A 126,678-nucleotide genomic window follows, 5' to 3' on the forward strand; every position below is an offset into this window, starting at 1 on the left:
AGAAGCAGCCCTTGAGAGGGCAGGGGGCTGCACCGCCCTGCCTGCCAGCAGCCTGCCTCTGAGCATTGTTCTGAGCATTGTTCTCCACTTTCGATAGATAAAGGAGGCACTGAATCAGCCTCAGGCCATTGTGGTTGCCTGGAGTGGGGGGAGGCTGGTGTGGGAAACCAGACAGGTCAAGGAGTGACAACCCATTCATTCACTAGCCACTGGAGACCTGAGAGCTGCGGCTCAGCCAGCGAGGAGCCCCAGGCCCAGTGTCCAGGAATGGGGAGAACAAAGACGTCTCTGGAGATGGAAAGAAGGGGAGGAAGTGCTCACCAGTTTTCCCACCCTCCACCCTCCCCTGTCCCAGGGGAAGAAAGGCCAAGGGCACAGTGAAATCAGGAGAGATTGCCAGCTTCCCTGGGGTAGAGAGGAACCTCTGAAGCCAGGGGACCTGGGCTTAAGTGGCAGACCTTCTCCACCCTTGACTGAAGAGGGTGGCTTAGTCTGAGTCTCGGATTCCGCCTCCTTAACATGGAGACAAATCCCTGTCTTGCAGGCATCTCGGAAGGATTAAGTGAGATTTCGTGAAGCACCCACCCAACACTTAGCCTGCAGGAGCTCAACAGGCAAGCTTACTTCCCTGTTCTCGGCCGGGATTTGTCTGCCTCGGGTGCCGAGACTAAGGAGGTCCACCGGAGAGCCAGGATGGCTGTCCTCCAGCTCCCTTCCAAGGAGCCGGAACATCGCAGTCCCAGGACTCGAACTAGCTGGGCAGGAGGTGGCTGGCAGCGTATCCGAACGCATCCACCACCCCTGCCTGCACGCTGGCCCTGGGCCCCGTGGGAACCCGTGGCCACATGAGCCCCAGGGCTGCGGACCCTGGAGCGACACACCAAGGGCCGGGGAAGGGCAGGGCACCATCAGAGGCCCCTGAAATTGTCCCCTAATCCACCGAATGGGGCTGCATGAAAGTGACACAGAGGTGGGCGCCAGGCCAAAGCAAGGTGCTGGCTGGTGATCTGTGGCCAATTCCAAATCCCAGCAAACATCTGAGTCACTTTCCCACCCTGCTCAGCTTTTATCAAAAAAACCCATGAGCTCAAGGGGAAAAGTCTATACTGGAATATCAGTGTGAACCAACCCAATTAGGCAGGTAAATCTTCTGGGAAAATAATAATCCTCCGTGCCTTTCAACCACTCCCTACCTGAAAGAGTTCTTACTGTGAACTGCAGAGCTCAGCTAACACAAGGGCAGCTGAATTCTCCCCTCAAAGTCAGCCCCCACCGGGAGAGCCTGGGGCCATGGCCAGGCCTGTGAGGGCTGTGCCTCAAGGCGGAAGAGCTCTAGGGTCTGATAAGGCAGGGGAAGGACAGGACCCATGCCTAGGGCCTGTTGACTGTTCCTTCACCCCAGAGACCACAGGGATAATCAGCTCACAGTGTCTTCCGGCCTCAGGCATTTAGTTCCTACCCTAAGGCCTCTTGGGGAGGCGAGGGAGAGCCAGCACCAGCTTTGCCCCAGAACCAGGCCAGCAGCCAGAGACCAGCAGGGCCCTGCCTCAGGGGGCTGGGTACCCCACGCCCAAGGCTCTCCCCTGAGGCAGAGTCAGCCTCTTCTGTACCGTTGCCTTACATTCAAAATTGTGTCCCCTCGGGGCGCCTGGGTGGCTTAGTCGGTTAAACGTCCGACTTTCGCTTAGGTCATGATCTCATGGTTCGTGGGTTCGAGCCCCGCATCGGGCTCTGTGCTGACTGCCAGCTCAGAGCCTGGAGCCTGTTTCAGTCTGTGACTCCCTCTCTCTCTGACCCTCCCCTGCTCACGCTGTCTCTCTCTCTCTCCTAGAAATAAATAAAACATTAAAAAAAAAAATTTTTTTTTAAAAATTGTGCCCCCTCAAAATTCATGTCGAAGTCCTGACCCCCAGTACCTCAGAATGTGACTGTATTTGGACATAAGGCCTTTAATGAGGTGATTAAATGAGATGGGGCCATTAGAGTGGACCCTAATCCATTCAGTTTATCTTTACAAAAATAGATTTGGATACAAAAGCCCCCGGGACATGGTGCCGCCCACATGCACAGGGGGACCACCACAGGTACAGCTAGGAAGGCAGCTATCTCCACATCAAGGACAGAGACCTCAGAGGGAAGCAACACTGCAGGCACCTGATCTCAGACTTCCAGCTTCCAGAATTGTGAGAAAAGTAGTGCCTACCATTTAAGCCATATAGACTGTGGTATTTTGTTGCAGCCGCCCTAGCAAATTAAGACCCTCCTCTTGAGGAGGGCTCTGGGGGGGGTGAGGGGGGTACTTCTTCACACCCAGCTGGGTTGGTGCTCCAAAAGCCATGATAACCCAAGCAGGACCCCTTCAGCTTGGCCCTTCCCCTCAGATGCTCAGCTTCTATGGCCTCCTCCAGAAACCTCCATCTGCCTACAGGCCAGTGAGTGGGGCGACCAAGGCAGGGCTGTGTGGGTGTCGGGCACCCTGCTGGAGCCGGGGCGGGGAGGGGGTGCTGTGAGATGCCAAGGCAATGCAGAAGGGACTGGGGGGGGGGGGCAGAGAAGCACCAAAGGGCAAAGCCAAAGGGCCTCAGGGCTGAGGGTCAGGATGGCCTCACCACTCCCCAGCCTCCTGCCACAGCATCACTGTAGGCCCATTTCCCTCTCTCTACACTCAGGCACTCCCTCTTAAAGCCCAGAGAGAGAAGCCTTGACGCAAGAGCACCTGCGTGGAACATAAAAAACTGCTATGAATCAAAATAACCTTTTCCTGAGGACTATCAGGGAGTCTCTGTTCCAAATGCCTTGCGTGTTTTATCTTAATCTTCACAGTGAGATAAGTCCTGTATTAGCCCACCTGTCATGTGGAATTGAAACTGAGAAGCCAGGGAGCTTGGCGGAGGCCTCAGAGTTCTAAGTGGTGTGCTGGGGTTTGAACCCAAGCAGCCTAACTCCAGAGCTGGGTTTCTGGGAGGGGAAGTGAGCAGGGCTGGGATCAGAGCCCATCGAGGCCCCAGCATGTGTCAGGGAGGTGACAGCCAGCCAAGGACGGGGCTTTAGGGACAACAATAGATAAACAAACCACCTTGTCATCAATTGACCAAATTATAAACACACAGGACTCCATCTGTGGGAAAGACTGTGACCTCCTACCCTCTGGCGCGTGGGGAAAACAGCCTGGAGAGCATCGGAGAGGCAGAGCTGCCCCAAGGGTTTGTCTGTGGCCCGTCTGCTGAGAAAATGAAAGCACGAAGGGGCAGGAAGAACAGGCTGTGGCCTCCATTCGAGGTACAACATGTGAGCCGCCCGCAGACAGCCCCAGCTGTGCCCTATGGCCAGCGGACATTCAAAGGGTGCTTCCCTCATCAGGTCTATTGGTCCACAGGCCAGCTGACCTTGCTCTGGTGTGATGACCACATGTAAACTGGGAGGGGGGGGCACGGGGTGGCTAACAGCCCAGCTCTGCCAAGAATTCCTGGCGTTATCTGGGGTGAGCCATTTCCCGCTCAGGGCCTCAGATCCCCTTTGTTAGCCGAAGAGGAACCAGTGCTTTTCTCTCTTCCAGTTGAACTCACTGGGGACAAGGGACAAATGAAGAGGGCTTCGTGTGGCTACAATTTTTACCTCAGCTTCTAGGTGAAAGGAGGAAACTGAAGGCTGCCTCACCTATCAGCCCACCGACCCTCCCCGGCCTAAGGTATGAATAGAGACAAAGTGGAGACACTCCAGAAGCAGGGGCTCTCGCAGACTCCCCAGCAGTACCAGGCCTCCCTAGGATTCCCGTGTCCCCCGCGATTGACCCAGGGCTCTGCTGAGGCTGAGGGAGAGCCCCACCTCCTAAGGGCATTAGGGATTCCCTGGGCTCCAACCCAGGGCCTTGCTGGGTTCCTCGGAGCGTTCCCATCCACCCCGCCGGGCTGCTGCAGGGCTTTGATCACTTCTACACGAAGGGTTTCCTGAATGCTTTCCTGAGGACATTGTTCCCCACTACAGAGTCATCAGGGTCAAATTCATCATGGGCTATGCTGGTCCAGGTCCCACCCAGTGGGGAAAGCCAGCCCTCTGCCCAAGCCCCACTTCCCCTGGGAAAATGAAGCCAGCGGTTTCTTTTGGTTTCGCTCATTACCAACCTCAGGGAAGACAAAGCTGTAAGCAACACAGGGCCGCCATCAGCTCGAGGCAGCCGGGCCCCTCAAAGCACACCCCCGGGGGCCCTGCTCCACAATCTTCCATAGAGGCTGGTCACCGCACCCAGCCCCCATGTCTGCTCCGTCCCAGAATCACACTCGGGGGGCCTCTTAGTTCACTCAACATTTATTGAAAATGACTCTGCCAGGCCTTCTGCGAGGTGCAGAGGTGAAGACGACAGGGCGCCTGCCCTCAAGGAACTCACAGTCTAGCAGGGGAGGGTACACACCCCTTACAGCGCCTTGTAATAAATGCCACAGGAGAATGACCACGGGGCTTGATGAGCAGGGAGGGAAGGACAGCTTCCACTTAGGAAAGCGTCTATGGGCCTACATGTACTAAATCTCACAGCGTCATGGAGTTCACCAAGTAGCCAAGGAGGCGGGACACACAGTGGACACAGAGGTGTCAGGGCTGGAGCAGGCGTTACACACTCAGGAAGTGGCAAAGGCTGGCTTCTGTCCCGGAGAGGACGGGAGGGAGGCTGGGGCAAGCTGGTGAAAGAAGAAGCGAGGCACGCCAGGGGCTCTGGTGAGAAGCCACAGGAGTCTTTAAGCAGTGACCTCGTCAGAGATGTCTTTTAGAAAGAAAATGCTGGCAGAAATAGGAAGGATTTCCAGGAAAAAATGACGAGATGCAGAGGAGAGTCACCGCAGGCTGGTGATGGAGCCCACGAGACGGGGAGGAGGGGGAGGGAGTCACAGACGACAAGGGAGAAACGGGGCAGAGGGGGAGGGCTCCACGCCAAACGCCATGCTGGGTGTCTTACAAACATTCCTTCAATCTTCCCGACTCTGTGAGGGAGGCAGAAGCAGCCCCACTTTACAGACGATGCTTGAAGAAGTGAAGTGACTTTCCTAGAACTAGACTACAAGGCTATCTGCAAACCCATCATTCGATTCGGGATGGCAATCCAGACTCTTCTTCATTCTTAAAGCTGATATCCCAAAGACTGCTCTTTGGCAAACGCTCTGGAAGACGGTGTACAGAAAAGGAATAAAAGAGCATTTATTTCGATTTCATTATTCAGACTGGCTGCCATCCCAGTGCGCTAAAAGTGAGGCTTTGCTGGACTATCACCTAGCACTCATGGTTTTCAAAGCTCCCTCAGGGCTGGTTTCTCCTTCCCTTTACACCATCAGCAAGGAACACACTCAGGTCCCCAGTTTGCAGGTGGAGAAGCCAAGGCCAGGAGAAATGAAAGGTCATGTCACCCAGTTTCCTTGTCCCCAAGTCCAAGGCTCTTTCTTCTACCTGTGCTCCTGACACATGACTCCTGGAGATTCTACAACCCCTTGCTCCCTACTTCCTGTCTCTGAGCCTGTCTACCGCACCAACAGAACTGCTACCTAGTGACACAGGTTTGGCTGGCTTGGTTCTTATGCCAGGCAGCCCTTTCTGTAAAGAATTCCTAAGAACCCCTCAACCACCAGGTCTGTCAGGGTCCCTGTTATCACTCTCCCAGCCAGGCCTGGTCCTGCCTCCAGATCCCCACTTCACCAGGATCACAAGAACGCATTTCACAAGGAAATGGAGGCTTTTCCTGCAGTAAGATGAAAGCGGCTAACATTACTGAGCATCTACCTACCAGTGGCCATAGACTCTGCTAAAAACTTACATATGTTACCTTAGCCTTGTTGCCAGCCAGCAAAAGTAGGTATTCTTATCCCCATTTTACAGATGAGGATAGTGAGATTCAGAAAGGCTAAGTGTTTTGCCCTAAGTCGTTCAGCTAGTTATGGAGGCAGCATTCATAACTCAAGCCTGTCGGAGTCTAGAATGCACTTTATTATTCTCTGCCACACTGCCCTGGCTCATCACTCTACAAGCACAGAGACAACCATGGCAAAGTGGGAAAGGAAAAGGGAGGCAAGACAGGAGCTTTTGCATGTTTGCTATACTGCTCCCAGGTGGCTCCAGGCAGGCTAAGCCCATGGTGTTTCCCTCGGCCAACAGTCGCTCCGGCCTGGGACCCTGGAAAGCCGACGAGAGTCAAAGGGCTCCCTGGCAGGCTTATCTTGGCAGCTGCCCAGCTGACTTGTGCTAACACAGCAACAGGCACAGGAAAGGCTCTAGAGGGAGTGGAAAAGCACCAGACACTGGGCCGCTGAGGGGAGAGAAGTGATTCCTGCCAAACTCAGACAGGATAACCCTGCTCTAAAGCCACTGCCATCACTGGGCCAGAAAAACACCGGGGGGGCGGGGTTGCAAGCAAAAAGCACTGAGCACCTCTCCTTACTAATAACGTGTTTCAGTGAATCATGATGATCAGGCCAGTCCAGAAGTCGAGTCACCTGCCTCCCAGGTGAATCAGCAAGCATGGAAGAAACCAGTGCCCTGGCTCATTCCAGCCACCTTGGCCTGCCTCTGCCCACAACCTTGGAAACCCTGCTGCTCGATGTCACCTGAGCAGAGGCAAGAAGGCACGCACTGTGCCAGACCTCAACCGCGGTGGCAGATCCCGGCCGGCCGTGGGAAAGAAAGAGCCAGCTGGGGATATTAATAGACCTGCTGGAGGCAGAGGTTCAGGAGGGTGAGCCCTAGGAAATGAAATTATTTTAAGAGGGGGCATAAAGTGAGGCTCCTGGAAGGGAGTGATGTGGGTTTCCAAAGACAGGGCTTTGGCAGCCAGGCCCTGGACGGCAGTGCATCAGCAGCAACAGGGCTATTCTGAATTATCTGCAAATCTAAAAATGTCTCAGTCTGTGGGAAAACTTTTTTGGTGTGGTTTCTGTAGGTTTTCTATCCTCTAAGGATCTGCTTAGACTGATATTAGATATTAGACTTCTAATGTCTATTAGACTGGTTTCAGGAGAAACTAATCCTGGGCTTTAATAATTGCCACAAGTTGTTATACTGCTTTAAAAAAAAAATGTATACCTCGCACATTTCACTGAAAGGAAAGGGGGAGTTTGAGAAGTCACAAATTGGCAGCCACTGGAAGATATTAAATGCATGGGTATGTTAGCAGGCTTTGAATTCTTTTTAAAAAATCAAATGTCAACATTTAAAATTCAAGTTTCAAAAAAAAAAACGTATAATATTCTAAGTTTCTAGCATCTTTTAGGGAAAAAAAAAAACCCTGAAAAATTTGGCATCACAAATTGGAAGCCGCTGCATAGCCACTGCCCCCTGTAGGCAGGCTGGTCCCTGTAGCTCCTGGCCTGCTCACTTAAGCCCCCAGACTGACCCCTGTGGGCATGCGCCTTTGTGGCTCCTCTGCTGCTCCTGTTAAGCCCACGGAAGGGCAGCCAGGCATGGTCATGCTCAGGACCGCCGCTCAGGACCGCCACAGGGCGGCAGCACTGGTCTGTCACTGAGGTCGGCCCGCTCACCAGCAGCTAACCAAGCTGAACCCGGCACACCCTTTCAGCACCACTAGACATCTTATCCTTACCTCAGTGGCAGCAACTCGTCCCCACACTCCCCATCAGATTTGTTCCGTAAAAGCAAGGGCGGATCATCTCAGCATTCCCACTTGCCTCAGGGACGGAGGAGGGCCACTAACAACATGCTCTCTCCTTGGGCGCCATCCACACCTTCCGAGCTCCGCCCACCCCACCTCCACGCACCTGTAATACCCTCAGGCCTCAGATCCTGAGAAGAGAAGCAGGACACGTACCCCCCCCCCCACCTCCTCTGAAAGACAGTTCATTCTTCATCATATGCTCCTTACTTGCTTTTGCCCTTTTAGGTTAAATGTCAGTCAACTTCATGAGACAATAGGTTCTTAGGCCCCTTCCTGCCCTCTGCTCTCACTGCCCTTCCAACAGTACTAGTGACATCTTAAGTGGCAGCATTTAGTATTAAACCCCTGCAGACGTTTAGGAAAGACCTTTGGTATTATGCATCAAGGCCCTTAAAACTGCACATCCCATTTCACCCAAAATGCCATCTGCAGTTCCTGCCGTTGACTCCAAAATGCAGCAAAAGCCTTATACAAGATATTCATTGCAATATTTACACTAGCAAACCACCAGATACAATCCAAATGTCCAGGAACTGGGAAATTGTTGAAAACTGGGTTTTTCCCTCTTCATGAGCAATTGTGAAGCTATTAAAAACAACCAGGGTTATGAAGACCATGTGATAAGATAGAAAAATGATTATGATATGAGACATTATGTAAAGAAAGAATATAAAATTAAGTGGACAGTCATGATAAGAATCTTAAAAAACTATGCCAAGAATTAGTGCAAGGTAACAAAATGCTACCTTTGTAGTTGCCCTGGGCATGGAGCTGACCCTTTTTAAATCTCAACCAAATGTTCTTTTATATATATTACTTGTAGAGGGAAAAATGTAGCTCTGTGAATAATTGGGAAATTTGATAGCAATTCTTAAGCTCCCTGGTCTACACTGATTTGCACTTTGAAAGGTCCTATAAGCCTCTTCCCATCATGGTAAAAAGGCTCCTGGGACCCTGCAGCTCCAGGACTCACTGCCTGGGCCCTGGAGCCCCGGAGGTAAAGGCCAGTGTTAGCCGTCCCTGAAGTGCCTGCACCTGCCTAACCCCTAAGGAGACCCCAACACCACCTGCAAGATAGGATTCCATCAATATGGTTCTCAGACGCCACTTTAATCAAGTTTTGTACCATACAGTGATGGGGGGCGGGGGGCGGGGACGGGTGAAAAATCGTGACTATTTCCAAGCAAATTCACCTGTCCCACGGCAAACAGTCTGGGCTTCCAAGAACAGAGAAAGGCTTTCCTCCCCAGGGAGTCACTTTCCTGAGCTGATAGGACAGGATTTCAGGAAGAAGGAGCACAGGAAGAGGGCAGACAGTGAAGGGAGCCGGGTGGCACTGTGAATCCTTCCCAGCGCACACTGGAACTAAGCCTGCAGGCATCCCTCCTAAGGCAGCCCCACGCCCAGCCCCTCACTTCTCCCAGCAGCGTGCCCAGGAGCGCAGGAGCCCCACCGCACCATACAGTGGCTGCGGCCTTCAGGCCAGAACCCCCAAGGGCCTTCCTCTTCACTGGCCCCCGGGCTGTCGGTGTCTGCCTAGCAACACAGCAGCAGCGAGTACGTGCATGGCTGGGTGATGCGGCAGGGGCCAGAAGAAGCAACAAAACAAATCACATGTGGGTTCCCGGCCGCATAGACACAGTGGCAGGGCCAGCGATGGCCCGCAGAAAGACCCATGGGGCTGTGTCCTCCATCAGTTCTTCTCCGGGCGGTTTCTGTTCAGGACAGCTTTAGGGGCAAATTCCAGCTTGTCCTTAAGGCTCACCACCTGGGTGTGGTCCTGGCCTAGCAGCTCATCCAGCTTGCGATCCTCCCGGCGCTCGGAGATGCTCTTCTCCTCCTCCGCGGGCTGGGGGTCCTTTCCTCGGATGAACCATTCCAGGTGGTAACCCACGGCCCCGACCACAAAGGCCACAGGAAATGTGACATAGGGAGCATAGTTGCGCACCACGGTCCAAAGCACGGGCCACATGACATCTACAGAAGAGCACAAGGCCTCGTTAGGGAGAAGCTGGCACCCCTCTCCCCTGGACACTGACGACCCAATGGGCCAGGGCCCTCATTTCCCGGGCAGCCTGGCACAATTTACTGGCCATCCATCCCACGCAGAGTAATGCAAGAAGATACCTTGCTTTAGGCACCAGTTCAGACCCTGAAACAATCTAGGCAGTTTTGAAAGACGCGATTGTTAGGGAAGATGGTAAGAACCTCTATTTAACGCACTATGCTCTTTGACAACGACACAACCATGCATGGCAGCGTTCCGCACAGGGAGCCTCTGAGCTTACCTACCAAAGACTCAAGTCTGTTACTGACCCTAGGCCCAGCCTCCACAGTTTGCTGACATTACAGGAATGGAAAAGAACCTTCCTCTGCTCTATGCAGTCTCTCTGTGAATACAGCCGGCCATACATTTCCTAGCATGTGTAGTCCCACTGTGAGTCTCCGGGCTCCAAGATAATGAGCAGTAGTTTCTTTGCCTCACAAAAATAATAAGGAGCATATTTAAGCAGCCAAAACCGTGATCCGTTACTCAACCGTTCTGGATTTTAGATAATGATTTTTTTTCCTATTCTGACCTTGATGTTTCTAACAGTGAGACTTACTTATACTTTACAAAATTGCTGGCCAAATCTCTTTCAAAACAGATTCTCTTCAGGGTGCCTGGGAGGCTCAGTTTGTTAAGCATCCAACTCTTGATTTTGGCTCAGGTCATGATCTCACTGTAATGAAGATGGGGCCCCACGTCAGGCTCCTTGCTGAGTGTGGATCCTGTTTGGGATTCTCTCCTTCTTTCTCTCTCTACCCCTCCATCCCCTCTCAAAAACAGATAGATAAGTAAATAAGTATGTAAATAAATAAATAAATACATACACACATTCTCTTCAACCAAACCTATACATTTTGCATAATAAACTCCTAAAAATATCACCAACACTGAAAAATGAGGGCTTGGATTTTTCTGTAAAAAACAAAACAAAACAAAACACTGTACAAGCCCATGGCAGAAATGAAAAGTGGAATGGCTCTGGAGCATCCTGAAAGGAAGTAAGACAACACCGAAAAATACAGAAACACACAAATTGGTTCACTCGAATGGCCATTTAGTGTGATTATTATTACCATTAACAATTATCCAAGACTGTTCCTATTATAGCAATGATGATAGCTACCACTTATTGAGCATTTACACACCAGTCCTTGGGCTAAGTAGTTTATATACAGTATTCCCTTTAATCCTCATGTCCGCTCTAAGAGGTAGATGGCATTATCAGAGGGTTAACTAACTAACTTGCCCCAAAGTCTCAACTAAAAAAGGTTATTCCATTTGCAACTTTACAGCTGGTTCTCCAACTTGGCTATCTCTGGTCTAAAGTGTACAATGGAAACCTCACCAAGGATAAAATGATTCTCCCTCTCTCTCTCTCTCTCTCTTTGGTTCCAATTCTCTTTGGAGAAAGCCCAGCATTCTGTGGACCCAAGACCATAATGGACCATCATCAAGGAAAAAAACTGCAGCAGCCCTAAGGTTCCCCTCTGGGTCCTTCGTCTTAGCACCAGGCCCTATGCTGGACAAGTCACACACTAGTCATCACCTGATCTTTACAACACCCTCTATGAGGTAGGAATTATTAGCCCAGATTTATGGCTAAGGCCACAGTGGCTCAGGGACATTATGTTAACTTGTCCAGGGTCACTAGAAGTGACAAAGCCACTGCTTTTGAATCCTGGCCTCTCCAAACCTCTACACTTGTGCTCTTTCTAGTGGTAAGAACCCACTGCAGACAGGTACATCGTCTCTGTCCAAGTCCTAGAACTGGGGAGAGCTTCCTGCAATTTCTTCCCATCAACTTGGCATGTCACTATCTGGAAGAGCTTCCCTGTTGGGCAAGCTCTAAGATTACTCAGATTTGTGAAATCGTAAGACTTAAAAGTTGTTGAAAGAAACACCCCTGAAGAACCTCAAAGCTACTACTTCGTTTTCTTTCCTACCTTTTATGCAAATTCTCTATAAGTAAACACTTACCCTAAACAGCAATTCTCCATTCGGATCCCCCATTTGTCAGCAAAAATACCAAGCAGGAGTCCACAGTTCACATCATTTCCCACATGCAGTAAAGGTCTCTCTCTGTTGTCCCTCCCGCATTCTAATTATTCCCCAATTAGTCAACTCATTCATTTAGTCAACATTTAGAACCACTTTCTCTGTGGCAGACTTGTGCTGGCGTCCTATCCCCATCTCTCTACATTTCTCAAAACACTTAAGCTGCAAGAGGGCAAGGACCATGTCTGTGCGGCCCCCACTGAGTCCTATCCTCTCCCACCCGTCCCCCTCTGCCTGGTATAAAGTGCCCCCAAACAGTTTGTTGCGTGAATGAATGACAGCTCAGACAACGCACCAGTGTAAAAAAACAGCAGTCACTCACCCCCTCGCCCTAAAAAGGCGGCAGGAATACAGCAGGCTACTTTGCCGATTGCAAGAAGCTAAATACTCTCCAACAAGTCATCCCCGGGATATCAAAATGAAAGCAGCAAATCCTGGAATATATTGTTTCCGGCCCGGCACAGAGGGAGCCTGAGTGTCCGGTAAAGGTCAAGTGGGTTCCAGGGAAGCCTGTCCTTATGCCGGCGCCCCGGAGGCCCAATGAGACCCGAAGCCGCAGTTCCGAGATTTGAGAGCTGTTAGCAAGGGTAGACGAGACCTGACAAGGTGGATGGACTGACCCTAACCGTCACTGAGACCAGCCCGGGGATGGGAGCGCAACAGGGGTCGGCGTCCAAGGATTTGCCCTTCTGCCTCCTCTGGGCTCCCGGCCCTGCCCGTTATCCCACCACGCTCGTGGCCTCGTCGGCGTCCGTTCTCACCCACATGCCGGAGGCCGAGAAGCCCTGGCCGCAGAGGGTCCGCTGGGAGCCCAGACTCAGCTTCCGAGCCCTGGGAAGAGAGGAGCTGTCAGGCGGGGGCGGGAGCGGACACTCGCGATCACCCTTCCCTGACTCGGAGGTCACTGCTTGAAGCCGTCCCCCCGGCAACGGGCTGTCCCGGCGGCGGCTTTAGGGGAGGGAACCTCCCTCCGGGACCGCGTGCTCACCTGAGCCACAGCTCGCACTGCACCGTCCGGCTCCCGCCCTCCGCCGGCTCACGAGTCTGGAGCAACGACGCCGCCAGTCCCAGGGGCCCGCGGGCCCTCGCCCCGGGGTCCCGCCCCCCGGCGCCTGCTCTCTCGGAGCGCGGCGATTGGCTGAGCTCCAGCCAAAGGACTGGAGGAAGCTAGGCGTCCTCAGCAGGCCCCGCGGCACAGAGATGGGTACTGCGCCCCCTCGTGGCCTGGAGGCTTCCCAGTGACGTTAGCACGTGCTTTTCGCGGGGAGAAAGTGGAAGGTCATCCATTCTTTATTCAACTGATTTTTATTAGGCGTCTTCTAAGACCTAGATCTGGACACACAAAAATAACATATTCCTTGAATTCAAGATCTTCCTATCAGAATATAGTCTGGAACTCTAAGAACTCATCAGATCTGGGCTAGCTTTCTAGCCATGTGACCTTGGGAACATTATTAATCGGCCTGAGTCTCCTTTGCATCTTATGCATAAAGGTAATAACACCTATTTCACAGAAAGTTGTGAGGGTTTGATGAGATAATGCATGTAAAGTGCTGTGACAGGCACAGAGCAACAGGGAAATAAATGGTACTATAGTTAGTATACAAAAAAATTGAAATGTAGTAAAACCTAAGTCTTACCTGACCCCTCAGATACAAATATTCACTCCCCCTGTATCCACTATGCCCTCTACAGATATCTATTTTATCATGTACAGTTGACCTTTGAACCACAGGTGTTTGAAACTGTGTGGGTCCACTTATACACGGATATTTTGCAATAAATACAATACAGTACCATAAATGCATTTTTTTCTTCCTTATGGTTTTCTTAATAACATTTTTCTCCAGCTTATTTTATTATTGGAAGACAGTACATAATATATATAATATACAAGATATGTGTTAATCAACTGTTTATGTTATCGGTAAAGCTTCTGGTCAACAGTAGGCTATTAGTAGTATAGTTTTGGGCGAATCAAAAGTTACACATGGATTTTCGACTGCTCAGGAGATGGGTACCCCTAAAGCCCTCATTGTTCATGGGTCAACTATGTAGAGAAAAACACCAAAGCTCAAGTTCCATAATCCCCCCACTCGCCCTTCCCTCTCGCCTCTGTTCCATGAGTCTCAGCCAAGCATATTTATCTTTAGGACACAGGCTAAACTCATATTCTCTCATGCAGACCAAACAGTTTCTCACTTCTGTGCCTTCTTTTATTATGTTTTTTCATCTACCTGGAGTGCCCCTCCCACCTTTCTTTACCAAAGTAGCTCTAGCTCATTTTTCCAGCTTCAGGGACACCTCTATATAGGAAGCCTCCTAGACTGCTTAGATCATTACATTAGATGTCCTTCCTCCACGATCTCAAAGAGGTCAGTGCTGGGGCACCTGAGTGGTTCAGTCAGTAGAGCATCCGACTCTTGATTTCAGCTCAGGTCATAATCTCATGGCTCATGAGATGGGGCCCCATGTCAGGCTCTGCGCTGACAGCCCAGAGCTTGCTTGGGATTCTCCCTCTCCCTCTCTCTCTCTGCCTCTTCCATCCTCTCTGTCAAAATAAATAAATAAGCTTAAAAAAAAAAAGTCAGTGCTAAGCTCTGGCAGTGAAGATAGAAAGGAAGAGTATAAAGAATATGTAAATATGTAAGAAATCATTATTAGCAGAACTCGTTCCCCAAATGAATGTGTACAAAGGAGAAGGGAACAGAATGGCCCAGAATAATTAGCAATCGGTCGGCCAATCAACATATTCTAGGCAACGGGGATGCCAAAGTGACTGGGACCACCCCCGCCCCCCAGAGCTCTCTGACAGATTGCCCTGCCCAGAAAGCAGAGGGGTCTACAAACTGTCAAGGGAATTACAACAGAAGCATGCACGAGTAGCCCAGAGGAGGAGCCCAGGAAGAATCAGGGAATGCTCACCAGAGGAACCTACCCTTGAGATGAGTCTTAAGTGATGGCTAGTAGTTCCGTTAAGCAGAACGGAGTGGCGCTCTAGAGCACAGACTTTGGACTCAAATGAGGGTTCAAATTTTGGCCCTGGTGCCTGCTAATCTCAGAAAAGCTGTTTACATTCTTTGTTTAAACAAAGGCAATAAGTTCCCATCTCGTAGGGTGGTTCTGAGTATTATATCACCTGATGTGTACAAAATGCTCGGCACAGTGCTCGGCACCTCCTGAGTGCTCTGTAAATGGTCACTGGTATGTTAAGTATTGCCCAAATTGATTCCTCCTTCTGTAATATCCTGTGTCCACCTAATGCTTTACTTATTCACTAAGCCAAAAACCTAACTGACACCTTCAAAATCTCTTCCTCTTTGCATTATTCCCCAAACCCAGCTTATGCCTTTTGAATGTCTCTGAAGTTCTTCATTGTCTTTTACCTGGACCACCTTAGCAACTCCCTCAATGGTCTTCCCGCTTTCTGTTGTTCCCCCCAGTCCATTTCCATGCTTCGCCAAAGGGTCTTTCAAAACCTTAAATAAAACCTTGAAAGCTCCAGCTAAACCTCTCTCTTCCCAAAGGTCCCTTCTGGCCACATCTCCTCCACACCCCTATCTGAGCCTTTCACCTGCCACCAGTTTCTGCTCTTCCCATGATCCCACCCACACATACCCTACCATTCGTTTGCCCAAGCTGGTCCCTTTGCCTGAAATGAATGTTCCTCCCTCTCTTCCTCTGCTGCAAAATTCTCACTCATCCTGCAAGACGCAGTTCAAAAGGTCCCTATTGCAGCAAGCTTTCCTAGAATCAACTGGCTGCTAGAAGCTCTCTCCTCTGGCCTCCTCAGCCCCTCTGGGAAAGGTCTCCCTTTGTACACACCTATCTGTTTATACGCCTGGCTATGGCCAAACTGGGAGCAATTTAAGCAAAGGGACTGGATCTGATCCTTCAGTTGGTCATGGAGCCCAGCACAACTCCCCAGGGCTCAGCATCCAGGAACTCCCTGCCATATCAGCCCCACGGGGGGGGGGGGGGGGGGGTTGTAGACGTCCTGTCTGTAGCAAGATGCCCACTACATTTGTTCAGGGCTGTCCTGCTCCTCTATGCCATATACCATATACCTCATGGTCCTGGGAAACCTGGCCCAGTTTCTGGGAAAAGACATAGACCCATAAAGAGCTGTGTAGTACAGAAGGTAAAACTCAGACGAAGCCACTTCTCAGCTTTGCGATTTGGGGAAGTTGTTTAAATTCTGAAAGCCTCGGCTTTCTCAGCTGTAAATGATGGTAACAATATCCGCTTCATAGGATTGCTCCGAATATCATCTAGTTCAAACCCAATTTTAGAGATGAGAAAACTCAATCTCAGAGAAGTAAAGTGACCCAGCCAAAGGCTCGCTTGGCAAGTCCAGGGGAAATAGACAAATGGGCATTTCTAGTTGAAACTTTTGGACAGTCATCCAACCTAAATGTTCTCAAACCTGGCTGCCCATCAGAATCACCTGGCACACTTGTTAAAGACTCATTTGGGGGCAGAGAGTCTATTCACAGTCTTGGACAGGGCCCAGGAATCTGTTTGGGATCAGCTCCAAGCTGACTCACTTTGGGGAATTTGGATCACATGGGGCTCCTCTCCACCTTCCAGTGAGTGGCCTCATCTAGGTGTATGTGTGTATGACCTCATGCTTTTCAGGGGGGTCTCCCACACCAGCCTGGAAAATAGCTGCTCAGGCCACTCTCCTGTTCAAAATCCTTGTGTGGCTCCCGCGGCTCTCAGGACCGAGGCCCACCCTCCTCAAGTTAACCCAAGAGTCCAGCAGTCAAGTCTCTGCACTCCCAATGCTTTTTCTCTTCCTGGCCTTTGCACAGCTGTTGTCCAATCTTGGAACATTCTTCCCAGCCCTGGCCCTGCTCCAGTGGCTCTTTCCAGCACTCACCCTTATTCTGTAACTGCTTGTTTACTTGTCTGTTTTTCCCCAAAGACCATTAGTGCCCTAACAGTAGCAACTACACTTGTTCAGGGCTATGTCCCAGGTGCTGGCCAGTGCCAGCAGTGGTTCTTGATAAATACCTGCTAAATAAATGCATGAGAACTGGCTAGTCCAATGTGGCCCAGAAAGGCAGTCAGAGACTTGAATGGCTCTTCTTCCTGCCTCAGGGTGATACATCAACCCCAAGGACCAGAAGGGATTGCCAGACAGAGTGGGGGCTGCCATCAAACCCTTTCTGGGCTGGGAAAGCTATAGAGCTAAAAGCTCATGGCTTGGCATTAGTCAGACCTGGGTCCACCACTCTGAGCCCTGCCTGTAACTTTGGACAGGTCACTGAACTTCTTTGGAGCTTCAGCTCTCTGACTTGTCGTAAGGATGAGCTCCATTCATGTAAAGCGCTCTCCCCCTGCCTGACCCAGAGCAAACACCCCATAAACATTAGCCATCACTGCCAGGTCCGGGTTGCTACTTAGCTTCCTAGGAAAGTTCTGTTGTCTCCCTCTGCCCCCCACCAAAGTGCCCACCCAGAGGAGGCATCAGAAAAATGTGACGACACTAAATTGAAGTGTTTCTGCTGCCAATCAGTAGTGAGTGGAGCAGAGGGAACACTGGACCCTTAGGGGAAGGGAAACCAGTAACTGTCCATGTCTAAGAATAACAGCACACCCTGTTGGTTGAGCCCAGGCCCACAGGTGAGCCAGGCGTTGGGCTCTGGGCTGCCCTGTTGGTGGAGTGAACCCTGGGAGCACTGGGAGGCAGAGAAACGGACTGACCTAGGAGTGAGGAGGAAACCCTCCCCTCTTCACCGTCCGGGCCCCTCCAGCAGGGCTCAGATCCTTCGGCGCCACCAGGGGGCTGAATCCCCTCTGCCCCAGTCGGCTCAGGCTACCGGGCTCTCCCTAGATCAAAAGAGCGGCTCCCGGCCTCCCCTCCCTCCACCTCCCTCCCGACCACCCCCGGCTCCCATGCGTGGGGCAGAGGTGGCTCCTTCTGGAGAGAGCAGCCGGCTCGAGTGCAGTTCTGCCGTTTTATTTTTCCTGGGATACTCAAGGGGATGTGGGAACAGCCACAGGTGTGGTGAGGGGAAGCCCCGTCTCCCCTCCCCAGCAGCTGGGAAAGGGGAGAGGCCCAGGCGCCCTGGTCCTGGGTTGGTCCAGCCACTGTGGTCCCTGGGCCCGGTGGGCTGAGGGCTGAGGGGGGAGCCCCTGGGAGGGTGGGGCAGGCTCCTAGGTGGGGTTCGGGATTCTTCATAAAAAGCCACGAAGCTTGATCCCCACGAAGCCCAGCCCCGCGGGGTGGGGGGAGAGAGGGGGGACGCAGAGCCCAGATGGGGGACCCGGCCCGGCCTGGCCCGTGGGGGGAAGTAATGGCAGAGATGGTGCCCGTAGGGAGGAGGTGGGGACGAAGCGTCGGACCAGGAGGAAGAGGGGTCCAGGTGGGGGCGCAGGGCGGAGAGGCACGGCCCCCAGCCCAGCCCGGGCGCCTTCGCGTGGGGTCAGGAAGGTAAAAAACCCACGAGAGTGTGACGGGCAGGAGGGGCCGGGGCGTGCGGTGCCGGCGGGGCGGGCGCACGGGGCGGCCCGCGTTCACAGTGACCTCGACGCTGGGTGTACAGTACGGGTAGAAAACCGCGGGCCGGGCCCGGGCTGGGCGGGCCGGGCCGGTCACAGCCTGGTCTGGGCCTCAGGGATGTAGATCTCGATGCTGTCGGCGCTCTCGGTGGCCGAGCTGTGGCGGAAGGAGGCGGCGCGCTTGGCCGCCAGGAGCCGCTTGCGCGCTTCCTGCCGCTGCCGGTCCACCGAGTCCAGGGAGCGCTCCTTCACCGGCACGCCCCGGCCCCGCGAGGGCTTCTTTGGTATCGGCGGAGGGACCTTCTTCTCCTCCTGCCGGGAGAAGGGGCGGCGGCTCAGTCTGGAGGCCGGGGTCCCCCGATCCCCAGCTCACGTCCCCTGCCGCCCGGGGACTGACACCGCGCGCAGCCCCCCAGCGGTTGAACCGCGCGAAGCCGCCCCCGACGCCGGCCCGGAAGCCCCAGGATGCTTGCGGCAAGGTCAAAAGCCATCCAGGCGTCCCCTGGTGTCGCCGTTGGCGACTACTCGCCTCAGAATGCTCGCTCCTCCCAGGACGGTGGGAAGTGGGCGAAATCCCCCCAGTCGGGAGGAATGCAGCTGCCCTGAGTCGTGCAGGGAAATGGGGGTTCGCTACTAGGTGTCTGGGCCTCAGCACAGATAACGTCTAGTGAGGTGAGGGCTGACGGCCGCCAAGGTCCTCTCTGTGCCTAGGTCCAAGCTACGAGCAGTCTGGAATTCTGCTATTCTGGAAGCTCTAGTTCTGCTCCTTCAAACCACAGCTGGTCGGAGGCGGCTGCAGCCACCTCCGGGCTCTGGCAGCTCAGGCAGTGATGAGCACAGGGCCACGCAGATGGCAGTGACCAAGAGTGGGGTCATATTGAAAGAAAATGGTCCCCATCACCTGTCCAGGACTGCCTTTGCTCCCCATGAATGTCCTCTGCTCACCCGCCTCTCCCCACAACAGGTCTCTCTGGGGAAGGGTGTTTTCCAGAGTCTGTCCTTTTGGCTTGGAGAGACTCTCCCCCTACCTTAGGCTCCAGGAGTTTCCAGCTGTTGGCCTTAAGTTGCTGTAGCTCCAGGAACTTGAGGGTCACATCCTCGATAGAGAGCTGCAGGAGGTCCCAAAAACCCGCCAGGTCCTGGAAGGTGGGCACGGGGAACGCAGTGGGGTCCTGCAGTGGAGAGGCACAGAGGAGAGGCAGCCTGTCAGGAAGAGCTGCGCCCCAGGCAGGACCAGAGAAAGCCCCATCCACCCTCACTGTCAGGAAGCTCAACCTGGGAGAGTGTTGGGGGGGGGAGGGGCGGGAGAGACAGGGAGACAAGAAAGAGCCCAGGCCTCTCTCCCTGTTGGGCACAAACACCTGGTCTCACCTCCAGGCCTACGCACACCTGGCGGGCTCCAGCCCATGGGCACTCACCATGCTTTGCTGACACAGCCGGAAGAACTGCTGAACTTTCTGGGACAGGAGAAGTTGTGTACTGCCCACGGCACTGCGGATCTTCTCCAGGACTGGAGAGCAGAAGGAGATTCAGGGAAGGGCCGGATGTCTCTCCTTTCCCAGCCTCCAAGATGTCTGCCCTGAATGACTCAACCTTCCCTTATCTGGAACTCTCTGTCTCCCCCAGTCCCCTCCCCATCCTATCCTCTAGTTCCTAACAAGCGGCTCCTACCCCACTTCACCAGGACACCTGTGTTCTCAGACACCAGTGTTTCTTCCCTCATACAACCTCCATTTCTTAAGCACCTATCTTCCTGTGTCTCTCTTCCCTCCCATATCCTCCCTTATCATGGAACGGATGGAAACCAACACCAACCTGGCCCTTCAGGCTTTCCCAAGCACTGGCTCAATGACTAGCCACTAGGAGAATCTTGTCCCTCATCAGTATAGGACTCCTTGGCTCATTAAGAATTATGGAAAATTTCCTGTGCATGACTCTTGTCTTCTTAGTCACTATCCCATACATTCTGACGTATGACTGTGTCTCCCCTCAGATGGATTTGCAGGGAAAGGCCATGGCCTCCCTCAGTCCAGGGCTGTGTCTCCTTCACCTAGGCCTCAGACAGTGATCTAACATTATGCACTGCCTTGCCCTCTGCCTCCAAGTATGGTCCCACTCCCTGGATCAGATGTGGACTCCCACATCAGCCCTGATGGGAACAGCGCCCCCTTGATCCCCATGTACTGGGTGACTTGGACTGGCAGCCATCTCCTAAGAGGCCCAGCCCTTTCACCTTGTCACTTTCCCTGTCTGACCTCGACCTCGGCCTCTGAAGCTGCTCCCCACTTCCTTCCCAGCAGGCCATGCTACCTCGGGGAGACCTACGGAGGTCCAGGTCCTCGCTGTGGCACACTCAAGCCCAACCAGAGGGCTCCCGTTCCACTGCTCTCTGCCCACCCCCAGCCATGATCCCTTTGCACGCGCAGGGACCCCACTCACTCTCCTCCGGCAGCTCATAGTCCTCCGCCTCGCGCTCCATCTGCTGGCACCAGTGCTCCAGCTTCTCCACCTCCGCCCTCAGCATCTTGATGAACCACTCACCGTCCCGCGGGCAGGGGGACGTGCGGCCTGAGTCGGGGAGGCTACGTGAGCCGCGCTCCATCCAGGAGTCACGACGGCTGGACCCGGGGCCGGGGGTGGGGGCAGGGGCAGGGCCTGGCGACCCATCGGTGGCCGGCGGCTCATACGGCAGTGGGTAGCCCTCGCGGTAGGCCCACTGGCCCTGCGTGTGGACTGTGCGGAAGACTGAGTAGGTGGGGGCCCGGGGCCCGGGCTGGGGCTCAGAAGCGTGCCTCTGGAAGGAGCGTCCGAACTGCAGGGCCTTGTCTTCTGTGGCCACTGTGGCCAGGCCGGCCAGGCCCTCCAGCTCCAGGTCTGCCTGCACACCCGCCGTCACACTGTTGGAGCGCTTGAACCTTGCCCGCCTGGTGAGAGACGTGGCTGTCATCCCTGCCCCTGCCCAGTCGCATCGCCATCCTCACCCCCACCCCAGGCCCAAAGGAAAAGGAAGCAAGAAAAGAAACCTACAATGTGATGGGTGCTAATCCACGACCTTGAACTATGTCAGTCCTTGCAGGTGGTACAGAATTCCTGTTGCACTGCCCTGGACAGGGGTGGTATTCAGAATATTTAACAATCTGTACTCACTGGGCAGAAAAGATGCGATCAGGATGGACACACCCAAAGGGCTGAGAACATGGCCTTGCAGAAGTTGCACTGTGGGGCGAGAGGGGCCTGGGGGGCAGCTCTTTACCCATAAACACAGAAGTATTTCAGCATTTTGACAAACAGTATGCCTTTGCTAGTTGATACCAACTACACGGGTTTGTCTTCAGTCCTTCAGAAACGAGTACACTAAGGCCCAGAGAGGTCATTGGTCACCCAGCTACAAAGCAGCTGAGCCAGGATTCTGACCCAGAGCTGCTGGCTCCACAGCCCAAGCACTTCCCAGCACACCAGCTGCTAGAACATCAGGAGGCACTGCCTTGGTGTGGCCGGACGGTGGGGGGAGCCTGCAGCTGAAAGGACTTCTCTAGGGAGCCCCACGGCTCAGCCCAGAGCCTGGCCAGACGCAGCCAGCCAGTGCCAGTGGAGTTGAATTAAGTTGTTGGCAGGAATGACATAGGGCCTGGAAATTTCTTGTCTTTGAGTTAATATGCAAATCCTCTGCAGAACAGAAAGTCAGTTGGCCTTGTTCTGTTTCACCCCCCTCAGTTCAGAGTTCGTTCCTATGAAGAAGTCAGCGGCCTCTGAAGTGTATGGAGCTGGGGTCAGACAATGCTTGCAGAAGTGGGTGTCAGGAGATGTGGGGGTGGTAGGGAGAGGTGAACAGAAGTTTGACGTCTGGAAATTTCAAGACCAAAAAAGAAAAATCTATGTGACCTAAGCTACCTCCACCCCATTGTGGTCTGAAGAAGGAGGGACTTGGGGGCCAGGTCTAGAGACCCCCCAAGCTTCCCAGGAGTCTCCTCCAACCCCCACAACTTCAGCCTTCCTCTTGCTGCCCAGGCCTCCTCTCCCTGCCTGCCTTGCCTGCCTGCTTCCCTCCAGCTGGCAGGCTGCCTGCTGGGAGCCTGTTGCCATAGAAACCAGGCCCAGAAGGATGCTGCAGGACCCAGGAAAGAGAGATGCACTCATGTGCAGTCTCCAACAAGCCCTATGTCCCAACCCCCACCCAGAGAGACAGAGAAAGCAAGAACGTATCCGTACTGCCTCCCACATGGTCTTCACCCTGGCATCTACCCTGTCCTGCCCCGGTCAAGGTTCCTGTTACTCTCTGCCTTGATACTGGACCAGCCTCTTTTTAAGACACTTCCATCTCCACTCAGCACAGCACCAAAGGAAAGCACTAGATGAGGAATCAGATCTGAGTTCTAATGCTGGCTATGTTGCTGTGTGCCTTTGGAAAGTTACTCACCCTCCATCTAGTGTGTGGGTAAAACATATCATACAATATATATGATTATACATAAGCATACATGCACACATACATCCTATATAAAATGATAGGAATGGACCAATAATCACCAAGGTACTTGCTCTCTCAAAAATTATACCTTGAGTATATATTCAGATCAGAGGCCCAACATTCCCTCACCAAACCACTCAGGACTGGATCAGTCTTCCTAAAGCTGACCTCTGCCCAGCTCATTCCCATGCCCAAAACTCTTCCATAGCTCCCCATTGCCAACAACATAAAGTTCAAGTTCCCTCTGCTGGCATTTCCCCAGTGCTAGCATCCAGTCTGGAAGCAGTCCTCATCTCCAACCTCACCGCCCCCTGCATTCTCCTTGTTCCCCAAGTAGGTTATGCTGGCCCTAACTCTAAGCCTTTCTGAAATGGTCTCCCTACCCCTCCTCCTCCATCCCGCCCTGTCCACTCCCTACTCAAGTCATCTCTTCCTCTGTGAGCCTCCCGATTGCCCCCAAGACCATCCTCAGCACTGTATCTCCCTCAGCAGCCTTCCTGCATTTGAAGACAGCCCCCAACCCCCACCCCTGGTTCAGTTAAAATTGTTCTCTGTTTCAGGCAAGAGTCTTGTGTGTCTAATTGAACTGTTGGGAAGCACTTTGGCTCCATCTTGAATATTTCTGTGCCTCCAAGCTCCCGTTGGCCTTTGGCTCCTTCAGGAAACCACAAAGGTAAAGGTGGGGCTTTCCCTGTTTGCCTCCTTGGTACCCTCATGAAACCACTGGTGTGCTGCCTTTCACCTCTGAGGGGATCCTGAGAAGATCACATTCTGACTTAATGGAAACAGGCCACAAGGTCTGGAACATAAGTGCCCCAGGCTACCTCAGTGAGGCCTCTTCACCATGTCTACCTCAAGGAAGACCAAAAAAGTTAAAAAGCTTATAGGATTACCACTAGCACAGTATTTCCCAATATTCCCAGCAGGGGGCCAGAAAGTGGCAGTTTCAGCAGGAGTCAGTCATCCTTGTACAAGTGGTATTTAAAATCAGCAGTGTAGAGCGCCTGGCTGGCTCAGTCAATGAAGCGTGTGGCTCTTGATCTGGGGTAGATCCAAGGCCCATGTTGGATGTAGAGATGACTTAAGAATAAAATCTTTTAGGGGCGCCTGGGTGACTTAGTCGGTTAAGCGTCCGACTTTCACTTAGGTCATGATCTCGTGGTTCGTGGGTTCGAGCCCCGCGTCGGGCTCTGTGCTGACTGCCAGCTCAGAGCCTGGAGCCTATTTCGGAGTCTGTGTCTCCCGCTCTCTCTGACCCTCCCCTGCTCACGCTGTCTCTGTCTCTCCTAGAAATAAATAAAAATATGAAAAAAAACAGAATAAAATATTTTAGGGGCACCTGAGGGGCTGTCGGTTAAGCATCCGACTTCGGCTCAGGCCATGATCTTGCGGTTCATGAGTTTGAGCCCTGTGTCAGGCTCTGTGCTGACAGCTCAGAGCCTGGAGCCTGCTTCACACTCTGTGTCTCCCTCTCTCTCTGCTCCATCCCCAACTCACACTCTATGTCTCTCTCAAAAAAATGAATAAACACTTAAGAAAAAGAATAAAATCTTTTTTTAAAATTAAAAATAAAAATAGAGAATCAAACCAGCAGTGTGGAACATGACCATCTAAGAAAAGAGCAATGGAACAGAGATGCAAAGCTCTGGGGAACATGGACATGTCAGGGGTGGATGGAAACAGTGTAGCCCCAGAGGCATCTAAGCCAGAGAGGAGGAGGAAGAAAACCAAGGGAAAGTCACCTAAAGGCAGAGAGGAGACAGAAGGGTCTCAAGAAGGAATTAGCAACTGACATGGAAAATACAGCCAGTTGAGAATTAAAGGTGTCCATTGATTTGGCAACATGGAAGACTCTGGCGATCAGGGCAAGAGTCAGTTTGGTGGAGTATGGGGGCTGGTGCAGATGGCAGGGGGTTGTCAGGTGGAGAAAACTAGGCAAGGCAGTTCTTTCCAAAAGGTTGGCTGAAAAAGGAGGAAATCCTTTAAGAGAGGGATATTTTGGCTATTTGTCCGTTGTATCTCAATAAAGCTGGGGGGAGGGGAACAGAAGGATCTTTTGTTTAGGATGGTTCTCCCATGCCGTATCTGAAGAGAGAACCTATGGGGGAAGCAGAATAATGGCCAAACGGGTCCACGTCCTAGCTCCTGGAACCTCTGAATAGGTCACCTTCCGTGCCAAAAGGGACTTTGCAGATACGGTTATATTAAGAATTCTGAGATGAGGAGAAGAGTCTGGATTATACAGGTGTCCAACTTAATCACAAAGGTCCATGCAAGTGAAAGAGGGAGACAGGAATGTCAGAATCAAAGGAGATGGGATGACATGATCAAGGCGGGAGTGACGTGATGTGGGGACCCAGCCTGCCACTGTGGCTCTGAAGACAGAAGGGGGCTACAAGGCAAGGGATGTGGATAACCACAAACCAGGAAATAGTGACACAAGAGTTTCTTCATCAGTCCTGCCAATGCCTTGATTTTACCCAGTGAAACACAGTTCAGGCTTCTGACCCCTAGAAATGTAACATAATAAAAATGTACTGGGGCACCTGGGTGGCTCAGTTAGTTAAGCGTCAGACTCTTGATCTCAGTTCAGGTCACAATCTCATGATTCATGAGTTTGAGCCCTGCGTTGGGCTCTGCACTGACAGAGAGAAGCCTGCTTGGGATTCTCTGTCACCCTCTCTCTCTGCCCCTTCCTCCTACTTGCATGCTCACTTGCTCTCTCTCTCTCTCTCAAAATAAGTAAATAATTTTAAAATATTTTAATGTATTATTTGATGCTGCTAAATCTGTGACAGTTGATTACAGCAACAATAGGAAACTAACACAACCTAGAAAGAAAAACTGATTGGAGAGGAAAGAGGCAGTAGTCAAAGGACCAAACGTAAGGGGGATAAATAATAACTAAGGTCCTTTGAACACTTAGTAAGTGCCAGACTTAGCATTTTGCATAAAAACATGCTAAATCCTCAGTCTCATGATGAGTGTCAGTATCATCCCTAGTTACAGATGAGAACACTGAGGCTTAAAGAGGACAAGTGGCCTCTTAAGATCAGGCAGTTATCAGGGCACCTGGGTGGCTCAGTCAGTTAAGCATCCAGCTTTGGCTCAGGGCATGATCTTGCAGTTCGTGAGTTCAAGGCCCGCACTGGGCTCTGTGCTGACAGCTCAGAGCCTGGAGCCTGCTTCGGATTCTGTGTCTCCCTCTCTCTCTGCCCCTCCCCGCACTCATGCTCTGTCTCTCTCTAGCTCTCTCTCAAAAATAAGTAAAGATTAAAAAAAATTCTTTTTAAAGATCAGGCAGTTTTCACTTTAGTCCAGTCTGGCTGTGGAGACCAGCTCTTACAACAATACACTCACTGCCTCCCCAGGACTGCGGGAGAGGAGCAGCTTTAATCAGAGCCTGGAGCCTGTTTCAGAGTCTGTGACTCCCTCTCTCTCTGACCCTCCCCTGCTCACGCTGTCTCCCTCTCTGTCTCCTAGAAATGAATAAAAACATTAAAAATAATAATAATAATCAGGAAGCTGAGTGCCCTAACCTCAGGCAGGACTCGGGGCAGAGGAAGGAAGGGATGCGAGTAGGTGGAGGTCAGGTGGAGGTCGTCGGGAAGTGGAGAGAGGTCCCACCAGATGATCCCTATCATTACAATGAAGTGAGTGGGGAGGTTGTCTGCTGGAGATTTGAGGGTAAGGGGTGGGGGAAGAAATGTGAATGAGCAGCTTAAGGGGGAGGCAGCCCAGCAAAGTGGCTAAGCACAAGCAGCCTGAAGCCAGACTGCCTGGATCCAAAAACTCAGCCCTGTGCCTTGTGCCTCAGTTTCCTCGTCTACCAATGAGGACGATCACAGGATTTCTCATGAGATAACATGTAACGAACTTAGAACAGCACCTGGCCTACCCATTGTAAGTGTTAGCTATTGTATGGAGAGGCAGGGAGGTTTGTAGCTCTCACTGAAAAGAAAGGGAGCTGGACAAATACAATAATGTGAATGTAGCACTGAGAACCCAGTGAGGGATTGTAGTTATTAATTATTGTGATTGCTGCTGATCACTTCCATCTGTTCTCACACAGCATTCTGAATAAAACCTCTTTTATACTCCAAAGCACATCGAATTATAGTTAGTTATTTGCATTTCTGTCTCCCTTATAAATAGAGCCATTCCTCACATAAACGTTGGCTGAATGGTTGGCTGGTCGGTCGGTCGGTTGGTTGGTGGATGGATGAGTGGGTGGGTTGGTTGGTGGGAAGGAAGGATGGTAGAGACCACTAATCATCCCCCAATATCCATTATCCCTTTCTTCCTTAGTAATAGAATCCCACAATTTTCGTCTAGACACATGGCCACTTTGAATAACGGTTCTCGTACCAGTCTCCCTTGCAGCAGGGAGAGCCATATAGCTAAGGTTTAGCTCAGGATATATAAGCAGAAGGGGTATGTGCAACTTCCAGGAAATGTTCTTAAAAGGGAAATGTGCCCTTCTTTGTTCCTTCCTCCTCCCTACTGACTGGAATGCAGCTGTGATGGCTGGACTCAAGCAGCCATCTGGGAATATGAGATGGAAGTGCTAAGGATGGAGAAGTAATGAGTCGGAAGAAGCCTGGGACCTGACACTGCACAGCACCTACCAGTTCTCACCCTAATTTCTCTCTACACTTCTTCCAAGCAAGAGAGAAATAAACTTCTGTCATACTGGGGGTTTTCTGGAACTTACTGCCAAACCTAATCCTAAGTCTAACAGATGAATTTTCAGTCCAGGGCTTCTGTCCCTATTTAATTCTGCACTTGGCACTATTTGCTGTGGTCTCACCAACAGCTGTAAACACAGGATAGAAACTGGCTTCAGTTGTGAATCATCACTAATTCTTAACAATGCCTGTCACAATATTTTCTCCCCAAGCTTTTTTAACAAGGTTGAGGAAGCCTCCCGCCTCGAGCTCTTTGGGGTGACAATGATCACATTCCTGATGATTCTAGAAGTTGTTACATGGTTACTTCAGGGAGACATTTCTACTGTGATTCTCTAAGGGATAACACAAAGGGCTCTGGGAAGAAAATGGTTTATCCCCAGAGACACAGTGTCCAAGGAGTGCTCCGCATTCAGGAGTTGTCAAGAGGTTTTGCCAGGAGTATTTGGCAGCAGGCTGGCGGGGATGTGAGGAGGGACCTCGGCAGGGAGGGGGGAAGGACAGTGACATTTCAGCAAGGTACACCCATTGTACTAGCCCCCTCTCTGAGAAAGCAACTAAGGGCTTACACGTATCATCGATCAGGGGCCCTGAGTCCACCACCCCAGGCTGAAGGCTGTGACAGTAACACCCAGGTGGGAGATTAAGAAGAGCAGTTGAAGACTGAGGAATAGAGTCTGTGTGTATCCACATCCAGGGCCTGTGGTCAGTCAGCAGTGCATTGCTTTTACATGACTGTTCTGCAAGTACAAATTCATGAGGATGGAAGCTTCCTTCCCAGGGCTCAAGGGGCTTCTATTCTTTCAGTACATGCCAGTCCCAAGGGCCCAAAGCCAGAAATTACCATGATGCTAAGGAAGTGGGGGTGGGGAGGGGACGGCCTTCCTCCAGAGTTCTCCAGGTGGCCCTGTTTGGGCACAACTGGTTATAAGTAGGGTTGTTAGATAAGATACAGGAGTCCCTGTTGAATTTGAAATTCAGATAAATAACAGGTAATTTTTTAGTACATCTCACGCACTTTGGGGGAACTGCTTATACTAAAACTTAATTGTTTATCTGACAATCAGATTTAAAGGAGCATTCTGGTGTTGTTGGGTTTTTTTTTTGTTTGTTTATTTTGTTTTGTTTTTGCTAAATCTGGAATTTAAGATAAGCTCTTAATAGGAAGGATCTATTGGTAAAAGATATGAGGGGATTCCCATTGTTAGAGTTTGAAGCAAAAATCATATGGTTTCTATGTCCTTAAAGGGCCCCGGGAGGGGCGCCTGGGTGGCTTAGTTGGTTAAGCGTCCGACTTTCACTTAGGTCATGATCTCGCGGTTCGTGGGTTCGAGCCCCGCGTCGGGCCCTGTGCTGACTGCCAGCTCAGAGCCTGGAGCCTATTTCAGAGTCTGTATCTCCCTCTCTCTCTGACCCTCCCCTGCTCATGCTGTCTCTCTCTCTCTCTCNCCCTCTCTCTCTGACCCTCCCCTGCTCATGCTGTCTCTCTCTCTCTCTCCTAGAAATAAATAAAAATATAAAAAAAAAAAAAAAGGGCCCCAGGAACAGTCTTCTAATATTTAGCAAGGTCAAGTGATACATTGTTTTTGTTTTATGTTTATTTTTACTTTTGAGACAGAGCATGAGTAGGGGAGGGGCAGAGAGAGAAAAGGCCAAAGGATTTGAATAGGGCTCTGTGCGCTGACAGCAGCGAGCCCATCATGGGGCTCAAACTCATGAACCATGAGATCATGACCTGAGCTGAAGTTGGACACTTAACCAACTGAGCCACCCAGGTGCCCCGATGCATTCTTTTATCCTGGCCCAGAGTATGCTGGGTCTGGGTAGACAGGTGCTGTAGGATGCCCTAAAACAGCGCTGGTAACTGTTTCTTAAGTATGCTCCCTCACACCACAGGGCCTTAGCACATGCTGTTCCTTCTGCCTAGAACACTCCTACCTCCCACTTTCACCTAGTTAAATTGTGTTAAGCATTCACTGAGATCTCTGCCCAAACGTCACTTCCTCAGGGAAGCCACGCCAAACCCCTGACTAGGTCAAAGGCCTCTACAATACACTCTCACTGTGCACATACTTCTCTATGGCACCACCACAGCTGTACTTCTACATCATTTATGAGCTTGTTAGATTAACACAGCAGGATGCTTCACAGGGCAGGGGCTGTCTGGTTCCACTTACCTTTGTATCCTCAGTGCCCAGCACAGTACGTGACAAATAATAGGGGTCTAATAAATATCTGTGGACAAATGAATCTTGGGTGGGGGTGCAGCGGAGATGGAACTGAAGAAGCACCCACACCCACCCGTCCAGGTATAGTTCTAAGCCAAGTCACCGCTGATGATGGGCAACTGGAAAAAACCACCACCAACAGGTCTAAGGGGCAATAAGTCTGAACTCTTCACCCAACAGGTTGGCAGGGAACACACTGAAAGGCAGAAGAGGAGAGACCTTTCCTTGCTGGCAATTTCTAAAACCAACATGCAGAGAGAGACAACAGATATACTGGGACCAGTGAGACAGAAGTAAGGACGAGAGAGTCCAAGAAAATGGGGCGGCGCGGGGGGAGGGGGTTCCTGGATGTCTGCCCGGAAAGGCGGCTGGTAGTCATGGCTCACTTTTATGTACCATTTGGGGCATGGTGTGTGGTAAGTCAGACTTAAAGTGCCAGGGACATAAGGGACAGAAAGGACAATGCAGGTGGATAACTAAGGATGCCTGCAGCAGACAAGCAAGGGAGCCTGGCCAGAGAGATGCGCCAGATTTCTTCTCTCCCCACCTGTCACCCCCTTGGATTCCCAGCATGATCATCTGCCCCAGGCACTTCGGTCCTTTAGACATCTATCCCACACCGTCTCCCTCTCCCCAGCTCACCCCGCCAAGATCTCACAAATACCCACACAAGAGCAAGAAACACCTCCCCTCAGCTTGTCCCTGCCCTTCCATGACTTCACTCCAAAATGCATCTCAAATTGGTCCGCGTCTCTCTGTATCTGCTGCTGTCAGCCTAGTCCAGGCAACTGATCAATACGGTGGACTGAACTAACTTGAAAAGCTCCCACTCACACGCACCCCGAAATACATAGAAATGCTGGATAAAATAAAGTCAAACGGTGTTTCTGCTATAGTGCCAAGCTTGAAAATAGAAAGTGAGAAATCATCAGGTACTAGAGACAAAAAGGGAATTCAAAACCCAAGAAGTGAGAGGGAATCTAAGCCAAGTGAGCCACAGGAATAGTGGGCCAGACATATGCTAGAGGCTAGATGGTGATGCCCAGGGAGGAAGAGAGGAAAGCCCCCAAACCTGTGCATCCTGGGACCTGGAAGGAGACCCCGTGCACAAAGCCAGAAGCCACGAAGGGTTGGTTTTTTTGTTTGTTTGTTGTTTTGTTGTTTTGTTTTGTTTTTTTGTTTTACTTACAAACATGGACTAGAAAACGCAGGTCATGCTCCAGGAATGTGGCCTGGAAATCTGTTTTGTGTGTGGGTGTGAGCTCCAGTGAGTGCTATCACTGAAATACAAAAACCCCAAGCAGAAACATGGATCTAAAACTGGTCCCAACTCAAGCAGTACTTCAGCACAGAAAACACTGAACCCAGGAGGAAGGAGTGGGCAGTAACAAGTAATAGTGAACACATAAGTTGTTATAAAATATGCTTGTAAATCTAAACTATTAGACCACAAAAGATAGAAGAACAACTGATTTAGCAGAGTTTTTTCAAGGAGGTATAGTCAAAATACTAGACAGAAACAACATGGATGACAGGAAGAGGGGGTTAAGAAGGTAATTAAGGTGTTCCAAGCTTCTTGGTATTTGCCCATGAAGGGTAGAAATACTCACTAATTTTAGACTTTATTTGAAAAATATGAAATTAAGTATACTTGCTAAAAATTTGAGGAAAGTCACTACTAAAATGTAAACTTCCAAATCAGTAGAAGGAAAAAGAGAAATCAAGTAAATGTGATCAGTTCAATAGAAGGCAGAAAAGTAGGGGAGGAGGAAAGCAAAGAAAAAGCATGACAGGGCGTCGGCTGGCTCAGTCAGTAAAGCATGGGACTCTTGATCTCAGGGTCGTGAGTTAAAGCCCCATGTTGGGCATAGAGCTTACTTTAAAAAAGAAAAGGGGATGGGTGGAGAAAAAGCATTTTTAAAGAAATAATAAAAATAAGTCCAAATGAATGACTAATCAAGATATATATATATATATATATATAAATAGACTAAATATGTCTACTAAAGTTTAGCCCCACACTGCTTACAAGCAACAGATCTAAAACACAAGGATATAGGGGCCCCTGGGTGGCTCAGTTGGTTAACTGTCCTACTTGGGCTCAGGTCATGATCTCACAGTTTGTGAGTCTGAGCCTCGCGTTGGGCTCTGTGCTGACAGCTCAGAGCCTGGAGCCTCATTCAGATTCTGTGTCTCCCCCTCTCTCTGCCCTGCCCTGCCCATGCTCATGCTATGTCTCTCTCTGTCTCTCAATAATAAACAAAAACGTTAAAAAAAAAAAAACAAAAAAAACCTCAAGGATATAGGGAGGTTGGAAATCAAAGAATGGAAGAAAAGATTTTGGAAAATTAACCAAAAGAAAACAACCATAATGATAACATCAGGCAAAACAGACTTTGATGCAAAAAACATTAGTAAGGATTAATAAGAATGAAAACAATAGTAAGGATGAAAACCAGCCTATTTAATGTAAAAGGGCCAACCTACCAAGAACACATAACAATCATAAGCCTGAATACTTCTAAACAGCACTCTCAAACTGAAGAAAACATTAATAAATGTACCAGGGAAAATGACACATCCACAATCATGGTGAGACAACTCATGAGTGAGTTTTTAATACAATTCTCTCAAAAAAATAGTTAAGGAGAGGGAGGGAGGCAAACCATAAGAGACTCTTTTAAATACTGAGAACAAACTGAGGGCTGATGGGAGTGGGGGAGAGGGGAAGGGGGGTGATGGGCATGGAGGAAGGCACTTGTTGGGATGAGCACTGGGTGTTATATGGAAACCAACTTGACAATAAACTATAAATAAATAATACAACTCCTTCAGAACTGGTTAAAAAATCCAAACAAAAATCCAAGATAAACATTTGAAAAACGTAATTTAGAAGTCTGACCAACTATATAATAAATGCATATATGACAGAGGAAGCCTCAACAAATTTTAAGGAATAAAAAATATCATACAGAATGCATAGTATTACCACATGCAGCAAATTTAGAAATCATTAGTGAAAAGGTAGCTCCCCACCCCCTCCCCACAAAACAGTTTGGAAACTAAAAGAAAACAAAACAAAAAAACAACTTCTAAATAATTCATGGGTGAAAAAGGAAATTATGATAAAAGTTACAAACTATTTAGAATTGAACAATAAAAATACTGCATCTCAAACCTTATGAGGTGCAGTTATAGCAGTATAGTTAAAAGGAAAATTTATAGCCTTAAAAACCCATGTTAGAAATTAAGAAATAGTGTTCAGGAAGCTATAAAAAAAGACACAGAAGATAGGAGAAAGAAAAATAATAACAAAAAAGTTTAAAAAATCTAAAAAGGAAACATTAAAGATAAAAGAAACAATAGAGATGCTCACCAAACCCAAAAGCTAGTTTTCTTCAAGACTGATAAAATAGAACTTTAAAGGCACCTGGGTGACTCATCTGGTTAAGTGTCTGGCTCTTGGTTTCAGCTCAGGTCATGGTCTCCTGGTTTGTGAGTTTGAGCCCCACATTGTGCTCAGGATTCTCTCTCTCTTCCTCTCTTTCTGCCCCTCACCCCTCTCAGAAATAAATAAGTAAACTTTACAAAATGAATAAGTAACTTCTAAAAATATATATAACTTTAAAAATATATTAAAATGATAAAGTATACAGACCTCAAACAACATTGATCAGGAAATAGAGATCGGACATACATATATGGTATTAACAATGAAAAGAAGGAGCATAAGCTACAGATACAATAAAAACTTACAAAATTATAATGCTATGACAAAGAATATTTGTGCCAAAAAAAATTTTTTTTACAAATAGTTTATTGTCAAGTTGGTTTCCATATAATACCCAGTGCTCATCCCCACAAGTACCCTCCTCCATGCCCATCTCCCTCCTCCCCGCCACATCTATCAGTCCTCAGTTTGTTCTCAGCATTCAAGAGTCTCTCATGGTTTGCCTCTCTCCCTCTCCCCCACTATTTCCCCCCTTCTTCTCCCCCATGGTCCTCCATTAAGTTCCTCCTAATCATCCTATACGTGCAAACATATGATATTTGTCCTTATCTGCCTGACTTATTTCACTCAGCATAACACCCTCAAGGTCCATCCATGTTGCTCCACAAGGCCAGATTTCATTCTTTCTCATTGCCATGTAGTATTCCATCGTATAGATAAACCACATCTTCTTGATCCATTCGTCCATTGATGGACACTTGGGCTCTTTCCATGTTTTGGCTATTGTTGAGAGTGCTGCTATTAACATTGGGGTACATGTGCCCCTATGCATCAGCACTCCTGTATCCCTTGGGTAAATTCCTAGCAGTGTTATTGCTGGGTCATAGGGGAGTTCTACTGTTAATTTTTTGAGGAACCTCTACACTGTTTTCCAGAGGGGCTGCACCAGTTTACATTCCCACCAATAGTGTAGGAGGGTGCCCATTAAAAAAAAATTTTTAAAGTCTCTTTTTTGTACAATGGCCATTTCTTAGAAAAATAAAGTCACCAAAATTGACTTAAGAAAAAAAAGAAATCCTGAATAGGTCAATAGCCATGAAAGAAACTAAAGCTGAAGTTCAAAAAGTTTCTCCTATCCCCAAAAGGTATCAGCCCTAGATAGTTCTATAGGCATCCTTTACCAAAACTTTAAGGAATAGATAATTCCTACATTACACAAATTGTTCCAAAGAACAGAGACACAGATAAGGCTACCAAACTCATTTTAGGACTCCAGCATAACCTAAATGCCTGAACTGAATAACAATAATAAAACAAAATCATCATCTAATATCACTTATTAGTGGTGGCACCTGGGTGGCTGAGTCAGTTGAGCGTCCAACTTGAGCTCAGGTCATGATCTCATGATTCATGAGTTCGAGCTCCACATCATGCTCACTGCTGTCTGTACAGAGTCCACTTCAGATCCTCTGTCCCCCTCTCTGCCCCTCCCCCACTTGCTCTCTCTCTCTCTCTCTCTCTCTGAAAAACAAACAAAAAATCTTAAAGTAATAGCTATTCAAAAATCCAGTAACGTATATTTAAAAAATACAGCAAGACTGTGACAAAAGCCACTAAAGTTCCATATGTCCATTCTTCTCATGTCTGATTTTCATTTTCTTTGTCTCTGATTTTCAGCTATGTGCCTGCTTGCTGTACATTGCTTCCCAACTAGGACTACATGTCACAGCCTCCCTTGCAGCTAGATGCCACCATACAATGAGGTTTTAGCAAATGTGATGTAGTTGAGTATATCGTGTGTAATTTTCAGAAAGTCTTTTTTACAAGGAAGGACTGTGTCCCTCCTCTCTCCCTCCTTGGCACCTCTCAGAATACAGACAGGATTAGCTGGAACTTGAGCTTCAGCTCCTGGGATGGAGGTGATGCACAGAGTGCAAGACCAGCAAGGTCCATGAAGAGCCTGGGTCCTGACACTGCACTTCCACCCCCAAGCTTTTCTTTTTCTAAGAGAAGGAGAAGTTCACTTATACCATGAGGCTCGGGGCGCCTGAGTGGTTCCATTGGTTAAGCATCTGACTTTGGCTCAGGTCATGATCTTGCAGTTTGCAAGTTTGAGCCCTGCATCGAGCTCTCTAGTCAGCACAGAGCCCACTTTGGATCTTCTCTGTCCTCCTCTCTCTCTGCTCCCCACTCTCAAAACATAAATAAACATTTAAAAAATTTTTTTAAAGATTCGATAGAAGTTCTGTTACTTATAGCAAAACTTAATCCAAACTGATAATAGTATCAAGCAGGGTTTATCCCAGGAATGAAATGATGGATCAACATGGAAAATCTATTAATATAATTCACGTTATAGATGAAAGGAGAAAATCTATGATCATCCAAGTAGATTCTGAACAAGCATGTAATAAAATTCCACTCTCATTTTCTATTTAAAAGGAAATAAAAATGAAACTTCTTAGCCAACTAGGAATAGAAGGGAATTTCCTTAACGTGATGAATAGTATCCACCCAAATCTGAACCAAACATCATCTTACTTGTGAGCAGCATTTGAGAAGATAACCACTAAAGTCAGGAATGGGACAAGATTGCTACACTCCACAGTGAGCTAGAAGTCTTATGCAATGTATTATTGCAAGAAACAGAAATTAGAAGAATACAGATTTAAAAGAAATATTCTCATTTACAGAAGATATGACAGACTATATAGAAAATCCATCATGATTTTCAGATAAACTGAGTCCTAATAAGAGAAGGCAGCAAATTTGCTGAATACAAAGTCAATGTCTAAAACTTTATAGTCTTCCCATGCACTAGTAGTACCCAATTAGAAAATAAAATAGAAAAAAAAGATCCTCCATGATGCAAAAGACTATCACTTTCTTCTGTATCAGGAAACATTCCTGCTTACCAGCCTCCCCATACTCACCGTTATTTCCCTCAAATTCATTCTCCACTTAGCAGCTAGTGACCTTTTGTAAACATAAATTGGATCCTGTCATGCTTCTTTCACCTTTTAATGGCTACTCATTAGTTATAATTAAATTTCAGTTCTTTATCATGCCCGTGCTCTCCATGACCGAGCCCCTACCTATTCTCCAATCCACCCCCTTACCTCTGCCCCATCTGGTTCCACACCAGCACTAGAACCTTCTTTTGGTTCCTGATGCATGTCAAACTCTGTCCTGACAAAGCATCTTCACATATGCTATTCCCTCTTCCTGGTACCCTTCCACCCTCAATGGCCACCTGAGTATTCCCAGCCAATCCTTGAGTCACCCACTTACCCTAAATAAGATCCCTTCTCTCTTAGATTTTTTCTTTCAGGGGCACCTGGGTGGCTTGGTTGTTTAAGTCTCTCACTTCAACTAAAGTCATGATCTCACAGTTTGTGAGTTCGAGCCCTGCATCAGGGTCTGTACTGACAGCTCAGAGCCTGGAGCCTGCTTTGGATTGTGTCTCCCTTTCTCTGTGCTCCCAGCTTGTCCTCTGTGTGTGTCTCTCTCAAAAATAAATAAACATTTAAAAATATATATTTTTCTACATTATCTTTCAATATCTCATTACATATTATACTATAATGTGTAATCATATTTTTATCCATAGAGTATTTATTCATTGCCTCAGTTCCCTTCTAGACCATAACTTCTATGAGGGCAAGATTCATGTCTTTGATGTTTCCCTGAGCCTAATAGGAATAGTCAAATAAATGATTCTCAATTAGTATTTTATGAATGAATGAAGAATGAACGAATGAATGAATGAATGAAAGGTTGCTGATTTAGCCAGAATCTCGGTAGAATGCCTACTGCACTCTTCCCAGGATTCAGTCTTATTAGAAAGAATAGGGAGACCCCCGGGGTCTCACTGGATGAGGGACCAAGAAGCCTTATAAAGCAGTGCGTATGGGTAGTAGGTTTGGTTTATGGTCCACAGAGCAGCACTGGAGTTGGGGGAAGAGTTCTGAACACAGAGCTGCCTCACTCCATGACTCCTACCCCACCAGTGAGGAACTCAGGCCACGGACTTGTGAACTGGGTTTGCCATAAAGTGCTCCTTTTCTGGGATCTTTGTGGAATATTAAGAGTTTGGAGGAGAGTGGCTTTCAGGAGTGACGGGGCAACAAGGCAGCTATTGATCACGCGTGGTGGAAGCATTTACAGCCTCAGGAGCGCACGGTACTGCGGAAGCTGGAGTGTGCACGGAGAAAAATGGTATAGCTCACAGGCACTCCAAGAAGACTAGATCAGGCGGGCGCACACAAAGTACTCCCAAGGGTTCCCAGAAATAGCTTTAGGGGAGGTCGGAAGGCCCAACAATGGCAGCTGGGAACAGCTGGAGGGACTAGCTTTATTTCTCCAGTGCAAATGGCCTGGGCAACACAGATGACCATGGAACTCTTGCAGCCACCCTACTTAGGGCCACCGGCCTGGTGCCATTGGGCAGATAGGCCACCGTGGCACCGCCACACGGTCGTTAGAGAAAACAAACGTCTTCCCACAGGGAACCAACAACACAGGGACTCCTCCCAGGATTGTCTCCAGAGCTGGAAATGCTAATTCTTCAGCTGGAAATTAAGGGAGTGCTGTTTCTGAGGCCACCGAAATGGCCAGAATAGTGGCCGTTGGTAATTCTACCATCTTGGGTACACCGCAGACTCGGGCATATAATAGGTACCCCTGCCTGGTTAAATGCTTGTGTGAGCCAAGTGAGGAGGAGGGTTACATTTGCCACGGGCCCCTGAGAGGCAATCTTCATGTTTATTTGTTTCTCTGCGAGCTCACACACTTGTACACCACAGGACATAACGAGGGACTGGAAAACTCCTGCAATCCCCCATAAAGGACAGTTGTTGGAGGCCTGCTCAGCACCTACTTGTTACCTTTCCCTACCATCCCCTTCCTCCAACCACTCCTGTCACCTCGGAGCACCTGAGACAGGCATGGGTACAAGGAGAACTCACTTTAGATCTGATGACTGCCCTGCTGACCTCTCCAAGGGTAACTTCTGTGGCTGCCCCGACCCCTCCCCATTAGAAAAGCTTAGTGTCCTGGTCCAGAAAGAGAGCGTGTGCAGGCAGACGGGACCAAGGAGGGCACTCTCCAGCCCTCTCTTCTCTTCTCCCCCAAGGAAGCCTGAGATAGTCCCACCCAGACCTACCTCTTGTCTTCTTCCACCTGAACACCAATGGAGTGGAACTCTCTTCGACTCCTATTCTCCGTGTCCGAGTCTGAGATAGTCTCCACCTGGCGACAGGGTAGCAGGGAGTCAGTGGCCCGGGCTAGGCAAGGGACACAAGCCCTCCCCAGACAGAGGAGTGAGCAGAGGCAGAGCCCCGAGCCAATGGGCAAACTCTGCAAAGACAATCTGCCCCAACAAGAAGAGACCCAGGAGGTGAGAGGCATCGTGGCAACCAGTAGAGGTGATGGTTCCACCATAAGCGACGAGGGAGTGGGCTGGGGCTGGTTGTCACGGCCCAGTCGATGGCCAGGCACAGGGGCTTCTGTGCAGCTCAGAGCAGGCCAAGGGAAAGGTCAACCCATCCCCGCGCGGCCAACCTGAGCTTGCTCCCGCACCTCCTGCCGAGGTACCTGCACCCCGATGGACGGCCGCCACTTCCGCTGCCGCGCCAGGCTCCGCAGCTCCTCCCTGCCAGGAATGGTCTTGATGATGAGTGTAGGGGGCTTGGGGCTGGCCCGGGGAGGCACCGGCGCCAGCTCCAGGGTGCGCGCGCCCACGGCCGGGCCGTCCAGCCCGTCCGCGGAGCTGCAGCGCCGGGCGGGGCCCTCGGCGGCCGCGAAGCTCTCGTGGGCGGAGTCGGTGCTGCTCTGGGCGGTGATGGAGATGCGGGGCGGGGCCTGGCTTCCCGGCGGGATAGGGGACGGGGCCTTTCTGAAGTTGAAGGCTGTGGCCAGGGACGCAGAAACGCAGCCGATGAGAAAAGCGCGTCCCAGCGGGTGTCTGTGGCCCACCGCCCCACACCCACGTGGTGCCAGCGGACCCAGCCGGCGCGCGTCCTCCAAGCGCTGCTAGGTACAGGGCCGAGGCTTGTTCTCCCCATCATCCGGTCCAGAGAGGCAAGCCAGCTGCCCAAGGTCACACAGCACACCTGTGTGTGTGACCTTGGGGCCAGCACCAGAACCCAGGGCACTCTCCAGGCTTGAGGGGGGGGGGGGGGGGGCGCAACGAGGGCACACTCACAGGAGCCGGGCCTCCCTGAGACAGAGGCAGGGGCAGCAAGGAGGGGCAGGCAGTCGTCGTCTTGAGAGCAGCCGGCCTGGATGGCCCGGAGGTAGCTGTGGCTCCGCATGCGGAAACAGCCGGGCAGGTCCAGGGCGTCCACCGCCTGGGACTCGAGCTCCCCAAACACAGACCCGCACACGGCCTCCAGCTGCTGGTTCAGCTCCTCACTGAGCTGGGGGCAGGGGGGTCGGGAGGATAGTTACAGCGGTGCTGGGATGAGAGCAGGTATCTCTGAGGTGCTTTGCCTTAGGAATATATCTAGATCCGCAGAAAGATGGAGGGCTCCTCGGCCCTGTGCAGCTCTCCAGGCCTGCCTCGGCCGTCTTGGGGTTCAGCCTTTCCTCTTGATACTTCTCCCACCCCATCTATGCCTCTCCCAGACACCTGGGACCACCTCAGCGTCCTCTCCATCTAGTGCCTGGTCTTCATCTTTCTCTCACCTAACCCTGAGGGAGCAGACCAGGGGTATCCACCTTGCTGCCCAATATGGAGGTGGGGAGCTGCAGGGAAAGCCACCTTTTATTTTATTATTTATGATCAGTTACATTACAAAACTGATTGGCAACAACCTATAGAGATATATACCATGCGGCTGGCAGAAATTCATGGGTAAGTGATGGAGCAAAAGTTATTAACCTCCAAGGGTTCCAAGCCTTCTCCCACCTTCTGCCGACTGAGGTTCTGATTTGGCCTGCTGATTCTTTCCCTGCCCTCATCCTCTAAGGAAAGTTCAGCCATTGCTGACTGAGGTTCTTGTTTTCGTTTTGATATTTTGTGATACAGAATCCATGGTGTCTTTTAAAAAATTAAAGCAACTAAGAAAAAAAGCAAAACAAAAATTCTGTTCACGGAACCGTGTCCCCTAGCACTGCACTAAGACTAAATGTACCGCAGAGACTGCAGCACTGTTCATATGATATGAGAAAACAGGCACAAAGGAAAAATAAAGGTAGGTGGTCCAGAGATAAGCTCTACACCCAGAGCACAGGATGGGTGCACATTTGACCCTGAGCTTCAGAGCAGCCAAAGCATTAAGGAGTATAGCCTGTAGGTCGCCTGCATGGGCTGTGGAGCAACCCACCTGGACTCAAGCGTTGGCTTTGCTACTTCCTAGCACTAACTTCTTAAAGCTTTTGGGCCTCAGTTTAATCACCTGCCCAATGGGAATGATAATGGTTCCATCTTCATGGGGATTTTTAGGGGACTCAAAGAAAAACATGTGAGGCATTTGGTGCAGGTATTGGTATATTCTAAGCCCTCAGTCGATGGCATGTGAAGGTCTCAGGACCTACCTGGAAACAAGCCACTGCTCATGAGAACCACAACTATTCCTGTTACTGAGCCCAAGAGAAATTTCTCCATGAGTGATTACGTAGAGACCATTGGAGGAAATCATCAACAAGGCCCTCGGTAGCATCCACATGGTAAATATGACACCAAGTGTCCCATGGTAGCATCTTATGACATCTCCCAAGAGATTCATGGCATCATATTAATGTGCAATCAACAGATAGTGTCTTGACTCATATGTAAAATGCAACTTGACGTTTCCATAACTCCACCTCCAAAGCATGACATCACTAAATTCTACCTCAAATTGAGCAAAAATTTCCATCCAATTCTACTGATCTTGGTTTGCCCAAACTAAGGCTCAGAGAGAACGGATGAACTGTCCAATGATGCCCAGCTTGTAAGTGGGCATCATTTACCAAAGTTAAGTGCCAGGTTTCCTGGCTCTTTTGCCAGGCTGACAGCATCAGAATCTCCTGCGGACCTTGTTAAACCTACCTTAACTCAAGCTCCACTCCAAGGATCTGAACCCGAGGCTCTCTAACTATATGCCTCTCTTTGCTTTGCTGCTTCAAAGCTCAGGGACAAAATTTCCTGAAAGTTCAGATTCAGTGGTTCCAGTGTGGACCCAGTAATCAAAAAGGAGTGCCTGGACTTCTTTCTGTGGCTTGTTCCAAAGTAACTTCATTAAAAATAATAATAATAAAATAAAATAAAATAACTTCATTACAAGTTTACAGAAATCATAGGTCATGGAAAAATCAATCCAAGATCCTGTAGAAGTTAAGTTCAGCCATGTTTGGCACAGACCACACTTCTGTGGCAGCTGTGGCTTTCATCATGACTTCTGCTAGTTTACCTTTCAGTTTCCTAACTCTGGACCTCTGGGGTGCCAAGGACCAGCAGTGCAGGGATGTTTCCTGAAGCTCAGGAGCTGATCTAACTCCTGCTATTTCTAGGCTAGGCTCAAGATACACCCCAACTAGAACCAATCCAGCACAGAGGGACCCTTCTGGGGGCATGGGAGAGTTGATCTAACCCCAGTAGAGAGCATTCTGGGTACCACAGATGGAAGGAATCTCATTCTGCAGCTCATCTCTGTATCTCCAAGCCTCTTCTATGTGTAAAGTTCTAGACATAATATCTGGCATCTAGCAGAGGTTCTTAAATCACAATGACAATGCCTTTCAGAGGCCCCTCCTTCCCAGAGTCTCCAAAGCTCTTGAAATCCCAACCATATGCTATTCCTATGACTAACTCTATCCAAGGCAGACAGAGGGAAGGTGAGAAACTCCCTGGGGCCACACACTTTCTATCTCTACCGGGCAAGAGCAGCTTCTGAGGTGGTCCCACAAGGGACCAGGACCCAAGGGAAACACAGACTTGTATAGACTCCCTGAGGAATATTGCACCTGTGCTGATCTTTACTACACTATGATTATAAAATTGTAACGTGCTGTGAATTCTCCTATTATCCCTGCACTGTCTTCCACCCTGCTTCCCCCAGCCCCCACTTTCAGAAGAGTCAAAGCCAAAGAATCCTTTTAGAAAATGGGAACCTTAGCCTTTTTCCAAACCAGACTTAGAACCGGTAAATATTTCCCAGGGTACAGAATACGCTTTGCTTAGGTCTAACTGAAACTGTCCGTGCTGGAGTCAGCGGGTTCATCCGGGACCTACGCAACATCCCGTATAGTTCACCTATGTCATTTCGTTTAGCTAACCTTGGAAAACACTCTCATTTCAAAACACTCTAAAACACTGGATAAAATATAAGAAATGTTTTATATGCATAGCTGAGCTCACAAGAAAGCAAGATGTGTCCCCAGGGGACAAAAGCAAAGAGGAGACTGGAAAATCAGAATATTAACTGTGTGAGTCAGGGCTGCACACAGCCCAGTAGTGGTGGGAGGTGGGGGTGCAGGTTGCTGGTCCCAGGGACCAAAGGGCTTAGGTATTAATAATCACTTGGGTGTGGGAGTAAAGTGTTGGGCCCCACATGAAACACAGTATTGGAAATGAGAACCTCAGTAAAGGTAGGAAAGGGGACACCTTTCATGAAAAACAGACTAAAAAAAAATTAATTATCAGCACAGGCTGATGACAGGAAGCCATTCTGTAGTCTAGGCACCGCAGGAAGGGACAAGTAGACTAATGTTCTAAGATTTTTGTAGCCACAAGCTGATCTTCACATAGACACAGGATTCTGTCTGCATGGGTTTAGGTGACCCAGACACCTCCCTGCCAATGAAAAATTAACAAAAAATGGGGGCACCTGGGTGGCTCAGTCAGTTAAGCATCTGACTTCGACTCAGGTCATGATCTCACATTTCGTGAGTTCAAGCCCAGTGTCAGGCTCAGGGCTGACAGCTCAATGCCTGGAGCCTGCTTCAGATTCTGTGTCTCCCTCTCTCTCTGCCCCTCCCCTGCTCATGGTCTGTCTCTCTTAAAAATAAATAAACGTTAAAAAAAATTGTTTTTAAATTAACATAAAATGGTCCCAGGCCAGGAACAGTCTAGAGCAGCGATTGCAAAATGTTTTCTGAGGAGCAAATTCCTAACCCAGGCTGTTCAGGATTCTCACAGATAAAGCTCCACTGAAGACCAGTTCATACCAGGCCATGTGGCGTACTACCTCTGACAGAGCCCCTAATGATCTCCACCTCCCGGTGTTAACACCCTTGGATAGTTCCCTCCTCTTGAGTATGGCCAATACTTATTGTACCAAATAGAACATGGCAGATACAATGGAATGTCACTACTGAGATTAGATTACAAAAAGACTATGGCTTCCATCATGGACACTCTCTCTCAGAGTCTTTGCTCTGGGAGAAGCAAGCTGTTATGAGTAGCCCTATGGTGAGTCCCATATGTCAAGAAACTGATGACTCTGGCCAATAGCCAGTGAGGATCACATGGCAAAAGCCATAGGAATGAGTGAGGAAGTGGATATTCCTCCAGTCAGGCCATGTCATGACTACAGCCCTGGCCGACACCTTAATGAAGCCATGTGAGTCGCCTGACCCAGAGGGCACGCAGCCAAGCTGCACTCAGATTCCTGATTCACAGAAATGGTGAGATAAGACATATTTGTTGTTGTGAAAGACTATGTTTGAGGATAATATGTCACACAGCAATAGATAACTAAAATAAATGGATATAAACAACTAAGCTTTTATTGAATTAAGCCATTGAGAATTCAAGCTTCATCTGTTATAGCAGTATAACCTTAGCTAAAACAGATTAGCTTTTAAACTACGTTTAAAACTTCTTTTTTTTTTAATGTTTTATTTATTTCTAGGAGAGAGAGAGAGAGAGAGAGAGACAGCGTGAGCAGGGGAGGGTCAGAGAGAGAGGGAGTCACAGACTCTGAAACAGGTTCCAGGCTCTGAGCTGGCAGTCAGCACAGAGCCCAACGCGGGGCTCGAACCCACGAACCGCGAGATCATGACCTAAGCGAAAGTCGGATGCTTAACCGACTAAGCCACCCAGGCGCCCCTATGTTTAAAACTTCTAAAACTTAAAAGATAAAACTGAATATATAAGAAGAGAATATAAACTTCAAAGACTAGAAATATTTAAAAAGAAACCAAACCGGATTTTCAGAACTGAAAAAAAGTCAAATCAAAAACATAATTAATGAGTTAAATCATAGATGAGACACAACTGAAAAGAAAATTAGTGAATCAGAAGATATATCTAAGGAGCTTACCCAGAAGGCAGCATAAAGAAGCAAAGAGATAGAAAATATGAACAAGAGGTTAAGATGCATGGAGGAAAGAACAGGATCTCGCAGTTTGTGGGTACAAGCCCATGTCGGGCTCTGTGCTGACAGCTCCACCTCTGTGCTGGAGCCTGCTTTGGATTCTGTGTCTCCCTCTCTCTCTGCCCCTTCCCCACTTGAGCTCTGTCTCTCTCTCTCTCTCTCTCAAAAAAATAAATAAACATTTTTTAAATCTTAAAACAAAACAACTAATAGGAGCTCCAGATGAGGGACTAGATAGAATGTAGAAGAGGCAATATTTGAAGAAGAGATAATTATACTGATGGAGAATTTTCCACACTTCTAACTTCAAGCATGACAGAGTGATAGGCAAGATAGCTATAAAGCTGGACAAAAGTGTCAAAAATAACCGTTTCCTTACTCTGAAAAGCAATCAAAGGTATACAACAAAGAAACATATACATGAAAATTACTGAACAGCCTGAGTCTGGGGTGTCCTTGCCTGGGGCTGCTCCCATTACTCAAGTTCCCAGCTCTATCAGTTGCGATAGCTCAATCAGGGTGAGACAGGCTGTGAAAACCAGCTGTTTCATTGCCACTGCCACTTAATTTGGGTTTACTTAATTTGGAACATTGTCAGCTATAGTATCAAGAACAAGGAAAAAAAAAAAACAGGAATAGCCAGCAGCACTGCTAAGCTGAGACTTCAACATTGTTTGGGACAATCAATGGACTAAGAGACTAGGCAGGAACTTAACAGAAGTGTTCCAGGGGATGAAACAGCTACAGAAGGTTTGATGAGCTCTCTACATATCCTGAGTTAGCCAGAGGTGAGTGCATACACAGCAGAGACTAGAGAGGTATCAAGCTGCCCACACCTCTCTGGCCAAAGGAGCCTGTGCACGTGTGCAGAAAGAGTGCAAGAGGGACTGGCAAAAAGCAAAATCCGGGGTAGGCTTAAAAAGAGCCTGAAGTTTGTACTCCTGAGTCCACACACACAACCATAAGCAGAGAGAAGGCTTTCTGGCTCAAGGTTTTTGAGCACAACCTCTGACCAATCTCTGGCTGAACACTAAGCTATACAGACACAGGACAACACCTAGGAAGCCAGGCTTAAAAATAAAAGCAAGAAAGAAAAGAAACTTAGTGAATACACCAGAGGCCACATTTAGCATGGAAGACAGATTTTACGGGTTTAGTCCAGGGATTAACAAACACATAAACAAAGCAATAACAATCCAGGGGTAAAGTAAGAATCCAGAGTGGCTACAATATACTATCTAAAATGTTCAGTATACAACAAAAAAATTATGACACGCAAATAAACAAGAAAATATGAATGTTCACAAATGATTGATTTACAGACAAAAACTACAAAGCAGCTATTACAAATATGTTAAAAGAAGTAAAGGAAATCATATTTAAAGATTTAAAAGAAAGCACAATAACTTCATGAATAAAAAACCACAATGAAAAGATAGAAATTATTTCTTTTAAAGAACCAAATGGAAATTCTGGAGCTGAAAAGTACAATAACTGAAGTGGAAAATTCACTAGACGGGCTCAGCATATGAAATGATCAGTAAGTTTAATCAGTATAAATTATCCAATCTGAAGAATGGAGAGAAAAAAAGAGTAAAAATGAACAGAACTTCAGAGACCTACGGGACAATAACAAGTAAAGCAGTATACATGTAATGGGAATCCCAAAAGAAAAAGAGAGAAAGGGGAAGAAAAAGAAATGAAGAAATAACAGCTTAAAACTTTCCAAGTGTTATGAAACCATTATTCCACAGATTAAAGAAGCTCAGTAAATTCAAAGTAGGTTAAACACAATGAGATCCATAGCCAGATACACTACAATCAAAATGTTGAAAGTCATAGTCCAAGAGAAAATGTTAATAACACAAGGGAAAAACAATTCATCACATACAAGAAAACAACAATATGATTAACAACTGGCTTTTCATCAGAAACAATGAGCCCCAAAGGCAGTGGAATGGTATATTCAAAATGCTGAAATTAAAAACTGTCAACCAGGAATTTTATGTTCAACAACACTATTCTTCAAAAATAAAGTAAAATTAAAGATGTTTCCAAATACATATAGACTGAAGAATTTGCTGCAGACCTATCTTATAAGAAATCATGGAAGTTCTTCAGGCTAAAGGGAAGTGATACCTCATGGTAACTCAAATCCATAGGAAGAGATGAAGGGGACCAGAAATGGCAAATAAAAGACTCTCTAGATATGTTTTTCTCATTTTTTTCTCCTAACTTCTTTAAAAGGCATAAAATTTCACAAAGCTCTTATTATAATGCGATCACTGCTTTATAATATATAGCATATACACAGGAAAGATACATGACAGTAACAGCACAAAGAGGAGAGAGAAAAAAGAGACACATTGGAGTAATGCTTCTATAGTTTACCAGAATTAATAAGATGTTAATCAGTTATGATCACATTGTAATTCCTTGAGCAACTCTAGTAACTCAAATAATATAGTAAAAAGGAATTAATAACCAAGAAATTAAAATGGTACACTAAAACATTCATTTAATATGAAAGAAGACAGTAAAGATAGAACAGAGGAACAAAAATGACATGATACAATCCAACCATATCAATAATCACATTAAACGTGAATGAACAAGAAAGACTCATTTGAAAGGCAGAAATTGTTAGATTGGGTTTTTTTTTAAAGCATAAGTAGGTTGAAAATAAAAGGATGACAAAAGATGTACCAACAGACAGTAACCATGAGAGAATTTTCCAGATTTGATGAATGATACTAATCTTCGAATTCAGGGAACACACATACATATCATAGTGAAACTGCAGAACACCAAAATCAAAGACAAGATCTCAACAGCAATCAAAAAGAAATGAAAACTATGCACAAAGACGATTAGATTGATTGCAGACTTCCCAACAGCAACAACAGGAGACAGATGACAAAAGGCATTCAAAATACTGAGAGAAAATAAATGTTGACCTAAGATTCCATAATGAGCTAATTTATGTTAAATAATGAGGGCAGACTACATTTTTTAAGGCAGAATTTTATACTAACAGACATTCACTGAAAAAAATTACTAAAAAATATTTTTATTTTTTTAGTATAATTTATTGTAACTAAAGAATATATAAAAGGAAGGAATGAAATGTAAGAAGGTATGGGGGAGAGGTTAAAGATATGAGTTTATATAATCAAGTACTAATAGCATAAAATAGGGGCACCTAGGTGGCTCAGTCAGTTAAGCCTTTGACTTTGCTCAGGTCATGGTCTCACAGTTCATGGGTTCAAGCCTGGTGCTGGGCTCTGTGCTAATAGCTCAGAGCCTGGAGCCTGCTTCGGATTCTGTGTCTCCCTCTTTCTCTGCCCTTCCCCGTTTGCTCGCTCTCTCTCTCTCTCTCTCAAAAATAAATAAAATGGGTTTTTTTTAATAGTTTATTTTTGAGACAGAGAGAGAGACAGAGCACAAGTGGGGGAGGGTCAGAGAGAGAGGGAGACACAGAATCTGAAACAGGCTCTAGGCTCTGAGCTGTCAGCACAGAACCCGACGTGGGGCTCGAACCCACATACTGTGAGATCATGACCTGAGCCAAAGTCGGACGCTTAACCGACTGAGCCACCCAGGCACCACAAATAAAATGTTTAAAAAAATTTTTTTAATGTAACAACCATAATAAAGACTAATTTGGAGAGGTAAAAAGAACACAGAACTAAAATACCAGGCAACATGTACAGTAAGAAGGGAAGAGGTCATCAAAACTAAAGTATCCTAGGAAAAGAGAAATTGTCAAATTTAGACTTTGCTAAGTCAAATATGCACATGAAAATTACAAGAGTGACCACAAAGACTGAAAATAGAATATATAACTGCCAAACCAGCGTGGGATTTGATAGTAAGGAAAATGAAGGCAACGAATCCAAAAGAAGGTAGCAAAGGAGTAGAAAAGCATCACCCAAAAGGCAGGAGAAATAGAAGCCACAAAATAAAACAACAGAAATACATCCAGGTGTATCAGCAACCACGATAAATGTAAATGTACTAAACCATTAAGCCATCGTCAGTATAGATATAAACTAAATTCCTTAAACTGTTTACAAAAGACCTACCTAAAATATAAGAGGACAAAAAGCTGGAGCACACCTGTGGTGTCAGAGGAGTGACAAGCGGACCAGTGTGGCTGGAGTGGGTGACAGGAGGGAACAGCATTAGGAGAGGGACTTGCAGGTAGCAAAGGACAGATCGTGCAGGGCCTTGTAAGTCCTCTGAGTAAGGCGAGGGTTTTGAGGGAATGTAATTTTATTTTGAAATGATCACTCTGAGCTGTACTGAGAGAAAAGGAAGTGGGCAAGGGCACGTGCAGGGGACTACATAGGAGGCAGCGTCAAAGCCCAGACAAAAGCCACGGTGACTTAGTCTAGAGTGGTGGCATTGGAGGTGAGAAGTGCTTTGGTTCTGGGTATACTTGGAAGACGGGACCAACATGATTTGCTGAAGGCTTGGATGGGGCGTGTGAGAGAGAGTCAAGACTGACTTCAGGCTTTTAGATCAGAGCTCCTAAAAGGATAAAGTTGACATTATCTGAAACGGAGACGACAATGGATGGAGGAGTACATTTGGCATGGGGCAGGGAAGGGGGGGGAGGAAAATGGAGTAAGGGTACTAGCAGTTTCATTGCGGATATCTTAAATTTGAAATGTCTATTAAACATCCAAGTGAGATTTCAGTACACAGTTAGACACACATGCCTGGTGGGGCGCCTGGGTGGCTTAGTCGGTTAAGCGTCCGACTTTCGCTTAGATCATGATCTCGCGGTTTGTGGGTTCAAGCCCCGCGTCGGGCTCTGTGCTGACTGCCAGCTCAGAGCCTGGAGCCTATTTCAGAGTCTGTGTCTCCCTCTCTCTCTGACCCTCCCCTCTCACTCTGTCTCTCTCTCTCTCCTAGAAATAAATAAAAATATTAAAAAAAAAAAAAAAAGACACACATGCCTGGCAATTATGGGAGGATTGAGGCTGGAGATACACAATTGGGAGTCACCGGGCCCTCAATAATATTCAAAGCCAGGCGCCTGGGTGGCTCAGTCGGTTAAGGGTCTGACTTCAGCTCAGGTCAGGATCTCATGGTTCCTGGGCTCAAGCCCCACTTTGGGCTCTGTGCTGACAGCTCGAAGCCTGGAGCCTCCTTCAAATTCTGTGTCTCACTCTCTCTCTCTGCCCCTCCCCCACTCACACTCTGTCTCTCTCAAAAATAAACATTAAAAAAAATTTAATAGAATAAAGTAATATTCAAAGCCATCAGCCTAAAGGAGCTCACCTAAGAAGTGAGTGAAGAGAGAAGTCTAGGAACTAAGCCCTGGAAAAATTCAGTGTTCTGCTCCTGTAGAGCTTAAGAGGCACTGGTAGCAAGACCAAGTGTAAGCAGCCAGAGGGAGAATGTAGGAGAACCTGAAAGGTACGGTGTCCTCAAAGCCAACTGACTAAAGTGTTTCAGGAAGGATAGAGTCCTCGTCTGTGTTAGATGTTGCTGATGGGTCAAATAAAATGAGGACTGAGCATTGAACTAGTGGGTTTAGCAACATAGGCTAGTCGACAGCTGTGCCAATCAGATTCCCTGATTCAGGAAATGTAACAAAGACCACAGCAGCAAACAATAGGAGCCAATGTGGACATTCTTCTACATTGCTTTTTTGCATTGCTCTTTTTCCCCGGCAAACAGTAAAAATAGCTAACCTTTACTGAGTGCTGGCTATGTGCCAGGAACTCTATTGTGATGCCTATTTTTAAATAGAGAAAGTGGGGCTCAAAAAAGTCAAGTAACTTGCCCCAGGTCACTTGGCTGGTAAGTAGCTGAGCTGGAATTCCAATCCATGCCATGCATGTGATTACTAAACTGCACCGCCTCTGCTTAGCTAAGGGGAAAGTCTACACTTAGGGATGGAACACACATTTATAAAGTACCACTTTGGGGCCAGGTACCTTGTGTTTGCATACATTTTCTCACTGAACTCTCACAAAGCCCCTGAGATAAATATCACTACTACTGTCATTTTAAAGGTGAGAAAACAGAGGTGTTGCCGTGTCTTCTAACAGTTGGATGGTGGGGAGAAAACTCAAGTGCAGGCCCTCTCTCAGACCGCAGCTCTGCCTATCCCCTGTCTGTGCAATCAAGCCTGCCTTTTGCATGGGGCGAACTGGGAGTAATCAGGCCAGGCTAGGACTGGAAAACCTCAGAAAACCATCGTTGCCCCTGCAAACTCATCACTTTGAGGCCCCTCGGTGGTTTTGAAGGATGTGACTGAGACCCCTAAGCTGAGTCAGCTCCAGGGGTCCCAAGGCAGGCTTCCCAGCTCCCCCCAGACCCAGACGCAGGCTCTCTCTCCATAGGCAGACCTCTGATTTTAAGGCATAGACTGAGTATGGGACTGACCCCCCCCCCCACCCCCCGCCTTTCCACCCTTTCCTTCAGGCGTGCTGGACCATCCCTACCTGTCCGGTGGTGAGGGAACGACTGTAGCCAGGGATGGAGCTCCGGGGATGGATCCGGGGTGGGACACAGCAGCTGGGAAAGGTCAAAATTCCAGATTCAGAATGGGGGTCTTCTAGAAAGGGGAGCAACAGCACTGAGGCCTCTGAGCAGGTTCTATCCCTCAGAAACCCCCAGACAGGGATCCTCCCAGGAGCCTCTAAGTAAAGGGACTCTCCCAAAGAGGCACTCAGAGAGGCGCTATCTCACCAGGGACCCCCCCTCTTTATGAGGGGCAGAGTGAGACCCCCAGCTGAATCCTAAGCAGGGGACCCCCATGGTACACACGTCTCCTGCAGGGACCCAGCACCAGCTTCCCACTCTCCGCCCGCAGCCCTACCTGTCCTTACTTGATCCGGGCCTGGTCCACGCTAGAGGAGCGGCGGGAGGTGAAGCGCCTGGCGACTGCTTTGGGGGACGTCTTGGGGCTGCCTTCTGAGTCTCCGCTCTCCTCATCCCCCATGGCTTTGATGTAGCTGCCGCTTCGCATCCTGCGGCAGGGGATCTCCCCGTCCTTGCCCCCAGTGGGGTAGCCCCCCCAGTCATCTTGCGGCACCTGCAGGGACAGGGGCTTCTGTCTCTCAAAAACGTCCGTCCGAAATCTAGAAGCCAGAACCCTCTGTCCCCACTGCCAGTGGGGGGCGCTCTGCTAGCTGGAGCAAGCCATGCTCAGGGGGCACGCAGAAGCAGAGCCAGAGGTAAGGTTTCAGGCTGTCCCCTCCCTTACAGGAGATACCTCATCATCCTCCATGGACTTTTTACTACTTAATTGAGGAACACCTACGGAGTCTCGAGGTGATATGCCAGGTGCCAAGAGGCTGAAGATCAGAGGCCAGAGTGACCTCCCCCCCGCAGTGAAGTATCACCTGCCCCCACCTTTCACCCCTCCTTCTCCTTCCTCCTCTTAACCTGCTGACATCCCAAATCCTCCAACTCTCCTTCCTTCCCCCTCTGAGGAGTCACAGAGGGCTCTAAGCAGGGAAGTGCCATCAGATTTGTTTCAGAAAGAGCACTCCGACAGTCCAAAGGGGGATGCACTGTGTAAGGCTGGGAGCAGGGCAGGGGATCGAGTGGCAGGAGGGAGACCAATTAGAAGGCTGATGCTGTTAGCCAGGCAAGAGATGATGAGCCTAAATTGAGACCATGACAATGAGGGGGACGAGGAGATGGAAATGAGGTGTTAAGGAGCATCAGTGAGCCTGATTAGATGTAGGGGGTGAGGGGGCGTTGGGGGGGTGCGCAGGGAGGAGTCACAGATGACTGGGAGGCTGCTGGCTGAGGACCTGGGGGATGGTGCTGTCGCTCACTGAGCCACAGAATCCCAGAGAAGCAGGTTTGGGGAAGAGGTGATAGGTCAGGGTTGAGCATCTTAAATCTGGCAGAGAACTGCTGAGCAGGTGGTTGGATGTTTGGTTCTGGAGTTCACTGGAAAAATCTGGGCTGGAGGAGGCAGACACGTGGGAGTCATGGGCAGCAGCTGAATCCATCGGGGTGAATGAAACAGCCCAGGGAAAAGAAGAAAGAGAGCTGGGGAGGGATCCACTGACATTTAAAAAGGGGACTGCAAAGAAAGGAAGAAAAGCCTATGAAGTCACCTGAGAAGGAGTGGGCAGAGGGGTAGGAGGGAAGTCAGGAGAATGCCATGTCATGGAAACGCGAGACATTTCCAGAATAAAAGGAGTTGATAATGTCAAATGCCACAGTGCATTCAGAGGTTAGTAATTCGGGCTTAGGAGTTAAAATCCATGTTCAAAATCCTGTCCCATCACTTGCTAGGCAAACTTGGGCAAAACTGATTACTCTCTCAGTTTCCTCATCTATGAATCGGTAATGCCAATTATACCTACATCCCAGGGTTGGTGGGAAGGATAAATAAGCCAATATGCCATGCCCAGCACATAGTAAACCCACAGTAAATGTTAGCTATTATTATTATAAGCCTTGAAAAGTGTCTTTCGAGGAGAGCTCTCAAGAGACCATTGAGGACCGATGCCAGAACATTTTAGAGGACAGGGGATGTGGATGTCAGACTGTAGTAAAGGGAGAATGAAAGGAAGTGAAGGTGTAGAACCTATGCTTTAGAACTGGGGTATGAAGAGAAGACAGTAGACAGAAAGGGGTATGGAGTTAAGGAAAGATTTTGTAGGATGAGAGACTTGGGCATGTTTTCAGAATAAGAGAGCCAGTAAAGATAAAGATAAAGATAAAGATAGCCTTTAAATGTGGGGATGGAGAGGGGGCAGTCAATTCAGGGATAGAGGGGATCCTGGGGAGATGGGCTCAAGCTCTGCTGGAGGGATCAGTCTGGGATGAGGGGTCCTGGCTTTTTTTCTCTGAGCCAAGAAGGAAGGCGATGGGGCTGGCTAGGGATATAGATGAACGTGTAGATGGCTGACAGGAAGGTGAGGGAGCCTGTGACGGTTGGCCTACACTAGGAAGAATGAGGTATAAATAGAGGCATGGGGGAGGGGGCTGGGGCAGGCAAGGAAGATTTCAAACACCTGTCGGAAGGAACAGGTTGAATGGGGTGAGGATGGAAGCTGAGAGGGTCAAGATTCAGGGAAAGCATAGGATTCAGGGGAGAGACAGAGACTCTGGGAGCGAGGCTAGGTGACGGGACAGAGATAAGTATGAGAACAGAGACCCAGGGATGGAATGGGGTCCCAGGGTGGAAGGAACCCACAGGGAGGGGCAAGGCTCAGTGAGGGGGCTGGGGCTCAATCAGAAGATGGTAACACAGGGAGGAACATAAAGGAACGAGGGCTCTGAGTACAAAGAGGGGTTCAGAAGAGGGTTAAGGGACAGCTGGGATCCAGTGGGAGAGACAGAGTCTCAATAAAAGGGTTAAGGATCCAACAAAGACACCTGGTCTGATGGGGCCAGCTTCCCCTGCGTTTATGCGGGGTCCCTGCAATGTGTTAGTTCTCCCCCAAACGGGCTCTGACTTTGCAATCCTAAGATGTCCGGGAACCCCAGGCCCTGTGTACTCCACAGAGAGGAGACACAAGCAAGCAGAGAGAGACAGGCCAGCAGATGGGACAGCCATGGCACTCTCTGCCACACTGCAGGGCTCCCACTCCACAGCCACTGCAGCTCCTCGCTCCTCTGCAGGACACTGTGAGGTGCATGTTAAAAAGGAAGCCCCCAGAGAGGTCAGGGCAGCCCTGGAGAAGCAGCAGGAGGCGGCGGAGTGGCAGAGAAGCTCCAGGGACAGCCAGGGCTGAGTTATAGGAGGAGGATTGGTGTTCCCTCCTTGGCCCTTTCTGCCGGACCCTTCAATTCCCAGCTTAGAGGACCTCCCTACCCAGAGAAGGGGCAAATCCAAGGACAACCCAGAAGTCCTGAAATCTAGAAGTTTCCAACCTTCCCTACTGTCTGCCTGCCCCCTTCTTGCTTTCCCTTGAGCTCTTGTAAGTTCTCCACCCAGGAAAGCCCTAAAGTGTGAAGAACTTACCAGCAAGGCCAGAGACACCCAAAAGACACATGCAAGGTCAATTCTCTGTACCTCTGAACAAGCTGTAGCCTCTTCCTGAAGACCCTTAATCCTCTTCTGCACTCGACCAACTCCAGCTCCACCAGGATTCAGCTCAGGGGTCCTCCTCCCCCAAAGCTGCTGCGAGCAGCCCCCGCCCCGGCCACCACCCCCCCCCCCCAGGTAGGTGAGGTGCCCCCTCTGTGCCCACATGGTGCCCGGGGCTCTGTGCTGTCACAGCCTCATCACTCTCTTCTACCTGCTTCCTTGTCAATCCCACCCCAACCCCGTAAGCTCCTCAACAAGCAGCGTCTGTGTCTTCATCTTCGTATCCCCAGCACCCAGGAAATGCTCACTGAATGAATGATTGTGGATTAAACACATGGAATGTGGGTATGGGGAATAACTCTAAGTCTGCTTTGACTTGTATTGACTTTTCCTCCTAAACCCATGGAAGGCCTCAAGAAAGTAAGCTGGGGGTAGGGGTGAGGGGGTTGCCTGGCTGGCTCAGTAGGAAGAACGTGTGACTCTTGATCTCAGGGTCATGAGTTTGAGCCCCATGTTGGGCATAGAGATTACTAAAATAAATGAAACTTAAAAAAATAAAATAAAATAAATGAAACTTAAAAAAAAAAAAAAAGCAAGCCAAGGGTATGAGGAATATGGGAGAGGGACCTGAGGCAGAGAAAAGGAAGGTTGAGAGAGAAGATGGTGAGAAGAACCCTGACCCCACCTCAATGAGAAGATGGAGAGGGGACAGTGTGGGGTGGATAACAGCTCCATAAAGAGAAGAAGTCAGAACTCGCCTCACCTGCAGAGACCACACAAGTGGTGAGACAGGATGGGGACAGCATGCCAGCTATCACAGGCACCATCCACTCCCTAGAAGCCCTGCCCTGGTGTTGTACCTGGGCCTCAGACTTCAGTGTGTCCCCAGCCTAGGAAAAGCCACAGGACAGGCTCCCAAGGCTTTTCCACAGTCTCATGGTGTCTTACTGCAGGCACCCCAGAACGACAAACCCCAGCACAGGCACATTCTGGAAATAACTGACCTTCATATTCAAACAGTATCTGGACCACCCAGATCTGAGCAGAAAAGAGGTCTGGAGAAGGCCTGGGGGCAGGAGAACTGCTTTCCAACTGCTGACCTCCAATCTCAAGGGAAGCGACAGCCAGGGAGTGCCACACTGTCCTGTCCACTGCCTACCCTCAACCTCATTCTGCCTCAGAGCTCGTGAGACAGAGGCCAGTACAGCTTGTCCAGCAGGCTGAAGGGAAGTCTTCCTGGCACTGACATATAATGTCAGAATAGAAGGGCCTCTTCATCGTACAAATGGGGAAACTGAGATCCCAAAAGGGGCTCGAGGTGACACAGAGAGGCCAGGCAGAACCTCCCTGCCTCCAGGCCTCTGTCCATCATGGGGACAATTGACTCCCATCCAGCCCTTTTGATAGCTTCCCGGGTGACAACACCAATGAAGATTGAGGACCCTGCTCCCCACCCCCACCAAAGCCTCACCTGCAGATAGTGATAAGTCCTGGCTTTGGCCTTGGCCTCCGGACCCAGGAGCCCCTTGCCTGGCCCGGCCCCTGGGTATCCATCCCGGCCCTGGCTGACCATCATGGTATGCCAGGCACTTCGCTTGACCGATTGTCCATCCAGTGACATGGACATGCCAGTGCAGGCGAGACAGCGGCCTTCTGACCCTCCCGAGCGCCCCTTGAAGCTCAAGTCCCGGTAGGATCCATCTGGAGCCTCCAGGCAAAAGGGACCACCAGGCTCTCCAGGAGGACGCCCACCCGCCAGGAAGCCGCTATCGCTGTCCAAGTTGTCATCGGAGCTCCACCAGCCAGTGGACTTGGACTGGTGCCGCCCGTCCCCCTTGCGGTCCTTGCTCTTGCTCCTCTTGCCGTGCCGGGACTGGTGGTGGTGGTGGTGGTGATGGTGATGGTGGTGGTGGGAGGTGTGGGGGCCTCCAGAGCCTGGGCCGGGGTAGCTGTCTCCTCCAGAGCCACCTCTTCCCTCAGCCTTGGGCCCATTATAGTCCCGCTTCCCTGGGGCCTCCAAAGAGTGGGACTTGGCGAAGAGCTTCTGCACAGAGTGAACCAGGTGCCGGATGCGGCTGGGGCTCTCACTGCGGGCCTCTGGGGCAGTGCCAGACGCTGGCCCTGGCCCGGGCCCAGCCCCTGCTGGACCTCGCTGGTATGGGAGTGTGTGAAAGCCATCTTGTTGAACTGGCAACTGCTTTTCAAACTGGTCCAGGAGTGTAGAAGGCAGGCGGGGGGCACCCTTGCCCTGAGGGTGTCCCACACAGTCTTCACAAGTGTCGAAGGGACCCTGGCCGGGGTACATCCTGGGGAAGGTGCTGCTCCCCCCCCCAACCCCGGCCCCCCCTGGCCCTCCCTCGGGGCCTACTGATGGCCCCTCACTCAGGCTCAGGGGCCCTTCAGGAGAAAGGTGTCCCAGGCCAGCTCTCGGGGCACAGAAGCGGGGCTCGGTGGAGAAGGCCTCCCCGGAGCCCAGCAGGTACGGGGCCCTGGCAGCTGGGCCCACGTCCATATGCTGCTGGTCGGCAAAGCGGGCTGGGCGGGGATGGCTACCGCGGTCGCCATGGTAACCCCTCATGGCCTCAGCAAGGGTTCTTCATAGTGTTGGGGGCCAGGCCCCAGGAACCTCCTGGGAAAATAAGCAGAAAAAGGATTTGGATTGAAAAACAGGCCACTTCACCTAAAACTATCTATTATTAGGTATTCTGGTATCCCTTTAGGTAATGCATATCAATTTATTGTGATTAATTGTACTATCTGTCTACAAATGAGCTTCAAATTCCTTAAAACAGTCATACAAGACAAAGACACTCACAAGGGTGCAAAATAATGCCATCATTCGTCAAATGCTGCAAATTTGATAAATACTTATTCACAAGATAAAATACCCTCAGCCAAATGGGTTTCTAAAAATCCTTAGGTTACCAAAAATAAAAGGATACCCAAACAGACCTATATATATATATATATTCAAAGAAACCAGTCATTAGGTGAACTAGCTTTTAACAAACTGAGTTGAGGCAAATTGATCTAGAGCCACACCTCTACCGCAACACTATCCACACCCACTGTTATGAGGAACCAGGCCTCAGGGTCATGGCCTCCAGCAGCAGCCACCAAAGAGAACACTGGACCCACATCTACATACCCACCCCCTCCCCTTCCTTCCACACCCAGTTCCTTCCATCTGGCTGCAGGCTCATTCTCCTCCCTCCCACACCCCCTACCCACCCACTCCAGGGCTGAGACAGGAAGGAATAACCTAAGATGACTGCCTCTTCATCTTCTGGGTTCCAAGTGTTCCCCAGTGAAATTTCCCCTTTTGCCCTTCACCCCCATTGGCCACCCCATTCCACTGCAGGGGAGTCACAAAAGGAGGAGAAACCATAAAGAGAAGGAATGCTGGCAGCATCTAAACCCTAAACTGGGATTGGAACTCAGGAGTTTCTCCTCCCAGGAACAGTAGGCTGGAAGGGCAGGGAGGTGATGGAGAGAAAGCATTGAAACCAGTGCCCCTGGCCCCCATCCCAGGCTTGCCAAGGCTACAGGACAGAGAGGTCAGCTCTCAGCAAGAACACTCTCCAATCGGGCTCCAGAGCTGCCAGGACAGGAGCTACAGCAGGAGGGGGTGTCAGCAGGAGGGACAGGGACTGAGGAGCTGGCAGACGGCGCCCTCCCTCATCCTAGACCAGGCTCCTGGGCCATCTGCTGACTAGGAGGGGATGACAGCCTCAAAGACTCCAGACAGCAGCACCTCTGAGACCCATCCTCCCTTCCTCCCCACCACCACCTCTCCATATCACTGTTTCAGGTTGCTTCCAGAATAACCCAAGTCATTCTGATTTCAGAACCTCAATCTACTCCCCATCTCCCAGACTCCTACAACTCACCATCCGGGGCTTCCCATCCTTGGTGTCAGGATCCCCACCACCAGACTGAATTCTAACTTCAGAAGGCTCAGGATCACTGGCTCCTGATGGAAAAGAAGAGTAGTGAGCAAAGGAAGAAAGAGATTCTCCCAGAGTCCTCGGACGACCAGTCTCTGGCCTTGACAGTTTCCCTTCCCAACCTCCCAAACCAGGACTGATTGGATCCCCCATGATGCAGAGCCTTTGGACCCCCCAGGAAATAAAGTTGGCTTCATTATGCAAATACATGCAAATGAGCTTACAGGTTGGACTACCTCCAACTGCAGGTGTCTGTGTGATCTGTCCATGGTGCTGAGCCACTGCTTTCCCCCCCGCCCCATTGTCCTCAAATATGACTCCATTCCACAAATGTTTGTTGAGCAGCTACCATAGGCAAGACCCTGAGTAAGAAGTATATAGAGGTGATTTAAGTGTGGTCTCTGTCACTGAGAGGCTTACAAGCTAACAAGAGAGCAATCCCACATGACAGGGTTATTTTAGGTCCCTATATTTTTGCACAAGCTGTACCCTCCTCCTAGAATCTCCTTCCATCTACTCCCTTCAACCGTTTCTCTTGGCTAACACTTACTCAGATGAAGCTGCACCTTCCCTTAAAGACTTTCTGTACTCTAATTCTGGGTTATGTCTCTCTATTGGGCTTTCATAACACCCTGGGTTCCCCCATGAAAGAAACCATAATACTGCATTGAAATTGTCTATTTCAGTTTCTGTCCTCCTGACCAGAAAGTGATCTTTTGCAGAGTGGGAACCATATCCTATTTATCTCTGAATCTCCAAAACCTCCCTCAGGGCTTTGTCCTGAGCAGGTGCTTAATAAATGTTCACCAAGTAGATGAATAAATGACTGGACTAGAAAGGGATAGCAAAACATTACACTAGTTCAGATGAAGACAAGACCAGATCTAATAGAGAAGAGTGAGGAAGACTCCCAGGAGAAGGATGTATTTGGGATGGAGAACAAGATGGCTGTGTGTTCTGAAGACAAAGTGGTGGGGGAGAGAGAATTCCCAGAGGAGGAAACACGAGGCACAAAGACAGAAGAGGTGGGCAAATAAGGAATTCTTAGGGGTGGGTTGTGGGAGTTCCAGCAGACATTTAGGGTTTGGCAAATACTGGGATAAGGTGGGAGAGAGAGTCAGGAAGGAAGACAACTCTGAAGTTTGCAGCAGCCGTGACTGGAAGACTAATGATGCCATTATTAGACACAGGGATGTCAAGAAGAGGAGCTAGCTTTGCAGGCATGATTAATAGTAGTGGAAGAGACACAGTCAGACATCAGGAAGAACTTCCTGACCCTGAGGGATGTGAGACAATGGAGACAATTGTGAAGTCTCCTGGAAATCTTCCACAGAGGAGAGGGTGAGACATGCCCAGCCCCTGGACCACCCTGTGGCCTGGACTGGAGAAGCTGTTGGTTATCTTTCCTGGAGGGAACCTGGGATGACCTCACAGACATCAAATGCTTGGTTCTAGATAACAATTCTTCTCCACTGCCCTCGTCTGGGGAAGCAGAGGTGACTTCAGACCAAGAGACCTCACAAGCAGTTGTTGGAAAAGCTCTTGGAAGTATCTCCTTGCTTTGGGAAGAAGTTTTGATAGCCTGGTCCTTCATCCACATCATGGACCTCCTCTTCTTGCCCAGGCAGGACCCACATTTGAGACTCGCAGCACGGAAGTCCACTTTGGCAGAAGCTCAGACCATCTCATTTGCTTTATTTGTGATCACATCAACCTGCAGTCTCATGCTGAGCTTCCCAAGGGTGGACATTCCCAGGCTCCCCCTACTCCTTGGCCCTGCCTCACACAGGTGCTGCTGTGAAGCCTCTGAACCTCCATCAAGATTTTATCAAACTTCAGTCCCTTTGGCATCAGTCCATGTTCTCCCAGCTCTAAGTCTCAGGGGAGATGGGCTCCTCTTTAGACAAACTACCCATGTCCTATAGAGTAGCACTGTGTAGTGGAAAAAGCACAAGCTCTGAGACCAGAAGGTATGTGACACTAGACAAGTGACCTGATGATGCCTGCTCATCTATCTCCCTTTCTTCTAGGCTTGAATACAACCATGATGTCTGGAGCTAAGGAAGCCATCTTGCCACCATGAGAGAAAGGCCTAGAGAATCCCAGAAATGCTAGTACTGGAGTCATTGAGCCATGGAACCAACATAAGCCGTTCTGCCTTTCTCAGTCCTAAATGTGGTAGAAATAAACTCCTCTTTAAACCATTGTTGGCCAGGTTTTCTGTATCTGTAAGTAGAAAGCACCGCTCACCAATCCACCTAGCTCAGAACACTGTCTCCTGCCTGCGCATCTGCAAAAGCTCCTAACTGGTCTCCCTGCTTCCTTTCCTACCCTGCTTCCAATCCAAATGGTCACTTGGAAACAGAAATCTGATGTTGTCACTTCTCTGCTTAAAACTCTTCATTGGCTTATTGATGTTCTTAAGATAAAACGCCATAACCTGTCCAACAAGGCCTGCAGGGTCCAGCCCTTCCTACATTCACCCTCTCACAACATGCTCTCCCTAGCTTCCTCTGCTCCAACCAGGCCAGTCTTTTTGCAATCCCATGATCCCATCAGGGACCTGTTCCCCCTGTCCAGAAAGCTTTTCCCGCCCACCTCTGCCTTGTTAACTCCTACACACCCTTCAGATCTCAGCCCCGTCGTTCCTTCCTCAGGGCAGCTTTCTCTGGCCTCCCTGACTAGGTCAGATCTCCCTGCTGTTTGCTCTCAAGGCACTAGGTACCTGTATAGCTCTTATATCATTACCATTTTCAATGTGTGTGATTTGGAGATTGTCTGTCTCTCCCACTAGAATGTGAGCTCCGTGTGAGTGCAGGAATTTCATACCTCATATTCACCGCATTACCCCCACCCCTAGAACGATGCTTGGCATATGGCAGGTGTTTGCTGAGTGAATGTAAGCCTTTCACTTATGACATCTTATTTAATTCCCACAATAATTCCAAGAGTTCGATACTACCCCCCCACTTCCATTTCACAGAAAAAGAAACTGAGGCTGGGAGATGCTAACTGACCTGTCCTGGGTTACAGAGTTGGTGGTAAGTCTAAAGTCAAACTCAGTGTTGCCTCACCCCAACACCTTAGCCTTCCTCCCCACCCCCATGCTTTCAGCCCAGAGAAGCCACCCTTATTAAATGCCATTCTGAAATAAACACAGTAATGAAAGTGCATTTGTTAAAAGAAGAAAACAAACAAAAAAAACAACCTCTCACATACCCACACACTCTAGAGCAAACCAGATTATGGTTTACGGTTTAGTCTTTTCCCCTAAAGGTGAGTACAAAGCTTGTTCCAAGTCCAAGGTCAGGTTAAGTACAGAGTAAAGAAAGCTCCTGAAGCCCTATGACAATTCTGAGTGCTCCTACTATGTTCCCCATTTTACTGCACAAAATCATCTCTCTACTATCCCAGGACACAGAGAGCTGCCCAGGGGGTGAGCCTCTGGGCCCAGGGAAACAGCCACCTTTACAATTGCCTGTGCTAGCTTGGGAAGTGGAAAGTGGAGGAGTCTGGGAGGGTGCCGTGTATGACAAATTCTCTGATGCAGCTCGAATCTATCTGGGAATGGAAGAACTGGCACACATGCCGTCACCAAGAAATTACCCAATTTAGCACCAACTACACAATCCAGCAATTAGTTTCTTAAACCGGAACTTGCTGCGGGCCGCCAGGCTGGCGGGGTTGTTGTTACAAATCTCACTGGGAAACCAGCTGTGTAATTCACCAGGAGGTTGTCACTGCCCCAAGCAATTACCTTCCAGAAAAAGAATGGAAAATGGAGGAAGGAAAAAGGCTGCAGAGGAAAGAGTCAGAGTGTTTTCTTTTTCTCTCCCCCAGGGCCCTGCCCAGCCAAATCAGTTGCTTTTTGTTTTCTGAGACCCAGTCAACTCACAAACTCCCTGCATCAAAGCAGTTATGGGTGCAGACTCTTGTTGGACTCCCTGGGTTCAAGTCCGTTTCCACTCACTCACTTGCTGTGTGTCCTTGGGCAGGTCTTAGCCTATTCTCTTCATCTGTAAAATGGTGATATTAGAGCCATTAGAAAGATATTAATGATGTGATGGTTAACAAGGTAAAGCCTTTAAAGCCCTTTGTACTATACCTGGCACAGGGTGAATACTTAATAAAGTAGCTCTCATTATTTGTCCTTTCTTTTCTTTCTTTTTTTTTTTTTTTACTTCCTCTGTTGGTTTACAGTGTGACCTTGGGTGGGTCACTTAATCTCTCCAGGACAACCATATAAGACCAAAGGTATTCCGCTGAGAAAAAAGCAGTTCTAAGTCAAGGCTGTCCACACCTGGGCACCAGGCAGCCAAATGCTTGGCAAAAGGCAATGTCTCAGAGGTAGGCACAAAGCGATGCCTTGGGCAAAGCAAGATAAAGATTTCAAAAATCAAACGTTAACTGATTCACGCCTTCCCCCTCGAAGCTGTCTGGGAGAGCGACACACTGGACACAATGGTCCAGATGGCAGCAGAGGGGTACAATTGCTCTCTTGCTGGGGATCAGCCCTATCTAGTCCCCTCACACTGGAACCTATGAGGTCATCCCCATACCAGTTCCAACACAGCAGAGCTTGCCACAAGCGAGGCCTGGAACTCATTTTGCTGCTGCAGGCCTGGACTTCTCCAAGTTTCAGGCATTGCCTACCCATTGCCTTTCCCTGTGTGAACTTAACCAGAATGGCCAGGATTCTGTCTGTTTCCCTGTCCGGTTCTCCACCACTCCTTGTCCTAACAGCAGCATATGTGGTGGGGGCTAGCTACCTGGGAGCCTTAACACACAGCGGATGACCTGTAGCCCATACTCCTGTGTACTTGGGTAGGCATTCCTCCCCAGGCTGTCTGCCTCCTCCTGCATCCAGTTCTGCTTGAACTCTCTTGACCACTTCAACACTTGGCTCTGCCCAGCTGCCTTTGGCAGGATCTCTTGTAGCTGGGCTGGTGCCCTTGTCCCTGACCTCTCTCAATGCCACCACCAGCCCTTAGGACCCCAGAGAAAAACCTCCTCCTACCCTTACTACCCCCAGAAAATGGAGGCACAGAATATTAGGAGGGAGGCTTGGGGTCTTTTTCATTCCAAGTCTTCCTGGGGTTAGGGTAGGAATTTTACAGAAAACGGGCTTACTGCCCCAAAACACTCGAGACATTTAGGCAGAGGCAAGTCTAAATCCATCTCCTGACCCATTGGACAGTGCTCAGTCTGTGAATAACCCACACTACCTATAATCTCTTTGAAAATCCCACCTCAGGGGGCTTTGCACTTGATGTTCTCTCCGCTGGAACGCTCTGCCCCAGATATTCCCATGGCTTCCTCTGCCTCATCTTTCAGGTCTCAGCTCAGAGAGGCCTTTCCTGACCACTCACTAACTAAAGTGAACCCCATCCCCCAGGTACGTTCTACATCACCCTGCTTCATTGCCTGCCTAACACTTATTGCTCTTTGAGATTATTTTCTTTATTTATTACATAGAATGTCTCCTGATAGTAGAACATAAGCTCCAGGAGGGCATGGATTATATCTGTTTCATGTGCTGCAGTATTCTGAGTGTCTCAAACAATGCCTGACATTAACAGGTGCTCAAAAACATATCTATCTGCATGGGAGCACCAGAGTGGTTCAGTCGGTTAAGTGTCCAACTCTTGCTTTTGGCTCAGGTCATGATCTTGCAGTCCACTGAGTTTGAGCCCTACATCAGAGCCCCACATCAGGCTCTGTGATGACAGTGCACAGAGCCTGCTTGGGATTCTCTCCACCACCACCCCCTGCCCTTCCCCGACCCGTTCTCTCTCTCTCTCTCTCTCAAAAAATAAACTAAAGGTATACATCTGCATGAATGAAAGTCTTCACTTTTCACCCTCATCCATTCTACTACTGTGCCCAACAGCCCAAAGAAAGGACCTCCACTCTTTTCCATCTAAAATCTTTAGAGAGCCCCTGAAAGATTTGGTATTTGAAATCCAGCCTCCAGGGGCACCTGGGTGGCTCAGTTGGTTAAGCAGCAGACTTCAGCTCAGGTCATGATCTCACAGTTCATGAGTCTGAGTCCCGCGTTGGGCTCTGTTCTGACAGCTCAGAGCTAGGAACCTGCTTCCAATTCTGTGTCTCCCTCTCTCTCTGCCCCTCTCCTGCTCACACTCTGTCTCTGTCTCTCTCTCAAAAACAAACATTAAAAATTTAAAAAAGAAAGAAATCTAGCCTCCAAACCCAGCACTGCTCATTACATCTATGTAGCCCCTCTCCTCTCAACTGGGCAGACACAGATGGGTTTTTTTCTAGCTGCATCTGGGTCTCTCCAGATGTTCCTCTTTGCACAGTTCAAGGAAAGCATTTGGGAGAAAGAGGAAGAAAGAGTGGAGAAAATGACTCTCACCACACTGCAAAGAAAAATGAGACTCAGGAGGGAATCTCAGGGCTCAGGATCCACCACTCATGCTGAGTAGGTCTCTTCATTCAGACTCTCTGGGCCCCAGCTCCTCTCCCAGCTGGAGCCATATAGCCAAGAGGCACCAGAGCAAAGCTCAGGCTTCCTCCTCCTCCGGGGCTGCCCAAGGCCCTGTGAGACACAATCTAGCCTTATCCCTAGCCACCCCCTCCTGCTCCCTAATTGCAGCTATGGCCAACCGCTTTTGGCCTGCTCTTCCCTCTTGCCATGTCAACCAATTCTCAGACTCTTCTGCCTTGTCATGTCCATGTTCCCCTTCCTGAAGGTCTCCAGAAGCCTTCTTTGGGAGAAGTCATGCTGCCACTGCTGCGGAAGACCTCCAGGACCAGACTCCTGGAGGACCCTTGTCAGAGGCAGCTAGTCAGAGAGACTATGGGTCTTGAGTTAAACTATTTAAGTTCATGTCCCAGGTCCACCACTTACTAGACATGTGGGCTTAAGGAAAGCACTTCATCTCTCTTGAGCTCAGTTTCTTCCACTTCAAAACAGGGGTAAGAGTAGTTCCTTTCTCATCACATTGTCACAAGGATTAAGATAATGCAGATAAAATGTCCATCAATGCTATTGATAATGAGGGAGAAACCACTAAAGAGTGTGAGGTCTGGAAGCAGGGTCTCTAAGAAGTTTCTCAAATGGCCTTGAACAGAGGCTGTAGCTATACCTGACTCGGGTTTGGATCAGAAATGGGTGCTCTGGAAACATTTATTTCATGTTCTACCCAGGACTTTCTGTTTGCCAGTGCTTCTTTGGAAGACCTCCCACACCTTGAGCATACTGAAGATAACAGAGCAGCCCTGGTGGCCAAAGATAGTGGCATTTGAGACAACTAGAGGCCCTTGATTTGCAGACCCACCAATCCCTGAAGCCAGGGCTGGTGGTCTCTCTTCTAATGCCAGGGATCTGGAAGGCAAAGCCCAGTGACCTTGTTGCTGGGTATTAGAAAGACAGTCATATGCTTCAAACCATTATATTACAGCCTACCTGCATGATGCTGAAAAACGTGTTTATCTGTCTGAGTCCCAATTTGCTCATGGGGATAATACCTACCTCCTAAGTTGTGGCAATGAGTAAATAAGCTGATCTACCCAAGGCAGCTACACTTATGTCTCCATATGGTAACTTCTTTTGGCTTTAGCAACCTAGCACCTTCTACCATTTGTATGTGTTTGATAAAAGTTGGGCTGCTGCTGCTCAGGCCTCCAGGATGCTGCCAGACTTCAGCCTGCCAGAGCCATTAGAGAACAACAGGTAAGATCCCAAGCCCGTGGCAAGGGTCCACTGGGCAGCAGCTTCTCAGGCAGGCCAGGTTCATGGCCTTTCCTACCTTCTTGCCCAGATGTCTGGTCTCCCCATGGAGTCCAGAATTTAGGTCTGCCTCCTGGATTAGCACACTGTCCTGTAAGCTCTCTGTGTGAGCTTGGACAGGGGCTGCCTGCATTAGAGCCTGTTTCCTCCTCTGGGGAGTCACACACAGGGCTGGCCCCCACAGGGCCCATGAAGGCTGGTCGGTTGACTGACTGGCAGGGTTCACGTGGTAACACCTCCCACCCCTCAGCTCTGCCTGATCCTGTCCCAGCCTCCAGGTACTAGCCTCTGCTCAGCAGGAGCCACGACCACAGTGGGAGACAGCATGGGGAGAGGAGACAGTACAGACTGTGAGATCCTTCCGTATGGAAGGCCTGACCTCCCAGCTCTGCCCTCTGATGCAGTTCAGGTATCCATTCTTCCAAGAACATTATTATGAGTTCCCTCCGCATCAATCCCAGGACACAGCAGTTGCTACCTCCTCTTAGGCCCCATACTTCAACACAATATGGTAAATATTTGTTTGCAGCCTGTGAGCTCCTTGAAAACCAGAATTCATCCAATCTCTCTCTGTATGGACGAGACTGGCATATAATAGGCGCTCAACAATTTCAGGATCAGTGATTGACCCATCAAGAAGTAGTACCCCTCGGCTGGGGCACAGGGAGTAGAGGAGAAACAGAAGAAGGCAGGGAGGAAAATGATGGCCAGCAGCTGGACCAGAACTCCCCAGCAGACAGAGCTGGACCAGGATGATGTGGGTTTCCTGAAGAACGGGGCGTGTTCTGTCCAGCGAGGCATGTAAGGAGAGGTTGGAGGGCTGCTTTGGAGGATGCTATAGAATGGATTCAAGCACTGAACACATTTCAGACAGACAGCCTCTGCTGTCTTTCAACTCTGAAGTCCAAGGCACAGCTCTCTGAATGCCTACAACTGAGCAGGCATTGTGTCAAGTGCTTTTGATGCACTTCTTCATGCAATCCTCACAAACTCTCCTTTGCAGTGTGTACCATTTCTATTCCCATTTTACAGATGAGGGACTGAGGCTCATTGAGAAATATAAAGAAAACTACCCAAGGTTACAGGGGTGGTGGAAGAGGGACTGAAATCTGGTCTGAGTCCAGGCACAACATTCTCAACCACTGGGAGAGCAAGCAGGTCAAAAGTAGCATGTCTCTCTGACCAAACAGGTTTAATGAGGCCACCAAGTGGACCCCCGGTGTGCCCTGACTCATCATTCAGCCTCAAAAAACCTCCATCCCTGCTATCCCTCCCTCGCACATGGGCACATGTTGCCAAGGCTGCTTATTCACAGTTTTAACATATGTGCTCATCCAGAGTCAGATTACACAGCCATGCAGATCATCCAACACAATTCACGTGGCATTTGTCATATATATAGTCATCATCTACATAATGTGCACAGATACACACAAACTTGTTCCCACAAGGGTTCAAACATCTGCCTTTTCATCCAATGGACATTGATGCTCCTACACAGAGAAGCTGCACAAATACAAACCTCACATGCATGTTCATTCACATGTTTATGCCCAAACAACAAATATACATGTTCATTTCACATCACTCAGGCACCCACATCTGCTCAATGTCATACACCAAATCCTCCCCCAACAAGAACTTTATCCATTATTCCCAGATCCAGTACTAGGCCCAGGTGAGCAATGATGCTCCCTCCCTCTGGGGTTGGCCAGGCAGCCCTGAAACGGGGAGAAGGCTCAGCCTGCCTGTGATGGATGGAATTAATCTATTGAGCTGGAGAAACTAAATAATTAAATCCCTAATCACCCCCCAAGCCAGCCCAGGCCAATATAACAGAGGGAGGGAGGGGGCTCTGAGGCCCAGACCAATATCCTAGAGAGGGGGAGGGGTTTGGGAAGAAAGACCTAGACAGAACCCTCCAGGAGTGCTCTCTGGGGGGAGCTCCAGCACGCCAGCAGACAGACAGACAGACATGGTTCTCAAGGGCTACAAGCTCTCCCTTTCCATGCTTGAGAAGAGAACCTACCACCACCCATTAATATAGAGTGAGAGGATTGCTCCCACCCCCAACCCCTCCCTGCCCCTCCACAGATGCATCCTGGGAGTGCATAGGGAAGGCAGACAGACACTCAAACTGCCCAGGACTGTGGCTGCCAATGGGGTCCGCCCAAAGCGGAGCTGATCCTACCATCGGTAGGGCCCTGGCACATCCCTGCCTAGCTCAGATCAGGCCCCTCCCCAGCATGGTACAGATGGCAGGGAAAGACCCATCCACACAGGTGCACCTGCTTCCCTCAGGAAGTGGGTCCAGCACGTGGCTAAGAGGCTGAGGATGGGGCAGAGGTCTGGGCAGGGGGGCTCAGAGAATCAGCCTGGGAGCAGGCCCCAGTCCCATTGGCTGAAAAGTGGGTCATTTTCCTTTTGAAAAATAGTGAGAAAATGGAGAAGTAGGTCGGGCTCTCATCCCCTCAGCCCCAGGCACCATCCCGGACTTGCCGGGTGGGGAGAGGAGAGATCTGCACATGCCACGGCCCCATCTCCCCCAAGACGCTGCCGGGGGGACCCCCAGCACAGGAGGCCAAGTCATCAGCATTACTCAGGACACCCAAGGACACGGGCACTGGGAGGCCAGAACTGGAGCTCAAGCCCCACCCTGCCCCGGGGGCCCTGGGGTGAAAGCAGCTAGGGCCAAACCACGGGCAGGGTTGGGGCTCCAGCACGCAGGACCCCGAGGAGCCTCCTCCCATCCTCACGTCTGTCGTGATACCTCCTCTCTTCTCCCTTTCCTCTTCGTCCACGTGGGCAGAGTCGTTGCCATGACACCGCGGGCAGGTGGGCGGCTCTGGCGGCAGCTTCGGCCCAACCCCCAAGCTCGGAGCCCAGGTGGGAGGGGAGCGGCGGCAGCGCCCCCGCCCCTAGTCCAGATGGAGAGGAGATTGGCAGAAGGCCCCCAGACACCTAGAGCCTGCAAGGGGCTCCAGCACTGGCCTCAGCGGGATGAGGCAACCCGGGCGGAAGCCTGGAGGTCTGGGGGAGCAACTCAAAGAGGGTTGTAGGCCTTAACCGCCCCTACCCCGGGTCTGGGAGCGGCACCGGGCGGGGCTGGCCCACCACTCCCACTTCTCCCCTTTCTCGCCGGCCCTCCTCCCGGCTTGCCCCGCGCCTCGAGTCTCAGTCCCTTCCCGCCCGTCGCCGGCTGGCCCTGCCTGACGTCTAACCTCAGTCCCGCACTCTGCTACACCGGCGCGATTCCCCGTGTCTCTTGGGAGAGAGGAAAACAGCCAAAGTTGAGACTCTCCGAGAGATTCCCACCCCCCCCCCCCCCCCCCGCCGCGCCAAACCCCTAGCCTGTCCTCTGGAAAACGGGGGTCATTTTCCCCTGGGTATCCCCACATACCTGAATTCACATCATAGCCTGGGGGAACCACTCACTCGGCCAAAGCACCCACCCCATCAGGAGAGAGGACCCAGAATGGAGCAGGGAGAGGAAGAGGGGAGGGAAAATGCTGAGGAGGCTGCCCTGCCTCCCACCATATCGGGCTTCAGGAAAGCTGGCCCAGAGCCCTGAGTCCTCTCCGGGTCTGGGTCCAGGTCCGCAGGCCTCTGTCCTAAGTCTCTGTGGCTCTGACCTCCTAAGACCCCTCCCCCTGTCCAGGATGTTGCTCCCTACTCCTGTTCCCTAAGGCAGGAGCCCTGTATCACTGACCAAATGCAACCAGAGGGACCCCTACACGGCAGCCCTCTGCAACCTGGCTGGCAAGGGTGGGCTTAGGTGGGGTGGTGGTGACAAGGCCCAAAAGGAAGAGATAATGTCAGCCCGGGTTAGCTGGAGGGTGTCCGGCTTGCCGTGGGGTGTTCATGACATGAACACCGCAAACACACATAAAGACATTTTTACTTTTTTCCTTAGCCTTCTCCAGCTGAGACAATAGATCTGACTCACCAAAATACATACATGTGCATGTGTGTGCATGAAAGTGCATGCATGCATGCATGCATGCATTTGCACATTGCATCTCCTTTTCTCCACCTCCACTTCCACTGTTCTACATCAAAGTGGCCCTCATCCCAAGTTCTCACCAAAGCTACTTCAGCAGGCTCCTAACTGGTCTCACTGCCTCTCATCTTGGCCCAACCCCCATCTATTCTCCACCCTGGCTGCCAGTGTGATCTGTCTAAAATGTGTTTATTCAACAAATATGTATTGAGTACCTACTCTGAGCCAGGCACTCCTCTGGACACAGTAAATACAGCAGTGAACAAAAAGGACGAAGCTCCCATTCTGAATAAGTTTATATTCTAGTAGAGCATGTATATTAGAATGTATAGGGTATAGATAACCCTACATACACTCCTGAGCACCACAGCATCTGAGCAGCCTTGGGCTCAGCTCCCTGACTCCAAAAAAGAGAGATGATAAACAAAGATATTTAATAATGGAGTGGGGTGAGGAGACAGAAAGACAGGGGATATTCAAGATAGACTGTGGGGGAGGCCGCTCCAAAAAAGTGACTTTTGAGCGAAGACTTGAATAAAGTGAGAGAGCAAATCACATGGATATCTGGGGGAAGAACATTTCAAGCTGAGGGAAGAGTTAGTGCAATGGCCTTAAGGTGGGACTGTGCTCACCATCTTTGTGGAACCAACAGGCAGCCCTTGTAGGGATGGCACCTGAGATCAGGGAGGTCACTGGAGGCTATTTTACACACAACATTTATGTCACTCAGGCCCCACTAAGCATTTTGGATTCCATCCTGAGATGGAAAACCATTGGAAAGGCAGGATCTCATCTTACTCAGGCTGCTTTTGCAGGGGAGAATCTAGGGGGGAGGAGGCTAGTAAGGGTGGAAATAAGGAGACCAGGTGGGACATTTCCTGTCACTGAAACACCTTTTACTACAGCTGTCCACCTGGGGAATACCGGTTCGAACTTCAGACTATGGCTCAAGGGCCTCCTCTCCTATGGATCCTTTGCCAAACCCTTCTCCTCCTCACCCCAGAACTGACCAACCTCTCTATAGGTCTCAACCACCTCTGTAGGTACTACCTTCCTTAACACTCTCCTTACTTGGTTCCAGGTCTTTTATATTCCCTAGATTGTAAGTTACCTGAGATCACGGACCATCCCCAGTGTCCGGCACAGACTGTAGCAGATTGTAGGCATAAAATAAACATTGGTTGAATGAATGGATGCATGGGATGAGGCATGTGCAGTGGAAAAGGGACTATCTGCAGGCTGCTATTAACATATGAGTGGATGAGTGAGGTGTACATGTATGAACTCACCAGTTGCAATCAGGCCAGTGTTAGCATATGCCCATGTATTTTTGCATACTCTGCGTATATGTATATTTTGTTAGCATGCATGTACATGGTGACAAATACATTTCTGTAGATTTATTCATGTGTGTACATGTTAGGATGTGCATTTATGTTAAGATAGGCATATTAAAACATAGATAAGTAATATACCCAGATACACATACACACATATTGTCATGCCTTGCATGTAGACTCATACACATACTTGGGCCTCTCTAATATCCCTGCCCCTTTCACCCACTAAGCCTACCTTGTTCTGCTTAATTCTTGAAATGTCTATGATCATGTTAATCTTTACGCTCCACATACACTCCTGAGCACCACAGCATCTGATCAGCCTTGGGTTCAACTCCCTCACTCAGCTGTCCCCAAGGCCTGTGTAGGTTTCTCCTCTGCAAACTCCCATCATACGGATGGTAGTGAGGAACATGAAAATTTGAGACACCTCAAAGAGGGTGCTTTCTGGAGAAGAGCCACAGGCATCAGGGTGGATCAAATTCAAGTCTGTGGGAAAACAACTTTTGGACAGCCCCAGTGTTCAGCCAGAATCTCTCTCTCACTCTCTCATTCTTTCTGTCACATTTATTCACATGACCCAACTTAAGTGCATATATTCATATGCTGTTAATTCATGTGTGCACATATGTGTCCTCATATCCATGTTCACATGCAAACTTAAACACATATGTGCATTGTTGAGGAGCACCCCAATACACACACACACACACACACACACACACAGGTTTAATTAAGTAACTGTCCTCAAAGTCACATATATACGTGGACACACACATAAAGTCATACATATATATACCTATGTATACATGTGTCCACACTTATACACAAATCCATTAATGTGTACACATTCATACACCATATTCATGCATATATATGTACATATCCATAATCACATACCCACTCACAGGCAGAAATACACATGCATGTGCACTGGAAGAACAAAGATATCCAGTCAATCCCCTGACTTCTATCCTGTGCAGAAAGCCAGAGTCCATATTCTCTCCAAAGGACGTCACAGGTTTGCACTTGCTCTCTTTCTTGCCAGTCTCCCACTTCATTTGGAAAGTTGTTCCTACTATCAATAGGATATGCCCCACTCCTGGACACACCCCATTCCCACCCACTCTCAGGAAAAAAGTCTTTCTAAAAATGGACTCTGTTATCCCCTTGTCCGATGCCTGTAGTAACCAATATTTCCTCAGACAACCTGGAAGATCAGTTACAATGAAGCAGGTGCACAGTCGAGTAGGTGCACTTTTTCCCACAGAAGAGGCAGCTCCCGCCCCCACCCCCATATACATATGCAACTCTTTAATTCAAAAAGAGGAAATAAAGAGAAAAGATCAAGACCAGAGTTTTTCCTCCCAGTACCTCTGGATATGGTCCACTGCTCGCAGACTCCAAAACAGTTACTGGAGCAGAAGAAGAAACAGTCAGAAGATTATCTCTGGGCCCTAAAACCTCCTGAGATGCCTCTCCTTTCCTAGAGGGCAACTTCATGATGTTCAGTGAACCTCTTCCACCCCAGCCCAAGGATCCTGCCAAAGAGAGGATCTCAAGGCTCAAAAATGTAAAGGTGGTGATCTTGGCTCAAGATAACAAAACAAAACCAAAAAAAAGCAAGTATTTAAATAACAGGAGCTGGGTAGGGAGCTGTGAGGGGAGCTGAAGACACCTCCCAGCAGGAAAGTGGCTGCTGGAACATTGGATCATGAATAGCAGGACTCTCCAAGGGGCCAGGGAGAGGGGGGTGGACATCCAGTATTTCGTGTGGGGGTGGAGGGGTGACTGCTTTAGGCAGTAGCAGCAGCTCCAAAGTAAAGTCTTATCAAAGCTGTTATGTAACCAAGGGAGCTGAGTGGAGCACAAACACCTCCCCTCCCCAAACAGGCACCCACACCCACACCCACCACCTCTCAGCACCCACAGCATAGGAAAACTCAGCTCCTCCCAAGCAGCTAGAGAAGAGCAGAATCATCTTGATGAGTTACATCAAAACTATGATGGGTGATGGGCTCCTTCTTAACTAGAAGTCACATCTGGGAAAGGATGAACTGGCTCAGCTTGGGGTCCCTAGATATTTCCCCCTTATCTTGAACACCCTGCCACACCCAGTTTTTGCCCAGCATCATCTGGAACCCTCTCTTCTCTCCCCTCAAGAAGGATCCCATTTGAATATTTGATTGTGCTCTTGGGGATGGGAACCGAAGCTGCCATCAGCCCCTCCTGCCTGTTGTTCCCCCACGGTCTCATCTGCATGTCCTGACATTTGGCTCTCATCCCCCTGGGATGACAAGGGAAAGGACCTGGAGAAATAAGGCCTTGCTCTATTCCTTTCTGAGTTACAAAGATGAAACACAAGAACCCAGAAAATTGAGATAATTCTAGGTTAGTGAGGAAAAGATTTCCAAGGAAGCTGAGGATTGAAACCCAGACCCTATCCCCTAATTTTGGGGTTTTTTTTCCTCCCCCAGATCTTCCTCTTTTCTCACTGCCCTGTCTCCAGTAGCTTCCTCCTTCTCTGCTCTGTGGCATTGAACAACCCCACCCACTCTTGAATCCTCTGCTTGGAAATCTTCCTCCCCAACAAAAGTCTCTCTCAAATGCTGCTCTGAGCTGTGTTTGGGGTAGGCAGAGCATGAGACAGGTTTGCAGAATATTTCACTGTCCCTGTCCTCAATTCCAAAGTATGCTGGGCAAAGGAATACCACATAGTCAATCAAATTGTCCTGAACTCCTGAGCTCTATCTACCCCAGGCCTAACTAATAAAACCTAAGCTCTCCTAATCCAGAACTGCCTTGAGTCTGAACTTCTGGGATCCAGTAGGAGAAAAGCTGGTGCCCATACCCCTAAGCTTGCTGCACTAAAAACTACCCAGGAGAAGAGAGCTCACAGCCACAATATCATCCTCCATTCCTACCTCCACACTAACAGAAAGGTGGTTTTGGAAAGGGGAGGGGGAGCTGAAACAGGAAAAGAGGAGTTCTTTTCTCAAATACCACTGATAATTGTGAGGCCAAAGCCAGAGGGAGGAAGGACCCCAAAATCTATCTTTCCATCCAGGGACTCCTTCCTTGGAAAGTGGGTCATCTGGAGAATTTTTCTAGTGAGCCCTCAGCACTGCCTAGTCACCTTTCCATCATAGGGTCCCAACGCAGCCCCATTCAAGACCCAGGACAGTCCCGAATAAGCAGATCCCCGCTGACTCCCGTTCAGCACTAGGGACAGCTCCCAGCGACTCTGAGAGGCCGGTCGCCAGAAACCCAGGATGCTTCACCCCACCACACACCGGTGCTCCGTTAGAACAGAAGCCCCTCTCCCCTGCCCATCCCACACTCGTTCCCATCCACCGGGAGCACCTGGTATTGCTCCCTTCCCTCTATGTCCAAAGAGAGAAAAGAAACCCAGACACGAGGCTTCCCTGAGGGAGCCTAGAGAGAGGACCCCACCCACCTCCTTTCAGCCCTGAGCCTCTCAACGCCACTCACAGCTGGTTCTAAAAACCACTTTTCTTTCTTAGCCACCACCCCAAAGATAAGAGAAATACTCACGTGGGGGCTCCCAGCCCTGTAGGCAGATGTGGTGGGGGGAGGCAGAGAGAGGTAGCTCCCCACACCCTGATCTGAGCCCCCTTTCTGAAGGAGCCAGCTCCCATCTGGACTGGGGGGAGGAGAGACATGTGGAAGCACTGATTGAGGGGAGGGGAGAAGGGAAAGGGGAGGAGGCAGGAGCGGGGGACTGCAGGGTGGGGGTGTCGGGATGGGGGCAAGGGAATCCTTTTTAATTTCATTCTCTCCCCATGTCTACATCAGCCCTGCAGGATCAGCTCTTTAATATTTACACATAGGAAGAGGAGAGGATGAGAAAAAACAGAGAGTGAGGGGGGCAGGGGATACCTGAGCTGAAAGGACACAGAGGCAGGGGCCTTCAGGAACTAGGAGTTTGAGCCCCCCACATCATTCCCAGTCCACTCCCATTCTGAGCTCTTGACTGGAAGGAAGAAGGAACCCTGGTACCATTCTGTCCCTTTGTTAACAATACACTTTGAAGCTGCATCAGAAAAAGATCAGATCCCCACCCACATACCTGGACACCCCCACAAACCCAGATTTCTTGGGTGTCTTATGTGCAGATGATAGAGGCAGTTTTCATGTGCAAGCATGTTCTGATACTTGGAAGCATGTTTACATGTGGGTTGCTGTGTAAAAGCACATGAACATGTCAGCTAGTATGTACAGGTCTATACAAGAATGCTCTGAGTGTATTCACATGTAAAAGCTCCTGTAATCATACACAAACTTATGTAATCAAATGTGTAAATCAGCCCCCAAGTGACCTACCCCCAGCTCTCCAGCTACAATCCAAGGGCAAGGCCATCCACTTCCCCAGAAGCCCTTTTTCATTGGTCCCCTCCCTCATAGCCTCACTTTTTCTTTCTGTGACATGGGGAGAAGGGCTGGTGGGAAGGCATGTTGCATTTGAGCCTAGGGACTTGACAAGTTATTAGCAACAGTGAGCTGGCAGCTCGTTACCATAACGATGGTGCCACTGCCTCACCCCAGCTCAAACCCAGACTCCCCAGACAGCAGGAGGTCCGCTGAGCCAGCAGTCTTCAGACTGGGGGGCGGGTAAAGAAGGGATCAAGACATAATGCTTGTATAGTGGAGGGTACACAGCTGTTCTCGCAACTCCCACTGAGACAACACACTGAATCCACCAAGTGGGAATAATATCAGACTCTGGAAAGGTTTCCTGACCATGGGGATGGTAATACACTAGAAGGGGTCTGTAGAATCCCCTCTAGACAAAGGTTCTTTTGTCATTTGCTCCCTTCATCCCCTCACTCCAAGAACCTCTTTTATTGATCTTAGTAGACTAAGAGGAAAAAAAAAACACAGCCAAATATAAGACTCCTATCTGAATTTCAGTCTTCCCATCTGTAAAATGGGAACAATTACCCTATCATTTACCCTACGCTTCCAGAAAGTTTAATTAGAAAGGATCTTAAATCCTTTAACTACAGACCCTTCCAAAACCAGAAAAGCCCCAGAAGTTTCTCAGCCCAACAGGAACCCATGAAATAAAGAATTGTCAGGCCAGCTAGAGGCAAAATGCATCAGAAATTGGGTGGGATGAAGGAAAATGGAGCTCAGCCAGCTCAAGCCCTAACATCAGCTGGAGGGAAATGATGTGAGATGCCAGGCAGCCGCTGAATGCAAGCACTGCCACAGAAGAAAGCCTGGAGTCTGGCCTTCAGCAACTCCAGCCCCTCATCAGCAGGTATCAAGACAAGTCCATGGCCTACTTGGTGGTGGGTATGGTTACCCCAGGTTGAAAAGCCCCAGGTTGAAGGATCTACAGCCTTAGGCTTATTGAGTCTTTGATTCTTCTCCTCAAATCCCCTCTGCTCAGCTCTAATGGGCATGGATGAGGACTGGATGGGGGGACTTCCAGGGATAGAAAGCAACATTGGGGGTTGGAAAGTTCCTGGGCTAAGACTAGCCAGGAACACACAAGTTTGCTGTGTGACCTTGGGCAAGTCCCCTCCCTTCTCTGGGCTTCAGTGTCCTCACTTTATAATTAAGAGGTTAGACCAAGTCAATTCTAAGGTCCTTCCTCTGGCCATCATTCTATAGCTACATACAAGCTCACTCCTTGGACATGAGCCCCCTGGCATAAAATGCCAGTGGGCACTGCCTGCTGGATCAGTGGGGCAGTGGGAGTGAGGGATGCAGGGATTGTATCTGAGGCTGTTCGTCCTATGTTCATGTTCCTTTTAGAAACACCTGCCACCCTAGCCCTCCCGGCTCCCTTTTTAGACCCTGATTCACTGCCAACTCACGAAGCCTCTCCCTTCCCTCCCTCCTCTCTTTCTCCCCCTCTCTCCCTTTTAGGCCTTGGCAGCTGGGTGCAGAAGTAGCCCCAGCAGTCAGAGAATACTGGGGTGGGGGGGGTTGAAGATCAGTGCCGCCAGGGTCAGAGAGAACACACCAGGGAGTACCACTCTTTAACCCTGGCTCAGCCCAGCTCTTTGAAATCACTCAAAGACCTAGGTTGGAGTCTTTCTGTTCCACTGATTAGCAGGGTGAAATCACGAGAAATGCAATTCACCTCTCGAGCCTCAACATCCTCATCTGTAAACTGGCATTGTATTAAGTTGAATTACATGAAATTGCTCTTTTTGTAGGTAAAAAACAAAAACAGTTGAATACTGGCAATTTCATATGGCTTAACCTGGCCTGCCTGCTTTCTGAGGCTGTTTGGAGAGAAGAAGAAAGAGTTGAGAGGGGAGTATTTTTCAAAAGCCTTGGACTGAGAGAAGGGCATTGTTTTCCTACTATTATTACTTCAAAGACCTTTAGCACAGACCCACCTGGAGCCAGGGGACTGAACAAGTGACCCAGAACTTGGAAATTTAGGACTTGGAAGTCTGGGAGACAGTCACCTGCTCAGATGACTAACAACAGGACAGAAGCTTCCACCTGGCCTCCCCAGCTCCTGGCACTAAAGGGCCCTTGGTGAAACAGTACTGGCTGATACAAGTTCCCAGGCCCCATGATGAAGACTCTCGCACTCCAGCTCACCCCTGGCCCTGCTACCATCAGGGGCCCCAGCAGGCGGGAAGGACATAACCAGTAGCATCGTAGAGGGTACCCTCTGAGGTAGGTGAAGGTGAGGATCAAGGTGGGGAGCACAATGCAGCCCTTGCCTGAGTCAGAGGTAAGGAGTCACAGGGGAGGAGGGATGATTGACCTCAGAAAAGTCTGATCTCCCTGTCCCATGCCTCCTCACAAGAGATCCCCTGGGGGGAGGAGGGACAAGGCCCAGGTGTCAGTGATTCAGAGTGAACCCTGCTCAGATACATTCTCACACAGCCGCCCCCCCCTCACACACACAGCCACAGATACCTGGACCCACTCATAGAGACACAGTCACACTGGCACACACACATCCTATTCACATATACACGCACAGACATACACAGGCACACACACTCATTCACACACATGTCTACAGACACATACACTGTAACACACTCCACATTCACTGCATACACCCACTGACACACACACTCACCCACAATGACACATGTACACACTCACTGCATACACTCGCTGGCATACAGAATCACCCACAGACCCACACGGTGACACACTCACACACTCATCACAGACACAGTGACACGCATTCACACTCACACACCTGCAAAGGAAACTTCTCTCCGCTCCCCAGCACCACCACTTTCCCCCACAACCCGACTGGGCTACTCCCTCCCCAGCCCGAGCCTCCAGCCCTGGCCAGCACTGGGCCAGGGCTGGCCGGCCCCCTGCGGCTCAACCCCGGAGAGACGGTCCTCGCTCCGCGTGGTCCCCCAGCCGGTGCCCCGGGTCAGGCCCGCAGCCGCCAGGCCGGGACGGGGGCGGGGGCGGCGGAGGAGGCCCAGCTCCCCCCCACACCCCCCCACTCCCGGGGCCGGGAGCCGAGGCCGCGGGAGCCCGGGGCGTGGGCGGCGCCGGGGCCGCAGCCAGGCCGAGGCTGGGGGGCGCTGCAGAGGGCGCCGCGAGCTCGGCCCCGTCCCCACCCCTCCCCGCGGCTTACCTGGCCCGGCTCGGGCTCCGGCCGGGTTACATGGTGCCGGCGGCCCGGGCCGGGGGGCGCTGCGGCGGCAGGCGGGCGGGCGGGCGGGCAGGGACGGGGCCCGGCACTGCGGAGCCCCCAGCGGAGGGGCCGCGCCGGCTGCGGAGCCCTGAGCGAGCGCCCAGCGGCAGCGGGCGCGGGAGCGGGAGGCGGCCAAGCCACGGAGGCTGGATTTCCCGGGGACCAGGAAGGGGAGGCGGGGGGATCCCGCCCGCGCGCTCCGCCCCCGCCCCCGCCCCCGCGCAGGGCTGCCGAGCCCTGAGCCCGCGAGAGGGAGGGGAACCGAGCTCCCCGCCCCCGCACCGGACCCAGGAGGGCCGAGGTCGCAGCCGGCGGACGGCCGCCGGGGTCTCGGAGGAGGGCCCGCCGGGCGGAGCGACAGCGCTGGGGAGGCCCAGCTCGGGGGTGCCAACCAGCTTGCCTCCCCGGGGACCACCGGGTTCGTGTCCGCCGGACCCAGAAACAGGCACACGGTGTCACGACCACGCACAGCCGACCTAGGCACAGGGACCCAAGCGAAGAGGCGGGCGGCCGAGGAGACAGTCGCACAGCCTCACAGGCACGGTCTTGCGCCCACCGAGGCACAGTCACACCCTGAATGTCACACACAGCCCCCCATACATGTTCCCCAGGGAGATTCTTCGGGTTTTCCCAGTCAGCTACCCGACTTCGGCTCCTGGCCTGGGTTCGAGGAGCCCCCTTTCTCTGCCCCAGCCCCTGCCAGGGTGGGGCGCTGTGCCCGGCCTCCGGGCCACAGACAGGAGTCCCCCACCCACAGTCCGCACAGCCCCAGGCATTCCCAGTGTGGAGGGAGAACCCGGCTATACCTGGCGACTTTGCTGGGGCCCCCACCCGTGCCCACTGTGCCCGCCCACCTCTAGGCCTGGAGCCAAGGACTGTGCCATGGCGGGGGTGGGGTGGGGAAGGGAAAGGGGACTGTCCGAAGCACAGCCGGAGGCTGCAGAGCCAGGACACCGGCTGCAGGAGCCAGGAGAGGCGGAGGAGAGCTGACTGCAGCAGTTCCTGGCTGGAATCCGTCTTGGCGCCCAAAGCGATGCCGTAATGAGGCGGGGGGGGGGGGGGGGGGGGGGAAGGGGCCGCATGGGGAAGCCGCAGGGGGAGGGGCTGGAAATGTGGGGGAGGGGCTGGTCCTGGAATCTGATTTCCCAGGTTGGGTGTGAGGGAGCACTGCCTCGGGCGCTGAAAGTTGAGGTGAAGAGGAATCCTTAAAGCCCTCTTCCCGTCTTCCTTCCTTCACCTTGTCTGGTCTTGAAAGCTTTGGGGTTGTGAAGTGAGGGCTCGGGAGGCTTGGGAGACCAACTGTCCTCCTCTCCAAGAACAGACCTTGAGTAGTTACGATTGAATATCCATCCAACAACTCCCTTTTTCCTGTACCCCTTTGGGTTTGCTGGCCCTTCCTTGTATAAAGGGGGAACTGAAGCAGGGAAAGTAGAATTCAAAGGTCCAAAAGGGAGCTACGCCCTTTCCCCTTTCTCCAGGGAAATGTTTAAAGATGCCACATGACACAGATGACGTAAAGGAGTTTGGAAAGCCTTTCCCCAAGGAAACTTAGAAGTCTGGGGCGCTGGGGCGGGGTGGGGAGGTGGGGAGGTGGGGGTGTGGGGGGGAAGGTCTGGCAGAATGGTTACCTGCCCGGCTGCCCACAAGACTCGATGCATCAAGAATTCTCAGTCATGAGCTACGGTTGCAGACCATTTCCAGACCAGCGACCACCCAAGAGCAGATATGACAGAAAATAAAGTAGAAACTTGTTCCCAGGAACTCACTTTAGAACCGAAAGAACCATTTTGCTTTCCGCGAAGCGTAAGGACAGCCATCACCTCGACACTAAAAGGCACCACCATGGTTTCTAAGATACACATTCTGTTAACTGCTCTGACACTGGAATGCATCTTACAACGGATAGGGACATTTAATATGGTTTTCTACTTTTCTCTTAAAACTGTCATCAAAGGGTTGATGTTTGAGAACTGAAAATATAGGGCAGTTTTCATTTGTTAATTCAACAACGATTTACTGATTACAATTAACCAGACAGGCTTACCTTAGGCAGTGTTCTTCCACTTTTCATCCAGTGATGTATAAGGGAGATGGAGATGTAAATCAATAATTACTATCAGGGCCAGCTTTGTAGGAGTGTGAGGTGTGCAGTCACACAGAGCCCCACACTTCAAAAGGCCTCACTCTTGGTTTAATGCTCTGCTGCCACTGTCTTGGAATTCTTAATAATTTTTAACAAGGGACCCTGCACTTCACAAATTATGATTGCTGTGTTAGGAATTCCATGCCTTAATAGAGATGAACACAGAATGCTTTGAGTCTAGAGGCAACAGCCAACTCTGCCTCAGTGAAGAGGAGTAGTCAAAAAAGCAAAGAAACATAAGGGAAGCATTTGAGTAGGCTCCAAGTTGGGAGAGAGACTTAGGGTAGAGAACCACACATGTGCAGAGAGAAGAACTCATCAAACTGTCTGTCATTCAAGCAGTATGGCAGACTAGGTGTTTTGTTGATCCTCCCACTGAAAACGTGATTAAGTGTTAAAAAATGATAGCTAAAATTTTTTTTTAAATCTTCTTAAATGCATCAATGAGCTGGCAAGAAAATAAAAATAACCCCAGCCAAAATCTAAGTGAAGGCAAAACCAGAGAAGTATGCAGATACTGAAGTCAACTTTAGTCTTGGGGGCTATGAAACATTCGTTGGAAAAATGGCACCAATTCACCTCTCCCTGAATCCGTGTCCTTTGCCATATGACTTTGAAACTCCCTGCATCAAGGGATGAACTCCATTTTCCCACCATGAATCTGACTTGTGACTTGCTTTGGCTAATAAATTGGGAATAAGTCATGTGCCAGTTCTAAGCCTAAGCTTTAGAGCTTGCATACTTGTGCTCTTGAACTCTTGCCTCCACTGTGAGTATAAGCCTCGAAGAGCCTGCTGGAGACAAGAGACAAGGTGCCAGAGAGCCAGGCTTTCCCAGCCAAAACCATCAAAGCCACTATCTCTTGATCAGGTATGGCCAGCTGAGCCCCAAACATGAGAGGGCCCAGCCAAGAGCAACAGAGCTGTATACCTGCCTGTAGCTGGCTGCAGACATTTAAGTGAGACCAGCTGAATGAGAACCATCCCACAAATTCGAGGACTCTTGAGCAATAATAAATGCTTATTAATTTAAGCCACTGAATTTTTAAATGGTATGTTATACCATAATATTGTGGCAATAAATAACTGATATAGGGGTATTTGCTAACAGATGAAATTGAGCTTTAGTTTTCATGATCTCTCTGGACAACACGGGGAAAAAGATAAAGTGCAAGGTCTGCCCAAGTTAGGTGAACACTCCCTTGCATAAACTTAGAACCTCAAAGCTTTCTCTCTACTCCAAGGTACAGGTGAACTAGAAAAAACTTGCCCTGTCCCCACACCCAGGAAACTGCAAGAAAATAACTGGGTGTTTTCTTAAGTGTTTATTTCTTTATTTTTGAGGGAGATGGGGGGGGTGAGAGAGAAAATGAGTGGGGGAGGGACAGAGAGAGAGAGAGAGAAGAGAGAGAGATAATCCCAAACGGGCTCCATGTTAACAGCACAGAACTTGATGCAGGGCTCAGTCTCACAAACTGTGAGATCAGGACCTGAGCCAAAATCAATAGTTGGACACTTAACCAACTGGACCACCCAGGTGCTCCAAGAAAATTACATTTTAAACCTTGGCCATAGCAATGAATGTAGGAAGGAAGAATCACCTCCTGAGACTCCATAACTACAACTTAGACCTCACTCCATATGCAATCAGATTTGATCTTTCTAGGACATCTGAAAAACCTCAAACCAAGAATTTAATATTAAATGGTCCCAAACTGGTAGTACCCAGGTGCCAGGCAGAAGCTAATATAAATCTCAGGCCTCAAATAATTTCCACAGATAAGATTCCAAAGAAAATGAATGAACACAATCAAATATCACCAAACACACATGGAAACATGACATCAAGAACATGACCCAGTGGGGCGCCTAGGTAGCTCAGTTAGTTGAACGGCCAACTTGGGCTCAGGTCATGATCTTGCAGTTCATGAGTTTGAACTCTGCATCTGCTCTCTGCTGTCAGCATGGAAAAAAAGGAAAAAAGAACAAGAACCAGCTAAAATAATAAATAGTAGAAATACATCTGCAAATAATTCAATTTAGAACTATGAAACACATAATATAAAATAACTATGTTTAGGGGCGCCTGGGTGGCTTAGTCGGTTAGGCGTCCGACTTTCGCTTGGGTCATGATCTCGCCGTTCGTGGGTTCGAGCCCCGCGTCGGGCTCTGTGCTGACTGCCAGCTCAGAGCCTGGAGCCTGTTTCAGTCTGTGACTCCCTCTCTCTCTGACCCTCCCCTGCTCACGCTGTCTCTCTCTCTCTCCTAGAAATAAATAAAAAAACATTAAAAAAAAATTTAAAAAAAAATAACTATGTTTAATATATTTAGAGACAATATAATCCTGTTGTCTTTGGTTTCTTTTCTTTTCTTTTTTTTTTTTTTTATTTTGCTGGCCAGGCCCTAAAGTACAATGTAGAAGTGATGATGGCAGGCATTTAATGCTCTAGCATTTCTTCTTTATAATATTTATTGCAGAGTTTTTGGAGACCTCTCTTGATCAAGTAAAGACGTTCAATTTTAGTTCTAATTTACTAAAAGTTTTAATTAAATGTATGTTGAATTTTATCAAGGGCTTTTTCTGCATCTTTTGACATGATCATATGGTTTTTCTCCTATAATCTGTTATGGTCAATTATATTTAGAGATTTTCCTAATATTTGATTTTATTTTCCTGAAATAAACCCAACTTACTCAAGGAACTTGATGATTTATCGTACATTTATCACTGGATTTGATCTGCTAATATTTGTTTTGGATTTTTTCATCTAAATTAATAAAACAAGGCTGATATTTTCTTTTTTTGTTGTTAATTAGATTTGGTATCTAAGCTATTCTAGCTTTATAGAATGAGTTGGATGAGCATTATCTTTTTTCTTTTCTCTGAAAAAATTTATACAAGGTTGGAATCATCTGATATTTGTAAGTTTGGTGAAACACATCTGTAAAACTCTCTGGAACTGGTGTTTTCTTTATGGGAAGTTTTTTGTTTTGTTTTGCTATTTCTTTCTTTTCTTTTTTTTTTATTTAAAGCACTATTTCAGGTTTTCTATTTCTTTTTGAGTCAGTTCTAATAACTTGTATTTTTCTAATAATATGTCTGTTTTGTCTAAGTTTTCAAATGTATTGCCATAAAGTTGTTGACAAAATTCTCTTATATCACCTGAATCTCTGTTTCTCCTGTGATTGTGCCCACCTTATAACATTTATTTGTGTCTGATCTATTTTTTTGGTTCTCATTGACAGAGACTCTTTGTCCAATTTTAATCATTGTAAAGAGTCAATTTGTTAGTTTTGCTGATCTTTTCTATTGTAACTTTTCTAATTTCTTGATTTCTGCTGTTATTTTTATTATCTACTTTATTCTACTTAACTTGGGTTTACTCATCCTTTAACTTACCACTTAAGTTGGAAACTTAGTTTCTTAATTTTCAGCTTTTCTTCTTTTTTAATATAAATATGTAAGGCTATAAATTATCCTTGAAGAATTATTTTCACTGTATCTCACATGTTTTATTATCATTCAGTTCTCAAAATTTTAAAATTTCCATATGATCTCTTCTTTGACACATGAGTTATTTGAAAATATGTTTTTCATTTCCAAATAGCAGTACTTAGTGTATATTTGTGATCAAAGAACCTTGCCTGTATGATATTTATTTTTTAAAATTTGTTGAAACTTGCTCTGTGGCTAGTATATAACCAGTGTTTATAAATGTAACATGTGTGCTTATCAGTCTTCAAGGTGGCCCTCAATTATTCTAATCTCAAAGCATTAATAGTCTTGGGTAGTCCTCTCCCACACTGAATAATAAGCTTCCTATTTACAAGCAATAGGATGCTGCAGAAATGATAGCATGTGACTTCTGAGGCTAAGTCATAAAACACCGTGCAGCTTTCACTTTGCTATCTGAGGTTTCTCACCCTGAAGGAAGCCAGCTGCCATGTCAAGAAGATATTCTAGTAGCCCTGTGAAAAGACCTACATGAGGAGGAACTGAGTGTTCTTTCCAACCACTAGTACCAACTTACTAGTTATGTGGGTAAATCAGTCTGAAAATAGATACTTCGGCTTCAATCAAGCCATCAGATAACTGCAGTCACTAACAACATCTCTGTGAATCTCATGAGAAATATTGAGCCAACTCTGCTGTCAGCACAGAGCCCACTTCGGACCCTCTGTCCCCCCTAGCTCTGCCTCTCTCCTCCTAAAACAAATAAACATTAAAAAAAAAAAAAGAGAGAAAGAAAGAAAGAAACTGGGGCACCTGGGTGGCTCAGTCGGTTAAGTGTCAGACTTTGCCTCAGGTCATGATCTCATGGTTTGTGGGTTTGAGCCCCACGTCAGGCTCTGGACTGACAGCTTAGAGCCTGGAGACTGTTTTGGATTTTGTGTCCCTCTCTCTCTCTGCCCTCCTCCCACTCATGCTCTGTTTCTCTCTGTCTCAATAATAAATAAACATTAAAAATTTTTTTAAAAAGAAATAAAGAAAGAAAAAAAAAAGAATATGGAGCCAAAACCACCCAGCCAAGCTTCTCCTGAATTCCTGACCCACAGACATCGAGATATTTTTTAAATACTTATTTTTGTTTTACACTACTGAGTTTGTGCAGCAATAGATAACTAAGTTAGTTCTGGAAAAGATTTTGTGCTCTTTAATTGTACTCTCTAATTGTCAAGTCTCTGTTGTTCAATTTTATTGTTCATGACTTCAACATATATAGTGTATTTTTATCTGTTTGATTTATCAACACTTTGAGGAAATGTATTGAAATCTCCCACTGTGATGGTGGATTTGTTTATTTCATATCTATTGTAGCCCTATCAAATCTTCTTTATGTATTTTAAGGCATGTTTTTAGGCACATGCATGTTACGATTGAAGACAGAAAATAAAACTAACATCATTTTCAGATGACATAACTCTTTACCTAGAAAATACAAAGGAATCTAAAGACAAATTTGTTAGGTGCAACTGTATTTAGCAAGGTGCCTCTGTATTTAGCAAGGTGCCTGGATAGAAGATCAATATACAAAAGTCATGTGCATGTTCTTACATTAGCACAATACTAAAACATGTTAGTTACAAAAGTACATCATTTACTAGATCTACAATGATGTTAGATATTTAATAACCTGATAAAGATGCAGAAAATTATAAGTATTTCCTGAAATTTTAAGAGCTAATCAATGGAAAAATAATTCACATTCATGAATTTAAAAAGTATAACTTTATAATGATGTCAGTTATTTTCATATTGATCCCTAGATTCAATGCAATTTCAGTAAAAAACCATGTAATTTGATAAGATGATTCTAAAACCATCCATATGGAAAAGTATCCATATGGAAAATCTATCAATATGGAAAAGTAAACAACAAGGGGACAGTTTTTAAACTTTTTATCATGAAAAGTTTCAAACACACACAGACACAGACACAGGCGCACACAAACACACACACACACACACACACAAACACACACCAAAAATATAGAAGAGAGAATAATATAATACCCCTCATCCTGTATCTATTAAATTATCCAATTCAGTTAATATAAACTCCTGGCCAATATCATTTAATTTATATTTTCTACTTCCTCCTCTCTTTGTATTATTTGGATGCAAGTCCTAGACATAATCTTATTAATAAACATTTTAGTATGTATCTCTAAAATACAGGCATTTTTGTTAAATATAATTACCATATAATGATCACATCTAAAAATCTAACAATAATCCTGTAATATCATTAAATATCATTAAATATCTAGGAAAATATCTAAATTTCTCTGATTCTTCTCATACATTATAATTGATTGATGTCACTTAAGTCTTTTTAATCTATAGATTCCCTCTCCACTTTTTTTCACCAAATTCATTTGTTGCAGAAAGAAGATTGTTTATCTTTTTTAAAATTATTTTTTATGTTTTATTTATTTCTGAGAGAGAGAGAGAGACAGTGTGAGCAGAGGAGGGCCAGAGACAGAGACACAGAATCTGAAGCAGGCTCCAGGCTCTGAGCTGGCTGTCAGCACAGAGCCCGATGCAGGGCTCGAACCCACCAACCGCAAGATCATGACCTGAGCCGAAGTCAGATGCTTAACTAACTAAGCTACCCAGATCCCCCAGAAGATTGTTTATCTTGAGAATTTCCTATAGTTTGAGGGTTTGCTCACAAAGCTGTTTATCATATTTTTCTAGCTCCCATATTTTTTTTATAAATTGTTAAGTAGATCTAGAGGTTTGATCAGATTCAAGTTCAATTTGGGGGCAATAATTCTCTATAGCTAGTATTGTATATTTCCTTCAGCAGATGTATTCTATCTGGTAATCTCTTCTTTTATGGATCTTCTCTTTTATACATTAGAGGTTGCAAAATGGTGCTATACCAATTATTTAATTCCTTCCTCAATTATTGGTTGGATCACTTCTATGAAGAGAAACTTCTCTCCTCAATTATCTCTTCTATGAAGAGAAACATTCTCTCCTCAATGCATAGTTCATATAGGAAAAGGGGGAAAACATTTTATTCCCTTTAGTTTTAAGTTTGAGAAACCATGAGTTGGTTAAAAATGAACTTTGACCTGGGTTGCCTGGGTGGCTCAGTCGGTTAAGTGCCCAACTCTCGATCTCAGCTCAGTTCATTATCTCACTGTTCATGAAATTGAGCCCTGAGCCTGCTTGGGATTCTCTCTCTCCCTCTCTCTGCCCCCTCTACACTTTCTCCCTCTCTCTTTCTCTCTCTCTCTCTCTCTCGCTCCCTCTGTCTGTCTCAAAATAAGTAAGTGAACTTAAAAAAATGAACCTTGACTTCAAAAAATATTTTTCAAAAACCTTGATTCAAAAAAGCAATTCTTCTTTTTCTTTTCTTTTTTGTTTTATTTTGTTGCTTGTTTTTTATTCTCAAATTAAATAACATACAGTGTAGTCTTGGCTTCAGGAGTAGAATCCAGTGATTCATCGCTTACATATAGCACCCAGTGCTCATCCCAACAAGTGCCCTTCTTAATAATAATTAAAAAAAGCAATTCAAAATGGACTGCAGACCCAAATATGAATGGTAAAGTATTAAAATTTCTGGATGGAAATATCTCTATGATCTTGGAGTGTGCAAATCTTTCTTAAGCAGGATGCAAAAGGCGATAACAGTATAATAAAATATTGACAGAGGGATTCTAGGAAGATGATGGAGTAGGAAGCACCAAGAATCTGTCTCCTCACCTAAACAACAATTGCACTGGCAAATCAATGTCGGAACTCTGGAATCTTTTGAAAGGCTTGGAATTTCCAGGGAGAACTTGGACAATAAATTGCTATTAATTTTCGTCAATTTCAGGTCTTAGCACAGTAACATCTGCTCATCCCCCACCTCCAGCGACCTGATAGGCAGGTGGTGCATGTTTTCTTAGAGCAGCTTGCAGAAGCCAAGGTACCAAAAGTACCTTCTTCTCCAAATGTCAGGGATCTGTGCTCTGACCACTGAAAGTTACTTCAAATAACAGGATGTAAACAAAGAGGAGGTGGCCATTGTAGTTGGACCTCCTTCCATTGTTGCAAGACACCCATGCACACACACTGAGTAAAGTGAATTCCAGGAGATTTAAGAAGCTAGGTCCTTTTTTCCCTTCATTTTTCTCTTTCCTTCTTTGGTAACTAGACATTAAAGTCTAAGTTTTTTTTAATTTTAATGTTTTTATTTATTATTGAGAGACAGAGCATGAGCATGGGAGGGGCAGAGAGAGGAGGAGACACAGAATCTGAAGGAGGCTCCAGGCTCTGAGCTGTCAGCACAGAGCCCAATGCGGGACTCGAACCCACAAGCTGCAAGATCATCACCCGAGCCTAAGTCGGATGCTAAACCGACTGAGCCACCCAGGTGCCCCTAAAGACTAAGGTATTTAAAAGCAATTGCATATACAGGAGAAATTAGATTGTCACTGGGCATATCCAGGAAAAGACATAGGTTCAGAAAACAGCAGAGAAGACCTTAAGTTTATACCTCAGGTTGATCCTTGGCATAGAAACAGCTTATAATAATTTATTTGAAGGAAGGAAGGAAGGAAGGAAGGAAGGAAGGAAGGAAGGAAGGAAGGAAGGAAGGAAAAAGATGACCCTGGGAATAGGGGAAAATTCTGATTTCTAGAGTTACTACATTATTAGATACAAATCTCAAGTTGTCAACAATATATCACAAAGTATAGAAAGAAACAGAAAAATATGACCTATGCAAAGAGAAATAATAAACCAACAAAACTGTCCCTGAAAAAGACCTACTGCTAGATCTACCACACAAAGACTTTAAAACAACTTTAAAGATGTTCCAATAAAGAAAGATGTGGAGGAAGTCAAGAAAATAATGTATGAACAAAATGGAAACAGCAATAGCGATAGAAAACCTAAAAAAAAGGGTCACTTTGGTGGCTCAGTCATTTGAGCTTTCAATTTCAGCTCAGGTCATGATCTCACGGTCTGTGAGTTCAAGTCCCACGTTGGGCTCTGTGCTGACAGCTCAAAGCCTGGAAACTGCTTTGGATTCTGTGTTTCCCTCTCTCTCTGTCCCACCACCACTGACACTCCATCTCTCAAAAATGAATAAATGTTAAAAAAAAAGGAAAACCTAAAAAAGATGTTCTGGGGATGAAAATACACTAACTGAAATGAAAAATTCACTAGAGGCATTCAAACACAAATTTGAGCAGGCAAAAGAAAGTATCTGTGAACTTGAAAGTAAGACAACGAAAATTATTGAGGCTGAGGAACAGAAAGGAAAGAGATTGAAAAAAAGTGAACAGATCCTAAGGGACCTTTGAGATACCATCAAAAGGACCAGAAAAAATATTATGGGAGTCCTAAAAGTAGATTTAAAAAGAGAATGGAACAGAGAGAATATTTAAAGAAATATTTGCTGAAACTTCCCCAATTTTGTAGAAGACATGAATATAAACATCCAAGAGGCTCAATGAATCTAAGATGAACTCAAAGAGACCCACACTGAGACACATTATAGTCACACTGTCAAAAGGCAAAGACTTTTGAAAGCACGAGAGAGAAGTACCTGTCACATTACAAGGGGTCCTCAATAAGATCATAAACAGATTTCTCACCAGAAACTCTGGAGGCCAGACTAGAATAGTCAATATATCAAAAGTGATAAGAGAAAAAAACCTGTCAATCAAAAATCTTATATTTGGCAGCACTATTTTAAAGTGAGGATAAAATTAAAACATTCCCAGAAAAACAAAAGCTGAGAAAGTTTGTTACCTTTGAACTTCCCTGCCAAAAAAAAAAAAAAAAAAAATGCTCAAGACAGTCCTACAGGATGAAATGAAAGGACACTAGATAGTAACTCAAAGTTGCATGGAGAAATAAAGATCTCAATAAAGGCTGAGGTGCCTGGCTGACTCAGTCTGTACAGCATGTGACCCTTGATCTCGAGGTCATGAAGTTTGAGCCCCACTTTGGGTGTAGAGATTACTTAAAAATAAAATCTTTTAAGAAATGTTTTAAAAAGATCTCAGTAAAGGCAAAAACATGGGCAATCATAAAACCTTGTATTATTGTAACAATGACTTGTAACTGCGTTTTTTGTTTGTTTTCTACATGATTTCAGAAACTAATACATTTAAAGAAAAAAATTTTAGTGTAAAAGCTAGTATTACTGTACCTTTAATTTGTAACTTCAAATCTTATTTTCTACATAATTTAGGAGACAAATGCACTTAAAATAATTATTACCTTATGTTTGAGGACACATCATATATAAAGATATAATCTTGTGATACCAACAACCAAAAGCAGTGGGGAAAGAGCATTTTGTTTGTTATTAAAGTTGAGCTAGTATAAATTCAAAGCAGTTGTAACTTTAAAATTTTAAATGAAATCCTCATGGTAACCGCAAAGAAAAGAGCTCTAAAGTATGCACAATGGGGCACCTGGTGGCGTTGGTTAAGTGCAGGACTCTTGATTTCGGCTCAGGTCATGATCTCATGGTTTGTAAGATAGAGCTCGGAGTCAGGCTCTCTGCTGACAATGGGGAGCCTGCTTGAGATTCTCTCTTTCCCTCTCACTCAGCTCCTCCCCCACTCATTCTTGAGCTCTCTAAATAAGTAAGTAAATAAATAAATAAATAAATAAATTTTTAAAAATTTTTTTTAATGTTTTATTTATTTCTAGGAGAGAGAGAGCGTGAGCAGGGGAGGGTCAGAGAGAGAGGGAGTCACAGAATCTGAAGCAGGCTCCAGGCTCTGAGCTGGCAGTCAGTACAGAGCCCGACGCGGGGCTCGAACCCACGAACCTCGAGATCATGACCCAAGCGAAAGTCGGACGCTTAACCGACTAAGCCACCCAGGTGCCCCTAAACTTTTAAAAAAAAGAAATAAAATATACACAAAAGAAAATGAGAAAGGAATATAAGCATTTCGCTACAAAAAAAAAAAAAAACTAAACACAAGGGAGGACAGTAATGTAAAAGCAAGAGTGGCTGTACTAGTATCAGACAAAATAAATTGTAAGTCAAAAAACATGGCAAGAGACAAAGAAAGACATTATGCTGAGTGAAATAAGCCAGTCATAGAAAGACAAATATTGTATTATTCCATAAGTGTAAGTGTATGATTCCACCTAAATGAGGTACCGAGAGTAATCAAAATCATAGGGACAGAAAGTAGAATGGTGATAGCAACTGAGAGGAGAAGGAAATGGGGAGTAGCTGTGTAATAGGTATGGGGTTTCAGTTTTGCAAGGAAGTGAATGGTGTAATGGCTGCACCACAGTATGAATGTACTTAATGCCACTGATTGTATATTTAAAAATGGTAAGGATGGTAAATTTTATGTCATGTATATTTTACCACAACTTTCAAGAACTGAACAAAAAATACTGACAAATTGGATTTTGTTAAAATTAAATTTATGTTCATTAAAGACATCATTAAAGAGAGTGAAAAACAAACCACAGACTGGGAAAAGATATTTGTAATATACAGATCCAATGAAGAACACATATCCAGCATCTATGAAGAATCCCTACAAACCAATATGAAACAAAAAAACAAGCCAAAAAAAAAAAAAAAACAAGCCAAAAATTTTAGTAGGGAAAAAAAAACAACCTTGAGGAGGCACTTCTCAAAAGAGGGTCTCCACTGGCCAGAAAACCTCCATTGGATACCACCACACATTCAACAGAATGACTATTTTTTAACAAGAACAGTATCGAGTGTTGGTGAAATGTGGACCAGTCAGAAATCTGATACCTTGCTGGTAAGTGTGAAATGGTACAACCATTTTGGAAAGCTGACAGTATCTGCTAAAGATATATAGAGACACTATGAGCCAACAATTCTATTGCTAGACATATACTCCCTACCAAGTAAGTGCATATGTCCACTCAAAGACATGTACAAGAATTTTCACACCAATTTAATTCATAATGGCCTGAAACTGGAAACAAAAATATCCATTAATGGTAAAATAATCCATTAATGATAAAATAAGTAATAAATGTAGAAATATTAATTTTATTAACAAATGAAAAACATTCAGCAACTAAAAAAAAAAACTACTACTACTACTACAAGCTATGACATAGAAGAATTTATATTCTTGCTTCTCAAGTGTGTGCCACAGATCGTCACTATCAGCATCACCTGGGAGTTTGTTAAAAGCACAGGATCCAAGGTCTCACAATAGACCTATTGAATCAGAACTTGAAAATCATCAGTTGATGCATACACACATTAAGAGTTGAGAAGAATTATTTTTTAATTTTTTAATGTTTATATATTTTTGAGAGAGAAAGAGAAACAGAGTGCGAGCGGGAGAGGGACAGAAAGAGAGAGGGAGACACAGAGTCTGAAGGAGGCTCCAGGCTCTGAGCTGTTAGCACAGAGCCCAATGCAGGGCTCGAACTCACTAACCATGACATCATGACCTGAGCTGAAGTCAGACGCTTAACCGACTAAGCCATCCAGGGACCCCAAGAAGAATTATTTTATACCTTATGTTGAGTGATAGTTACATAGATGTATATAAATGTAATTTTCATCAATTTATATATTTAAGATTATACATTTAATTTGCACATATTAAGATCTATACATTTAAGATGCATTTTGCTGTCTTTTTAAACCCAATACAAAGTAAGATAATCAAATAAAAGTAATAGTTCACTAGCGTATTCCTAAGGTCACCAATGAAGGTTTTTTAATATCATTACAAAGGTATGTATTAAAATATATTTAAGGTATTTTAATCCATTGAAGTTATGGCTGTATTTATGCTCTATTTTTCCATGTTTGACCAGGGTTCAGGTTGTCTACTGGGTCACTTACAGCCCCAGAAATATTTATAATTTCCTCATTTGGTAATATTAGAAAATGTTTCAACTCATTTTGTACATTTTCTATCCAAATATGAAAAATAACCACTTTTCCAAGAACCCAGGATTCTTTTAATTTGAAATCATATTAAAAGCTCCAAACTGGCTACTAAGAGATCTAATTAATTACTTTAAACACTTCGGAAGAAAAGAATAAAGTGGTGTGATTTGCCCTATCAGATACCAGGGCTTATTAAGAAGGTATAGCATCAAGACCATTAGATGCTGGCTCAGAGAGACAAAATGATAAGTACAATAGACAAGATTGTTCAACACAGATTTATGTATGGAACTTAGATGCATAACAGAGGTGGCATAGCAGATAAGTGGGAAGAGGAGAGGAACTGGTGACCTATTTAGAAAAATAATTAAGTGGATCCCTACTTTACATAATGCACAAAATTCAGCTCCAGTTGCATTAAAGGCTTAAATATCAAATAAACTCAAGTGTCTTAAGAGAAATTGTATTAGTCAGGGTTTTCCAGAGACAAAACCAATAGGAGATGGCAGATGGATAGATAGATAGATAGATAGATAGATAGATAGATAGATAGATAGATGATAGATGGATGGATAGATAGATTTATATTTATTTTAAGGTACATTTATGTACATTAGGTACATTAAATATATGGGGTTCCTGGCTGGCTCAGTCAGTAGAGCATGCAACTTTTGATCTTGGGTTTGTGAGTTTGAGCCCCACATCGGGCGTAGAGATTGCTTAAAAATAAAAAATCTCAAAATATATATGTAAATATATATTTAATAAAAATATATGTCAATATGTTTAACGTATATACACATACATTTGCTTATGAGTTACATAAATAAGGACATAAATATATACAAATATATAATTTATGTATGTATTAAATGTACATATATATATAAAGATTTATTATAAGGAATTGGCTCATACAATTACAGAGATTGAGGAGTCCCAAGATCTACTATAGGCAAATTAGAGATCCAAGAGAACTAATGGTATAGTCCTAATCCAAGACCAAAGGCCTGAAAGCTAGGCGAACAGATGGCATAAGTACAAGTTCAAAGGCAGAAGTCTGATGTCTTAGCTGGAATATAGGCAGACACAGAAATTCTTTCTTACTCAGCCTTTTTATCCTGTTCAGACCTCAGTGTATTGGAGGAGGCCTACTCACATGGGGGAAAGCAATATGCTTTAATGAAATGTTAATCTAATCTAGAAACACCTTCACAGACATACCCAGAAGTAATAGTTAACCAATATCTGTGTACCACATGAACCAGTCATGTTGACACATGAAACTAACATGACACATCACAGAATTGTAGGTAATTATCTTCCTGAACTTGGATTAGGAAGCTTTTCTTAAACAAGCCATACAAAAATCACTATCTAGGAAAGAGAAGACTGATACATTTAACTATATGAAAGTGAAGAACTTCTATTCATAAGTCATCTTTTTTCATTTTTTTATTATTTTTTGTTTATAAATAATCTTAAAGAAAGTGAAGAGCTACAAATGGGGAGGAGATATTCATAACATATATAAATGACCAAGAATTGGCATAAGGGATTTTAAATTTCTTTATATAAACTCTTTCAAATCAATAAGAACACAGGGATGCCTGGGTGGCTCAGTTGGTTAAGCATCCAACTCTTGGTTTCAGCTCAGATTATGATCTTGCAGTTTTGTGAGTTCAAGTCCTGCATCAGGCTCTGCACTGGCAGTGCTGAACCTGTTTGGGATTCTTCCTCTCCCCTTCTTTTTACCCCTCCCCTGCGCATGCTGTCTCTGTCTCTCTCAAAATACATAAATTAAAAAAAAGAGAGAGAACAAGATAACCAATAGAAAAGTACATGATACATGAGTAAGATACAGGAACAAGATACATAAGCAGGAAATTCTCAGAGGAAATGAATATGGCCTTATATGCTTGAAGAGATGCTTGAATTTATTAATAAACAGAAAATGTAAGTCAAGACCAGAATGAGATACCAATTCACACCCATCTGATTGGCAAAAAATAAGATACTGACAATTCCAAATGTTGGAGATAATGTGGATCAACATAATCTCATATTATTTCTGGTGGAAGTATAAATTAGAACAACCATTTAAAATAATTTGGCATTGGGGTGCCTGGTTGTTTGAGTGTCCAACTTCAGCTCAGGTCATGATCTCACAGTCAGTGAGTTCGACCCCCACGTCGGGCTGTGTGCTGACAGCTCAGAGCCTGGAGCCTCCTTTGGATTCTGTCTCCCTCTCTCTCTGCCCCTCCCCCAATCACTCTGTTCCCTGTCTCTCAAAAATGAATAAAGGTTAAAAAAATATTTTTAAGTAATAATAATTTGGCATTAGCTTACAAAGTTTGCCATTCATAGACCCCTAAGGATAATCTTCAAAGTGTTAACAACCATTGTCACATGGATACTGACCAATCAGAACAGAATGCCTGACCAACCAGACTGGATGCTAGCCAGAAACCCTACTGATGTGCACTGGCTGACTATTCACTTATCTTATGTACACTACAACCCAGCATTCCACCCCTAGTTATGTGCCCAGTGGAAACTTCTGTTCATGTTTATCAAGAAATAGATACAGGAATATTCATAGCAAGACAGTTGATAGTAGAAAAAAAATAGAAACAACCAAAATGCTCATTAAGAGACGAATAGATAAAATAGTCATGGAATAGTCTCACAATAGTCACACAAAATTTTATAGTGTGCAAAAATACAGAAAAGTCTTAGTTAATATAATGTAGACATTTTTTAAAGTCCCAGAATATTATATATGCCATAATACTCTTCATAAAGTTCAGAAACTATTAAAACTGAACAATATATTTAGGTCACATATATTATTAGAACAATAAAAACAGGGGCACCTGGGTGGCTCAGTCAGTTGAGTGTTCAATTTCAGCTCAGGTCATGATCTCGAGTTAGTGGCTTCGAGCCCTGTGTCGGGGTTCTGTCCTGACAGCTCGGAGCACAGAGCCTGCTTTGGAATCTGTCTCCCTTTCTCTCTGCCCTTTCCCTGCTCACGCTCTGTCTCTCAAAATAATAATAGAAAGAAAGAAAGAAAGAAAGAAAGAAAGAAAGAAAGAAAGAAAGCAAGCATTTTAAAAAAATTTTTTAAAAAACTATAAAAACAAAAAAAGTGAGTGATAATCACAGATTTCAAAAAATTTTTTTAGCATTTATTCATTTTTGAGAGAGAGAGAGAGAGCATGAGATTTTGAGGAGCAGAGAAAGAGGGAGACACAGAATCCAAAGCAGGCTCCAGGCTCTGAGCTGTCAGCACAGATCCTGATGTGGGGCTCGAACTCACTGACTGAAAGGCTTAGGCTGAAGTCAGATGCCCAACCAACTGAGCCACCCAGGCTCAATAATCACAGATTTCAGAAGGGGGAAGCAGAATTATAGGATGGGAAGAAGCAGATAGGTAGCTCTTCTAGCTCTTGGGTTGGATGGTGAGATTATAGGTATTCATTACATTCTTTTAGAAATACATACACACAGAGGCGCCTGGGTAGCTCAGTCAGTTAAGCTTCCAACTCTTGATTTCAGCTCAGGTCATGATCTCAAGTTTCCTGAGATGCATCGGGTTGTGCTAACACTGTGGAGCCTGCTTTGGATCCTCCCCTCTCTCTGCACCACCTCCCTCTCTCAAAATAAATAAATTAATAAGTATTTAAAAAAATACATACATACATTCATACATGAAATAGAGGTCTGTGTCCAATAATGACAGTGAGTGACCATGAACCAAGGATTAAGGTTTATTTAATTCTGTGTGTCTCAGATTCATTAAAAAATAAAAGACAATTTTGAAATATGAGCAAAGAACAGGAATTTTAAAGAATGATCAAGTAGATAAGAAAAGGAACTAAATATAACTTCTAGAAATGAAAAATATAATAACTATAATTAGAAACTCAATAAATGGGTTTAACAGCCAACTGGATGCAGGTGCTAATAGAATCAGTGAATAGAAAGAGCTGAAAAATATATGAGGAAGACATCACAGAGAGACAAAGCTCTGAGAGAGAGGTTACAAAACGTGAAGGGTAATGTGAGCTGGCCAAACATGCATCTAATCAGAAGCCCCCCCCCCCCCAAAGAGGCAGACCACGGGATGGAGGCAATATGTGGAGAGATAATGCCTGATGCTTTTCCAGAATTGATACAGATATCAACCTACAGATGCCCAATGAATTTCAAGTAGAATAAATAGAAATAAGTCCACACCTATTACGTCATGTTAAAACTGCAAAATCAAGAATAAAAAGAATTTAAATGCATCCAGAAAAAAGAAAGTTTGCCTTCAATAGAGAAGCTGACAAATGACTTCACAAAGCAACAACAGACACCCAGAGAACAGTGAAATCGTATGTCCATTGTGCTAAGGGAATAAAACAGTCAACCTAGAAATCTATGCACAGTTAAAAAGACTTTTAAGAATCAGAGTGAAATAATGGCATTGCAGAAAAGAAAAAATGGAAAGACTACCATTAGCTGACCCTCAATAAAGAAAATTATAAAAGGGGCACCTGGGTGGCTCAGTCAGTTGAGCATCTGACTTCAGCTCAGGTCATGATTTCACAGTTTGTGGGTTCGAGCCCCACGTCAGGCTCTGTGCTGACAGCTTGCTCAGAGCCTGGAGCCTGTTTCAGATTCTGTGTCTCCTTCTTTCTCTGTCCCTCCCCCATCCATGCTCTGTCTCTCTCTGTCTCTCAATAATAAATAAATGTAAAAAAATTTTTTTAAAGAAAATTGTAGAAGAAAAGTTCTTTAGACAAAATGTGAACTCCTCTGTAAGGAGTGATCTCAGATGGAAAGTCTAGGATGCAAGAAATAATAAAGAGCAAAAAAAAGGTAAATATGTAGATACATATCAGTAAGCCATGACTATAAAATAGTAATCATAAGCTCCGGTGAGTTTTTCAAAGATAGAATTAAAACATAGGACAGTAGGGGCGCCTGGGTGGCTTAGTCCGTTAAGCGTCCGACTTTCGTTTAGGTCATGATCTCGCGGTTCGTGTGTTTGAGCCCCGCGTCGGGCTCTGTGCTGACTGCCAGCTCAGAGCCTGGAGCCTGTTTCAGAGTCTGTGTCTCCCTCTCTCTCTGACCCTCCCCTGCTCACGCTGTCTCTCTCTCTCTCTCCTAGAAATAGATAAAAAAATATATTAAAAAAAAAATTCCCTGTCTTGGCTATTGTGAATAAAAGCATATGTTTAAAAAAACAAAAACAAAAACAAAAACATAGGACAGTAGCCTATATCTCTGGAAAGGAAAAGTGGAATTAAAGCGTCCAAGGTCCTTGCATTTGGGACAGAGGTAGTAGTGGGGGTAAGAGGATTGACTTCAGACTTTCATAAATAACTATGTTAAAATTTCTAGAGTGGTCATGAAAAGAATAGAAAGAGAGTACATAACTTCCAAAATAGTTGTAGAAAAATTTAAATATGAGACACTCAGTGAAAGTGGGAATCCAAGTACCATTTCAGAATGATTAGACTGTGTGAGGATAGCGGCAGGAGATGAAATTAATGATACAGACAAGAGCAAGATTATGAAAGGTGTGGTGAACCTGGATGAGAATTTGGACCCGTAAGCGATGAGGAGTCAGTGAAGCAAGACCAACATGATGAAATTTGTTCTAAGAAGCAACACTTGGGGCATCTGTGTGGCTCAGTCGGTTGGGCGTCTGACTTTGGCTCAGGTCATGATCTCACGGTTCGAGCCCCACGTCAGGCTCTGTACTGACAGCTAGTTCAGAGCCTGGAGCCTGCTTCAGATTCTGTGTCTCCCTCTTTCTCTGACCCTCCCCTGCTCTCACTGTCTCTCTCTCTCAGAAATAAATAAAAACATTTAAAAAATTAAAAAATAATAAATAAGAAGCAACACTCTAGGGGTGCCTGGGTGGTGCAGTTGATTAAGCATGTGACTCTTGATTTTGGCTCAGGTCATGATCCCAGGGTTGTGGGATCAAGCCCTACGGTGGGCTCCACACTGAGCATGGAGCCTGCTTAAAATTCTCTCTCTCTCTCTCTCTCTCTCTCTCTCTCTCTCTCTGTGTGTGTGTGTGTGTGTAGCTCTTCCCCAATCATTCTCTCTCTCAAAATAAATAAATCTTTAAAAAAGAAAAAAAACACTCTTAACAAGAATGTGGGTATAGATCAAATCTTATACAAACCACATGCACATGTACACACACACACACATGTAATTGCACAAAGATAACCAAAAATCTCAACTTTTACCAGTTGGTGAATACAAAGGTCACCCATCAACATTCACAATTAAATCCTGTTAGCTTAAAACCAAGAATTTTTGCAAGCAAGCAAAAAGTGGGAGCTCTGGGTCATGGCTCACTGACCCTAAATCTGCATGCTCAGGGCCCAGCCATTCATGAAAGTGCCACTCCACACTGGCAATTGAATCCTATCATTGCCATGAGCCATTGTTAGTGGAGCTGAAATGCTGCAGCTTTGGCTTGATGCTTGAGATTAAAGTTATCTCTTGTGAAATACAGAGAATGCTTTTTCTATGTTATGCTCAATTGGAGAGGTCCTGCCATGAAATTGCTTGAGCTGTTAGTTATATCCTTCTTTTTCTTACTGCCATAGACATCCAGGAAGGGACTCCATAACCTCAGGACTTATTGTCTCCATAAAAGTCATACTGCTGCTGAAACCCGAGTCCTTTGGATGTCATCCCCATCACCCCGCCCAGGAACTCAGCTGTGCCACATGCTGGTGAATCTAGAATTCAGCTGTATGTAGCTTGAAGGCCAGGAAACTTGAACACTGCATCACACTCAAGGCAGCAAGTCCATGTCTTCCTCCCTTGGTAGTAAGAAAAAGACTTTCTGAGACATCCTCGGAGGAAGAGAAGAAGGGAGCCATAGAGCAAGACTGACAGCCCGGGGTGTTTTAGAAATCAGTGATTTAGGGGTACCTGAGTGGCTTAGTCGGTTAAGCATTCGACTCTTGATTTCAGCTCAGGTTACAATCTCACAGTTTGTGAGTTCGAGCCCCACAGCAGGCTCTGTGCTGGCAGCATGGAACCAACTTGGGATTCTCTTTTTCCCTCTCTTTCTGCCCCTTCCCACCTCTAAATCAATCAGCCAATCAATCAATGAACAAACTTTAGAAAATCAGTGATTTAACTCTTCCAATTAAAACTCATAATGTAGGACACCTGGGTGGCTCAGTCAGCTAAGCTTCCAACTTCGGCTCAGGTCATTACCTCACAGCTCGTGGGTTCCAGCCCGGCGTCGGGCTCTGTGCCGACTGCTCAGAGCCTGGAGCCTCCTTCCGATTCTCCTCTCTCTCAGGCCTTCTCCCACTCGTGAGCTCTCTCTCTCTCAAATATAAATTTTTTAAAAACATAAAAAAATTTAAAACTCATAATGCCTGTCTCCCAGGATGCACACCTGTCACCAGAGTGATTGGATTGGAATCATCTCCAGTTTCAGCCACTGTCCTATACCTGGAATCAGCACTCTTCTCCATTAGTTGTGACCTATTGTTAGAGTCGGTTTATGTACTCAACAACTTTTCCCATTTATATAGGGAGTTTTCCTTCAGTGGTCTCTGGTCTCTTTCCCTACCATCTGGTTTCTATTAGGGTCACCCCTTCCATCCACCATATTTGTATATCTCTGAAAAGAGTTTAGGACTTCTCACTAGGGTTCCTCAGGCCTTGTGTAAATCACCAGATGTGAATGGATACAAAGAGAGGAGGATTTGCCCAACCTTTCTCAGAAACACCTGAGCCCCAGTTCATACCCACCCATAACATTTTGTGACATTTATACATTTTTATAAGTTTTTTAATGTTTATTTATTTATTTTGTGAGAGAGAAAGAGAGAGAGTGCAGGGGAGGGGCAGAGAGAGAGGGAGAGAAACTCCCAAGCAGGTTCCTGGCTGTCAGCACATGGAGCCTGATACAGGGCCCCATCTCACGAACTGTGAGGTCATGACCTGAGGTGAAACCAAGAGTCGATTGCTTCACTGACTGAGGCACTCAGGCGCCCCACATTTATTTTTAAAGTAGTTTTTAAAATACTTTTTAAAAGCATATTTTTCTTTTTAAAGTTAATTAAAATGATAAATAAATTATATTTTTAAATTTATAAAATAATTGTGTTGAATTACAACTGGATTGTATATAATGTGCATACATATGTACATACATATATATACTGCATAAATTATAAGTGTACCACTTGATAAATATGTCACAAAGTAAACACATTCCTATAACTTGTCCTAATCAAGAAACAGCACATTATCAGCACCAAATCATATTTTTAAATAAGGAGAACTTGGTAGAAGAAGAAAAGAAGGACCTGAGATCACCCCAGGGTCTGGCTCAGATGACTGAGTGGTGCCATTTACTAAAATAAAAATCACAGGAGGAAAAGCAAGACTGGAGGAGAAAGCTACTCATAGTATTTTAAACATGTTGAGTTGGAGATGCCTGTGGGACTCCCAGGAGACTCTCTCTCATAGTCAGGTGGACCTGTGGTATGAGAACTCCAGGAAAAGGTTGGGATAGATAGATAGATAGATACATCGATACATCGATACATTGATACATAGATACATAGAGATACATAGATACATAGATACATAGATACATAGATAGATACATAGATATATAGATAGAGATACATAGATAGATACATAGATACATAGATAGATAGATAGATACATACATACATAGATACATAGATACATAGATACATAGATATGTAGATACATAGATACGTAGGTACATAGATAGATGCATAGATAGATTTGATGACCATAGTTTCTGAAACAAGAAGCGGGAACCATAGTTTGCTCTGAATTTTTCTGCTTCTCCTAGATTCAAGAGAGAAAAATTTAATACCAAGGTATTGACATTCTTGGGATATTTTAATGTGTAGGCAAATTGCTTAGTTAGCCTCTCTATCCTTAGTCTCCTCATCTGTAAAATAAATATAATTGTGGTACCTACCTTATAGAGTTCTTGTGAGTAAATACTGAATATTTCACTAGTAAGCAAGTATAAAACGTGTGGAAATAAATAAATAAATAAAATGTGCCTGAGACGTAGGAAACACTCAGTAAACGTTGGCTGTTCCCACTTACGGGGACAAAAGGTCTAAATATTTGAAATGAAGACTGTTCTCAATATTGGGACACTTTTAGTTTCTTACTATAGACCAAATGTTCAGAAAGAAAACAGATGGACCCAGACAGTAGTCTCCTTAAATTGAAGGAAAAGAGGTCCATATCTGGTCCCTGTGATTAGGAGAGTCTTCCATATCACACACACACACACACACACACACACACACACACACACACACCACAATTTATTAAAGTACACATGGAAGCCTCTGTCACTCTGGATCTAAAACTGTTGAAATTATGTCTAATAAGATATCTGAAAAAAGGCTAAAAAAAGGAGCAACAATTGACAGCACTAAACAAATATGCACTTTGATAAAGAACGTTGACTGGGGCGCCTGGGTGGCTTAGTCGGTTAAGCGTCCGACTTTCGCTTAGGTCATGATCTCACGGTTCGTGGGTTCGGGCCCCGCGTCGGGCTCTGTACTGACTGCCAGCTCAGAGCCTGGAGCCTGTTTCAGTCTGTGACTCCCTCTCTCTCTGACCCTACCCTGCTCACGCTGTCTCTCTCTCTCCTAGAAATAAATAAAACATTAAAAAAAAAAAAAAGAACGTTGACATGATATTCTTAAAAGAATAATACTATGTTTTGCTATATAACTGACAAAAGCACTGTATTTCCAAAAATCAATAGATACTTTCTGGGTTTGGTACAGATGATTTTGAGATTTGATTTATAGAATGTAAAACATGTAAGGCGGATAAAAATGTAATGACAAAATGAGTAATCACTCCTGAGATAAAGAGTTCAAATGAGATTAGCAATATAATGGACAATACAGTGAGAGAAGAAATTATATATAAAATTTCAAAAGGTAAATATTACTTCATTCAACTAGATTTTACAGGAACAAGAGTCACATTGAACAAACTTTTTTTCCTTTTTTTTTTTTTTTTTTTTTTTTTTTCCTTTTTATAGTAATATACACATAATATAAATTTTACCATCTTAACCATTTTTGAGGGTACTTTTCATGATATTAAATGCATTCATCCTGCTGTGCAATCTTCACCACTATCCATCCCCATAACTCTTCTCATGTTGCAAAACTGCAGCTCTAAACCTATTAAACAATAACTCCTTATTCTCTCTCCCCCATGGCCATGGAAACCACCATTACACTTTTTGCCTCTAGGAGTTTGACTACTCCATGCACCTCATATAAGTAGAATCTCACACTACTTGCCTTTTTGTAACTGGCTTCTTTCACTTAGTGTAAAGTCCTCAAGTTTTATTCATGATGCAACATATTATAGAATTTCCTTACCTTTTAAGGTATAATATATGTATAAACCACATTTTGCTTATCCATTCATCAGTTGATGGACACAAGGGCTACTCCCACATTTTGGCTATTGTAAATAATATTGCCATGAACATGACTGTACAACTATCCCTTGAAGACCCTGCTTTCATTTCTTTTGAATATATACCCAGTAGTGGACTTGCTGGATCACATGGTAATTTATTTTTAATTTTTTGAGAAACTTTCATGTTGTCTCCCACAGCAGCTGTATCATTTTATATTCCTACCAACAGTGTACAAGGGTTCCAATTTCACCATATCCTTGCCAACACTTGTTATTTTCTATTGCTGTTATTGTTTTTTTTAATAGTAACCAACCCATTGGGTGTGAGGTAGTGTCTGAGTTTTGATTTGCATTTCCCTAGAAATTAGTGGTGTGGAGCATCGTTTCATTTGCTTATTAGCCATTCATATATGTTCTTTGGGGGAAATGTCTATTCAAGTCCTTTCCTAATTTTTGAGTTAGCTTGCTTTTGTTATTGTTGTTTTAGGAGTTCTCTTTATATTCTGGATAATAATCCCTTATCAGGTATATGATTTGCAAATATTTTCTCCCATTCTGTAGGTTGTGTTTTTGTTCCCCCTTTGCCTAACTGCTCTAAGACTTCCAGTACTATATTGAATAGAACCGGTGAAAGTAGGCATCTTTGTCTTTTTCCTGGTCTTGGAGGAAAAGCTTTCAGTCTTTTGCCATTGAGTATAATGTTTGCTGTTTTTTTTATATTTGGCTTTTTCTTGTGTGTTGAAGCTGTTTCCTTCTATTCCTAGTGTGTTCAGTGCTTTTAGCATGAAAAAGTATTGTATTTTGTCAAATGCATCAGTTGAGATGGTTATGTGGATTTTTCCCTGCGTTGTGTTGATGTCAAGTATTATACTGATCAATTTTCATATGCTGTACCATCCTTGCATTTCAGGGATTAATCTCTCTTGGTCATGGTGCATAATCCTTTAATATGGTGCTGAATTCTGTTTGCTACTATTGTGTTGAGAATTTTTGCCTCAGTGTGCAAAGAAATATTCGTATATAGTTTTCTTTTCTTGTAGTATCTTTGTCTAGGTTGGTATCAGGGTTACTCTAGCCTCACAGAAGGAGTTAAGAAGTATTCCCTCAAAGCTTTTGGAAGAGTTGGAGCAGGAATAATGTCAATACTGTAATTTTTGGTGGAATACTTCAATAAACCCATCAGGTCCACGACTTTTCTTCATTGGGAGATTTTTTTTTATTGACTCAATCTCCTTACTATAATAGATACACACAGATTTTTCTATTTCTTCATGATATAGTCTTGGTAGGTTTTATATTTCTAGGAATTTGTCCATTTTATCTAGGCTATCCAATTTTTTAAAAAATATTTTTATTTATTTCTAGGAGAGAGAGAGAGAGACAGCGTGAGCAGGGGAGGGTCAGAGAGAGAGGGAGACACAGACTCTGAAACAGGCTCCAGGCTCTGAGCTGGCAATCAGCACAGAGCCTGATGCAGGGCTTGAACCCACGAACCACGAGATCATGACCTAAGCGAAAGTCGGACGCTTAACCGACTAAGCCACCCAGGCGCCCCATAGGCTATCCAATTTTTTGATATGCAATTGTTCATAGTACTCTCTTACGATCTTTTTTATCTCTATAGAATCAGCAATAATGTTCCCACTTTCATTTCTGATATTAGTAACTTGAGTTTTTCTCTTTTTTTCTTAGTCTATGTAGCTAAAGATGTGTCAATTTTCTTAATTTTTCAAAGAACAAACTTTTGGTTTCACTGATAGTCTCTATTGTTTTCTATTCTCTATTTCATTTATCTTTAATCTTTATGGTTTCCTTTCTTCTGCTTGCTTTGGGTTTAGTTCATTCTTTTTCTAATTCCTTAAGTTTAAAGTTAGGTTGTTGATTTTAAATCCTTCCTGTTTTTTAATGTAACCATTTATAACTATAAATTTCCCCCTTACCAGTGCTTTCTCTATGTCTCATAAGTTTCAAGGTATTACATTTTTGTTTTCATTCAACTGAGTATTTCCTAATTTTCCTTGTGATTTCTTCTATGAGTCATTGGCAGTTCAGAAAATGTGTTGTTTCATTCCCATAATTTTGAGAATTTTTGTTTTATCTTTGTTCTTGATTCTAACCTTACCTCATATTGGTCAGAGAGATACTTTGTTGATATCTATCTTTTAAAATCTATTGAGACTTAATGTATGACCTAACATATGGTCTATCCTGGAAAATATTCCATGTGCACTTGAGTAGAATGTGTATGCTGTTGGGTGGAGTGTTCTGTACGCATCTGTTGGATGTAGTTGGTGCATTGTGTTGTTTAAGCCTTCTATTTTGTTACTTAACTCCTGTCTGGTTGTTCTATCCAATATTGAGAATGGGGAACTGAAGTCCCCAGTTATCATTGTAGATATGTCTATTTCTCCCTTCAATTCTGTAAGTTTTTGCTTCATATATTTTGATTGTCTGCCATTAGGTATGAAAAGTTTTTACAGGCACACCTCAGAGACACTGCAGCTTACATTCCAGACCACCACAATAAAGCAAATATCACAATAAAGTGAGTCTAGTGAATTTTTTGCTTTTCCAGTGCATATAAAAGTTATATGTATACTATACTATAGCCTATAAGTGTATGATAGCATTATGTTTTTTTAAAAAGTACATACCTTAATTTTTAAAATATCTCATTGCTAAAAATGCTATCTATCATCTGAGCTTTCAGCAAATCATAACCCCTGATCACAGATCACTATAACAAATATAAAACTAATGAAAAAGTTTGAAATACTGTGAGAAATACCAAAATGTGACACAGAGACATGACATGAACAAATGTTGGAAAAAATATCACGGCAGGGTTACCACAAACCTTTAATCTGTAAAAACACAGTATATGAGAAGTGCAATAGAGCAAAGTGCACTAAATGAACTATGCCTGTAATTATTATATCTTCTTACCATATCAAACCATTTACTAACATATAATGGACTTCTTTCCCTCTTGTAAACTTTTTTATTTAAATACTATGCTATCTGATATTAGTATAGCCACTTCTGTTCTATTTGGATTTTTTTATTTATTTATTTTTTTTTCTGAGAGAGAGACAGCATGAGCAGGAGAGGGTCAGAGAGAGAGGGAGACACAGAATCTGAAACAGGCTCCAGGCTCTGAACTAGCTGTCAGCACAGAGCCCAACGCGAGGCTTGAACCCATGAACCATGAGATCATGACCTGAGCTGAAGTCAGAAGCTTACCCTACTGAGCCATCCAGTTGCCCCACTTCTGCTCTATTTTGGTTGCCATTGCATGAAATCTTTTTCCATCCTTCCATTTTCAAACTATTTGTGCCTTTGGATCTCAAGTGAGTCTCTTGTAGATACCATATAGTTTGAGCCATTTTACCAAGCTCTGCTCCTTTTGATTAGAGAGTATCATCTATTTACATTTAAAGTAATTACTGCTAATGAGACTTATTTATATCATTGTGCTATTTGTTTTCTACATCGCTTCTACCTTTTTGGTCCCTCATTTTCTGCATTAGTAGCTTCTTTTGCATTTAGTTGATTTTTGTTGGTGAAACATTTAGATTTCTTTTTCATTTCCTTTCGTGTATATTTTAAAGCTATTTTCTTTGTGGTTACCATGGGGAGTACATTTAACATCCTAAAGTTATAACACTCTAATTTGTATTTATATCAGCTTAATTTCAATAACATAGAAAAACTCTGCTCCTTTACAGCTGTCCCTCCCCCTTTTGGTTGTTGATATCATAAAATTTCATTTTTAAAGATTTTTAAAAATGTTTATTTGTTTTTAAGAGAGAGACAGAGCATAAGCAGGGGAGGGGCAGAGAGGGAGGGAGACACAGAATCCAATGCAGGCTCCAGGCTCTGAGCTGTCAGCACAGAGCCTGATGTGGGGCTTGAACCCACAAACCGTGAGATCATGACCAGAGCTGAAGCCAGACACTTAACCAACTGAGCCACCCAGGTGCCCCAAAATTGCATTTGTAAACATTAAGTGTCCAAAACCATAAAGTAATAAATGTATTAGTACCCTAAATTATGTTTAAAAAAAAAAACAAGGTTTGTAATTACAAACCAAAGTTATAGTAATACAGGCTATACTTTAATAAGTCTATTCTTTAAATGCATTAGCATTTAGGGGAACCTGGGTGGCTCAGTCAGTTAAGTCTCCAACTCTTGATTTGGCTCAGGTCATGACCTCACATTTGTGAGATTGAGCCCTGCATCAGGATCTGTGCTGGACATAGAGACTGCTTAAGATTTTCTTTCTCCCTCTCCTTCTGCCCCTCCGCTGTGTGTGCACTAGTGAATGTTCTCTCTCTCTCTCTCTCTCTCTCAAAAAGAAACAAATAGATAAATGCATTAATGTTCTAAAACATGTAGAAAATTAACAAAAAATACAATTATAAACCACTGTGACAATAATACTAGTGCTTATAATTGCCTATGTATTTATATTTACTGAGATCTTTTATTTTCCCATACAACTTCAAGTTACTATCTACTGTGTCTTTTATTTTCACCCTGCAGGACTTCACCTGTCTTTCAGGACAGGTCTAGTGGCCACCAACACCCTAAGCTTTTGTTTATTTGAGAATGTCTTAAATTCTCCCTCACTTTTAATGGACAATTTTGCCAATATAGGATTCTTAATTGACAGGTTTTTTTTTTCTTTTAGCGCTTTGGGGTTTTGTTTTTTGTTTTAAGTTTTTACTTATTTAAGCAATCTCTACACCAAAGGTGGGCCTTGAACTCATGACCCCAAGATCAACAGTCATATGCTCCTCCAACCGAGCCATCCAGGTGGCCCTCTTTTAGCACTTTGAATATATTGGCCACTCTCTTCTGGGTTCCAAATTTTCTGCAAAATCTGCTGATAATCTTGTTGACAATTCTTTGAATATAATGATTCACTTCTTTCTTGCTGCTTTCAAGACTCTCTCTCTTTTATTTTTTTTAAGATTTATTTACTTATTTTAGTAATCTCTACCCCCACCATGGGGCTCAAACTCACAATCCCAAGATCAAGAGACACATGCTCTACCAACAGCGCCAGTCAAGTGTCCCAAGACTCTCTCTCTTTTGAATGTCTAATTATAATGTGTGGGGTTCCTTGAATTCATTTTACTTGGATTCATTGAGCTTCTTAGACATTTGTATTCATGTCTTCATCAAATATGGGAATTTTCTACCTAGGAATAAACCTAATCAGAGATATGAGATCTGTATGATGAAAACTATAGAAAACTTATGAAGGAAATTGAAGAAGACACAAAGAAATGGAAAAATATTCCATGTTCATGGATTGGAAGAATAAATATAGTTAAAATGTCATTCCTACCCAAAGCAATCTACACATTCAATGCAACCCCAATCAAAATTTCACCAACATTATTCTCAAAACTATCTTTGACAATTCTTTGAATATAATGATTCACTTCTTTCTTGAATCTTTGATAGAGCAAACTATCCTAAAATTTGTATGGAACCACAAAAGACCCCAAATAGCCAAAGTAATATTGAAGAAGAAAACCAAAACGGGAGACATCACCATCCCAGACTTTAGCCTCTATTACAAAGCTGTCATCATCAAGACAGTAGGGTATTGGCACAAAAACAGACACATAGACCAATAGAATAGAATAGAGAACTCAGAATTGGACCCAAAAATGTACAGCCAACTAATCTTTGACAAAGCAGGAAAGAGTATCCAATGGACTTTAACAGATGGTGCTGGGAGAAGTGGACAGCAACATGCAGAAGAATGAAACTAGATCATTTTCTCACACCATACACAAAAATAAACTCAAAATGGATAAAGAACCCGAATGTGAGACAGGAAACCATCAAAATCCTAGAGGAGAAAGCAGGAAACAACCTCCTAGACCTCAACCGCAGCAATTTCTTACTTGACACATCCCCAAAGGCAAGGGAATCAAGAGCAAAAATGATCTATTGGGACCTCATCAAGACAAAAACCTTCTGCACGGCAAAGGAAACAATCCATGAAACGAATAGGCAACTGACGGAATGGGAAAAGATAGTTGCAAATGACATATCAGATAAAGGGCTAGTATCCAAAATGTATCAGGAACTCACCAAACTCCACACCTGAAAAACAAATAATCCAGTGAAGAAATGGGCAGAAGATATGAACAGACACTTCTCCAAAGAGCACATCCAGATGGCCAACAGACACATGAAACGATGCTCAGCATCCCTCCTCATCAGGGAAATACAAATCAAAACCACACTGAGATACCACCTCACGCCGGTCAGAGTGGCTAAAATGAGCAAATCAGAGGACTCTAGATGCTGGTGAGGATGTGGAGATACAGGCACCCTCCTACACTGTTGGTGGGAATGTAAACTGGTGCAGCCCCTCTGGAAAACAGTATGGAGGTTCCTCAAAAAATTAACAGTAGAACTCCCCTACGACCCAGCAGTAGCACTGCTAGGAATTTACCCAAGGGATACAGGAGTGCTGAGGCATAGGGGCACATGTACCCCAATGTTCATAGCAGCACTCTCCACAATAGCCAAAACATGGAAAGAGCCCAAGTGTCCATCAACGGACGAATGGATCAAGAAGATGTGATTTATCTATACGATGGAATACTACATGGCAATGAGAAAGAATAAAATCTGGCCTTGTGGAGCAACATGGATGGACCTTGAGGGTGTTTTGCTGAGCGAAATAAGTCAGGCAGAGAAGGACAGATACCACATGTTTGCATGCATAGGTGGATTAGGAGGAACTTAATGGAGGACCATGGGGGAGAAGAAGGGGAGAAATAGTGCGGGAGAGGAAGGGAGGCAAACCATGAGAGACTCTTGAATGCTGAGAACAAACTGAGGAATGATGGGGATCGGGGAGAGGGGAAGGGGGGTGATGGGCATGGAGGAGGGCACTTGTGGGGATGAGCACTGGGTGTTATATGGAAACCAACTTGACAATAAACTATTTAAGAAAAAAAAATGTTGAGTTTTGATAGTTCTTTATATATTCCAGATACTGGAATTTGTTGGGATGAGCACTGGATGTTATATGGAAATCAACCTGACAATAAACTATGAAAGAAAAAATCTTTTTCATTGCTGTTTAGTATCCCAGATAGGACTATATGATAATCTAGTATCCATTCTACTGTTGATTAACATTTGGTTTGCTTCCAATTTGTTGTATAATGAAAAAAGCTGCTATGAATATATTACATGTACATCTTTTAGTGTACATAGGCATTCATTTCTCTTGGGTATATACCCAAGGAGCTGAGTTGTATAGTCATGAAAACATGTTTGTTTAGCTTTAGTATATTCTGCTGAATAGTTTTATAAATTTGAAGTAATTTGAAGGAAGATATGAACATGATGAGAAGAAAAATAAAAGATTTTAAAATAACTAAATGGAATTTCTAGACATGAAAAACATGATGTGGAAGAAGTCCCTGGATAGCAAATTAGACACTGGAGGAAAAAGATCAGTGAAGTCGAAGACACACAATACAAACTATTCAAAATGGAGAATAGAGAGGGGAAAAAAGAGACTGGGAAAAATCAACAGACTCAATTTCAAGTGGTTAAATACACCTGTAATTGGAATTCTAGAAAGATAGGAAAAGTACACAAAATTATTTTAAGAAACAATTACCAAAACCTGTCCCAATATGATGGACACTATAAAGTCATTGATCCAAAAAGCTGAAAGAACTCCAAGGAGGAAGTTAAATTATTTTATGCTTTCTGTGATAATAATTTATTGTATGACATTCAAACACAATGTTTCAACATAACATGTAAATTTTAATTCAATCATTTTTGATAATTTGCTGACTTTCGGTCCTTAAAACCACAGCTTTCCACCTATTTTTCTGCCCTGTCATTATGAAGGTACAGTTGTCAAAGTAGGAGGATGGGACACATTTTCCAATGTGTTAGTTTAACTTATAACTTTTAAATATTTAGACATATAGTACACGGGCCTGTATTTGTACTTTTGCCCCACACTCCGCAAATGCTCAGGGCCACTCTGAACCCAGCGTTCCAACCACTAGTACATTTCAAAGCTAGACTGGCACTCACTGGGAGTTAGGGGTGAGGAAGCATGGTTTTATGTCAATATGTCTGGATTAGCCTCTGCGGTGGACATGTGCCGCACCAACAGCAGGAAAGGTAGGTCTGGGTGAGGCCTAGAGGTGATTGTTCTAGAAAGGAGGTTGTAGTTCCTGAGACCAGAATATATAGCCCAAGGAGGGGCTTCAGGGGCAGCGAGGGGTAGCTGCAGCCACATGAAGGAAAATGCCATCCTCCTAGGGCTAGGGGAAAGGGAAATAGATGTCAGGGCAAAGAATGAGTTTCACAGAGAGCATCTTGAGGACTGAAGACAGAGAGAGAAATTAAGGTAAAATCTGACAGGTTTGCCTACAGAGGTCAAAGGGGCAGGTGGTACCTGGGCTAGTCGTGAGGACTCAGGTAGGTAAAGTCACAGAGCAGACTTTACCTGCCTGCCTGCAGAGCAGCCCAAGGAGCCCAGGCAGTGTGTGCAGAGCCCAGGACCTAGACCAGCTATGGCCAAGGGCAGGAGTTGGGCTGGGTACAGAGATCTGGACTGTGAGTAAGCTGAGGGAGGGAGTGGGGTCTAGTACAGGAGGGGAGTCTGGTTCTTTCTGTGTCGGTAGCAGCTTCTTAGGACCACATTTGGAACCCCACAGCCAACTGGCCTAGGTGGGTAGGGCCAGGGATTGGGCTTCCTGGTCCTGCAAGAGGTAGGGGGTGTCTAGAGCATCCTAAATGATAGCGGCTGAAAACAGTTAGCAGATGAGTTTTCCCTGGATCCTGGAGAAAAGGGTTGTCCAACATCTAATCAAGGACCAACCTGGGCTTCCTTCTTCTCCATCCTGGGTTGAGGGTCTTGGGTCAAATTCTTGAAGGTTTACAATAAGTAAGGGAATCAAGAATCCAGGACTGATAGTACAAAACAGCCTGTCCTTTCTCATCCCTTGAGCTCTTTGCCTCCGGGTCCGCACCCCAGATTCCAGTCTCCTGAGTCAACAGGGAGGAAAGAAGGTGATTCCCACAGGCTTTAACTCTAGACAGAGGCTTTCTTTCCACCAGGTCTCACCTCCCAGAGGCAATCAAATCTCCAGTTATTTTTCCCCAGGTCAGACACAGAAGACTAAGTTAAACATTTCCCAAAGGAAACTGACTACTTTACTACAGGAAAAGTCACATTAAAAGCAAGATAGTGCAAGACCATGGGGATGGATGAGGCCGTAGGGAATAATGTTTTTATTTGGACAGAATCAAATTCGGCCTTAGGAGACTCAGCTGGCCCTAATGTGGACACCAGACCATTTCTCAGAGACCCAGTCTTGCATGGCCCTGAGGCTGAGCAATTCATTCCACCAGAACAAGTAAATTCATGATGTGGGCCATCGCCTGAGATGCTGGTCCTCAATGCATGGGATGAAGCAGCCTAATCCCCAAAGAAGGAGAGAGAGTTAAAAATAATTGTGGACGTGCCAGTGTGCAGCTGGGGTCGTATGCTTTTGTTTAATTCCTCTAAAAAGCAAGACAGGCTAAGATTTGACTGATGTGAGGTCTCAGGTGACACCTTTTCTTTCCCACTCCTGCCCCCACCAGGTTTCCTTCTAGGAAAAAGGGAAGAAAAAAAAAAAAAGCCATGCTCATAGTTGTAATGCAGACAAGAGTCCAGATTCAAGAAAGGGCAGGTGACAATACCCAGGCCTGGTAAGGGTGTGGTAAAACAGGGACTATCACATACTGTTGATGAGTGTCTAGTTGGTGTGGCATTTTTAGAGGCAATTTGGTGATGTAATTAGACAATTTAAGTGCACACATGTACTCCTTGACACAGCAGTTTCATTGCCATGAATTTATTCTACAGATTTTTACAAGTATGCAAAGATTTGTGAACAAGGCATTTATTGCCTCATTTGCCACAGTAAAAAAGGAAAAAAATGTCCATCAATAGTGGACCAATAGAGTAAATTAAACACTCTGCATCTATCAAAAAGAATGAGGAAGATGTACAAGATGTAATTATTGTGAAAAGATATAAAGAGATGTATAAGATTATTAAATGAGAAACGAAACTGCAGAAGAGCCTTGTAATCCTATCCCACTTGCGGGTTTTTAAAGACTATTAACTATACATATATTTGTACTGGAATAGAACATGTCTAGAAAGATACACACAAGGAAAGGTGAACAGTGGCTACCATTGGACCTTTACTTTCTATTTCACATTTTCCTCTACTGTTTTACATTTATTTTCAAACATGTATTACTTTTAAAATATAAAAGAGGGGTCCGCAGGCATCTCAGTCGGTTAAGCATCTGACCCTTGATTTTGGCTCAGGTCATGATCTTGAGGTTTATGAGATCAAGCCCTGTATCAGGCTCTGTGCTGACAGCGTGGAGCCTGCTTGGGATTCTCTTTCTCCCCCCACCCCCCTCTCTCTCTGCCCATCTCCTGCACCCATGCTCACTGTTTTTCAAAATAAATAAATAAATATTTAATAAGATAAAATAAATTTAAAAGAAAAAACTTAGAGAAGGAATAAGGGACCTGTGAAAGGTAACTTATCAAATGTTATCATTAGAAAGCAAATTCAGAAATACAATCTGAAGGTCAGCAAGACCCAGTGGCTGACTGGGGGACCTTTCCTGACCCAGCCAACTAGGAGACATGAACATGCCACTCTCACTCCTAAGTTCTAACTCTTTGAGACCCAAGCACTCTGCTGTGGGGCCTCCAATAATATGGCTGAAGAGAGGGAGTGGCTCCCTCCCCAAGTGAAGCCAATTTCTGAGTCATCAAGGCACGTAAAAGGAAAGCACTGGTGGCCAGTGACAATGGCAGGGATTTGCACCCAGTGACAGAGTCCCGGCTCAGCTGAAGCAGAAGGCAGCAATGCTGGCAGATCTCCATCCCAGCTAATAGCAGGATGGATCTCCAGCTTGGTTACCACCGACTCTTGGCCCAGGAGTCTTGGCACAGGGGAGATAATGGCAGAATTGCAGGTATCCAGCAACAACAAATGGAAGCAATCATCAAGACTGAGTCAAGAATAAATCTCGGTAATACGAGAATCCCAGAAAAATTTAAGGAAAATCTACTTACCTGGAATGCCTGAGTGACTCCTTGAGCATTTTAACTTAATAATACCCAGGTTTCATTCATTCATCTTATATATTGAGGTCTTAATGTGTTTAAGACACAGTAGCAAACACAGAGGATACAGCAGTGAAATAAGGTAAACGCGGAATTTATTAAGTTGAATTGGATGAATAGACAATTGCCAATATTCAACCTTTCTGGAGCTACAAAAATGGCACCTTCTTATGGATCAACATAAATACATTCTGGCAAGAGAGAAGAAAAAAAGGAATTTCCCAATTAATTGCTTGATTACTTACAATTGTGAAAATAGCTATAAAGGAACAATCAGATTCAACCCACAAGTGTGTTATGTGTGTGTGTGTGTGTGAGAGCACGCGCCCGCGCGAGTGTGGCTGCTGGTCAAGAAGGGCTTCCCTATAAAAGAGTTTGAAGGAGGTGTGGAGGAAGAGGAATTAACTTAGTGAAGGAGAGAGAGGGACATCATGCCTGGCAAAGTCAGCCGCAAAGGCCTCGAAGGGAAGGAAACTGAGCCCCTGAGCCACTGAGCAGGTGAGTGAACCCACGGAGGGGGGCGGAGGTGGCAGAGGATGCGAAGACGGGGATAACAGGATGCTGAGAAGGACATGGGAGCCAGATCACGGCTTATTATCTGTATCCAAAACACTGCAACGTCTAAGGAACATTCAGGCAACAAAGACTGTTTACTCCCCTTGTAACCAGCGAGCCCGGCACTCTCCAGCGAGGCGGCCAACGGGAATCGAGGTCCTTCCGAAGGCTCCCGTCACCTACTGCGCCACGCGCAGGGTGGCTGGGGGGACGCAGGCGGGGGCGGCCGGGGCCTCAGGAGCAGGCGGTGCGCGAGGCCGCGTGCGGGCCGGGCGCCCTCACCCCCGAGCGGCAGCCCAGCGCCCTGCAGTCCTGGCGGAAGCGGCGCACCGAGAAGCAGTAGATGAGCGGGTCGAGGCAGCTGTTGAGGCTCAGCAGCGCCAGGCTCAGGGTGTGCAGGACGTCGAGGGTGGAGGCTGGGTGGCACCCGCCGCCGTCACTGCCCGCGGCGCCCTCCCGCCTGGCCACCCAGGGCGCCAGCAGCAGGTGGTAGGGTGCCAGGCAGACGGCGAAGACCAGCAGGAGCCCCAGCACCATGGTCCTGGCCGCGCGCCGGTGCGGGCCGGCCGGGGCCGGGCCGGGGCCCGAGGGCGCTGCGAGCGCCCGCGCCAGGCTCACGTAGGCCGCGAGCACCAGCAGGAAGGCGGCGGCGAAGAAGGCCACGGTGGCGTAGGCCAGGCCGGCGCGCGCCCAGCCGTGCTCCAGGCAGCGGGCGGCGCCGCCCGGGCCGGGGCGCAGCGCGTGCGGCGCGGCCAGCGAGGGCGCGGCGCAGGCCAGGCCGGCCAACCAGGCGGCGGCGCAGGCGGCGCGCGCGGGGCCCCGGCGGCGCAGCGCGAGGCGGCCGGGCGCCCTGGGCCGGGGCCCGCGCACCGAGCCGCAGCGGCACACGCTGATGAGCGCGGCGAAGGCCACGGCCGCGTAGGTGGCCACGTAGTAGGCCGCCGCGGCCGCTCGGCAGGCGGCCTCTGGGAAGGGCCAGTGGGCCGGGCCCAGGTAGTAGGTGAGCCACAGCGGCAGCGTGAGCGTGAAGAGCGCGTCGGCCAGGGCCAGGTTGAGCAGGTAGAGCCGCAGGGCCTGGCCCAGGTGCCTGCCGCTGCGGACGAACACCGCCAGGGCGGCCACGTTGGCCGGCAGCCCCAGGCCCAGCGCCAGGGCGTAGGCCGTGGGCACCACGATGAAGCGAGCAGGGTCGTCCCAGGGGCTGCAGCCGCCGACACCCGGGTCCCCAACACTGCCGTTCATCTCGGACCTTGCGCGAGGGAGAGGAAGAGAGGTCACTGTGGCGGCCCGCCGCACAAGGCCTCCATACCGCCTTCCCCCAGCCCGTCTCTCCTAACTCAGTCGCTGCTGGAAGGAGACGCTAAGGAGCAAGGAAGTCCGTGTGGGAGAAGATGAGGACTGAGCTGAGCCAGTCCGTCCCGAGGATGGAGAACAGGGGATGGATTCCAGAGTCACTTGAAGTACAGTGGGCTTGCTGACAAGCTGCAGGAAATGAGGAAGACGAGGAGTCCCAGATAGCTTGGAAATTTCCAACCTTGGTGACTGAGAGGGTGGCAGTGCCACCCCGCGCAGATGGAAGATGGTTCAGATATGTGGAGGCACAGGCAGGTGCGGCAAACCGGAGCAAGGCTGAGCCGACAGGGAGTTCTGGAGAAACCAGACGGGAATATAGAGTTCTTCCCAGAAAAGGCCCAATCCCCCCTCCTCCACATACTGTGATGAACAAACAGCCTTATGATGTAGTGACCCTGAGGACAGGCCCGTGCATAGTGACCTTGGACTTCCCTTAATGAAGGTCCTCCCCGGGTTTGCCTGGAGCCCCTGGGGTAAGGCTGAAAACGGTTTCCAACTCTCAGGCTTTCCAGCCAGTTTCCTTCCCCTAACCCCTTGACCACAAAGAAGTCCTGGGTCTGCTTCAGAACTTTGGCCAGCAAAGCAAAAAAGAGTACAGGCCCAGGAATCAGGCAAGTTCTAGAGACACACATTTATTTGTCACGTGACCTTGGGCAAATTACCCCACTTCACTGAGCTGGTCTTTCTCTGCCATAAAATGGAGACTAAGATACCTACCTCTCAGTGTTGTTGGGAGGATTATGAGAAAACATAAGTAAAACTCTGAGCGCTGTGGCTGACACTGGGGAGACACTCCAGAACCATTAGCTCCCTTCCCTCCAGGCAGCACACAGATGAATGTGTACACCACCCACGCAGGCACCCTGAGCAAACAAAACAACATAGACATCTGGGCGTGTTCCACTTTTCTCCCCAAGGGGGTCAGTGCACAAGCCCGTGTCCTGTTCCTATTTCTGGCACAATCACCCTCCTAGGGTGTCCCAAAATTCAGTTCCTCCAATACCAAAATTTGTATTTCTGCCTTTGCGCCCCTCTGGCTGCAATCCTTTCTGGGATCCTGAGTGGAATGTCTTCTCCCCTCCCACTCAGCTCTGTCCACCTTTGGCTCTAGCCCCCAACCGCCCACCCAGAACCTCTCCCTGCCATCCCTCCAGGTCTTTCCTCTCTTACCTCTTGCCGTTCTGGCTGCTGCAGCAATCTCTGGGGCCCTAGGGGGCCTGCCTGGCTTTAAGGAGCTGAGACAGAACAGAATCCACTCCCACGCCCACATGTCAGATCCTCCCGTCAACCCACTAATCCCAGGACACCACATGAAGAATGGGCCCAACAGCTGGAGGGCCTGGGGCCCACCTGTGGCAGCTATAAGCTGGGTTTGTGGGTTCGGCCAGGGCCCCAAGAGAAGGGAGCATCTTTGAAGGCAAGGGGGCACAGAGAGGGAGATAGAAAAGTAAAAGTAAGGCTTTGCAGCTGAATGTCATGGTATTGACCTGACCAAGGTTCAGGGTACGGTTTGGGGGGACACATATCCTGAAGCCTGGCTTCTCCTTGGGCCAAGGAGGTACTGCTGGAGCTCAAGATACTCCTGCTGCTGTCAATCTCAACTGCTCCACACCAGCTGCCCAGCCCACTCTTCCAGCACCCTGCCTTTCCCACAGCTGCTAGGTGGGCCCTACAGCCGAGCTTGGGGGCCCTATAGCTGCTAATGAGCTTGCAGGCCAGGCCGTGGTAAACAGGAGCCCTCAGTCCAATGCCAGCTGTGAGAGGTTTTACTCAAAGTCCCGGCTGGAGACGGGCTGGCTGTCACATCCTGGAAGGGGTGGAGATGGTAAGAGGCCAGGATCCTAGGGGCTCCAGGTCCTATTTTTATGGGCTTCAAAATGTTCATGCAGAGGGGGAGATTCTGGAAAGCAAGGCAAATTTAATCACACGGGACAGATCATCTCCTCTACCCTGTTGAAGAAAGCAGGGGTGCTATGCTGCCTGCTCTCAACTTTGGCACCTGGTACAATGTGGATTCTGGAGTCAAACAAGCCCTAATTCGTCTCAGATCTGACACATGGGCACTTAAGCTTTCTGAATGCATTTTCCCTTCTGTAGAACAAACTATTTAATAACAAATGTTATTTAATGATAGCATTTACTGAGCACTTATTATGTGCCAGGCACTACTGTAAGCACTTTCTCACTAAATCCTCACAGCAACTCTATGAAGTTTTTACCATTATTATCCATATTTTGCAAATAAGCTAGTAAATGGTGGGAACCATTACCCACCTCTTCCCTTCTTGGCTAACCAGGGTGGGTAAATCTTAACTAGTCTAAGGCCATCATGGGAATTCCATTCTCCTTACCAGTGGTTGGCCTAAGTATAGAGATGGGACTTAATTCTGGCCAGTGGTATGTGAGGGGAAATCTGAGGGTCTTCAAAAAGAGCTTTCCTCTCCCTTTTCACCTTTGGATGTTATGTGCAAACGTGCCATCTGGAGCTGCTCCAACTATTTTGCAAGGCTGAAGGTAGGAGCCAATAAATTGAAAGCAGCAGAGCAGAAAGTTGAAAGAACATCAGTCTTTGAGGTCACTGCAAAGCAGCCAAAAATTTTTTTTAATGTTTTATTTGTTTTTGAGAGAGAGAGAGAGAGAGTGTGAGCAGGGGAGGGTCAGAGAGAGAGGGAGACACAGAATCCGAAGACAGGCTCCAGGCTCTGAACTAGCTGTCAGCACAGAGCCCGACACGGGGCTCGAACCCACGAAACGTGAGATCATGACCTGAGCAGAAGTCGGATGCTTAACCGACTGAGCCACCCAGACGCCCCGCAAAGCAGCCAAATTACCCAACATAGAAACTGAAGGTATGTTATCTCTGAACCTCTGAAAGAAAAGGATTCCTAAATGTTTTGACATTCTATGTAGTGAATGTATACTACTGCATTTAAAAAAAATTTTTTTTAATGTTTTATTTATTTCTAGGAGAGAGAGAGAGAGACAGCGTGAGCAGGGGAGGGTCAGAGAGAGAGGGAGTGACAGACTCTGAAACAGGCTCCAGGCTCTGAGCTGGCAGTCAGCACAGAGCCCGACGCGGGGCTCGAACCCACAAACCGCGAGATCATGACCCAAGCGAAAGTCGGACGCTTAACCGACTAAGCCCCCAGGCGCCCCTATACTACTGCATTTTTATGTGTACTTTACATATACTACTTTTTGATGTTCCCAGTGTATGTATTTGTATATGTGTATACACACAACACACACACACACACACTTAATATAGATTGCATCACTGTGCTTTCAGACACAAGAAGGAAAGACCTAAGGGTGCCAACTTGCCTGAGGTTCCCAGCTAGTCAGTGTCAGAGCAGACATCACCATTCTGTAGTAAAGATGAAATGGACTGGTGTATACAGACGTCTTTCATTCCTGTGGCTCCGAAAAGCCATTGTCCCTACCCTCAAAGTAATCTGTAGACTGGTGGTTTACGGCACTTGCAAAAATAAACTCTTTTCGTATCTTCCATTATGGGAGGCATATCACTTTCCAAAAGGCCCCCACTGAGGTGAAGACAGTTGGTGATATGATCGTAGGGACTCTAACATGGTCACTTTCCCTCAGTAATTATCTCATGTACACACACACACACACACACACACATACATGCGCCCTTCTGATTTCCTGGGGCCTCTGAGATTCAGACCTGGCTTCCAGCATTGCTTCACCATGCAGTGTCCCTTGGAGCTGACTGTCCTTTGCCTCCGTGTAGATACCCAAGGAGCACTGCACTGAGTGTCTACCTCGCCACCAAAGGCTGGCAGTCTCAGATTCTGTAAAACAATAATCCAATGCCCATCTTTGTTAACTCCACAGATCTAAAGCACACGACGTAAAAGAATGGGAGGGACTATCTCATGCGACTTGGAAGCACACAGGCAGAAGCAGGTACTTAGACTCTGCCATACTCAATGTGTATATTGTAAGTAAATTATAAAAATGGTTTAAATGAAACTAACAATAGAACTCCCCTATGACCCAGCAATAGCACTGCTAGGAATTTACCCAAGGGATACAGGAGTGCTGAGGCATAGGGGCACATGTACCCCAATGTTCATAGCAGCACTCTCCACAATAGCTAAAACATGGAAAGAGCCTAAGTATCCATCAACGGACGAATGGATCAAGAAGATGTGGTTTATCTATACCATGGAATACTACATGGCAATGAGAAACAATGAAATCTGGCCATGTGTAGCAACATGGATGGACCTTGAGGGTGTTATGCTGAGCGAAATAAGTCAGGCAGAGAAGGACAAATATCATGTTTGCACGTAGAGGAGGATTAGGAGGAACTTAACGGAGGACTGTGGGGGAGAAGAAGGGGGGAAATGGTGGGGGAAAGGGAGAGGCAAACCATGAGAGACTCTTGAATGCTGAGAAACAAACTGAGGACTGATGGGTGTGGGGGGGAGGGGGGAGATGGGCATGGAGGAGGGCACCTGTGGGGATGAGCACTGGGTGTTATATGGAAACCAATTTGACAATAAACTGTTAAAAAAAAAAAAAAGGGGGGGAAGCCAAAAAAAAAAAAAAAAAAGGTTTAAATGTGTGGGTCCTTTGCAGCAGCACCCTCACTTCTAGGGAAAGACAACAAGTAAGCAAAGGTGATTTACTGTTAAGTTTACAAAACCAAAAAACTGGGGACAATCTAAATGTTCCTCAGTAGGGACTTGGATAAATATATTACAGTACATCCTCACAGTGGAATACTATACAGCCATTAACATCAATGAGGTAAAATAGACATAGAATGGTGTTACAGTGTGCTAGTTTTAAGAAACATTTAATAAAGTAATTTATATTGTCTCATTTTCATTAAAAATATCTGTACAAAGACATAGAAAAAGTTGAGGTGCAGTTATTAAAAAGGAATAAGTAGTGGTTATTTTGGTGCATTAAATTTTGGGATGATTTAAATTGCTTTTCTGTTTATCTTCTATTTTTACATGACACGAGGAATGACAGCGTCAACACGTGCTCCTCAAAAAAGAGCAGTCAATGTCTCAAGAGAAGAAAGCAGGGTCAGGTAGATAAGATGTCTGCTTTAACACTGCACGACCCTGGGTTCACTGGTAAGAAGGTGGTAGACTCTGTTCCACCATAACCCTGCCGTGATAGTAACGTGGCATGAAGAGGCAAGGGGCCCTCTCCTCCCAGGATTCCTTGAATGCCTTGGAAGGATATTCTTCCTAGTAGGTCTGACCACCTTCTTAGTTTGGACTCAAAGCTGGGAGATATCCAGGAGCAGCAGGAGCGCCAGGCAGATGATTGCTGGGATGCAGGTGCTCAGTGACTCTTTCAGAGATGCCAGAGTGAAGATAGCCCCTGGAATGGAAAGTGAGGTCCCTGAGGCTCCCTGCCCCTCTCAAGCTCAAGCCTTCCCATTCAACACCTCCCAACCACAGACAGACAGACACACACACACACACACACACACACACACACACACAGAGCCTAAACTAGCAGCTCTCCTCAATCTGTCCTCCCAAACAGAACCAGGAATCAGAAGCCTCTTGAACTAATGTAGCGCCTCTCAGAGGGTGAGAAACTGGAGCAATCCGCCAAATAGGGCAGAGAAGTAGGTAGATGGGCATTCTGGAACAACTTCTGATCCTCCTCCTTTCTTAATCCTAGTGGATGGAAGGAGGCCCAGGAGTTAGTGGTGGAGGTATGGGAAAGATCTGAAAATGAGGGAAGCCCCAGAGATAGAAAGCAAGCCCGGGGGAGGCATGGCAGTGGTGGCAGCAATGGTAACACAAGGCCAGGGGATCCAGAAGAGCTAAAGACGTCTGACCTTTGAGGCAGCACCTGTCTTGGTACATCAGCAGTTCCTGCAGGCAGAGCTGCTGTGAGGGGGTGCTCTACAACTGCCTGTCACAGGGAAATTCTCTGCCTTTCTGTTCAGGGGGCCCAGTTTCCTTGCTCTCTCTTCCCACCTGCCAGACACATAACTCCACGGGCAGCTGCTACTCCATCCCCTCCTCTCTAGGGTAGGGCTTAGGAGAGAAGAGTTGGGGCTTTGAGGTTATAACACATCCTTACAGTGGGAATACCCTGCAACCAACTGAACTGATGAGGTAGGAAGTACGTCTGACAAAAAAATCACATTCTTGTATATTAAGTCTTAAAAGCACCTGTCCTAGTCTGAAGGCCATGGAAACTACAGTAGAGAGAGCAAGGAGGGCTCCTGGTTTCAGAAAAGAAGGAAAGGAGGCAACAGTAAAGGGAACAGCCCGATCTTTCATGACCCTCTGCCGGAAGCCCCATTTCCCCAGCCCAGCTGCACACTCTTACCCATCATGAGCAGGGTCAAAAGCAAGTTACTGATCTCTTGCAGCATCGGTGGGCCCAGGACCAGCAGCAGCCCAGCCAGTAGTTCCAGCCAGCCCACAGCCTCTTGATAGCTCATGGAATCTGGCTGGTAGCCGAACACCTTCAACGGGAACACCTCAGCAAACTGCACAAACAGGGCGTTCTAGGGGCAGCAGGGAATGTCTGTCAGCCATACTCAACAAGGATCCACTGCCTGGGCACTCCACAGGGGCATTCTGTGCCTGTGCCCTCAAATCCCCCAGCAAAGGAACTACTATTCCAGGTCAGGTCCAGGGCTGAGGTCTGGAGAGGGGAGGCCCTCCCTGGGGGACTGAGTATTGGAATCAGGAAACAGGTTCACCCTCCGAGGAGAAGGGCTGGATGGTGGCGCAGAGATGGGCTGATTTTCTCAACAGGCTCTCAGCAGATTACAACCCAGCCCCAAATTCCAAGACCAGAAAGCTAGGCTTGCCAATGTTAGGAAGGCCACAGCTTCTCTTTCTTTCTGCCTGACCTGGTTTCTCCTGAGAATACTATGCTGGGAATCGTGTTCCAGGAGGTGGGGGTAAGGGTGGAAGGGTAGACTGTTGCTCTGTCTACAGATTTCACTCTGAATATGGTATGCTGAGCCTGGATCTCATTGCAGTAGACACAAGAGTAGTTAAGGAGGCGCAAAGAGACTCATTGTGCTGAGTCAGGCTCGGATCTGGGCCACGTGACAACTTCACCCTCGGCTCACTACCTTTTCCTCCATCTCCCCCCACTCCCACTTCAACACTACCTCCCCTACTCTCAGCTGCAAGGAAGAAACTCTAAGCTGTCTGGCTGTTGGTATGTATCCCCCCCCCCCCCGCCAAACAATCCACTACCCTAAACCAGGAAGGAAAAGCAGAACCCAGGCCTGGGAAACAGAGGCTGGCAGGGGTCTCCAGGTCTCGCTTATTTGAGGGGTGGGGGATTGGTGAGCATAAGGGCATGAAAGCTCTCCCGAGTCTGGAACGGGCCTGGAGGCGGAAGGACTTGTAGACTTCCCTCTGAAGCTCCCGGGAAAGGGTTCTCTAGATTCTGAGTTAGGGGAGTGTCTAGATTAGCTCCTGCTTCCTGACCTGCTGTGTAACCTTTAGCAGATACACTTCACCTTTAGGGCGAGTTTCCTACTCCACCAAGCGGGAATTAATAAACCCATTCCTCATGAACCTCCCAAGAACGCAAACAGGGGGAGGGGAAGGGGCAAGGGAGGGTGCTGGGTCTCCCCTTCCATTCCATCTTCCTCCCCCGGAGTCCCGGGCGCATTCCTCCTTCGGCCCTAGGCTTGCCCGGGGGCCCCCAGAACTCAGCTGGAAGACGTGCCCCTTCCGTCTAGGCAAGAGCCAGAGAACTCGGAGGAGCACCCCGGGAGGGCGCCTACGTCTCAAGTCGAGGCGCTATGCCCTGGCTCTAGCGCCATCTCGCCGTAAGGCAGGCGGGTCCGCGGGGCACCGGCTCGGGCGCAGGCAGGCGGGCCGGACGGGCGCCCGCGCTACGGCGTGGGTCACGGCCGGGGCCTCAGCACCGGCCCGCCGCCCACGCCCCGCCGCTCACCATCTGCTCGGACGTGGGAGCCGAGATCTGCTCCGAGAGCTTGGCCGCGCCGGTGAGCGCGAAGAAGCCGCCCAGCAGGACGCGGAGAGCGGCGAGCCAGAGCGCCATGGCCGCGCAGGCTCTCCCGGAGGGAAGGAAAAGGAAAGGGAGGGGAGAGGAGAGGAGCGGAGAGTTGGAGAGGCCCTGCCGAAACCCGCCCCCTGCCGCCCGCTGGGTTCCTCCCTCCCCAGGGCGGCCTGAAGACTGGCGCCAGAACCTCCCGTTCCTCGCCCACCCATCCCAGACTGTTGCCACCCTCTTTTGTGGCCCTCACCTGTTGCGGAAGTAGACAGCCTTCAGGCAGGGCATCCCCATCTCTCAGATGGGGGCACTGAAGCCCACTGGCTCAACTGACTGGATGAACCCCTTTGAATTCAAGGGACGTCTCTTGTCTCCTAATCAGTATGGACAGAGTAAGGTCTGACAGGAGCATCCATCTACACGTGCCTTGGAGAAGACCGGGTTTCGTTCCTTCCCGAGCCACCCTGGCTTTGGGATGTGAGTTGCCACCTAACCTCCTCGGGACTATTTGCGGATAAGCCTGTTCTCCTGAGGAACAGGCCTAGCACAATGCCTGGCACCTGTAAGAGCTCAAACGTTATTTGTAAATTAGTAAGTTATGAAATCATTAGTAATAAATCAGTAACACGTAGTTACTAATTGTTTTCCATCTTTATAATATATTTCTCCTGGGGCGCCTGGGTGGCTTAGTCGGTTAAGCGTCCGACTTTTGCTTAGGTCATGATCTCGCGGTTCGTGGGTTCCAGCCCCGCATTAGGCTCTGTGCTGACTGCAAGCTCAGAGCCTGAAGCCTATTTCAGAGTCTGTGTCTCCCTCTCTCTCTGACCCTCCCCTGCTCATGCTGTCTCTCTCTCTCTCTCTCCTAGAAATAAATAAAAATATTTAAAAAAATATATATTTCATCTTAAATTTCTCTCAGTTGAATTTAAAATATAAAAAGTGTTTGAAAATTCAGACACTTGCAGCAATGGGAAGAGAGACTTGCACTAACAAAATCCTACAGGCCGCTCCTGGCCCATATGCAATTACCTAGAAATCAGTTTAGACCTGGATGGACAAACTGTGGGCCAAAGTTAGTCAGCTGTCTGCTTTTTTCCACTCCCTCCCCCTCTCCCTCCCCAGCTATCAATGTTTGTTTACAACATTGTTTACATTTTTTAACGATAAAAATTTTAAGGCAGCTTTCATGACACGTGAGAACTATATGAAATTATTTCAATGTTCATAAATAAAGTTTTATTGAAACACAGCCACACTCGTTTGCATAGTGCCTACAGCTGCTTGTGTGCTGCAAACCCAAAATTTAGTACATGGCCTGCAAAACCTAAAGCATTCACTGTCTGACCTTTTATGCAAAAAGTGTGCCAAGCCCTGATCTAGAGAGCCAGAGAAACCCCTACGAGGGGTCTCGAACTCTCCTGCAGCTTCTACTGA

At 46.8% G+C, this 126,678-nt stretch overlaps 4 protein-coding genes across 7 annotated transcripts; all 4 read right to left on the reverse strand.

Moving 5' to 3' along the window:
• Positions 1 to 8,737: 8,737 nt before the first annotated feature.
• SMIM12 (small integral membrane protein 12) lies at positions 8,738 to 12,855 on the reverse strand. Of its 4 annotated transcripts, none has more exons than XM_039251681.1 (2): positions 12,742 to 12,855; positions 8,738 to 9,625 (listed from the first exon to the last, which is right to left on the reverse strand). In XM_039251681.1, exon 2 carries the CDS (start codon positions 9,618 to 9,620, stop codon positions 9,342 to 9,344), a length of 279 nt encoding a protein of 92 aa, XP_039107612.1. In that variant the 5' UTR covers positions 9,621 to 9,625; positions 12,742 to 12,855; the 3' UTR covers positions 8,738 to 9,341. The 4 variants fall into 4 exon arrangements, with proteins under 4 accessions (XP_039107612.1, XP_039107615.1, XP_039107613.1 ...); XM_039251684.1 differs by lacking the exon at positions 12,742 to 12,855 and adding an exon at positions 12,519 to 12,707; XM_039251682.1 differs by lacking the exon at positions 12,742 to 12,855 and adding an exon at positions 12,515 to 12,707.
• Positions 12,856 to 17,702: 4,847 nt separating this feature from the next.
• Positions 17,703 to 79,112, reverse strand: DLGAP3 (DLG associated protein 3). The gene is made up of 12 exons (XM_039251758.1): positions 79,060 to 79,112; positions 58,307 to 58,389; positions 55,888 to 57,045; positions 51,247 to 51,452; positions 50,860 to 50,932; positions 39,301 to 39,514; positions 38,691 to 39,004; positions 38,260 to 38,345; positions 20,700 to 21,184; positions 19,679 to 19,770; positions 19,289 to 19,432; positions 17,703 to 18,572 (listed from the first exon to the last, which is right to left on the reverse strand). Exons 3-12 carry the CDS (start codon positions 56,992 to 56,994, stop codon positions 18,354 to 18,356), a joined length of 2,940 nt encoding a protein of 979 aa, XP_039107689.1. The 5' UTR covers positions 56,995 to 57,045; positions 58,307 to 58,389; positions 79,060 to 79,112; the 3' UTR covers positions 17,703 to 18,353.
• Positions 79,113 to 116,127: 37,015 nt separating this feature from the next.
• Positions 116,128 to 117,135, reverse strand: LOC120244923 (platelet-activating factor receptor-like). The gene has a single exon (XM_039251719.1). The coding sequence runs from the start codon at positions 117,133 to 117,135 to the stop codon at positions 116,128 to 116,130; it is 1,008 nt and encodes a 335-aa protein (XP_039107650.1).
• Positions 117,136 to 122,102: 4,967 nt separating this feature from the next.
• Positions 122,103 to 125,295, reverse strand: TMEM35B (transmembrane protein 35B). Its single transcript, XM_039251732.1, has 3 exons — positions 125,185 to 125,295; positions 123,586 to 123,766; positions 122,103 to 122,616 (listed from the first exon to the last, which is right to left on the reverse strand). The coding sequence occupies exons 1-3, from the start codon at positions 125,290 to 125,292 to the stop codon at positions 122,513 to 122,515; spliced, it is 393 nt and encodes a 130-aa protein (XP_039107663.1). The 5' UTR covers positions 125,293 to 125,295; the 3' UTR covers positions 122,103 to 122,512.
• Between the last annotated feature and the right edge of the window lie 1,383 nt (positions 125,296 to 126,678).

This window comes from Hyaena hyaena, unplaced genomic scaffold, assembly GCF_003009895.1.
Source record: "Hyaena hyaena isolate Hyena2069 unplaced genomic scaffold, ASM300989v1 scaffold_397, whole genome shotgun sequence".
Classification (NCBI taxonomy): domain Eukaryota; kingdom Metazoa; phylum Chordata; class Mammalia; order Carnivora; family Hyaenidae; genus Hyaena; species Hyaena hyaena.

Excerpts from the sequence above, each read along its gene's own strand:
- SMIM12 (XM_039251681.1), bottom strand. The coding sequence starts at position 9,620 with ATGTGGCCCGTGCTTTGGACCGTGGTGCGCAACTATGCTCCCTATGTC.
- DLGAP3 (XM_039251758.1), bottom strand. The coding sequence starts at position 56,994 with ATGAGGGGTTACCATGGCGACCGCGGTAGCCATCCCCGCCCAGCCCGC. Across the intron at positions 39,005-39,300 it reads CTCAGGGAGGCCCGGCTCCT|CCTTCAACTTCAGAAAGGCC; the intron begins GTGAGTGTGCCC and ends CCCTGGCCACAG. Across the intron at positions 19,771-20,699 it reads CTATGAGCTGCCGGAGGAGA|TCCTGGAGAAGATCCGCAGT; the intron begins GTGAGTGGGGTC and ends TCTGCTCTCCAG.
- LOC120244923 (XM_039251719.1), bottom strand. The coding sequence starts at position 117,135 with ATGAACGGCAGTGTTGGGGACCCGGGTGTCGGCGGCTGCAGCCCCTGG.
- TMEM35B (XM_039251732.1), bottom strand. The coding sequence starts at position 125,292 with ATGGCGCTCTGGCTCGCCGCTCTCCGCGTCCTGCTGGGCGGCTTCTTC. Across the intron at positions 123,767-125,184 it reads CTCCCACGTCCGAGCAGATG|AACGCCCTGTTTGTGCAGTT; the intron begins GTGAGCGGCGGG and ends TGCTGCCCCTAG. Across the intron at positions 122,617-123,585 it reads TTTGACCCTGCTCATGATGG|GGGCTATCTTCACTCTGGCA; the intron begins GTAAGAGTGTGC and ends TTTCCATTCCAG.